This window comes from Hyperoodon ampullatus, assembly GCF_949752795.1.
Source record: "Hyperoodon ampullatus genome assembly, chromosome: 3".
NCBI lineage: Eukaryota > Metazoa > Chordata > Mammalia > Artiodactyla > Ziphiidae > Hyperoodon > Hyperoodon ampullatus.
In genome coordinates, this window is record NC_136916.1 from 154,783,634 (window position 1) to 154,924,313 (window position 140,680).

At 41.4% G+C, this 140,680-nt stretch overlaps 1 protein-coding gene and 1 pseudogene across 2 annotated transcripts; one reads left to right on the plus strand and one right to left on the minus strand.

Moving 5' to 3' along the window:
* Positions 1-692: 692 nt before the first annotated feature.
* Positions 693-114,636, minus strand: SPTLC2 (serine palmitoyltransferase long chain base subunit 2). The gene is made up of 12 exons (XM_079699265.1): positions 114,432-114,636; positions 87,391-87,585; positions 76,948-77,102; positions 74,639-74,787; positions 72,189-72,313; positions 70,612-70,705; positions 66,625-66,730; positions 65,180-65,399; positions 62,743-62,869; positions 18,309-18,444; positions 15,509-15,638; positions 693-1,057 (listed from the first exon to the last, which is right to left on the minus strand). Exons 1-12 carry the CDS (start codon positions 114,558-114,560, stop codon positions 938-940), a joined length of 1,686 nt encoding a protein of 561 aa, XP_079555391.1. The 5' UTR covers positions 114,561-114,636; the 3' UTR covers positions 693-937.
* LOC307050846 (protein transport protein Sec24C-like) lies at positions 93,933-97,679 on the plus strand (annotated as a pseudogene). The gene is made up of 2 exons: positions 93,933-97,164; positions 97,238-97,679. The product of its transcript is annotated as a protein transport protein Sec24C-like (transcript).
* Positions 114,637-140,680: the final 26,044 nt, after the last annotated feature.

The window sequence follows — 140,680 nt, forward strand, 5'->3', positions numbered from 1 at the left end:
GCAGTCAGAAGGAAACCACAGACATTCTACAAGGAGCAATCACCCCTTTCCCCACCACCCCTGCCCTCACCCATGCAGGAGGGCGTATCACTCTGCGGAGCAGCTTTGTACACAGAAGAGTGCGGTGTGAGTCGGCTTCGGCACCGAGGTCTGACCAGAGAGGGGATGTGGGTGCTTTTAAAACCATTTAAACAGGGGGTGGGAGTGTTAGATTCCAGCTTGGGAAGAACCCAGAAACTGGACATGCCCTTAGATGGTGACCATTACGAAGAAACATTTGATGATGAAAGAAGATATCATCTGGTGACCAGAACAAAATGGAGTAAGACCAAGCCTTGGAGGCTCCTGGCCAGGGAGGGATATACAATGACAGGGAATTTCAGCAATGTTAGTGTTTACTACGTTTCTTAAATGGCTAAACTTAAGACACATTAAAACGCTTTGGTTGATTACGTGACTGGTTAAACAAGGATTCCAAGGCTGGCAACCTCTGAGACCTGGACTGGAAGTAAGTGGAAGGCACTTGCTCCCCAGGAAGGAGGGCCAGGTGAGTCTCGAGGCTGTAGTGCCAGGGCCAGCAGGAGCTTTGGATGGGCCCACGTCTGTGAGGCGGCTGGGAGAGGAAAATGGCCTGCGTGGTTAGCCAGAGACAGGGTAGGGTCAGTGTGATTTCACAAGTAGAATAGTTATAAAATAAAACATTTTTTTAATGGACAAAAAAGCAAAGTGAGTCACCTCTTTTTTTAAAGGTGATGTAGCAAAGGAAGGATGTGAAGCAGTTTTTCACTATTTACAAAGTATCATTTAGAGTGGAGGTGGCCACCGTCAGTAGTTGAGGAAATCTCTTGCACAAGAAGTGTGGTTCCTGCAACTGGACTGGAAAGGCCACACACTCCCCTGGGTGAGGGAGAGTTCCTTTAGGGGAGCACCAAAAGGCTCAGTCTTCTGTTTCTTCATATGTAGTCTCGTCAAAGGGCCTGTCCAATAGAGGTACTGACCGATGACGGGAATACTTCAGGTGCAATAGGTCCCCAACTTCATCTATCTCCTTTAAAGCCTAAAATATACAAGACAGAGCAGAGGTTAGTCAGAGCCAGGAGGAGGAAGACACACTTGGTGCTTTATTTTTCTAAAAACAGTCATGGCGAGATTATCCTGTGGTGGGACCATGTCCAGTGCATTTACTCTGAGCAGACTAGAGTCTAGCAACGGAAAGAGCTGCTTTTTGAGCAAGGACATCAGGCTGAACACGGAGAACAGGTTGTGAAGAGCAGGGATGCAGAATAAAGGGTATAATTCATCAAAATAGGACATGCTTGGACTTCCCTGGTGACACAGTGGTTAAGAATCCACCTGCCAATGCAGGGGACACAGGTTCAAGCCCTGGTCTGGGAAGATCCCACATGCCGCGGAGCAACTAAGCCCGTGTGCCACAACTACTGAGCCTGTGATCTAGAGCCCAAGAGCCACAAGTACTGAGCTCGTGAGACACAACTACTGAAGCCCGCATGCCTAGAGCTGGTGCTCCACAACAAGGGAAGCCACCACAATGAGAAGCCCACGCACCGCAACAAAGAGTAGGCCCCGCCTGCCACAACTAGAGAAAGCCCACGCGCAGCAACAAAGACCCAACGCAACCATAAATAAATAAATAATAAATAAATAAATATTTTTAAAAAAGAGAAAGAGCATTTCAATATTTTTAAAAAATATATGACATGCTTGGAAGAAGAAGGAATATGTATCCTGAATTTGCCAGGCTGGCTATAATTTGTCATTTCTCCTTTTACCCTCCAGTACTTGCTCTTTCTGTTATCACACTACCAAAAAAGTGATGAGAAGTCTGCACTGGGATGCTTCCTAGATCCAAGATGAAGAGAGTCCCCAAAGTGGGCTGCTGTGCAGACTTAGTAAGAAAAAGTGGAAGCCAGCAAGGAAAGAAACAGAGCCAGCATTTAAACTCAGGTTTGATTTTAAACGCCCAGATCCTACCATTGAGAGATCAGCTTGTCTTTCCATCAAAACTCTATCGCAGTATAACTTTCTTTTCTATAAAACTTGCTCTTTTATTTTTCAAATATGTTTCTTACAAAAATTAAAACACTAAGGCAAGTGATGAAAAGTCTCTTCCTGATTGCAATACTAGCCCTACCTGGTAATCTGCGTATGGTTTCTTTTGTTTTTTTGGGTTTTTTTTTTTTGCGGTACGTGGGCCTTTCACCGCTGCGGCCTCTCCCGCTGTGGCCTCTCCCGCTGCGGAGCACAGGCTCTGGACGCGCAGGCTCAGGGGCCATGGCTCATGGGCCCAGCCGCTCCACGGCACGTGGGATCCTCCCGGACCGGGGCACAAACCCTCGCCCCCTGCATCGGCAGGCAGACTCTCAACCACTGCGCCACCAGGGAAGCCTTGTGTATGGTTTCTTATACGTACTTAAAAACAAACAAACAAAACCCAACTCCTGGTTGAAGTATACATACATACAGCAAAGTACACAAATCATAGTTCACACAGTTAACTTTCCAAAAAGCAGCACACAGAGAGTCGGAATAGAGAATGACAATATAAGAAAGGGATATGTCTTCAGAATTTCTTAGAAAATATTTAATGGAAGGACAAGGAAATTCCAAGCCTGATACCTCTCAGAGAAATCCATGGAAGATAGCAAAAATTTTGGAATCCTAGATCCTAAGGCTTTCTAATAAAAGCACCTGGCTCAGGTCACAGAATGCATTTTCAGATCATGGCAGCTCTCCAGCCCTGTTATTCACTCCCCAAGCACATGTGGATGTTGCCTAGTGGGTCTAATAGGCCTCAGCTCTGGAGACAATGGCTCTATCTAGGACACCAACTCATTAGACTAAGAAAGGGTAATGTGGGCAGTAGAAGCCCTATTGCCTAAGTGTGACTCTCCAAATTTCCATCACATCATATAAATCTTCTGTGTACTCTCATGGTTGTAATTCCATATGAAAATGTACATCTTCTAGTTCAGAAAAGGGAATCAGTTGATTATCAGTAAATAGACACATATACCTGTTCCTAAATTTAACTTTTAAAAAATCAGTGTTTGTAGAGAGGAAAAAGAAACACCAACAAATAGTATTCCTTATTTATTCTAGCATAAGAAAAAAATACTCTTCACTCCAAATGTGAAAACTATAAAAAGCAAATAAGAGCTGGACTTCAATATGCTATCAGAACAGTGGTACCTTTGAGAAGAGGTTTAATTAAAAGTTCCGTATGGAAACAATTTAAGATTGAATTTCAGCTGAGCAAACCCATTAACTGTTTATTCCCCTGACCTCTGATACAGGATTTATTAATTTAAAACAATACATGACTTACTAAGATCACAAAGTAAAGGATATTCAGAAGAACATGATATTTTTCATTAATTAAAAAAGAAAATGAACAGAGACAGAAAAAAAGCCACAGTAGCCCAAAGGGATCTAGATAACAAGATTATGACTGATACCATACCAAATATCTCAGATGAATGGGTTTTATTTATATCAAAGGTAAAATTATGCGACTTCCCTGGTAGTCCAGTGGTTAAGACTCTGTGCTTCCAATGCAGGGTGCCCAAGTTCAATCCCTGGACGGGGAACTAGATCCCACATGCCACACCTAAAAGAGCCCACATGCTGCAACTAAACATCCCGTATGCCGCAACAAAGATGCTGTGTGCCGCAACTAAAGACTCGGTGCAGCCAAATAAATATTAAAAAGAAAAAAAAGAGATAAAATTGTAACTAGAAACTGCTGGTCATGATGTGGGGTTACCTGGTTAGATTAGGAATAATGAAGCATTACAAGTACCAACTGTTGACAAATAGTCTACACTTACACTGAACCTCCAGATCACAGGGTAAGATGGGTTCTTAGGGAAAAAACGTTAATTTAGGGTTGAGTATGGCCCTTGAATAAGAGAATATTCTAGGATAGTTGTGCATCCCTGAGCTAATAAGCTTGCTCTTCTTCTTTTAAAAAATAATAGCTTTATTGAGATACAGTTCACATGCCAAAAAATTCACCTTTTTAAAAGTTTACAATTCACTGCTTCTGAGTATATTCACAGAGTTGTACAACTTTCATCACTATCTAATTTTAAAGCATAATCACCTCAAAAAATAAACCCCATACTCATATCCTCATTCCTCCTTTCCCAGCAACCAGCAATCTATTTTCTGGCCCAATGAATTTGTTTATTTCAGACATTTCATATAAATGTGGTCTTCTGTGTCTTCTTTCACTTAGCATAATGTTTTCAAGGCTCATCCATGTTGTAAGGGTACAAATTCATTCGTTTGCATGTGGTTATCCAGCTGTCCAGAACCACTGGTTGAAGAGACTATACTTTCCCCATTAACTAGTCTCAGCCCCTTGTTGAAAATCAATTAGCCATAGATGTTTGGGTTTATTTCTTGACTCTTAATTCTATTCCATTGGTCTATAAGTCTATCTTTATGCTAGTACTCTGCTGTTTCAATTACTGTAGCTTTTTTTTTTTTTTTTTGCGGTACGCGGGCCTCTCACTGTTGTGGCCTCTCCCGTTGCGGAGCGCAGGCTCCGGACGCGCAGGCTCAGTGGCCATGGCTCACGGGCCTAGCTGCTCCGTGGCATGTGGAATCTTCCCAGACCGGGGCACGAACCCGTGTCCCCTGCATTGGCAGGTGGACTCTCAACCGCTGCACCACCAGGGAAGCCCCCCAATTACTGTAGCTTTGATGTAAGTTTTAAAATCAGGAAATTTGAGTCCCCCAACTTCTATTTTCTTTTTCAACATTGTTTTGGCTATCTGGGGCCCCCTATAATTCCATATGAATTTGATGATCAGCTTTTCTACTTCTGCAAAAAAAAAAAAAAAGCCATTGTAATTTTGATAGGGATTGCAATGGATCTACAGATCTTGCTGTACTCCATATTAACAATATTAAATCTTCCAGCCCATGAACACAGGGTATCTTTCCATTTATTTAAATCTTCTTTCATTTCTTTCAGCAATGTTTCATAGCAATATGCAAGTCTTTCACTTCCCCTGGTTAAATTTATTCCTAGTTAGTATATTCTTTTGAATGCTCTCGTAAATGAAATATTAATTACCTTTTCATGTGTTCATTGCCGGTGTATAGAAATACACTAATTTTTGTGTCTTTTACTCTGCAATTTTGCTGAATATATTTATTAGCTCTAGCAGATTAGTTTTTTGTGTGTGAATTGTATAGCATTTTCTATATACAGAATCATGTCATGGGGCCCATTAATAAATGAAAGTTCATTTTTATCTCATAATGTTCACGTTTACTTCCATAAAAAAATCATAAGAAAAAATGACTTCAACAAATCTGTGGTTTCAAAAAATGCACTTTATGCTTAAAAAAAACCTAATTGGAAGGCAAAGTCAAATAATCCTGCAAGTGGATCTTATGAGAAAAATATTAGCACTCTAAACTGGTAAACACGTTTGTTGGCAACAAAAATCTAACAAGATATACTGGTTACATTTAAATTATTTCTCTTTTTTAAAAAAATTATTTATTTATTTGGCTGGGCCAGGTCTTTAGTTGTGGCATGCAGGACCTTCACTGCAACATGTGGGCTCTTAGTTGTGGCATGCTGGATCTAGTTCCCTGACCAGGGATTGAACCCGGGCCCCCTGCATTGGGAGTGTGGGGTCTTCACCGCTGGACCACCAGGGAAGTCCCTAAATGATTTCTTGAATGTGTACAGTTATCAGGAGTAAAAACTGTTAGAAAATACAGTGAATTACTATAGCCATTGCATTTAATGACACAGATATTTTTTAAAAGGTGTGCTGAAACTCCTAAACACCCAAATAAAGTAGAGTGGAAGAAAAGTTGATATTGCTGGGTTAAAAAATAATCAATGAAGAAATTCACCAGTAAGATTTTTGAGTAAAGGGAAAATCTATTGGAAAAAATCCGAAAGGTATAGTCAAAATAAAAAAGAAGAAAACAAAGATACAGTATCAATAAACTGAATTCAATTTCAGTGTCAGAAGATTAAGAATATACTCATACTGGTAGAAGTTTTGCTATGAAGAAATAGGGAAGAAAAATCAAAATCTTTAGCAGTTAAGAAAATTAAAATGTCAATTAAACTTCTAAAAACATGCATTCATAATATTCTTTAAGATTAGCAGCTCTCCAATGAATTAATATTCTGATATTTCTATCAACTAATTTTATGCAAATATGTTCTAGAGCTCTATAAACTCTCAGAAAGTAATACTTATGTAATGTAAAGTCTGAAATCTTGAAGATGTTGGAGACAAGATGGTGGAATAGAAGGACTTGAGTTCACCCCCTCTCACGAAAACACCAAAATCACAAGTGACTGCTGAACAATCATTGACAAAAAACACTGGAACCTGCTAAAAAAGATATTCTACATCCAAAGACAAAGAAAAGGCCACAGTGAGATGGTAGGATGGGTGCATTCACTATATAATCAAATCCCATACCCACCGGGTGGGTGACCCACAAACTGGAAAATAATTACATGGTAGAGGTTCTCCCACAGGAATGAGAGTTCTGAGCCCCACATCAGGCATCCCAGCCTGAGGGTCCGGCATCGGAAGGAGGAGCCCCCAGCGCATCTGGCTTTGAAGGCCAGTGGGGCTTGATTGCAGGAACTCCACATGACTGAGGGAAACAGAAACTCCACTCTTGGAAGGCACACACAAGGTCTCATGAGAACCAGGACCCAGGGGAAAAAGCAGTGACTACATAGGAGCCAGGGCCAGACCTACATGCTGGTCTCAGAGAGTCGCTTGGGGAGGTGGGGGGGCGGATGTGGCGCACTCTGGGGAGAAGGACACTGGTGGTGGAAGTACTGGGGAGTACTCATTGGCATGAGCTCTCTGGGAGTCTGCCATTTTGACACCTAGACCTGGCCCTACCCAACAGCCTGTAGGGTCCAGTGCTGGGATGCCTCAGACCAAACAACCAATACAGCGAGAACACAGCCCCAACCATCAGCAGACAGGCTGCCTAAAGTCTTCCTGAGCCCACAGCCGCCTCTAAACACACCCCTTGACATGGCCCTGTCCACCAGAGGGACAAGACCCAGCTCTACCCATCAGTGGGCAGGCACCAGTCCCTCCCACCAGGAGGCCTGCACAAGCCTCTAGACCAGCCTCACCCACCAGGGGGCCGACACCAGAAGGAAGAGGAACTACAACCCTGCAGCCTGTGGAATGGAGACTGCAAACACAGAAAGTTAGACAAAATGAGACGGCAGAGGAATATGTTCCACAGAAGGAACAAGGTAAAAACCCCAGAAGAACAACTAAGTCAAGTGGAGATAGGCAATCTACCTGAAAAAGAATGGAGGCACAGACTGAGAAGGTACAAGAAATGTATTACAAAGAGCTAGAAGATATAAAGAACAAACAAACATAGTTGAACAAAACAATAACTGAAACGAAAAATACACTAGGAGGAATCTATAACAGAATAAATGAGGCAGAAGAATGGATAAGTGAGCTGGAAGACAGAATGGTGGAAATCACTGCAGCAGAACAGAATAAAGAAAAAAGAATGAAAAGAAATAAGGACAGTTTCAGAGACCTCTGGAACAACATTAAACACACCAACATTCGCATTACAGGGATCCCAGACGGAGAAGAGAGAGAGATAGGGCCTAAGAAAATACGTGAAGAGATAATAGCTAAAAACTTCCCTAACACGGGGAAAAAACAGTCACCCAACTCCAGGAAGTGCAGAGTCCCATACAGCATAAAACCAAGGAGGAACATGCTGAGACACGTATTAATCAAACTGACAAAAATTAAAGGCAAAGAGAAAATATTAAAAGCAACAAGGGAAAAGCAACAAATAACATACAAGGGAATCTCCATAAGGTTATAAGCTGATTTTTTCACCAGAAACTCTGCAGGGTAGAAGGAAGTGGCGCAATGTATTTAAAGTAATGAAAGGGAAAAACCTACAACCAAGAATACTCTACACAGCTAGGCTCTCATTCAGATTTGATGGAGAAATCAAAAGCTTTACAGACAAGCAAAAGGTGACAGAATTCAGCACCACCAAACCAGGTTTACAACAATTGCGTACGGAACTTCTTTAGGTTGAAAAGAAAAGGCCACAATTAGAAACAAGAAAATTACAAATGGGAAAGCTCACTGGTAAAGGCAAACATACAGTAAAGGTAGGAAATCATCCACACACAAATACGACATCAAAACCAACAATCGTGAGGAGAGTACAAATGCAGGATATCGGAAATGCATTTGAAATTGAGACCAGCAACTTAAAACAATCTTGCATATAGACAGACTGCTATATCAAAACCTCATGGTAACTGCAAATCAAAAATCTACAATAGGTACACACAAACAAAAAAGAAAGGAATCCAAACACAACACTAAAGATAGTCATCAAATAACAAGAGAACAGAAGAGGAAGGGAAGAAAAAAGACCTATGAAAATAAATCCAAAACAATTAACATAATGGTAATAAAAACATACATATAGATAATTACCTTAAATGTAAATGGATTAAATGTTCCAACCAAAAGACACAGACTGGATGAATGGATACAAAAACAATACTCGTATACATGTTGTCTACAAGAGACCCACTTCAGATCTAGGGATGTATACAGAGTGAAAGTGAGGGGATGGAAAAAGGTATTCCATACAAATGGAATTCAAAAGAAAGCTGGAGTAGCAATACTCATATCAGACAAAATAGACTTTAAAATAAAGACTGTTACAAGAGACAAAGAAGGACACTACATAATAATCAAGGGATCAATCAAAGAAGATATAACAATTAGAAATATATATGCACCCAACATAGGTGCACCCCAGTATATAAGGCAAATGTTAACAGCCATAAAAGGGGAAGTCAACAATAACAAGATAATAGTGGGGGAACTTTAACACCCCACTTACATCAATGAACAGATCATCCAGACAAAAAAATCAATAAGGAAACACAGGCCTTAAATGCACTGGATTTGATGGCCTTAATTGATATTTATAGAGCATTCCACCTGAAAGCAGCAGAATACACATTCTTTTCAGGGTGCACATGGAACATTTCTCCAGGATAGATCACATGCTGGACCACAAAGCAAGCCTCAGTAAATTTAAGAAAACTGAAATCAAAGTATCTTTTCCGACCACAATGCTATGAGATTAGAAGTCAATTACAAGAAAAAAAACTGTAAAAAACACAAAAAAATTGGAGGCTAAACTATATGCTACTAAACAAGCAATGGATCACTGAAGAAATCAAAGAGGAAATCAAAAAATACTTAGAGACAAATGAAAACATGATGATCCAAAACCTATGGGACACAGCAAAAGCAGTTCTAAGAGGGAACTTTATAGCAATACAAGCTTACCTCAGAAAATAAGAAAAATCCCAAAGAAACAACCTAACCTAACACCTAAAGCAACTAGAGAAAGAACAAACAAAACCCTAAGTTAGTAGAAGAAATCATAAAGATCAGAGCAGAAATAAATGAAATACAGACCAAAAAAATAGAAAAGATCAATGAAACTAAAAGCTGGTTCTTTGAAAAGATAAACAAAATTGATAAACCTTTAGACAGACTCATCAAGAAGAAAGGGAGAGGAGGCAAATCAATAAAATTAGAAATGAAAAGGGAGAAGTTACAACTCACACCACAGAAATACAAAGGACCATAAGAGACTGCTACAAGCAACTATATGCCAATAAAATGACAACCTAAAATAAATGGACAAATTCCTGGAAAGGTACAATCTCCCAAGACGGATTCAGGAAGAAACAGAAAATATGAACTGACCAATCACAAGTACTGAAATTGAAACTGTGGTTAAAAAACTCCCAACAGGGACTTCTCTGGTGGTCCAGTGTTGAGACTCCGCACTTCCAATGCAGGGGGTGTGGGTTCGATCCCTGGTCGGGGAACTAGGATCTCACATGCCATGCAGCGTGGCCAAAAAATAAATAAAAATACTTTGTGTGTGTGTGTGTGTCTGTGTGTGTATAAAAACTCCCAACAAACAGAAGTTCAAGACCAGATGGCTTTGCAGGTGAATTCTATCAAACATTTAGAGAAGAGTTAACACCTATCCTTCTGAAACTATTCCCCAGAACTGCAAAGTAAGGAACACTCCCTAACCCATTCTATAAGGCCACTATCACCCTGATACCAAAACTACACAACAATACCACAATGGAAGAACATTACAGGCCAGTAACACTGATGAACATGGTCGCAAAAATCCTCAACAAAATACTAGCAAACTGAATCAATGATACATTAAAAGGATCATATACCATGACCAAGTGAGATTTATCCCAGGGATACAACAATTTTTCAATGTCCGCAAGTCAATCAGTGTGATACACCACATTAACAAATTGAAGAATAAAAACTATATGATCATCTCAATAGATACAGAATTTTGACAAAATTCAACACCCATTTATTTATTTATTTATTTTTATTTTATTTTTTTTGTGGTACGCGGGCCTCTCACTGTTGTGGCCTCTCCCGTTGTGGAGCACAGGCTCCGGATGCGCAGGCTCAGCAGCCATGGCTCACGGGCCCAGCCACTCCGCGGCATATGGGATCCTCCCAGACCGGGGCACGAACCCGTATCCCCTGCATCGGCAGGCGGACTCTCAACCACTGCGCCACCAGGGAGGCCCCAACACCCATTTATGATAAAAACTCTCCAGAAAGTGAGCATAGAGAGAACCTACTTCTGGGAGTTGCCTGGTGGCCTAGTGGTTAGGATTCAGTGCTGTCACTGCAGTGGCCTGGGCTTGATCCCTGGTTGGGGAACTGAGATCCCATGAGCCACACAGTGCAGCCAAAGGAAAAGGGAACCTACCTCAACATAGTAAAGCCCATATATGACAAACCCACAGCTAACACCATACTCAATGGTGAAAAGTTGAAAGCATTTCCTCTAAGATCAGTAAAAAGACAATGATGTCCACTCTTGCCACTTTTATTCAACATAGTTTTGGAAGTCCTAGACACAGAAACCAGAGAAGAAAACGAAATAAAAGAAATACAAATTGGAAAAGAAGTAAAACTGTCACTGTTTGCAGATGACATGATACTATACATAGAAAATCCTAAAGATGTTACCAGAAAACTACTAGAGCTCATCAATGTATTTGGTAAGTTGCAGGATACAAAACTAATACACAGAAATCTCTTGCATTCCTATACACTAACACCAAAAGATCAGAAAGAGAAATTAAGGAAACAATCCCATTTGCCGTCACATCAAAAAGAATAAAATACCTAGGAATAAACCTACCTACGGAGGCAGAAGACCTGTACTCTGAAAACTATGTGACGCTGATGAAAGAAATCAAAGATGACACAGACAGATGGAAAGATAAACCATGTTCTTGGATTGGAAGAATCAATATTGTCAAAATGACTATACTACCCAAGGCAATCTACAGATTCAATGCAATCCCTATCAAATCACCAAGGGCATTTTTTGCAGATCTAGAACAAAAAATCTTAAAATTTGTATGGAGACATAAAAGACTCTGAATAGGCAAAGCAATCCTGAGAAAGAAAAATGGACCTGGAGGAATCAGGCTATACTGACTTCAGACTACACGATAAAAGCTACAGTAATCAAAACAGCATGGTATGGGCACAAAGACAGACTTATAGATCAACGGAACAGGATAGAAAGCCCAGAAATAAACCCACGCACCTATGGTCAATTAATCTGTGACAAAGGAGGCAAGGATATACAATGGAGAAAAGACAATCTCTTCAATAAGTGGTGCTGGGAAAACTGGATAGTTACATGTAAAAGAATGAAATCAGAACATTCTCTAACACCATATACAAAAAAACCCTCAAAATGGATTAAAGACCTAAATGTAAGGCCAGATACTATAAAATTCTTAGAGGAAAACATAGGCAGAACACTCTTTGACATAAATTGCAGCAATATTTTTTTGGATCCACCTCCTAGAGTATTGAAAATAAAAACAAAAATAAACAAATGGGATCTAATTAAACTTAAAAGCTTCTGCACAGCAAAGGAAACCATGATCAAACAAAGAGACAGGACTTCCCTGGTGGCACAGTGGTTAAGAATCCACTTGCAAATGCAGGGGACATGGGTTCGACCTCTGGTCTGGGGAGATCCCACATGTGGCAGAGCAACTAAGCCCATGCGCCACAACTACTGAGCCTACACTCTAGAACCTGGGAGCCACAACTACCAAGCCCATGTGCCACAACTACTGAAGCCCATGTGACCTAGAGCCCACGTACTGCAACTACTGAGCCCATGCGCTACAACTACTGAAGCCCGCATGCCTAGAGCCCATGCACTGCAACAAGAGAAGCCACCGCAATGAGAAGCCCATGCACCGCCATGAAGAGTAGACCCCGCTCGCCGCTAAGTAGAGAAAGGCCATGTGCAGCAACGAAGACCCAACGCAGCCAAATAAATAAATAAATAAACAAAGAGCCCAGAGAATGGGAGAAAATATTTGCAAGTGATGCGACTGACAAGGGATTAATTTCCAAAATATACGAATGGCTCGTGCAGCTCAATATCACAAAAACAAACAATCCAATCAAAAAATAGGCAAAGATCTACACAGACAATTCCCCAAAGAAGACAGAGAGAGGGCCAAAAAGCATATGAAAAGATGCTTAACATCACTAATTATTAGAGAAAAGCAAATCAAAACTACAGTGAGGTATCACCTCACACCGGTCAGAATGGCCATCATCAAAAAGTCTACTAACGGGGCTTCCTTGGTGGCGCAGTGGTTAAGAATCCACCTGCCAATGCAAAGGACACAGGTTCGAGCCCTGGTCTGGGAAGATCCCACATGCCACAGAGCAACTAAGCCCATGCGCCACAACTACTGAGCCTGTGCTCTAGAGCCTGCGAGCCACAACTACTGAAGCCCACGCACCTAGAGCCTGTGCTCCACAATGAGAGAAGCCACCGCAACGAGAAGCCCACGCACTGCAACGAAGAGTAGCCCCTGCTCACCGCAACTAGAGAAAGCCCAGGTGCATCAATGAAGACCCAATGCAGCCAAAAATAAATTAAAAAAAAAAAAAAAAGACAGTGGGCCAGACTTGACTAGACATCATGGTACTCTTCACCACTGCACACACTTCAAAAAAAAAAAGTCTACAAAGTTTACAAACAATAAATGCCAGAGAGGGTGTGGAGAAAAGAACCCTCCTACACTCTTGGTGGGAATGTAAGTTGGTGCAGCCACTGTGGAAAACGGTATGGAGGCTCCTCAGAAAACTAAAACTAAAACTACCATATGATCCAGCAGTCCCACTCCTGGGTATATATCCAGACAAAACTAAAATTAAAGAAGATGCATGCACCCCTATGTTCCTAGCAGCACTATTTACAATAGCCAAGACATGGAAACAACCTAAATGTCCATCAACAGAGGAATGGATAAAGAAGATGTGGTAATAATATATACAATGGAACATCACTCAGCCATAAAAAAGAATGAAATGCTGCCATTTGCAGCAACATGGATGGACCTAGTGATTATCATACTAAGTGAAGTCAGACAGAGAAAGAGAAATATCATATGATAACATTTATATGTGGAAGCTAAAGAAATGATACAAATGAACTTATTTACAAAACAGGAATGGACTCACAGACTTAGAGAACGAACTTATGATTACCAAAGGGGAAAGGTGGGGGTGCGGGATAAATTAGGAGTTTGGGATGAACATATACACACGACTATATATAAAATAGATAACAGGGACCTACTGTATAGCTCAGGGAACTCTACTCACTCCTCTGTAATAACCTATATGGGAAAAGAATCTGAAAAAGAATAGATATATGTATATGTATAAACTGAATCACTGTTGTACACTTGAAACTAACACAACATTGTAAATCAACTATACTCCAATATAAAATAAAAATTTAAAAAAAAATCAAGATACTGGTGAGTAGATACCTAAATCAATGCAAGAGAACAGACTTTTCAGAAATGAATTTACACAATATATTCAACTGATTTTTGACAAAGTTGTTAAGGAAAACACATGGAGGAATGATAGCCTTTTTTCAAAAAATGATGCTGAATATGAATAATAGCCTAAAAGACCTCTAAAAACTTGATAATATGAAAATAAAAGATAAACAATGAAACTTGAACATAAACTTGTACAGATACTTTATCACAGAAGATACACAGATGGCAACTGAGCACATTAAAAAAAAAGGTTCAACAACATTTGTGATTAGGGAAGTACAATCTAAAGTCATCATGTTATCCAATATACATATTAGAGGGACTAGAATTTAAAAGTATAATGGACGCAGCTTCGATCCCTGGTCCAGGTACTAAGATCCCACATGCTGCAGAGCAACTAAGCTCAGATGCCACAACTAGAGAGAAGCCTGTGCACTGCAGCGGAGGATCCCGCATGCCATAACGAAGATCCCGCGTGCCGCAACTAAGACCCGACGTGGCCAAAAATAAAATAAATATTTTTTAAAAATTAAAAAGCCAATCCTAATTCAGAGAGAAATAAGAAAAACATTAGAAATATTGATATTGATATGAAGGTGTGTTTTTCTAAAATATGTGGGATTCCACTGACGTGGTGTTCGTTGGAAAATCCATATCCAAATCAAAAAGTTAGAATAGCAAAATAAACCAACAGAAGGATAAGAAAAAATTCAAAAGGGAAAAATACACTAGAAATTCTAAAAAAGAAAAATTAAATAAAAAATGCTTAAAAAAAGTCTGAAGTCTCAGGTGTGAAATAAGAGCGTATTAAGAGAATATCAAGAGATGAGAACATATTAAGAGACCATAAATGATTACATTCAGTAATAATTATGAGCTCCTACTATGTGCCTGGCACTGTGGTAGGTCCTGGGGACACAGAATGAGAAAAATAGACTTAGTCCCCCCTAAAGATTTATCTAATGGTAAAGATTGCCATTAAATAATTACAGGTGTAAAGAATTTCCTAGGGGAGAGTCCTAGGATTTCCAGAAGTATCTAGCCAAGAGGGTTTGGGAAAACCCTTGAGCAAGTTTCTTTTAAGTGGAGATGTGAAGAATGAGTAGCAGTCAGCCAGGCAAAGGGGAGAGAAAGGTAAAGAGAGAAAGTGCCACAGACAGAACACCACACAAGAAAGCTCAGAGGAGAAACAGCTAGAGTAGAAAGAGAATGTAGAGCTGTAGAGATCATAATGAGAGAGAGTGGAACAAGATGAAGCCAGAAAACTCCCTAGAGCCCTGATCATGCAGGGTCTGGTGGGTGATGCTAACAGTTTTGTAATTTTTTGTAAATAGCAATGTATTAAAGCAGCATTGTGCACTCCCTCCTCTACTTCACCAGTAAATACCTCAGGTGCTCAAAGAACATCAGGACCAACAGATGATTAATTTCATCTGATATACAGGCCTTCTTAGTATAAGGTATATTTATATCAAAGTGAAAATGTCTACTTACAGTATCAAGCATTTCTTTGGTATGAGCTGCTGACAGGCAAAACCTGGCTCTGGACTCAATGATTGGGGTGGCAGGAAATCCTACCACAACTACACCGATATTCCGCTTTAGCATCTCCCGTCCAAAGGCGCTGCAGAGGGAAAACAAGAAAAGAAACCAGGAAGAATAATAAAGCACACAGTACAAAGGCCTGAATGATGTAAACTCTTGGGTGATACAGGCACTAGACAGTTCTATTAGGAATTTCTTCTAACTTCTATGAAAGTTAAAATTGACAGTTTACAAAGACTTCTTTTATTCAGTCCTAACGTGGTTTTCTCCCAAATGGTTTCCTTCAGAAAGGTGAAAGAATATTGTTGGCACAGACCAATTTTTAATAGGGCTTGCCTAAAGTAATTTGCAACTGTAGCCTTAAGGTGTCACTGACATGTAACAGTGGTTCAGAGGTTTCAAAATGAACTTGAGTTTAAAACCTGGTCCTTGAAATGTTAGGCTTGGCAGTTTAAAAAATTCTTAAGATTAAGGATGCAAAGGATCTGGACATCTTTCTGCTGGCAGAAAGGCCAAGCACTAGCCTTCCAGACCAGGCATTTTTTGGATAGACTTAAGTGTTGAGCTGCCTCTGTAATTCAGGGTTTCCTTTGGTGTTTGTGAGGCCAGCTCATCCCAGCCTTCAGATGACCACCCAGACCACACAGTTCTTGTTTAACCCCCTATCCCAAGCCAAACTCGTGGCATGTGACCTTACTCTACATCTGTATCTTGCCTAATTAACACAATTCTAACTTTCATGTAAATTTTGTTATTTACTAAATTATGTTATTCTTTGTCCTTTTCTCTTGTTGACCTACCTTATTCTTTTTTGACTTTTCCCTTAGCTGTTTAAAGCATTTGTTTGAGAATAAAAAATTCCACTCACGTTAGTAATAGCACCAGCTTTCCCCACTCCTAGTAACAGTACATCCTCTTCAATGTATTTCCTTTGTGTCAGGCCAAGTCCTGCATCTTTAGCACATGCTCCCCAACCGTCTAGTGCTTTATTCCAATTCTGCCTTACTCTCTCTAAATCTTAATTATAATGTACATAATCAGTTCCACCTGTATAGAATAAATTAGACACAGTCCTCTCTAAAGAAAGGGTTCTAGACTAAGTCAATCCTCCAGAACAGGTAACTTTTTGAGTTTATTTATGATGATAATTCCATTTAAAGAAGAATGAGGGAAATCCTACACCTCTGCTTTGGTGTAGGATGCCCTCATTTCCTCCATCTCCTCTGAAGGCAATAATGCCAACTGCCCATATGACTTCCTACTGGAAACTAAACTCCTCTTTTTCCCTCAGTGAGCACCCTTTCCCAATATCCTCCCTTCACTAACTTTGGAATCACCATACTTCCAGGTTCCTGATTTAATTTTCCCTCCTATATTCACTTTAATCAACATTTATTGAGTGCCAGGGGCTGTGGTGGGCGCTGGGGATTCAAAGATGAATAAAAATATTTGCTCCTTTAATGAGTTCCATTAAACCTGAGAAATGATCCTTACTCAATTTTATATTTACAATCCAGTCAAAACTCACAAATCTGAAAAGATGTGCCTTTTTTACTGAACCTATAAAAGCAGATGACTCCTTTATTTTATTTTTTAAATTAATTAATTAATTAATTAATTAATTAATTTTTTATGGCTGTGTTGGGTCTTTGTTGCTGCGCACGGGCTCTCTCTAGTTGCGGCAAGCGGGGGCTACTCTTCGTTGCGGTGCGCGGGCTCAGTACGTGGGCTTCTGTAGTTGTGGCACACGGGCTCAGCAGTTGTGGCTCGTGGGCTCTAGAGCACAGGCTCAGTAGTTGTGGCGCATGGGCTTAGTTGCTCCGTGGCATGTGGGATATTCCTGGACCAGGGCTCGAACCCGTGTCCTGCACTGGCAGGCAGATTCTTAACCACTGCACCACCAGGGAAGTCTGACTCCTTTATTTTATATCTCTGGTGCAATTTTGCACATAATTATTTTGCAAATAATTAGATTTGTCCACTTCATATCTGCTTTTCATATATATTTTGGTTTCGGTATACATCTGTACTTCTCAAATACATTGAAAGCTATTCCAGGGCAAAGATTTCCATTATACACGCCTTGCACAAGCCAGAGAGGCTGGTGTAAAGTCCACATCTGAACTCATGGCTCGCTGTTCCCCCTTGGACATTGCACTTCAGCTCCACTCACCTCCTGCTAGTCTTCCATCAGCTAAGTATGTTCCTGCATTGTGGCCTTTGCACAGAAGCTTCTTCCTCCAAGTGGCTAACCTGCTCAGCTAGTTCAAGCTCAGATGTCATCTTCCCTTACCCCTGAGGCTCTCCAGGGTGACCACCCCATCTAATACTGTAATCTGCCCACCCACAGTGCACTCTCAAACCCCATATCCTGCTCTGTTTTTTCCTATAGCCCTTAACACTTTCTGACATATTACATAATTTCCTTATTTATTACGTTTGTCTGACTCTTGCCCCAGTAGAGCATAAACTCCACAAGGACATGGATTTTTCTGTGTTTTGTTCACTGATCTATCTCAATCCCCCAGAAGAGTGCATTAAACTCAAATGTTTGTTTAAGGAAAGACTAACAAGTTAACATATTTTACAAATTGGAATCCACTTGTTTAATCTATGGCAGATCTAGCAAACAAAGATTAACATAATGAGGCCAAGGCAATTTTACCTAACAAAATATATAAGCCTGGTCTCACATCATGGTAAACTTTAAGTCTAATAAGAGGGCAATCTGTAATCTGCAAAAAGGTACCCAATTTTGGCTGGCATGTAGAGCATCAGAGGCACCACTGGAGAATCTTCATTTCCATAGATGATGAAGCCCATATTTTTCAGACGTCTCCTGAAATATCTGACGTTTTCAGCTAACTGCTGTATACACTCTTTGCCTGGAAAATAATGGGGAGGGAAACAAAATAATACTAAGAAAGAAGAAGTGGAAAAAGACAGCAATCTCCTCCATCTCTATTCTATCAATCAATTCTACGTTTTGTTTCTTCCTTTCCCATATAAAATATTTTTGCACAGTAAACTGTATGGAATATAAGTAGAAACAAATATATCTTGCATTTGTATTCTGTCATAGTAGGTGTTGATAGCAGATTTTATAGTAATGTACAAAACGAAGTTTAATGACCAGTATTTCCAAGGCACATTAGCATCTTTAAACATTTTCATTGATACTACCTCATTTAACACTCTACCACCCCTTTACAGTAGGTTGGATAATTATTATTTTCATTTTATATATTAGGAGACTCACAAAGGTTGTGACTGGCCTACAGTTACACAATAATGAGTGGCAAAGTTGACTAGAAGCTAGGCCTCTCAACTTCAATATTCATTCCAAAAACTGTGCTGCAAATAATTTTACACATAAGACCAGAGACAGAACCATCCAGAAGCCCATATTTTCCTCTTAAGAGTTTATGTTACCACTTCCCTAAAACGTCTACCAGACAGCAATAGCATACACATATAATAATGTAAAAATCATATTTTTAATACTACTTTGTTCATCTTCCCTAAAACACAAATGGATTAAGACACGCATTTCTCTAACTGCTGACTGACTAAATATTTGGCCTGGTTTTGACTTTATGGTAGGTCAATCTATGAACAGATGTCCAAAAACAATCATTCTGTAACAGACAGCAAGACATAAATTCAAAAGATCAGCTTGCAAAGGGCTAAGAACTGTTTTATGGTTTTCTAAATCACAAATACTCACAAATAAGAAAAGGCTGCAGTCATTTTCACATATATTAGAAAGCCAGCAAATTCATATTTTAAAAAATACAACCATATAGCTCAAAGGTAAGTTAATCAATTGCAAATACAGATGACTAACAAATGTCCTTAGAATCAAAACGCTAACATATCCATCATTGATGGGAAACTACTCTAGATAAGTTTGCTATAAATAACCCCAAATTAATACTCTATATGTAAATAATTTCAAGTTGACCAGAGAAGCACATACAAGCTTAGATTAGTTTAGTGTGAACACTGAAGAACATCACTTAAGTTATGACATACATCTTACACATATTAAAGCAGACATTAAGGTATGTTAAGTGTATGTTGACAACTGATGAGCCACGTACTCTAATTTTCCACTAGAAATACCAACACATGCTTACTCTACATTTAGAATAAGAGACTTCCACTTCCAGCCATGATAAAGTATAGGAACCAGATTTTCTTTCCTGTTTGTAAACAACAGAAAGCTGGACAGAGTATATTACAAAATGGTTTTCAGACATTGGGCCCCAGGCAGTGGAGGACTGTGCTGCTGGAGAGAAGGGAAAACAGAAGTGAGTCTCTGGATTGTCCCCATACCACCTGGAGACAGGTCCCGGGCTGCTCCAGGAGTGGGGACCTAGTCTTGTCAGTCGAAGACATCGGATTTTGGAGTTGGGGAGGCTAAGGTGGCTAGAATTTACTGGACACACAACAGGGGAGGAGGAAGGTGCACAGAGAGACCTTTGGGGGTCTACAGAAGAGCATTTGGCAAAGTGCTGATCTGAACACGTATGACAAGAAACTATGAGGGGCTGGAGAAAGCTCCAACAGAAAGCAGCAGACTGAACAATTCCCAGCACTCATAAAGTTGGGAATAGCTTCTATTTTCACCAACCAAAATGGAAAAACCTCAGAATCACACTAGTAGTGGAGCTAAATTAGCCCTAGACTAAAAGTTGCTCTGGCCCACCCTAACACCCCTTAAAAGCAAGTCTTAAAAGGATCCAATTGATACCAAGAACAAAGTCCAACATTATTACCTAAATGAATACAAAATGCAGCCCCTAGTAATGTAAAATTCACAATGTGTGACGTATAATAAAAAATTCTAGGCATTCAAAGAAACAGGAAAATATGACCCACCAACTAGGAGAAAGGTCTATCAATAGAAACAGACCAGAAATGACAGAATATTAGCAGACAAAGATACAAGAATGCTATTATAAATATACTCCATACATTCAGAAAAGTAGAGGAAACATGAGGAAGAGAGAAAGAAAATACATAAAAAGGGAACAACTGATACATGCAAAAATGATGAATCTCAAAAGGATTATGTTAAATGAAATAAGTCAGACACAAAAGACTATACTGTTGTGAATTTATTTATAGGAAATTCTTAAAAAGACATAATTACAATGATAGAAAACAGATTAGTGGTTGCCAGGGAATGGAGAGAGGACTGACAGCAGAGCGGTATGAAGGGGACTTTCCAGGGGTGACAAAAACATTTTATACTTCAGTTATGGTATGGTTACATGACTGTATACATTTGTCAAAACTCATGGAATTACACACTTAAAATTGGTGAATTTTATTGTATATAAATTATATTAAAGATTTTTAGAAACTGAGTGACACGTTTGCTAATTTAGTGTACATTAATTTTTCCTGCACCACTTATTATTTTACAACTTGTTATCTTTTTCTTTTTTTGTTTTGTTTTGTTTTTGCAGTATGCAGGCCTCTCACTGTTGTGGCTTCTCCCGTTGTGGATCACAGGCTCCGGACGTGCAGGCTCAGTGGCCATGGCCCACGGGCCCAGCTGCTCTGCAGCATGTGGGATCTTCCCAGACCGGGGCGCGAACCCGTGTCCCCTGCATTGGCAGGAGAACTCTCAACCACTGCGCCACCAGCGAAGCCCTGTCTTATCACAAACTAACTACCTTTTGTTAAAATATTTTTTTCTTATTCCAAGATTATCAAGAAAAATTATCAAGGAAAAGAAGAAATGCTAAGAGATTTACACCTTACCTTTTCCACCTATGGCTATATCATTCTAAGCAAGTTCTCTGTAACACAAGCAAGTAGAAATCTCAGTCTCACCATTCATTGTCATCTGTTCCTTGACAAGAAGAGTCCCAAAAGAAAACACATCTAAAATAACATTCTTAGGCAAAACTGGAAGATACTGAGAACAGGCATTTAAAATTCCCAACTTATATATCCTTATTATTGCTGAATAGTATCCCTTACCAAAGATATACCACAATTTGTTTACCCATTTATGTGTTAATGGGCATTAGAGTTGAGATTACCAACTTTCATTTTGGCAGTTATAAAGTTCAGATTTAAAAGAATTCTCTCCGAGGGACTTCCCTGGCAGTCCAGTGGTTAAGACTCTGTGCTGTCAATGCAGGGGGCACAGGTTTGATCCCTGGTCAGAGAACTAAGATCCCACATGCCACGTGGTGCAGCCAAAAAATTAAAAAAAAAAAAAAAAAAAAAAAGAATTCTCTCCTAAATAGAGGATGTGGATAAAAGGGACCCTTGTACACTGCTGGTGGGAATGTAAATTGGTGCAGACACTATGGAAAACAGTATGGAGGTTCCTTAAAAAACTATTGATAAAAATACAACTACCATATAATCCAGCAATTCCACCTCTGGGTATATATCTGGAAAAAAAGAAAACACTCATTCTAAAAGATATATGCATCCCAATGTTCACAGCAGCACTATTTACAGTAGCCAAGACATGAAAGCAACCCAAGTGTCCATCAACAGATGACTGGATTAAGAAGATATGGAATATATATACAATGGAATATTACTCAGTCATAAGAAAGAATGAAATAATGCCATTTGCAGCAACAGGGATGGACCTAGAGAATATTATGCTTATTTAAATAAGTCAGACGGACAAAGACAAATACTATATGGTATCACTTATATGGGCATATATCTGGAAAAGACAAAAACTCTAATTCTAAAAGATACATGCACCCAAGTATTCACAGCACTATTTACAACAGCCAAGACATGGAAGCAACCTAAATGTCCATCGACAGATGAATGGACAAAGATGTGTGTGTGCACGTGTGTGTGTGTGTGTGTATACACACACACACACACAGTGGAATATTACTCAGCCATTAAAAAAAAAGAACTAATGCCATTTGCAGCACCATGGATGGAGATTATCATACTAAGTTCAGACAGAGAAAGACAAATATCATATAATATCACTTATATGTGGAATCTAAAAAAATGATACAATGAACTTATCTACAAAACAGAAATAGACTTACAGACTTAGAAAACAAACTCATGTTACCAAAGGAGAGAGGGAAGGGGGGAGGGACAAATGACAAGTATGGGATTAACAGATACAAACTACTATACATAAAATAGATAAGCAACAGAATTTACTGTGTAGCACAGGGAAGTATACCCATTATCTTATAATAACCTATAATGGAATATAATCTGCAAAAATAATGAATCACTGTGCTATACTCCTGAAACTAACACAATATTGTAAATCAACTATACTTCAATAAAAAAAATTCTCTCCTAAATATTTATTTAAGCATCCTAGTCATGCCCAAATAAGGGAAGAATTACTATAATTAGCAACTAACAGCTCAGTTTCATTTGATTCTAACTGCTTTAGGTGGATATGGTAAAATAATGTACTACACTTGACCCTTAATCCACATATAATTTATAGTCGGCTCTCCATAGCTGAGGTCTGCAGATTCAACCAACCAGGGACCACGTAGTACTGCAGCATTTACTGTTGAAAAATATCTACATGTAAGTGGACCTGGGCAGTTTAAACCTCTGTTGTTCACAGGTAAACTGTATTTATACTTTATACACAAAGAAACAGGCCCATAAATGTTAAACTACTTTCTCTAAGGCCTTTCATTCAGTAGGAGGAAGATCAAGGTTCTGACTCCCATTTAGCCCTTTTTCTTCTACACCACAGCAAGAAATTATGTACTTTTCAAACTTTAAAGTGTTTAACCCTTTATTGGGTAACAATATCTGTGTTTTACTTTTTAAACGGCACTTACTAGCAAATGAATAGGATAGGGATGAATGGGTGAAGGAGCCTAAGACACAGGGCAAGTGGAAAGTAGTTCTTCCAATAAACTCATCTGGAATAGCAAACTGCAATCATCACTGGTGAGTAGGGAATAAAGACTGAGGGGAAGAATCAAGACCAGTGCTGGAGAAAGAAGCAAGCTAAATTAGAAATAGTGGTCATAGTGAATCCCAGAAATTAAGTGGTCTGTTTATCCAACAAAACTACTAGGCTGAACCATGAAACTGCCAATATTTGACTATTTTTGACCTTAAAAAGGCGATTTCTTCTGATTCAACCTAATAATTTCAAAGATAATAATAGGAAAAGCAGCCAAGTTAAGTTACTCACAAATCAGTAAGCTTTTGCAGTTATACATATTGGGAAAGTGGTTGTCCCTTATTCCCGATGTGACACTGAATTTTAAAGGCAACACTGTTACCCATTTTGAATTAAATATCATATAAAATACCAGTTAATATTAATACAAGAAGCATGGTACTTAAGTCCAACCTGCTAGCTCAGTTCTAAAGAGTTTTCTTACTGCAGAGCTGCAGCAAGTATCTGGTCTAACACAAATTTAAAAACAAAGAAAGGTTAGCCTTGTTAAAAAAAAAGATACTGGGCTTTCCTGGTGGCACAGTGGTTAAGAATCTGCCTGCCAATGCAGGGGACACAGGTTCGAGCCCTGGCCCGGGAAGATCCCACATGCCGCGGAGCAACTAAGCCCGTGCACCAGAATTACTGCGCTCTAGAGCCCGCGAGCCACAACTACTGAGCCCACATGCCACAACTACTGAAGCCTGAGCGCCTAGAGCCCGTGCTCCACAATAAGAGAAGCCACAACAATGAGAAGTCTGCACGCCACAACGAAGAGTAGCCCCCACTCGCCGCAACTAGAGAAAGCCTGCGCACAGCAACGAAGACCCACTGCAGCCAAAAATAAATAAATATATTAAAAAAAAGATACTAACTCTTAAAAGGTCTTTATCCTTGCCTCAGAGAGAACACAGATGGTAATATAAGAGGTCAGCATTCTTCTCTACTTTTCAAACATAAATCTTTCGTTTTAAGGGTGATAAAAAGCATAAAAGCAATTTAGAGAAAACCTCTGTACTGATTCTCTTGAAGTTCACAAATGAACCTCACTGTGTTGGCTGTCCTTTTGGAATTCCTTAATACAATTTGTTAGAATGAAGCCATTTTTAGAATCTCTTCAATTAAAACCTACAGCCTGGCACGAAAGAGAGAAAAGTAAACACATATGTGTAGTTAATGTCCCAGAAAATGTAGCAGATAACTTTAACTGGTCATTTTTAAGTCCTCAACTTCTTGTAATAAATTTTATGCTAAGGAGGGAAGTAATGAATATGATGGATCAATAGGTTGTGATGGCATCATTAGTTTTAAGAAATAATGATGGCATCATTATTTCTTTTAAGGAAATAGAAAGCCTAAAAAGGGTGGAAGATGGAGGTAGAAGGGACAGCACAATTATCTATGTACTGATAACCATTATATATTGATAACTTTAAATCACTTTTACAATACAGAATTACATAGAGAGTTATATTTATTAACCACTGCTAAACAGATTTGCAGTTGTACTAACTGCATTCCAGACATTTTCAAACGAAATATTTTTACCAAGTCTTAATCCAGATTTCTCAGGGTTCTCAGGCTTGTAATCTTAGGGTTTGAAGGAACTACTCCGTTATTATCAAATAAAATTCTGTAAGCCCTCCCAGACAGTTATTAATCAGAACAGATGGTGTTCTATGAGATAAAAATTTTCTGAAGTCTCAGGGCCAGTTAAAAAAAAAAAAAGATAAGATCTATGCACAAAACAAGAAATACAAAAGGCAGCAGATATTTTGTCTTAAATGGCATTAGTGCTAACTACTCAGAACTCAGGCTTCAAAAAATATAGCAAGTACTCACCTGTTTACATAGCAATATAACTTTCAATTTAGCTGATGAGCTTTTATATAACTTATAATCAGCAAAATGAGTTTGACTCTGAAACTTCAAAAAAAACATTTCCGGTGTTAACCGAAATCTTTCAAAATAAAGGACACAAATATGAATGATGTTCAGTCAGAGTTGATCCCCTAACTCACATTATACTCCATTACACAGCTCCTAATCTTCTTAGATTTCCTGGATATGCTGATATAATCTGCCTTCCTGGGAAAAATAAAATAAAGTTACTGCTATTCTAATTTATACTATCAAAGATATTACATTATGGATATTTCACATAATATCTCTTTAATATTTTATGTCTAAGAACTGAACTTAACTATCAATCTTTCAGTTTACTCATCTGTCCAAAGTCTTATTTTTACTATCTGGAAGGTTACTTTTTCTAATATTTTACTTTGGTTGGACTATACTGCAGAGTGAAAAGGAACATGTTTCACTCCTCTGGCTTTTCTCTTGAAAAGCATCTTCTTTAAAAAATAGAATAAACTCAGACATCCTCAGTGTTAACTCTGCCTATGTTAAACATGTGTCTCCATTGTTATCTAAAACTGGAGCTTATATCTTGAAGACTTCTTATACAAGTCTTTATAGTATCAGGTAACTCAAATCGCATGCAAACTATGTTTTCAAAGGCTATTTCCAAAGTAATTATGGAAGCTTCTAGTACTGACTCCCTTTAAAGCAAAGAAACTATGTAACATAGTAAGCACAGTGCCAGGCTCAATAAATGCTTCTTCATTTTCCTTTTGCCAGTAAAGCAATTTCTAACCAGGGGAAAATTATATTTAGCTTCAGTTATTATATCTCTAAATATTACCAAGTCAACTACTAACCAGCCTTACTTCCTGATAAAATACTACTTTATAGTCTTCCATAAGTGAATGGACGAACGTGTTGATTTATATTAATTTAAACGAACTTGGCATTCTCTTGCACTAGTGGTGCTATATCTAAATCCAATATTAGGACAACAGCTCCATCTCCTTCTCAGCTGGAAGTACTCTGGGCTTATGCAAAGGAGGAGTTAGGTGTGCCTTAATTACTGCCGTTATAGCAGCTCCAAGAACTGTAAATAGTTGGCATGGCAGAAAATCTCAGATGCAATCACAATGACACTTTCAAAAGAGACAAGTAAACCTGGGCTAAGAAGAAGAATTCAAATTCCTTTCTTGTTCAACACTTAAACCACAACATCTTTCATACACCACATCCGTAACTTCTGAGAAGAACAGACTATTAGTAGACATTCTCACCTCTCCTTTTTGGAAACAGAGGCAACTCTAAGAATTATTTTGCAGCTGAGGAAACTAAGCTAACACCCGAAGAGGTTACGTAATTCCAAGTGGAAGAACCAGGATTTGAACTCTCTGATTCTTCTGGTTTCAGACTGTTGTCTTAACCACTACTCATTGATCCACTTTGGCTTCTATATTAAGTAGAACTGACTAAAAGGAAATATTAGGAATAAAACGCCTAGGAATAAACCTACCTAAGGAGGCAGAAGACTTGTACTCCAAAAACTGTAAGACACTGATGAAATAAACTGAAGATGACACAGACAGATGGAAAGATACACCATGTTCTTGGATTGGAAAAATCAATATTGTCAAAATGACTGTACTACCCAAGGCAGTCTACAGATTCAATGAAATCACTATCAAACTACCAAGGGCACTCTTTGCAGATCTAGAACAAAAAAAATCTTAAAATTTGTACGGAGACACAAAAGACCCTGAATAGCCAAAGCAATCTTGAGAAAGGTAAATGGACCTGGAGGAATCAGGCTCTCTGACTTCAGACTATATTATAAAGCTACAGTAATCAAAACAGTATGGTACTGGCACAAAGACAGACTTACAGAACAATGAAACAGGATAGAAGGCCCAGAAATAAACCCATGCACCTATGGTCAATTAATCTACAACAAAGGAGAAAAGACAAGCTCTTTAATAAGTGGTGCTGGGAAAACTGGACAGCTACATGTAAAAGAATGAAATTAGAACATTCTCTAATACCATACACAAAAATAAACTAAAATAAATGTAAAACCAGATACTATAAAACTCTTAGAGTAAAACATAGGCAGAACATTCTTTGACATAAATCACAGCAATATCTTTCAGAGCCACCGCTTAGACTAATGAAAATAAAAACAAAAATAAACAAATGGGACCTAAATAAACTCAAAAGCTTGTACACTTGAAACACTATGTATAACTGAATCACTTTGCTGTACACCTGAAACTAACACAACATTGTAAATCAACTATACTCCAATATAAAATAAAAATTAATTATCTGGCTCTGCTCTCAGGAAAAGATGTGGTGCCCAGAGACTTCCTTTCATCCTGCATTCTTCTTCCCAATTTCCACTGTAAGATTTCTGTCATCCCCCATCTTCCAAAAGGGGGCATCCTACAAAATTTTGGTCAACCATTGCCAGTGTTTCTCAATAAGACTGCTATTGGCATTTGGGGCATAACAATTCTTGGTTGTTAAGGCTGTCCAGTGCCCTGTAGAACATTTAGAATCACTGGCCTCTCAGCAATAAATGCCAATAGCATCTCTCCATAGCCCAGTCTGTGACAATCAAAAATGCCCCTAGACTTTTCCAAATGTGCCTTAGGAAGGCAGCACTGTTGCTGGTTGGTTAAGAACTCCTATTGGTCCTGTTATTTCTTTATAGGAACCATGGATTGTTTTCTTTTGTATCCTTAAACCTGAGTTGGAGATGCATTAGCTATATGATCTTGGGCATGGTTTTACATCCCTTAGATTCAATTACCACATTTACTCTAGAGGAAGATATAAACGTGGGGCAATTTGATATATTTAGAGTACAAAACCACACATAGGAAAACCTAATATAAAAATACAAGCTAATTGATTAACAGTATATTAAAAGTAACATATACTTATGGTTAAGTAGGGCCTCTGTTCAGTAGGCCCTTTCTTTATATATGTTTGGATTCCTTTCTGGAATTTTACTTCTGTTTCATTCACTGGACTGTTACAAATTATTATAGCTTACATATAATATATAATTGCATGTATAATTAATATATAAGGTATATATAATTACTTGTATTTATAAACTACATATATAGCTTATACATAATAAAATTTACTCCCCCATTCCTCTACTCTTTGGAGTTTTTCACCTCAATTATTATTATTAATTGAGATATAATTCACATCCTTTAAAATTCATCCTTCTAAAATGTACAATTCAGTAGTTTTTATCTATTCTGGACATTTCATATAAATGGAATCATATAATATGTGACCTTTTGTACTGGCCTCTTTCACCTAACATAACGTTTTCAAGTTTCATTCATGTTGTAGCATGTATCAGTACTTCATTCCTTTTTATGGCTGAAAAATATTCTTTGTACAAATATATCACATTTTGTTTATCTATTCATGAGCTGATGCACATTTGGGTTGTTTTTGATTTTTGGCTATCATGGATAATGCTGCTATAAACATTCCCATGCAAGTTGTCATGTGGACATACGTGTTCAATTCTGTTGGGTATATACCTAACAACAGAATTTCTGGGTCATATGGTAACTATATATTTAACTTTTTGAGGAACTGGAAACTGTTTTCCAAAATGGCTGGGTTATCTTACATTCCTGTCAGTAATATGGGAGTATTCCATTTTATTAGATCCTCACCAACAATGTTATTATCTTTTTTATTTTAGCCATCCTAGTGGGTGTAAAGTGGGATTTTGTGGTTTTCATTTGCATTTTCTTAATGACTAATAGGTTGACCATCTTCTGTGCTTTTTGGCCATCTGTGTATCTTCTTTGGAGAAGTGTCTATGAGAATTCTTTGCCCATTTTTATTTTATTTTATTATTTTTTTAAATGATTGCTTTAATTAATTTATTTATTTATTTTTGGCCATGTTGGGTCTTCGTTGCTGCACGCGGGCTTTCTCTAGTTGCAGTGAGTGGGGGCTACTCTTCGCTGTGGTGTGCAGGCTTCTCATTGCAGTGGCTTCTCTTGTTGCGGTGCATGGGCTCTAGGAGTGCTGGCTTCAGCAGATGTGGCTCACGGGCTCTAGAGCACAGGCTCAGTGGTTGTGGCATACGGGCTTAGCTGCTCCATGGCATGTGGGATCTTCCTGGCCCAGGGTTCAAACCTGTGTTCCCTGCATTGGCAGGTGGATTCTTAACCACTGCGCCACCAGGGAAGTCCCACCCATTTTTAAATTGAGTTGTTTAATTTGAGTTGTAAAAGTTCTTTATATATTCTGGACACTAGACCCTTATTAGATATATGGTTTGCAAAATTTCCTCCCACTCTGAGGGCTATCTTTTCACTATCTTGCTGGAGTGTTCCTTAAAGAACAAAACCTTTTAATTTTGATTCAGTCCAATTTATCTATTTTTTTCTTTGGTTGCTTGTTCTCTTGGGTGCCATAACTAAGAAACCACTGCCTAATCCACAGTCATGAAAATTTTACATCTATGTTTTCTTCTAAGAGTTTTATAAATTTAGGGACTTCCTGGCAGTCCAGTGGTTAAGACGCTGTGCTTCCAGTTCAGGGGACACGGGTTTGATCCCTGGTTGGGGAACTAAGATCCCACATGCCACACAGCATGGCCAAAAAAAAAAAAAAAAAATGAGTTTTATAAATTTAGCTCTTACATTTAAGCCTGTGATCCATTTTGAGTTATTTTTGTATATGGTGTGAGGTACGGGTCCAACATCATTCCTTTGCATGTGGATATCCAGTTGTCCGAGAATCATTTTTTTAAAAAGACTATTCTTTCCCCAATGAATTGTCCTGAATACCAACTAAGCATAAATAGAAAAGTTTACTTCTGGATTCTCAGTTCTATTTCACGGTTTATATATCTATACTTATGCCAGGATGACAACTGTCTTGTCACTACAGCTTTGGGACATGTGGGTCCTTCAATTTTGTTTTTTTCCCAAGACTATTTGGCTATTCTGGGTCTCTTGCTTTTCCATATGATTTTTAGGATTAGCTTGCCTATTTCTAAAAACAGGCAGCTGGGACTTTGATAGGTATGTTGTTGAATCTACATACTTGAGGAGTATCACTACCTTAACCATAGTAAGTCTTCCAACCCATGAGCACAGATATCCTGCCATTTATTTAGGTCTTCGTCCTGTTCATTTTTGTATATTTTTTTTCTTGGGTGGAATTACATAAATATTCTCAAAATACTGAGTTGGGTTGGGAAGATAGGGCAAAAGGAGGAAATGAATAAACACATTAAATATAAAATGATATGTTCCTAACTTGGAGTAAGAATAAATAATGTTTCTCTTTTTTCTACTTCCATTTCTAATTTCCCCTAATGGGAATGGAATGTGTTTTTAAAGTAGTTGAAAGGTTACAAGTGTTGGCAAAAATATGGAACAATACATTGCCAGTGAGAAACTGTAAACTGGTACTTTGTTAAAAATGGCAATATATGCTCAACCTAAAGATATGCCTACTCTATGACCCAGCAATTTCATTCCTAAGTACATATACCCAACAGAATTATGTATCAAATGGCATGGGTAAGAATGTCACTCTTAATAACAGTTCAAATCAGGAAATAACCCGATTTCCGTCAGCAGAATGAAAAAACTGTGATATATGCAAACAACGGGATACTGGACAGCAATGAAAATGAATTATTGTTTCACCAAAATATATGAATGAATCTCAAAGACATATGATGAATAAAATACACTAAATTCAAAAGAGTGATTGTATGTACTGTATTGTAGGTAAGATTCCATTTACATGAAGTTCAAGAATAGGCAAAACTAGTATATAGTGATAGAAGTCAAAATAATGGTTATCTTTGGCAAGGAGGAATGAATTGGGAAGAGGTACAAGATGACCTGGGATACTGAAAATGTTCTACAACATGATCTGGGTGGTGATTAGACAAGTGTGCATTATTCACTAAACTGTATGTCTAAGATTTCTGCACTTCACTGTATCCATATTAATACTTCAAAAAAAATAAAAATAAATTTTAATTACTTGGGAAATAAACTGGAAAGAAAACTGGAATGAGATTAAATGTCTGATCTCTCTTTTTATAATCTTAAGTATATCTAAGTACTATTTAATAATCACCATTTTACTTAAAAAACAAAACCAAAACAGAACCATCTAGACATTACAGGGGTGGGCTCAAGCATTTTCCTCTTAGCCTTTGTTGTTCAAGACAAATCTAAAAGAAACCCAAACATTTTAGTGCTGGGTGTTCCAGGAATTTGTAAGACAGGGGAAGTGTTATGAAAACAGCACTTTGGAGTTAAAGCCCTTGCCCTGAGGCAGGAAATGAAAGCATAAAGGGATTGGCCCTCCCTTTCTTTCCTTTTAAAAAAAATCATATGGGGACTTCCCTGGTGGCACAATGGTTAAGAATCTGCCTGCCAATGCAGGGGACACGGGTTCGATCCCTGGTCCGGGGAGATCCCACATGCTGTGGAGCACCTAAGCCTGTGCACCACAACTACTGAGCCTGCACTCTAGAGCCCGTGAGCCACAATTACTGAGCCTGTGTGCCACAACTACTGAAGCCCAGGGGCCTAGAGCCCCTGCTCCACAAGAGAAGCCACCACAGTGAGAAGCCTGCGCACCACAACAAAGAGTAGCCCCGCTCACCGCAACTAGAGAAAGCCCACGTGCAGCAACGAAGACTCAATGCAGCCAAAAATAAATACATAGGTAAATTTTTTAAAAAATCATATGAATGAATGCACAAATCAGACAATACTGGCCAAAAAATATTTATTTTTCATCTGTGCATCTACTTTCATTCCCATAAAGTTATTTTTTCCTAGGATGTTTTAGTATTAGTTTTTCTTATACATACTTTGTCAACAGAGAGAGGCTGATAAAAGGGTGGCACCAAGTATTACTAACACATCTGGTTCAGACTGCCTACTGTAAGACTGCCTTTTAGGAGAGCTATGGGACATTTGCATATCCTTTAATAGGGGGAATTGCTAGGATTCCTGACTCCAATTAGTCAGGAAATCAGAGTTCCAAAAATAACTTTTACTTCTTCCAAGAAAGGGGAAGTGGGTTGGCAAGTGAACACTTAGATTTGACACCAACACTAATAAGAATTATTCTGTAATCTCTGAAATTTTGGGGAGCCCAGTGGAAACCAACTGAATTTTGAATCCCTATTATAACGGCTACCTATTTTTATAAAAATAAATATGCACATCTATAAAACTCAACCGAACATGTAAATTTGTTCCGCATCTTATTACTTACTCCATGTAAATGATGAACTCTTTCATCACATTCAATATTGTCAATTAAAACAAAAGTGCTCATATTTGAGAAAGATGATCAATTTATATTGGTAAGTCTATCAAGTAAGAGTTTAAAAAAAAAAACCTGCATGTACAGCAGTTATGTATATGCTTCAGGATTTCTTAGAGAAACTTAAACATTAAAGAAGCTGAATTTAGGGGCTACTAACATTTTTTTAAGCCTCAGGGCAGCCTAACTTTAAGATATAAAACTATTTTTTAAAAAACAGAAATCTTGTACATAAAAATAATTAAATAATAAAGATTTCGTTTATTTCAGTTTACATTTACTAGAGATACAGGAGATACAAAAGTGGTATGATAGCCATTACACCAAAGGCAAAAATCTCACCAGGAAGACTATACAGAAAGGGGAGAATATATTACATGCTGGGTAAGCACACATTAGACAGATCTATCCTTAGCACCCATCTCTTATGTGCCAAACCCTGCTCTAGGTCCTGGGTAGACTGTATCGAATAAAAGACACAAAAACCCCTGCCTGCTACGAGCTTACATTCCAGTATGGGGGACAGAAAACAAAAAAGATGAACGCCTCACTCAAGCACTCATTCTGCTCAAGCGCTGCCTCCATAAAGAGTCAAGACCCAAAAGCAAAGCACACCTGCATTTCCAAGGACCAAGTAAGCCAGTCTGGTTGGAGCTGAACGAGCCAAGCGGGGAAGAGTGGGACCAGAGGAGGTCAACAAAGGGCCAAATCATAAATTTATTTATTTTACTTATTTATTTTTGGCTGCACTGGGTCTTTGCAGCTGCATGGTCTTCCTCTAGTTGTGGTGAGCGGGGTCTACTCATCCTTGCGGTGCGCTGGCTTCTCACTGTGGTGGCTTCTCTTATTGCAGAGCATGTGCTCTAGGCACGTGGGCTTCAGTAGCTATGGCATGTGGGCTCGGTACTTGTGGCTCATGGGCTCCAGGGCACAGGCTCAGTAGTTGTGGCACACAGGCTTCGTTGCTCCGTGACATGTGGGATCTTTCTGGACCAGGGCTCGAACCCGTGTGCCCTGCATTGGTAGGCGGATTCTTAACCACTGCACCACCAGGGAAGTCCAGAGGGCCAAATAAGAAGGGCCTCATAGGTCTTCATGTTAAGACTCTGACTTTAAGAAGCAGGAGAAGCCCTCTGAGAGAGTTCTTAAACAAGACTGGCATGACCTCCTATGATTCAACAGGATCACCCTGAGTGATATATTTAGAAGAGAGTCAAAGACAGAAGCAGAGAGAGCACTGGAGAGATGACTGTGGTGTGGACTAGGGTGACAGCAAAAGGTGTAAAAAGTGGAGGGAGGATATATTTTGAAGGTAGACTAAAGTGTTACCAATGCTTAAAGCACATAGAAAATGCTAAATAAACATTTAATGAAAGAATGAATCTTGAAAGGTGGGAGAAACCAATGTGAACTAGAGTACTCAAGAAAGGTATCAGTCATAAAATTTTACTGGTACTCTGCATGGATAGCTCCTATTCCTAATTTTCAGCATTGTTTATTTATCTGAATCCTTCTAAACCACTTTTCGCTCGACTGATCCCTCTACTATAACTGGTTATTAAATCCAGGTGAAAGTAGACAGGAGTCTAAGTCAAATAAATAACAGTGGGGATTACAGTGAAGTAGAGAGGTTCAAAGACATTAAGGAGGCATAATCCACAGGCTCTGGTGATTAAATATATGGAATAAAGGAGAGAAAATATAATAACGATTTCTTCTTCGGACAATTTCATGAATAAAGATGCCATTATCTGAAATAGGGAACACACAAAAAAAAGCAGGTTTGAGGGGAAACAAACGGAAAAGGCTAAAAACTTTAGAGAAACAAAACAATTTTGGGGAACAAGTATTTTTGGAGTCTAAAGGTTTAAAATTAAGTACATCAAGACTACTGCTTCCAGGGATTTCCCTGGTGGTCCAGTGGTTAAGAATCCATTTTCTAATGCAGGGGATGCAGGTTTGAGCCCTGGTCGGGGAACTAAGATCCCACATGCCGTGGGGCAACTAAGCCCGAGCACCTCAACTACTAAGCATGCAGCCACAGCTCGGGAGACTGGATGCTGCAACTACAGAGCTCACGCACTCTGGAGCCCACGTGCCACAACTAGAGAGGGAAAAACCTGTGTACCCAACTAGGGAGAAGCCTGAGCGCCACAATGAAGAGCCCACACGCCACAACAAAGATCCTGCGTGCCGCAATTAAGGCCCAACACAGCCGAAAATAAAATAAATACCTAAAATTGGTTAGAATGTCATGTATATTTTACCACAACATCACTCACTAGAGGTGAAGTCCGTTTTTTTTTTAATTTTTTAAGTTTAATTTTATATATTTTTTATACAGCAGGTCATTATTAGTCATCAATTTTATACACATCAGTGTATACATGTCAATCCCAATCGCCCAATTCATCACACCACCACACACCACCCCCTGCCGCTTTCCCCCCTTGGTGTCCATACGTTTGTTCTCTACATCTGCGTCTCAGTTTCTGCCCTGCAAACCAGTTCATCTGTACCATTTTTCTAGGTTCCACATATATGCATTACTATACGATATTTGTTTTTCTCTCTGTGACTTACTTCACTCTATATGACAGTCTCTAGATCCATCCACGTCTCTACAAATGACCGAATTTCGTTCCTTTCTATGGCTGAGTAACATTCCATTCTATATATATGTACCACATCTTATCCATTCGTCTGTCAATGGGCATTTAGGTTGCTTCCATGACCTGGCTATTGTAAATAGTGCTGCAGTGAACAGTGGAGTGCATGTCTTTTTGAATTATGGTTTTCTCTGGGTATATTCCCAGTAGTGGGATTGCTGGATCATATGGTAATTTTATTTTTCATTTTTTAAGAAACCTCGATACTGTTCTCCATAGTGGCTGTATCAATTTACATTCCCACCAACAGTGCAAGAGGGCTCCCTTTTCTCCACACCCTCTCCAGCATTTGTTGTTTGTAGATTTTCTGATGATGCCCATTCTAACTGGTGTGAGGTGATACCTCATTGTAGTTTTGATTTGCATTTCTCTAATAATTAGTGATGTTGAGCAGCTTTTCATGTACTTCTTGGCCATCTGTATGTCTTCTTTGGAGAAATGGCTATTTAGGTCTTCTGCCCATTTTTGGATTGGGTTGTTTGTTTTTTAAATATTGAGCTGCATGAGCTGTTTATATATTTTGGAGATTAATCCTTTGTCCGTTGATTCGTTTGCAAATCTTTTCTCCCATTCTGAAGGTTGTCTTTTCGTCTTGTTTATGGTTTCCTTTGCTATGCAAAAGCTTTGAAGTTTCATTAGGTCCTATTTGTTTGTTTTTGTTTTTATTTCCATTACTCTAAGAGGTGGATCAAAAAAGATTTTGCTGTGATTGATGTCAAAGTGTGTTCTTTCTATGTTTTCCTCTAAGAGTTTTATAGTGTCTGGTCTTACATTTAGGTCTCTAATCCATTTTGAGTTTATTTTTGTGTATGGTATTAGGAAGTGTTCTAGTTTCATTATTTTACATGTAGCTGTCCAGTTTTCCCAGCACCACTTATTGAAGAGACTGTCTTTTCTCCATTGTATATCCTTGCCTCCTTTGTCACAGATTAGATGACCATAGGTACGTGGGTTTATCTCTGGGCTTTCTATCTTGTTCCATTGATCTATGGTTCTGTTTTTGTGCCAATACCATATTGTCTTGCTTACTGTAGCTTTGTAGTATAGTCTGAAGTCAGGGAGTCTGATTCCTCCAGCGCCGTTTTTTTCCCTCAAGACCGCTTTGGCTATTCGGGGTCTTTCTTAAGTGTCTCCATACAAATTTTAAGATTTTTTGTTCTAGTTCTGTAAAAAATGCCATAGGTAATTTGATAGGGATAGCATTGAATCTATAGATTGCTTTGGGTAGTATAGTCTTTTTTACATATTGATTCCTCCAATCCAAGAACATGGTATATCTCTCCATCTGTTGGTATCATCTTTTAATTTCTTTCATCAGTGTCTTATAGCTTTCTGCATACAGGTCTTTTGTCTCCCTAAGTAGGTTAATTCCTAGGTGTTTTATTCTTTTTGTTGCAATGGTAAATGAGAGTGTTTCCTTAATTTCTCTTTCAGTATTTCATCATTAGTGTACAGGAATGCAAGAGATTTCTGTGCATTAATTTTGTATCCTGCAACTTTACCAAATTCATTGATTAGCTCTAGTAGTTTTCTGGTGGCATCTTTAAGATTCTCTATGTATACTATCATGTCATCTGCAAGCAGTGACAGTTTTACTTCTTTTCCAATTTGTATTCTTTTATTTCTTTTTCTTCTCTGATTGCCATGGCTAGGACTTCCAAAACTGTTGAATAATACTGGTGAGAGTGGACATCCTTGTCTTGTTCCTGATCTTAGAGGAAATGCTTTCAGTTTTTCACCACTGAAAATGATGTTTGCTGTGGGTTTGTCGTATATGGCCTTTATTATGTTGAGGTAGGTTCCCTCTATGCCCACTTTCTGGAGAGTTTTTATCATAACTGGGTGCTGAATTTTGTCAAAAGCTTTTTCTGCATCTATTGAGATGATCATATGGTTTTTATTCTTCAACTTGTTAATATGATTGATCACATTGATTGATTTACATATACTGAAGAATCCTTGCATCCCTGGGATAAATCCCACTTGATCATGGTGTATGATCCTTTGAATGTGCTGTTAGATTATGTTTGCTAGTATTTTGTTGAGGATTTTGCATCTATATTCATCAGTGATATTGGTCTGTAATTTTCTTCCTTTATAGTATCTTTGTCTGGTTTTGGTATCAGGGTGATGGTGGCCTCACAGAATGAGTTTGGGAGTGTTCCTTCCTCTGCAATTTTTTGGAAGAGTTTGAGAAGGATGGGTGTTAGCTCTTCTCTAAATGTTTGATAGAATTCACCTGTGAAGGCATCTGGTCCTGGACTTTTGTTTGCTGGAAGATTTTTAACCACAGTTCCAATTTCATTACTTGTGATTGGTCTGTTCATATTTTCTATTTCTTCCTGGTTCAGTCTTGGAAGGTTATACCTTTCTAAGAATTTGTCCATTTCTTCCACGTTGTCCATTTTATTGGCTAACAGTTGCCTGTAGTAGTCTCTTAATGATGCTTTCTGTTTCTGTGGTGTCCGTTGTAACTTCTCCTTTTTCATTTCTAATTTTATTGATTTGAGTCCTCTCCCTCTTTTTCTTGATGCGTCTGGCTAATGGTTTATCAATTTTGTTTATCTTCTCAAAGAACCAGCTTTTAGTTTTATTGATCTTTGTTATTGTTTTCTTTGTTTCTACTTCTGCTCTGATCTTTATGATTTCTTTCCTTCTGCTAACTTTGGGTATTGTTTGTTCTTCTTTCTCTAGTTCCTTTAGGTGTAAGGTTAGATTGTTTGAGATTTTTCTTGTTTCTTGAGGTAGGCCTGTATAGCTATAAACGTCCCTCTTAGAACTGCTTTTGCTGCATCCCATAGGTTTTGGATCGTCGTGTTTTCATTGTCATTTGTCTCCAGGTATTTTCTGATTTCCTCTTTGATTTCTTCAGTGATCTCTTGGTTATTTAGTAACATACTGTCTAGCCTCCATGTGTTTGTGTTTTTTACGTTTCTTTTGCCCTGTAATGGATTTCTAATCTCATAGCGTTATGGTCAGAAAAGATGCTTGATATGATTTCAATTTTCTTAAATTTACTGTGGCTTGATTTGTGACCCAAGATGTGATCTATCCTGGAGAATGTTCCGTGCGCACTTGAGAAGAAAGTGTAATCTGCAGTTTGTGGATGGAATGTCCTATAAATATCAATTAAATCTATCTGGTCTATTATGTCATTTAAAGCTTGTGTTTCCTTATTAATTTTCATTTTGGATGATCTGTCCATTGGTGTAAGTGAGGTGTTAAAGTCCCCCACTATTATTGTGTTACTGTCGATTTCCTCTTTTATAGCTGTTAGCAGTTGCCTTATGTATTGAGGTGCTCCTATGTTGGGTGCATATATATTCATAATTGTTATATCTTCTTGGATTGATCCCTTGATCATTATGTAGCGTCCTTCCTTGTCTCTTGTAACGTTCTTTATTTTCAAGTCTATTTTATCTGATATGAGTATTGCTACTCCAGCTTTCTTTTGATTTCCATTTGCATGGAATATCTCTTTCCATCCCCTCACTTTCAGTCTGTATGTGTCTCTTCGTCTGAAGTGGGTCTCTTGTAGACAGCATATAGATGGGTCTTGTTTTTGTATCCATTCAGCAAGCCTGTGTCTTTTGGTTGGAGCATTTAATCCATTCACGTTTAAGGTAATTATCGATATGTATGTTCCTATGACCATTTTTCTTAATTGTTTTGGGTTTGTTTTTGTAGGTCCTTTTCTTCTCTTTTGTGTTTCCCATTAAGAGAAGTTCCTTTAGCATTTGTTGTAGAGCTGGTTTGGTGGTGCTGAATTCTCTTAGCTTTTGCTTGTCTGTAAGGCTTTTGATTTCTCCATCGAATCTGAATGAGATCCTTGCTGGGTAGAGTAATCTTGGTTCTAAGTTCTTCCCTTTCATCACTTTAATTATATCATGCCACTCCCTTCTGGCTTCTAGAGTTTCTGCTGAGAAATCAGCTGTTAACATTATAGGAGTTCCCTTGTATGTTATATGTCATTTTCCCCTTGCTGCCTTCAATAATTTTTCTTTGACTTTAATTCTTGCCAATTTGATTACTATGTGTCTCCACGTGTTTCTCCTTGGGTTTATCCTGTATGGGACTCTTTGCGCTTCCTGGACTTGGGTGGCTATTTCCTTTCCCATGTTAGGGAAGTTTTTGACTATAATCTCTTCAAAGATTTTCTCGTGTCCTTTCTCTCTCTCTTCTCCTCTGGGACCCCAATAATGCGAATGTTGTTGCATTTAATGTTGTCCCAGACGTCTCTTAGGCTGTCTTCATTTATTTTCATTCTTTTTTCTTTATTCTGTTCCGCAGCAGTGAATTCCACCATTCTGTCTTCCAGGTCACTTATCCGTTCTTCTGCCTCAGTTATTCTGCTATTGATTCCTTCTAGTGTAGTTTTCATTTCAGTTATTGTATTGTTCATCTTTTTTTGTTTGTTCTTTAATTCTTCTAGGTCTTTGTTGAACATTTCTTGCATCTTCTCGATCTCTGCCTCCATTCTTTTTCCGAGGTCCTGGATCATCTTCACTATCATTATTGTGAATTCTTTTTCTGGAAGGTTGCCTATCTCCACTTCATTTAGTTGTTTTTCTGGGCTTTTATCTTGTTCCTTCATCTGGTACATAGTCCTCTGCCTTTTCATTTTGTCTGTCTTTCTGTGAATGTGGTTTCTGTTCCACAGGCTGCAGGACTGTATTTCTTCTTGCTTCTGCGCTAAAGTCCGTTTTTCGATACAATTCACCCATTTGAAGTATATAACTTAACGTTTTTTAGTGTACTTGGAGAGTTTGCAACCATTACAATAATTAATTTTAGAATATTTTCATCACCCCCAAAAGAAACCAGCACCCATTAGCAGTCAGTCATTCCCTATTTCACCTATATCTTTCCAGCCTGTATGTCATATTTAAGGAATACTTAAATACAACTTATATACAACTGTGCTAAATGAAAATTCTTCTAGACAATTTGTCTGCAGTTCAGATGAAAATCATGCAAATCAGTAAATACAAGCAACTTGTTTTTCCATTTTCAGTTTGTTTTTGTTATTTTCTACCAGTGTTTATGTATCTCTAATCTTTAAAAACTCCAAAAGAACCAAGAGTACTATAAAAGATGAAGGGCAGAAATTTAAAAATTAAATTATGAGAAAATTCCTGGCACGTTTTAAGACACGCCTCTACTTTGTACCTCATTAATTTGCTCTTGTTTATAAGTTCCTGTTTCTGTTCATACACCTTTCATGTGTGGTCTTGTGTCCCCAGAAAAAACTGCAAAGTCTGAGGGTAAATACTATGTTTTTTATCCCTAGTACCTCCCCCAAGAATACACAGCAGACATTCAGGATGAATTTTCTGAGATGTGTTCAAACTAATCTGAATTCCTCAGCAGAATTATCTATATTCAATTACATTAAGGCAAATGAAAATTAAATATCTGGGAATTCCCTGGCCGTCCAGTGGTTAGGACTTTGCGTTTTCACTGCCAAGGGCACGGGTTCAATCCCTGGTCAGGGAAATAAGATCCTGCAAGCCATGTGGCGTGGCCAAAAAGAAGCAAACAAAAATTAAATTAAATGTCTAGTACACAGAAAGCATTCTGGCACTAAACACTCGGTTCAAATCCTGGCCTACCTAGTAACTCTGTGACTTTAGATAAGCAATTTACCTCTCAGTTGCCTCATTTTATAAAAGGAGAATTATGTGTAATACTTCTTCTGAGAATTTAATGAAAAGCACTTAGAATAGTGCTCAGTACATAGTAAACATAATACATGTCCACTATTATGTATTTCCCTCCTTGTAGTTTCCGCAAATCTTCTTGGTAACTTGAAACTTTAAAGTTTCAAGTTAAATGATGGGAATTCACTGAATGTCTATGTCATTTCCAAGTAAGATAAAATATTGAAACATGAATTGCTAAACAAATTTAAGTTTACCTACATTTGACCTCTTATTACAGAGACTAAATATGTTTGGGTCTATTAGTAAATACGTGTATCTTGTGCCTTACTGCAAGTCTGTACTATGAAGCAGCATATGTTTCTAGAAATTATAAAAAGTATTTTATATGTTTGCCAATCTACAGAATGCTAATGTAAAAGGCAGTTCATAATTGTTTAATTTTTAGTTTTTACTAGAAATTAAGGTTTCAAAGGGTTAAAAATTCTAATTAATATATGTTATTAAAACAACTAGGGACTTCCCTGGTGGCGCAGTGGTTAAATGGTTGAGAATATGCCTCCCAATGCAGGGGACACAGGTTCAAGCCCTGGTCCGGGAAGATCCCACATGCTGCGGAGCAAGTAAGCCCGTGCGCCACAACTACTGAGCCTGCACTCTACAGCCCACGAACCACAACTACTGAGCGCGTGTGCCTAGAGCCCATGCTCCGCAACAAGAGAAGCCACTGCAATGAGAAGCCTGCGCACCGCAACGAAGAGTAAGCTGGTGCAAAATTAAAATCTGGTTCCTCCTTATGTTAAAAGGACAAGCTTTTTTTCCCCATTCGTCTGCTCTTGATAGTAAGATTATAAAAGACAGATCTTATGTTTTGTCAAAATAATCACTTACGTTCTATGTTGTCTTTATCAGATCTTTTGATTATTTAAGTAAACCTAGTCCTCTCAATATTAAAAGAGCTAAGTTTTGCACAGTACTAAACATATAACGTTCAATAATTGCCTGTGAGGGCTTCCCTGGTGGCGCAGTGGTTGAGAGTCCGCCTGCCGATGCAGGGGACACGGGTTTGTGCCCCGGTCCGGGAAGATCCCACATGCCGCAGAGTGGCTGGGCCCGTGAGCCATGGCCGCTAAGCCTGCGCGTCCGGAGCCTGTGCTCCGCAGTGGGAGAGGCCACAACAGTGAGAGGCCCGCATACCGCAAAAATAATAATAATAATAATAATAATAATAATAATAATAATAGCCTGTGAAACCTTTGTCACTTTGATTAAATGGATAACTAAGCATTGTTCCACAGTGAGCTATATCCTATTTGACGAAGTTTTTTTTTTTTTTTTTTAATTTTTTGCTTTATAACAAATTTAATCAGTTATACATATACATATGTTCCCATATCCCCTCCCTTTTGCGTCTCCCTCCCACCCTCCCTATCCCACCCCTCCAGGCGGTCACAAAGCACCGAGCTGATCTCCCTGTGCTATGCGGCTGCTTCCCACTAGCTATCTACCTTACGTTTGGTAGTGTATATATGTCCATGCCGCTCTTTCACTTTGTCACAGCTTACCCTTCCCCCTCCCCATATCCTCAAGTCCGTTCTCTAGTAGGTCTGTGTCTTTATTCCTGTCTTACCCCTATGTTCTTCATGACATTTTTTTTCTTAAATTCCATATATATGTCAGCATACAGTATTTGTCTTTCTCTTTCTGACTTACTTCACTCTGTATAACAGACTCTAGGTCCATCCACCTCATTACAAATAGCTCAATTTCATTTCTTTTTATGGCTGAGTAATATTCCATTGTATATATGTGCCACATCTTCTTTACCCATTCATCCGATGATGGACACTTAGGTTGTTTCCATCTCCGGGCTATTGTAAATAGGGCTGCTATGAACATTTTGGTACATGTCTCTTTTTGAATTAAGGTTTTCTCAGGGTATATGCCCAGTAGTGGGATTGCTGGGTCATATGGTAGTTCTATTTGTAGTTTTTTAAGGAACCTCCATACCGTTCTCCATAGTGGCTGTACCAATTCACATTCCCACCAGCAGTGCAAGAGTGTTCCCTTTTTTCCACACCCTCTCCAGCATTTACTGTTTCTAGATTTTTTGATGATGGCCATTCTGACTGGTGTGAGATGATATCTCATTGTAGTTTTGATTTGCATTTCTCTAATGAGTAAAGATGTTGAGCATCCTTTCATGTGTTTGTTGGCAGTCTGTATATCTTCTGTGGAGAAATGTCTATTTAGGTCTTCTGCCCATTTTTGGATTGGGTTGTTTGTTTTTTTGTTATTGAGCTGCATGAGCTGCTTATAAATTTTGGAGATTAATCCTTTGTCAGTTGCTTCATTTGCAAATATTTTCTCCCATTCTGAGGGTTGTCTTTTGGTCTTGTTTATGGTTTCCTTTGCTGTGCAAAAGCTTTGAAGTTTCATTAGGTCCCATGTGTTTATTTTTGTCTTTATTTCCATTTCTCTAGGAGGTGGGTCAAAAAGGATCTTGCTGTGATTTATGTCATAGAGTGTTCTGCCTATATTTTCCTCTAAGAGTTTGATAGTGTCTGGCCTTACATTTAGGTCTTTGATCCATTTTGAGCTTATTTTTGTGTCTGGTGTAAGGGAGTGATCTAATCTCATACTTTTACATGTCCTTATCCAGTTTTCCCAGCACCACTTATTGAAGAGACTGTCCTTTCTCCACTGTACATTCCTGCCTCCTTTATCAAAGATAAGGTGACCATATGTCCGTGGGTTTATCTCTGGGCTTTCTATCCTGTTCCATTGATCTATCTTTCTGTTTTTGTGCCAGTACCATACTGTCTTGATTACTGTAGCTTTGTAGTATAGTCTGAAGTCAGGGAGCCTGATTCCTCCAGCTCCGTTTTTCATTCTCAAGATCGCTTTGGCTATTCGGGGTCTTTTGTGTTTCCATACAAATTGTGAAATTTTTTGCTCTAGTTCTGTGAAAAATGCCAGTGGTAGTTTGATAGGGATTGCATTGAATCTGTAGATTGCTTTGGGTAGTAGAGTCATTTTCACAATGTTGATTCTTCCAATCCAAGAACATGGTACATCTCTCCATCTATTTGTATCATCTTTAATTTCTTTCATCAGTGTCTTATAATTTTCTGCATACAGGTCTTTTGTCTCCTTAGGTAGGTTTATTCCTAGATATTTTATTCTTTTTGTTGCAATGGTAAATGGGAGTGTTTCCTTGATTTCACTTTCAGATTTTTCATCGTTAGTATATAGGAATGCCACAGATTTCTGTGCATTAATTTTGTATCCTGCTACTTTACCAAATTAATTGATTAGCTCTAGTAGTTTTCTGGTAGCATCTTTAGGATTCTCTATGTATAGTACCATGTCATCTGCAAACAGTGACAGCTTTACTTCTTCTTTTCCGATTTGGATTCCTTTTATTTCCTTTTCTTCTCTGATTGCTGTGGCTAAAACTTCCAAAACTATGTTGAATAAGAGTGGTGAGAGTGGGCAACCTTGTCTTGTTCCTGATCTTAGTGGAAATGGTTTCAGTTTTTCACCATTGAGGATGATGCTTTTTTAAACTTTTGATATTTTTGACAAATTTCAAAAATAAAATTTTAAATAAAGTCTTTTTTTGACTTAGAACTAACTTTGAAATATTATTTCAAGGCCCCTGAAATATCTCAAAGATTGGTTCTCTCCTTATAAAAAGGGATATGTTAAGCTAACTAGGCTTATTTCATATATTAAATTTCATGGGAAGCATTTCCAAATAAGTAATACTAAAACTTCTTTATTGTATGTCTGTATAGATATATGTTGTAAGTATTTCAGAAACTACGTGAAATTCCTAGAAATCTGGTATGTCCTGGAATAATGTTATCAGTCATAATTCTAGTTATCTTAAAATGTTGTATGTCACAGAAATAACCTAATTTCCTTGTCAACTGCACTGTAATCAGATCTCTAACCATGCCATGGTAAGAATTTATAGAATTCTAACTTAGAAATTGATGACTTCATAAAACTGTTAACAAAAGATCAAAACCACGAATTAATTCCATGGGACTAAATGAACTGATGAAGATGATTATAATTTTTATGACTTTTTGTTTTAAATATTGTGAGTTCTTTTATGCTTTGTCAGAGTCCCCATTTATGTTGGATCACAAGCTGACAGACCTCTCACAATGTGACTTCCTTATCTTTTGTTATTCGTAGGCACCATTAAACACTGTGTGGCAGGGGAAGTATCCTAGCAGAACTCATCTGCTTTTTGTTCTTGCCAAAATTATGGAGTAAATTCTAACAACCCTAGAATGAAACTGTCCTCCAAAACTGCTAAATAGGCAATTAATATCCTCATTTTCTTCCCTCCCATAAATGACTACTAGTCAAAGCTCTTCTAATCCTGTGGTGTTATTTATGTGCCACTGCTAAAAGTAACACGAATAACATTATTTGTATATATGTATATTATTTGTATATATGTGTATATATGTGCATGCAAAAGAAATCTGCAGACTATATGCCAAATAACTGACACTGGTTATTCCTGTTTATTTTCTGTGACATATATTTGGGTTTTTGAAAATGAGCATGTATTACTTCTATAAACAAAACAAGAATGAATGAATAGGTAAATACATTTAAACGTAGTATTAAAGCGTTAGGACTCAGCACTTTCACTGTCGTGGGCCCGGGTTCAATCCCTGGTTGGGGAACTAAGATCCTGCAAGCTGCATGGTGCAGTCAAATAAAAAAAAAGGAGTATTAAAATTCTGTATTTGTATCCTTAACAGGCTGATCCCCGAACTGCATATATTCATACAGCAAGAGGACTCAAACAAAGTAAAACTATATATAAAAAGAATTCCAAAATCAGAACTTAAATCAGAACATAAAAACACATCTTCATATTTGTACAGATAAACATAAACTCTATATCCATCAGTTTTACTTGTTGGTCTCTTACTTTCATTAATTAGAATCATACAACAAAGTTCCCAAATTAATTCTCCTCTTTTGTTCTTCTTGGCTGTTACTGATGATCTACTTTCTAGCAAATTGCCAAGGGTATAAACATCATGTATGGAACCAACTAAAAATCAATTAATGAATAGAAACTAAAATATAAAGTTAACTGAACTTAATATTGTAAAACTGTCAACATTCCAAGGGAATCAGAGTTTAGAACTCAAAGTTGGGTCTTCACTGCGAAGCCCAATATGGAGGGAAAAAAGTTGATAGGCTTAGACAGAGTTTATTCACTCATTTACTTCTCCTGAAGCTGAAAAACATTAGAGGCAAATTTCAGTACCCAAAAAAAAGTGGGCTAATCAACTGCGGATACGGTGATGGCTTTTTAAAAAAAATATTTATTTTTATTTATTTATTTATTTATTTGGTTGCACCAGGTCTTAGTTGCAGCAGGCAGGCTCCTTAGTTGCAGCCAGCGGGCTCCTTAGTTGCGGCTCAAGGGCTCCTTAGTTACGGCTTGCCAGCTCCTTAATTGTGGCATGTGAACTCTTAGCTGCGGCATGCATGTGGGATCTAGTACCCTGACCAGGGATTGAACCCAGGCCCCCTGCATTGGGAGTGCAGTGTCTTAACCACTGCACCACCAGGGAAGTCCCCGTGATGGCTGATTTTATGTAACACCCTGACTAGGCTTCATGGGCCCCAGATATTTAGTCAAACATTACTCTGTATGTGTCTGTGGGGGTGTTTCGAATGAGAGTAACATTTAAATTGGCTGACTGCCCTATGTGGGTGAGCCACATCCAATCAGCTGAAAGCCAAAATAGTACAAAAAGGCCCCCCCCAGGTAAGAAGGAATTCCTCCTGCCTGACTGTTAAGGTGGGACATTTTTTCTTTCTCCTCCTGCCTTCATACTTGAACTGAAGCGTCAGCTCCTCCTGGATCTTGAGACTGATGGTATCTGGACTAGATCATTTGGGTCTCCAGTTTGCCTGCTGTAGATCTTGAATCTTGTCAGTCTCTATAACTGCATGAGCTGATTCCTTATAACATCTTTCTCTCCCTCTTTCCCTCTACCTCCCTGTAAAAATACTCCACAAGGGAAGTCCAGCAAATGCTTTATGATGATGATTTTAGCACTGATGCCTTAGAAAGTGTAGAACCCTCTCCAAGAGACAGCAATCTATTCATTTGACCAAGTTATTCCAGGTCCAATGGGACTTAGATGATACTTAACAGAAAATTTTCTTGAATAATGGCCATACTTTTACTTAGAAGTTAAGAACAATTTCTAACGGCTGTTAGAGCCACTTACCTTCTACTCTCTTTTCTACTTCTCTCTGCAGATGGCCACAATCCCCGGTACTATCATTTGAAGTATAAGCATAGAATTGGAAAGAATACTAACCCACATAATTACTGTACTTCACTTAAATGGTTTTGGTTATAAAGAAGAGATAAGAACCACTCCCCACATCAAATATAAAAATGACCAAGTACTTCTTTTATCCTTTATCAACTGCAAAAACAAACAGCTCTCTAGGACCCTGGAACACAGCACCCTGTCACTGACGGGGTGTTGTTCAGGAAAAACTGAATGGGAGACATTACTCAAAATCACATATAGCAGCAAATATCTTAGAATAAAAAGTCTTGTAGCCATGCTCTCTATACATCCCCACAAGAGCAGGCAGGCTTCCTAAATAATTAAAAACTGAACAAGTAGGAGGCATAGCGGAAGTCCCTCCAGCCACAGTGTTGTGTTGTGGGGAAGAGACAGATTTGTAAATCCTAGAGCAAGGTTCTGCCTACCCGAGGCCACTGCTGGGTGGAGACCCTGGGGGAAGCCACTGTCACCATGTCTGACCAGGAGGCAAAACCTTCAACTGAGGACTTGGGGGATAAGAAGGAAGGAGAGAACACTAAACTCAAAGTCATCAGACAGGATAACAGTGAGATTCACTTCAAGGTGAAAATGATGACGCATCACAAGAAACTCAAAGAACCATACTGTCAAAGACAGGGAGTTCCCATGAATTCACTCAGGTTTCTCTTTAAAGGTCAGAGGATTGCTGATAATCACACTCCAAAAGAACTGGGAATAGAGGAAGAAGATGTGATTGAAGTTTATCAGAAACAAATGGGGGCATTCAATGGTTTAGATATTTTTCTTTTTTATTCTTCTCCCTTAATCCTTTTTTATTTTTAAAAATAGTTCTTTTGTAATGTAGCGTTCAAAACAGAATTGAAAACTGGCACCCCATCTCTTTAAAACATCTGGTAATTTGAATTCTAGTGCCCATTATTCATTATTGTTTGTTTTCACTGTGCTGATTTCTGGTGCTCAAACCTCAGCCCCCTTCATATTGCCCTCTCTTTTTAAAAAATTACATGTGTGGGGCTTCTCTGGTGGCGCAGTGGTTAAGAGTCCGCCTGCCAATGCAGGGGACACGGGTTCGTGCCCCGGTCCGGGAGGATCCCACGTGCCGCGGAGCGGCTGGGCCCGTGAGCCATGGCTGCTGAGCCTGCGCGTCCGGAGCCTGTGCTCCGCAATGGAAGAGGCCACAACAGTGAGAGGCCCACGTACCGCAAAAAAAAAAAAAAAAAAAAAAAAATTACATGTGTGCACAGAGAGGCCGCCTTTTCCAGGACTGTGCATTTGCACACTTGTGATAAACAACAGCGACTAATGCGAGTGTTCATAATGACTTTCCAATTGGTCCCGAAGTTCTAGCATGTGATTGCTTCACTCCTGGACTGTGACTTTCAGTGGGAGATGGAAGTTTTTCAGAGAACTGAACTGTGGGAAAATGCCCTTTCCTTAACTTAAAGCTAGTTTTAAAATCTGAGGGTCTGGACCAAAAGAACAGGAATATCAGGTTGGAGTCAAGATGACAGAGGTGGTGAGAATGATGACTAACTTCTGCAAGTAGTAGCAAATATTTGGTACTTGTTAAAATTTTGATAATTTTTCCTTATTTTATGAATCTTACAAATGTATAGATACTGAAGTTGATTTTCATGCCAACAGAAATATATTGATAATTAACAAGGTTAAACCATGAAGGAACTTCTACTTCATGATATATATATTTTTCACATTTAGATGATACCGTAGTTTGTGAGCTGGGCAGAAGAGGGATTAATCCTTAACTAGGTCCTAAAGTTTTCTTCGTTAAAGAATCAGTCTCTTCTTCATTCGTCTTTCTAAATCATCAATGGTCACTCTCTTTGAACAGCTCTAAAGTGAGGGGGCAAAGCAGCAGACAACGCTCTCAACTCTCATCACAGCACTTTCTAGATCAATAAATTATGTACTTGTCACAAGTATCCAGTCAGGATGCATCATGAAGAGCAGCAACTCATGGCCTCCTGAAAAGGAGCAAGAGAGACAAAAGAATGCCAGCAAACACACAAATCAACTGACCTTTATGGTCATCCTTAGTTCTTTAACTTCTACATGAACGCCTGCAGAGATGTAGATGAAAATTAACATCATTATATCTAAAAATATCTTAAAATACCGAAAGGGACTAGAGAAGGAAGTAGTGGTGGAAGAGAAAATAGAGCATAGGATGTAAAGAAAAACATCAGTGAAGCTATTTTTAAAAGCACACTAAGCTTGAACTTGAATTTGTCTATTCATGTTTTTCACATGACCTCAGACAAAGAAGAATAAAGTATCCTATTTAAAAATGTTACCTTGGGACTTCCCTGGCGGCGCAGTGGTTAAGAATCCACCTGCCGGGGCTTCCCTGGTGGCGCAGTGGTTGAGAGTCCGCCTGCCGATGCAGGGGACACGGGTTCGTGCCCCGGTCCAGGAAGATCCCACATGCCGCAGAGCGGCTGGGCCCGTGAGCCATGGCCGCTGAGCCTGTGCGTCCGGAGCCTGTGCTCCGCAATGGGAGAGGTCACAACAGTGAGAGGCCTGCGTACCGCAAAAAAAAAAAAGAATCCACCTGCCAATGCAAGGGATACGGGTTTGAGCCCTGGTCCGGGAAGATCCCACATGCCGCAGAGCAACTAAGCCCGTGCGTCACAACTACTGAACCTGCGCTCTAGAGCCTGCAAGCCACAACTACTGAGCCCACGTGCCACAACTACTGAAGCCCGCACACCTGGAGCCCATGCTCCGCAACAAGAGAAGCCACCACAATGAGAAGCCCGCCCACTGCAACAAAGAGTAGCCCCCGCTAGCCACAACTAGAAAAAGCCCGTGAGCAGTAACGAAGACCCAATGCAGCCAAAAATAAAAATAAATAAATTTATTAAATAAATAAAATAAAAATTAAAATGTTACCTAAAACAAAAGTAAAATAAATATTAGCTAAAAGGCAGGGCAGACTGACTTTAGTAACACTTAAGTCCCAATTAAATGGCACTAGAAAATCCCGTTAGGCTCTTAAGAGTTCCAGGGAACAGGAAAATAAATGTACCTTTCCGCTCCAGTGAACAGTCTTGTAAAAGGGATATTTATAAGGGACTTTCAGGAAGCAAGAGTTCAGTAGCTTTGGAACATGGAAGCAAAATGAGTGAGAACTAGGTTTACCATCTTCTAGACGCAGCCCCTGTTTTGCTAGACTGTCAACAAATACCAAAGTGCTCAGCTTGGGCAATTGTTAAGTTAATGAACATCAAAGGAGACAGCCCGCCCCTCCCTACCCTAGGGATACTGTTCTAAAGCAGCCCTTTGGTTCTTTATGTCCCTACAAGAATGCATACAAGTATTTGAATCTACTCTCCCGTATTACTACCGCTATTTCCCTCCTCAGCAACTAGAGCAGCGCGTTAACACCAAGCACTGCACAGTGAATGCCTGTCACAAGCACTTGTTTATCACCCTCTCCCTAGTAGTAGTTTAATCCTTTAATTAGTTTTAGTGCCCAAAACTAGGATTTCCTGAGGACTGCCACAAGATGTGCAACAAGCAGCAGGGGCCAAGGCTTTAAGTTGTTGATTCAGTATAATCAAGAATTTTTTAAAATGGTTGCTAACGCAGAGCCAGAAACAGGGCCCTAAATAAAAGGAAGAAAAGAGGCCAAGTGCCTCTGAAAAATTAAGGAACTGAGTTTTAAAGGGTGCCAGCTCACAATTAGGGCAGAAAGGCTTAATTTGTCCAAAGACTGTCCTACTGTCCTCCTTTGGTACTGGAACATATCACAAGCTACTTTTAGACAGAAATGAAGGGATGAGGAAATATGTGTACTGTGGTCAAGCACCCATGGACAGATGAAGAGGGTTAGCAAATACAGCAATCACTGGTGAAGGCAAGGCTTGGAATTAAACTAGTTTCAGAGGTAGAAGGCAAGGCAGAAAGTAAGAATTTCACAAAACTGATTAGTATTGAACATTTAAAAAAAAGAGTATATAGTGAGCAAGGCCTTTTGTAGGTTACGTACAAAATTTGAGAATCTGAATTAATAGGCTATAAAAAATACAAGTAGAATTAAAAAAAAAAGTAAAACAAAATAATTCCAACCATCCTTAAGAGGCCGGAACATAGGGCTCTGAATCCTTAGTTGTCTCTTTTCCCTCCCCTAATTTGTTCTAACTTCACCTATGCCACTGATTCATTCAGCAAGGATCATCAGCTCTTTAGAAGGAAGCATCAATGCATTTAGATTTCCAAAAACAATGAAAATTGGCAACTTAACATCACCACCAAACTCCTGTTCCACAAGCCAATATTTCCCTTATTTTTCTTTTAAAAGAAACAGATCAAATATCTTGTCTTCCAATTTCCTTTCTTTTCCCCAATTACCTACCACCAATCAGTAGAGTTGCTTTTGGTTCTCATTGATGTAAACGAGCTCAAGAAAAAAAAAGAGAGAGAATCCTCCAATCTCTTAAAAGTTAGTTTGCATTATTAATTGAAATTTTCTTTAAAATGCATAGTCTAAGGCCTTGTCCAGCAAGACTCATGGTCTGGTGAAACACACTCGAATCCTCATTTTTAACAAGCTCTGTAACTGTGGTGGCTCAACCCTGGCTGCACATTAGAATCATCTGGGGTGCTTTTAAATAACATCCTGCAGGAGCCTCACCCCCACATAGTCATGGGTCTGCAAAGGGGCGTGACACTGGCATTATTACTAATTTTTAAGCTTTCCTGTGTGTGACCAAGGTTAGGAACCACCATACTAAAAGTAACTTTGACGCAGGTGATCCATGGACAAAGTTTGAGAACGGGGGCTTAAAAGAGTACACCTTAATGAGATCCTTCTGAAACTCATTCCACTGTCAACGCAGATAGCAGGCAGATACAAGTATTTAGATAATTTATTTTTTCTAAACCACAGGTGACAATTAAAAAAAAATCAATTGCTCTTCAAAAGCTCTCAAATCTTAAGGAAAGCCTTAAGGAGGGTATCTGTTCTTAACTGAGAAGAGTCCATCTATCTTGTCACTTATTTATACATATTAAGTATTCCTGTGGCAATAAACTGCAATAAAGTTGATGAAAATCTAGGATCAAGATAGAGCCCTCAAAAATAATTCTGGGGGAGGGACTTCCCTGGCGGTCCAGAGGTTAAGACTCTGTGCTTCCACCGCAGGGGTCACAGGTTTGATCCCTGGTCAGGGAACTAAGACCCCACATGCTGCACAGTGCAGCCAAAATTAAAGAAAAGAAAAGAAAAATAAAAAAATAATTTGGGGGGAAAAAAGCAATTCCAACTGTGTTAATATCAAGAAAGGGACTTCCCTGGTGGCACAATGGTTAAGACTCTGTGCTCCCAATGCCTGGAGCCCGGGTTCGATCCCTGGTCAGGGAACTAGATCCCACATGCAGGACACAATGAAGAGTTCGCATGCTGCAACTAAGGAGCCCGCCTGCTGCAACTAAGACCTGGCACAACCAAATAAATAAATAAAATAAATACTAAAAAAGAAAAGATTGATAAAGTTATTCCTCTTCAACAAACAAAACAGAGACTGGGCTATAAAGTTGACAAATTATAAGTGATGAGAAGAAATGGTCATTCATCTTAGCCAAGCAGTAACTGAACAAATCAAATCATGGAAAAAAATCTTTAAAATTAATTTTATTATGAAATAAAACTAAGGTAGTTCACCCACTTCAATCTTAAAAAAAAAATAATGTGATTCACAGTAGTTTAATTAAGAGTTTAGTTCCCTTATATCATCTTACCATATCTTCTCCAATATGAGGGACATCGACTTCGGGGCTCCTTTCCTGTCCAAGGGGAACATCCTCAAACTCCTTATTTATGTTGTGCATTAATAACAACATTCTACTAAATGAACAAGTCTACATTTGTTCAAAGGTTAGCTTCCAGCCTGCTGCCTGTGCGCATCTTAACAGCCAGCTTAAAACAAACTCTGAAACAAGACGCAAAAGGAGAGACCACTCTTGTGGCAAGAAATTTTTATTAGCACTTGGATTTGGAAGAAAGAAATGGGAGTGGAAGAAGTAATAGGACAGACCGTGCTACAAAAGCTCTTGAGTATTCAGGATAGATTTCTGAAGCAGAGAGGGAAGTTAAAGGGGTTACTGATCCATGGAGAGGAAAGAGGCAGGCTTTCATTTGTAGGGGCGATTACTCACAACTAAATTTAGCTGTTTTTTTGAAAATTCGCAGACAAGAAATCAGAAAATTAAAAATAGATTATGAAGTGGATGGAGTTCAGGAAAGCCACATTCTACTGGAAGACAAAATATTGAGAAAACTTATCTTGTGTGAGCTCAATTTTCTCTACCTGTAAAGTGGTTATACTGCTTGCTGATTTCAGAAGGTTTTAGCCATTCGTTAAAAAGCCCTTTTTGCTAGATAATAAAGAGGCTACTTTACAGAAAGAAAATCTTTTCCTTTGATTGCTGGTAATTTACTAAAGTGATATATATTCCATAGGAAAAATCCATTTAGATAGAAAAATTAGTAAGAAACATAAAAACAATAAGATCTGAATTTGCTTCAAATAATTAGCTGGATTTAAGGAAGTTTAAGGGGGTTTTTTGGGGGTGGGGGTGAGGGAGGAGGAGAAGGAAGGAGGGAAACCAAGAAAAGGGGAAGCTGAACAAAAGAAGAATTTATTTGTGGCTCTGAAACCAGTCCTTTCTGGAATCTTATCCCTACCACTAGACTAAAAGCATTTTCAAAGGCAAGGATCATGTATTATTGTTCAACTTGGTACCCCTCAACAGCATATCCACCACAGGATACAGAGCAAGTGCTTGAGAAATGTTTGATAAATGAAGAATTAAATATTTCTCAACAGTGTTCTAGGCAGTAAGTTACAAGAAAGGAGGGATCTAATCTACTCTCCAGCATTAGATATACTGCTAAACTGTACTGTGGCTAAGAATTAAACTGTGTTCTCTAGAAAACTTGATTTTTACTTAGATGAATCTCTAATAGTGAAATAAACAAATTACATAAAAGCAGATACATAATAATAAAGAAAAAAGTGGAACCCAAATATTCCTAGGCTCACAAAGCATAGGGATTGGAAAAGAAGGGTACCTAGGTTCAACCAAATGAAAAGCCCGCCTGCCAAAGGTAACAAGCGGATGTCAGCACTCCCTCTCCAAAGCTGGAAATCCTCTTTATGACCACTCCCACCGCCACCCTGTCTCAAGACTGCTTTCTTTAACAGTTCTGCCCCCTCAGCATGGGGATCCTGGAATGCTTTAAGAAAAAAGCTTTAAAAAAAAGGATGGGCAGAGAATCTGAATAGAAATTTTTTAAAAAAGCTTCTCAGTTCTAATTAGCTTTTGACAGTTCCTGGGACTCTCAAGGTGATCATTTAACACCTCATTAACAAGTCTATTATAGGAATGAATTCAAATGAGCCAAACTGAAGTTTAATTAAACCTCGATCTGCCCAAGGTATTCTTTTTCTTCCTCCTATGCCAACAGCCACCAGAATGAGCTCTCAGTTCCCTTCAATACTAAGAAGTACAAAAAGTGCAGTTTTCTGCAAAGAAAGTTATTTCTGTCATCATATTAAAATTTATCTAGTAAAATATACATATCTAGTTTGTTTGTTCCACAATTTGGCCATTCTGGCTTAACATTCAAGTAAACAAGCAATGTACTTTAAGAACCCATCCATTTTCTAATATTTCTTGATCATGTGTGTGTTCATTCATTCACCAAATTTATCAAAAGGCTACTAGATTTCAGACACTAAGCTAGGTGCTGTGCTTGTTATTAACTACACCTTTGGACAGAAATAAAATACATCAAAACACAACTCTGGAAAATGGAAAAGTGCAATTTTAGTTCCTTTGGTCAGACATTTTGCCTTGATTCATAAATAGATCTTACAGCTAAATTTCTATTATTGGATGTGGATTAGTGACGTGTGCAGTAAAATCTAGAATTTCAAATGTCTTGTGTAATTTGTCAGAATTTCCTAGGTCTCCTTTTTTTTCTACTCACCAGCCTGTTCTAACTCAGTATGTCTACTCAAGGTACAAACACAATTCCTAACCACTGTTATCTTAGGTAAGACAGCTCTTAGGTGGTTCCTAGGCAAGACGGTTCTCAGTATCTACCCATCACTCTAGTCACATGGCCCTCTCTTCTTTTAGAAAACGATAGGAATTGGAGGAGAAATGTGGAAAAGACTGGGAGAAAGAAGAAAAGAGTGCTTACAAAGTAGGGTAGGGAAAGGATCTCAACTGCCCCTGTATGCTGCAGCTTTTCTGAAGGCTCTACACTCTGATCACCAAAGAATAACAAGTCTTCCCACAAAAAAGATGAAAACATTTATCAATAATCAACCACAGACTATTTGTGTGTATGTTTAAGGCTTACTTTCAAACTTATCTTAGGCAGGATTTACTTTCATGTAAGTTATTAATGTACTCTGGAGTCTAAAACAAAAAAAGTTTTAAATATAAAAGTAACATATTCAATCTAGTAAAATAAAATTCTAATAGTACAGAAAATTATTTTTTTAAAAAAATAGAAGTTTCCCTCCTCCACCCAGCCACCTCCATTCCCACTCCCAGCAAGAAGTTCCAGGCTCTGTTTCTGGCTCTCTTCGTGGCTAGTGCCAAAATGCTGAATAATAAACTTACACCTCTGCTGCCTCTTCCGTCAACCCTGGATGGTGCTTAGATAAGGCATCTGTACTCCTACTTTCCATGTTTCCTCCACTAATCACCACCACTTTTTGTAATATTACTATTTTAAAATTCTTCTAGTGGCTAGTTATCTTTATAACTTTAAAGACTATTTCTTTCTTTTTTCTTTTTTTTGGCTGCGCTGTGTGGCTTACAGAATCTTAGTTCCCCGACCAGGGACTGAACCCAGGTCACAGAAGTGAAAGCACTGAGTCCTAACCACTGGACTGCCAGGGAGTGCCCTAAAGACTATTTTGTAATTTCAAAATGTGTTGTTTATAAACTTAAGACAGTATCTAGTGACTCTGAAGAGAAAAAATAAAGTATGAATACTAATAAGGTACACAGGACTCAAACTTAATTCATTCAGGACAAAACCAAAAATTATTAGACATGCTGAATGTGGCAATAATAAATTTCATATACTCATTGGAATTATGCTATTATTAGCCAATTAGCGACATGTTAAAGAGAAAATAATCAAAATTCAGTAACATAAAATACTTAAGATATACAGTCAAAATTACAATAAAGGGGGGGCAATAGAGGGGTGAGGGGTGGGAGGCACAAACTATTGGGTGTAAGATAGGCTCAAGAATGTAGGGTACAACACAGGCAATACAGCCAACATTTAGTAATAACTGTAAATGGAAAGTAACCTTTAAAAATTGTTTAAAAAATTAAAGATCTTTTAAATTAAAAAGAATCTTATTTACATTTAAAAAATTGCAATGAAAAGGCTTAGAGATTTCATTATATATTTAGTATTTTAGGACTGGGACAACAATTGTAACATCTATCATGTAAGTCTATTGATTGACTTACACACTTTGAAGAAAACATTGTGTTCAAACATTAAGCACTGGCTCTGTGAGACAAAATTATAAATGTGAGATATAAAGTTGTGAAACATGGCTTTTGGAAGGAAAAAATGAATCAGCACAAAGGTGTCATAAAAGACAGCATTTCGGTTTGTTGTGAAGAATGAACAGATTTTTGGTGACAGGAGGATGAGCATTCTGTCAGAGGCACCAAATTGGTTTAAATGAGGGTACAGGAAAAGATGGTTAAGCTAAAATCAAACTATAGAGGATCTCAAACATCATGTAAAGAATTGAACTTTATTCTGTAGGCAACTAGGAGTTACTAAAGACTGTTATTCTATATTTCGGCATCTTTAGGCAGACAACAACAGAAGCTGTATGTTAGGAAGATTAATAAGTGGTAGAGGAAAGACTTGGAGCAAGGAAAAGGCAGTTATGAGTGGTGCAGCTGTTTAAGGAACAGGGAGTCAGGGCCTGAAATAGTCACATGGCAGTGGGAATAAGCAGAAGTGACAGGCAGAATCAACAGATTTTGACTTAGACATGGGGAAACATGGCTACAATTTCAGGCCTACATAACCTGAAGACAGTTATATATTTAGTTGAGAAGATGAAGAGAGGATACAGTGAGAAAAAGCAGCATAACTTCTGTGCTGTTCCTGTTAAACATACGTAGGCTGAATCTTAATCACGAGGAAACACTAGATAAACCCAAATTGAGGGATATTCTGTATAATAACTGGCCTGTAATTCTTAAAAGTGTCAACATCATGGAAGTCAAAGAAAGACCGAGGAACTGTGACTGAAGAAGAGTAAAGAGACGTGACAACTAAGTACAAAAGGTGACTCTAAACCACATCCACAGCCTCAGGATGCTGGTCTGAGGAAGAGACAGTAATAATGTATCATTATCAGTTACTGAAATAATTAATAACATGTTCATGTTAGTTAATTAAGTAACATATTAGTGTAAATTTCTTGCTGTGGTCGGTTGTACTATGGTTCTGTAGGAAAATGCCTTTGTAGGAAGTACACACTAAAGCATTTGGGATGATGGGGCTTCAGATCAGCAACTAACTCTCAACTGGTTCAGAAGAAAAGTTTTTTGGGGGCTGTACTTCCAACTTTTATGTAAGCTTGTGATTGTTTTACAGATAAGAAAAAGATTATTTAAAAACATTATGATGAGGGGACTTGCCTGGTGGTCCAGTGGTAAAGAATCCACCTTCCAATGCAGGGGATGTGGGTTCGATCCCTGGTTGGGGAACTAAGATCCCACATGCCTCGGGGCAACTATGCCCGCATGCCACAACTAGGGAGTGTGCTCGGCACAAACTACAGAGCCCATGTGCTCTGGAGCTCACGTGCCACAACTAGAGAGAAGCCCATGTGCCGCAACGAAGAGCCCACAAGCTGCAGTGAAAGATCCTGCATGCCACAACTAAGACCCGACACAGCCAAAAATATAAATAAATAAGTAAATAAAATAAATATTAAAAAAAATTATGATGAGAAACATCAACTCTGCCATATGACTACAGGTCTACTTCACAGAATTTAGGGACAAACATTTTAAATTATTGTGACTTTTTTTTCATAATTTTTAGTTCTCTTCCCCAGCCCCCAGTTCCTTAAAGCCAATAGGGAAAAGCAAGAACACCAAGGAAGATTAGAATGCTCCTGTTTTTCCCTACAATGTCCCTTTGTTTCCAGAAGTTGCAGGAAGTTTCAAAAAATGAAATAATATATACATTTAAAAATAAAAGACATAGGAAAGATGATCGTTGTACAGCAACAAGAGATGTGCACTACATATCCACAAGGGTCCATATTGGGCCAAGAAAGAAGAAAAGAAATACTTTTGCAGACATAATATATGAGCTCCTTAAGTTCCTAAATCAGTCTCAAAAATGAAATTGTGCCTCAAATTTATGATCATATATAAAATGCTAACAGCTCCAATAACAGAGTAGCTTAGAGAAGATATATAAATTCATGATCTTAAAACACACACACACACACACACACACACATCTTTCAAACACCGTATGTTCAGAAAAGTGAATCTGAATCTCAAAGGGGTATGGGTGTGGTAATGAGATTAGAACCCATAGATGGTAGTGAAACTGGCCCAGGGAAAAAAGCAAACCAAAAAATACTGTGCTGTTCAAGATGGCGGACTAGAAGGATGTGCTCACTCCCTCTTGCGAGAGCACAGGAATCACAACTAACTGCTGAACAATCGCTGACAGGAAGACACTAGAACTCAACAAAAAAGATACCCCACATCCAAAGACAAAGGAGAAGCCACAATGAGACAGAAGGAGGGACATAATCATAATAAAATCAAATCCTATAACTGCTGGGTTGGTAACTCACAAACTGGAAAACACTTATACCACAGAAGTCCACCCACTGGAGTGAAGGTTCTGAGCTCCACATCAGGCTTCCCAACCTGGGGTCCGGCAACAGGAGGAGGAATTCCTAGAGAATCAGATTCTGAAGGCTAGAGGGATCTGACTGCAGCACATCAACAGGACTGGGGGAAACAGAGACTCCACTCTTGGAGGGCACACACCAAGTAGTGTGTGCATCAGGACCCAGGGGAAGGAGCAGTGACCCCATAGACTGGACCAGACCTACCTGCTACTGTTGGAGTGTCTCCTGCAGAGGCGGGGGGTGGCTGTGGCTCACCACGGGGACAAGGGCACTGGCAGCAGAAGTTTTGGGAAGTACTCCTTGGCGTGAGCCCTCCTAGAGTCTGCCATCAGCCCCACCAAAGAGCCGGGTAGGCTCCAGTGCTGGGTCGCCTCAAGCCAAACAACCAACAGGGAGGGAACGCAGAGCCACCCGTCAACAGACAAGCGGATTAAAGTTTTACTGAGCTCTGCCCACCAGAGCAACACCCAGCTCTACCCACCACCAGTCCCTCCCATCAGGAAACTTGCACAAGCCTCTTAGATAGCCTCATCCACCAGAGGGCAGACAGTAGAAGCAAGTAGAACTAAATTCTGCAGCCCATGGAACCAAAACCACATTCACAGAAAGACAGACAAAATGAAAAGGCAGAGGACTGTGTACCAGATGAAGGAACAAGATAAAACCCCAGAAAAACAACTAAATGAAGTGGAGATAGGCAACCTTCCAGAAAAAGAATTCAGAATAATGATAGTGAAGATGATCCAGGACCTCGGAAAAAGAATGGAGGCAAAGATCGAGAAGATGCAAGAAATGTTTAACAAAGACCTAGAAGAATTAAAGAACAAATACATAGAAGAATTAAAGGACAAACGAAGAGAGATGAACAATACAATAACTGAAATGAAAATTACACTAGAAGGAATCAATAGCAGAATAACTGAGGCAGAAGAACAGATAAGTGACCTGGAAGACAGAATGGTGGAATTCACTGCCATGGAACAGAATAAAGAAAAAAGAATGAGGGCTTCCCTGGTGGCGCAGTGGTTGAGAGTCCGCCTGCCAATGCAGGGGACACGGGTTCGTGCCCCGGTCCAGGAAGATCCCACATGCCACAGAGCGGCTGGGCCAGTGAGCCGTGGCTGCTGAGCCTGTGCGTCCGGAGCCTGTGCTCCGCAACGGGAGAGGCTGCAACAGTGAGAGGCCCACGTACCACAAAAAAAAAAAAAAAGGATGTCATAAAAATAAGCATTGCTTTAACCCACTCAAATCTAAAAGAAATCAGGCCAAATTTAAATAGGATCAGGTAGCAGGCTTTATGAGAAATGGTTAGATTTTTATTATCCTCTATTCTGGGAGAGAAACAACATAACCAGCAGAAGTCTGTCACACTAATTAAAAGTTTTAGGGACTAACTTTAAAATATATTATTTAAAGGCTGGTAGTGGCAAGTTTTTAAAATGGTCACAAATTCTTTGACCTGCCTCCCATTTGCGGTGGAGTCTGATTCCCTATGCCCTGCAATCTGGGCTGGCCTTGGTGACTTGCTTGTTAACAACAGATCACAGAAGGTCATGGGGTTTCAGCAGGTTCTTTGGGAATGCTTGCTCTCTGCAGGGTCCTATCTGGATACCTGGTCACCATGCTGTGAGGAGCCCACGCCACATGGAAAGGACACATGAAGGTGCTCTGGTCAACAGCCTCAGCTGAGCCCAGCCTTCAAGTCACTCCAGCCCAGGTGATGTGTAAGTGAAGAAGCCTCCAAGATGATCCCAGCCCCCAGCCATCAGAGTCTTCCCCAGCTGCCTGGGTCTTCCAAGTTCAAGCCCCAGACATTGTGGAGCAAAGACAAGCTATCCCTGCTGTGCCCTGACCGAATTCCTGACCTGCAGAATCTGTGAGCATAATAAGATGGCTGTTGTTTCACACCACTAAGCTTAGGGGGTGGTTAGAGAGGCAATAGATAAACTGGAAAATGAGTGCTAACCCAAAGTCTATATCTAATTACCATATTTCATTTTCTGTCTGCCAGTAGAGCCTGGATTTCATTATTTAGCACAGATAAGTCATTTATCCAGAGGTCATGCATCACATGGATCCATGCTCTAGGACAGGGCAAAGAAATTACCTAAGGTAACTTTGAGAGCTGTTACCATTCGTTTTTCAGTCACCTAAATCTGTGTGCTGAATCAACAAGGCTGATGCACCTATGTCAAATAACTAGTTAAGTACTAGCTATGTACATATATATACATATCTGAGCATAGATACACATACATTTACATATATGAGCATATATGTATACTCAGGTCAAAGCATACTATTTCTAGTAATACCTTATATGAGAGAGAGAAGATAACATTGTAGGTTTGTTAGCAGGGAGCTTCTCACAAGGCTCCATGTGGTGTTCACGACATTAATGAATTATATTCTTCCCCAAGGAATCAATTTATGAAACTGAAAATGATCAACACTTCCAAGACACAGCAAGGATGCATGTACCACAGATCAGAAAAAATATTAAGGGAGAATTCTGATGTAAGAAAACAGGCTTAAATCAATGAAAATGAGACATACTACTTTTTTCTTGTTTTTCAATGCAAACCAGATCAATCTTACCACTAAATATTATACAGCTGAAGAGTAGCGCTCAAGGCTGATAACATGAAATATTTCACTAGAGCAAAAGTGATTTTAGAAGCATTAAAAAAGCAAAAAGCAAATGTATGTCTCATACTCACAATGGAGATTCTTCTCAAAGTGAAAAAACAAAACAAAAAAACCCAATTGCTCCCCCCTTATTATAACTTTTCTGTAGTCAACACTGCCCTCTAGTGATATAAAAGCCAAAGATCAGAAAGCGAACATCACTGTTGGTTCACTTGAGTATGTTTTAGTCAGAGAATCTAGTTTGGACTACAAATCCCACCAAAGACAGAATAAATAGATTCAGGATGACCTTTATTATATACTGTATGTTAAATGAGAAACTCTTTTAAAAGGCATTAAATCAAGGACACTAATTCATGGAAAGAGCAGCTTTTAAATACTATGGGAACAAAACATCGCTACACAGTGAATTACATCTTCCCATAAAATTATGCAATTCAAGAAAGACCCTGAAGACTTATAACCTAAGATATGAGAATATGTAGGATAGTGAGACTAAAGCCTCACCATCTGTAGACAAGAAAATTCAACAGGAAACGAGCCAGGCTAGTTCTCACGGTGTGTGTAAACACACTGAAAAGTGTCCCTAGAAACCAAGACCTCGCATACCTGCCAGCTCTGCCCATTGGTATACTTGACTCCTCCTTTTAGGAAAAAAGCTCAAGAAAAAGAGTACTTTTGGTTGCTAAATATTTACTGAGCCCAGGAAATTTTCCAAGAAAAGAAAGACTTACCAAGGGTGGTGCCATCCTGCCCCATGATGCACTTCATGGAAGTGATGATCTGCTCCACGACAGGGGGTGACAGTGATGTGGCATACACTGCACTATGAGAGTGCGTCCGCAGATAGTCGATCAGCTCCTGGGGAGTTCACAGAAGCAAGTCATTAGAGGCAGTGCGTGGATTCACTGGCAATGTCACTGCCTTCCTCCCAGGTGACAGAAGCCTCCTCCCTTCAATAGCACTGGAATAGGGACATCTATCTGAGACACGAGATCAACCAATACGGTCAAAGCACACTGTCAGCAACAACTGGGTCAGACACATGGCAACATCCTTAGGCTTTGTTTTGTTTTGTTTTTTTGGCTGTGCTGCGCAGCTGGTGGGATCTTAGTTCCCAGACCAGGGATTGAACCTGCGCCCTCAGCAGTGAAAGCGAGGAGTCCCGACCACGGGACCACCAGGGAATTCTCTGTTTCATTTTTTAAACATGCCACAACATGAAAGGAAGAAGAACTAGGTTTAAAGAAGACCTCTGAACTTAGAGAACATATCATTGAATGTTATAAACAGCTCTGCAATACTAAATTAAACAAGAAAGCATTTGGATTGCTGTTTAGATACAACTTACTTTTAAGTATTACAGAAAATACCATTTGCATCTTACCCCATGCCTGCAAAGCCCATCCTTACATTCCCGAATAAGTGACAGGTCTCTAATATCAATTTTAAAGACACTAAATGTCCTCTCCAGATAAACAGAGATTTATAAAATGATATAAATGTGGCAAAAGTTAAACAGAAATTCATTGGGTCTTTCATGAGGACACTAAAGCCATCTCACTGAATAAAAAAAAAAAACTTGTCCGTCAGTCACAAAAATTTCAAAACAATCAGTTGTATATCTCTATTCTCTGATACCTTTTAACTTCACTAAGTCTTTATATAAAATGTGCACACAAGGAAGCTTATGTTCCAGAACCAAAACAGGAGACACAAAATGCAGCCAGAAAACAGTGCAGATACTAAAAATTGTACAAAACCAAAAAAAAATAAATACACTGTACCTCAATGATCTCCCAGAGTATTATTTTTCTATCCTTTTGTTTAGTAACAAATCTTACCAAAAACCAATCAATTCTCAAAAGTGAGCCTGGTCCTTTTAAAAATTGAAGTAAATGTCTATTGAACTTGATTAAAACCACTGATAATGGGGTTTCTCTAAAAGACAATGAATTATTAAGAGAAAGGCCATGCTTTAAGACTCCCAGCATCAAATTTTAAAGAGGAATTTTAGAGAGGAATTTAAGGACATTTATTTAAGGACATTTAAGCACCTACCATGTACTATGTACAAATACTTGACATACATTTTTTTTTCCTAATACTGGAGAGTTTTTTAAAATAACAGTTTTATTGATATACAATTCACATACCATAGTATTCACTTTTTCAAACTGTATAATTCAGTGGCTTTCAGTATATTCACAGAGCTGTGCAACTTTCACACTATCTAATTTTAGAACATTTTCATTACCTCAAAAAGAAACCTCATACCCATTAGCAGTCACTTTCCACTTCCCCCATCTCCTGAGCCCCTGGCAACCACTAATCTATTTCTGTCTCTATGATTTGCCTATTCTAGATATAACATATAAAAAAAATACTTTAGCCTTTTGAGACTGACTTCTCTAATTTAACATAAGGCTTTCAAGGTTATTTCTACGTTATAGCATGGACATATATTATTTTTTAAACCCTAACTACAATCTTATAAGCCAGGCACATTTATCTCTGTTTTCCTGATAAGGAAATCGAAAGGTTAAATACTTTGCCCAAGGTCTCATGAAGTTTGGGAAATACTCAAACCTAGGGCTCTGTCTCCATGGTTGAACCATTTCCACCATGCTACATTGATTCTCAAATACCCCAAAGTTCATTATGTAATTTTTGAATTGGAAAATACAATGCCTTGTTAGTACACCAGAGCTAGCAAAGTCATCTTTTTTCTTCCTGTCTTGCTGCTCACCCAAGATGCATCTGAATCCAAGGGCAGGGGAAGAAACTGGTCTTCCATCCCTCACAGGTTCCCATGACATCCCCACTACGTTTGACATAGTGAGCACAACTCAAATCCAAGAGAAGACCATGGCAAACAGGCAGCACCACTGTGTGTTCTTTCATACAAGAGGGTATTCTGTACTCAGACCAGGATGTAGTTTAGAACGAATAAGAAAACAACAAACAATGAACAGAATCAGCTTATCAGAGTCACTCACCAGGCAGCTGAAGTGTGAAGTGTGCTGGCATTATACGCCTAAATCACAAACAAATTTAGGATCTCCACATCCAAGTTTGGGACTCTATCTGATAAATGTGAGTAACCAAATTGAAATCTAGTAGCCAGTACCTTTATGAACCTTAACTGCTTGATTCTCAGGGCCCATTTACCTTCTTGCCTCCGATGTATCCTCCAGAAGCACCGAAGCTCTTTGTGAATGTTCCCATCATAATGTCCACATCCTCAGGATCCAGGCCAAAGTAATCCACCACACCTCGTCCTGTAGGGCCCAGAGCCCCAATGCTGTGAGCTTCATCTAGATACAAGTATGCCTTGTATTTCTTCTTAAGGGCAATCACTTCAGGAAGGCGAACAATAGATCCCTCCATGCTGGCAAAACAAGGTAAAAAATACACACACTGAGACTTAACTCTTAAAAATTAGGAGTTGGACACTTTATTATTATTAATTTTTTAAGTTTACTGCCTTTTTAAATGGTCTGACAACTCTGCCTGTGTTTTTTTTTTTTTTTTTTTTTTTAGCAGTTTTAACAATTCTTTATTTCCTTGGGTTCATACTAACTCAGGTGAACTTCCAGACAACTTTAGAATAAAAAAATTTTCCCCATATATATTACACTTGTGGTCCATAATCTTCTCATTCAGTCTCAACAATACCATTGGAACCAAGTTGCAATCTATATTGTTAGTCTTCTACATAAAACATGTAACAGTTCTTAACTTACTTTTCCAGTATATTTTATAAGGCAGTTCTGTTATTAACTCACTACTCCCTTCCAGCACTTATTAAGTCTTTGTTCATTAATAGACTGCAATGGTTTTTTATCCCCCAAAGGAAAAAGAAAGGATTAATATTTATTGAACATCAACAAGGTGCCGAGTTCATTACACTAGTTTTCCATATTCAGATTTACAACAAGATTTGGGAACAAGAAAAAATAAGATTACCCTCTGAAGGCTAAACTACAAAGCAGCACATGGTGAAGGAAATTAGCCAGCCTTAAAAGAAGCACGCCTGTGGTTTTAAACTGGCAAAGATAGACAATGCCATGGCTAGGCAGATATCTAAAGGAAAGGAGACTGGATCTTTTAAAACAAACACCAGAATACAAGTGATCTTAATTCACCACAGAGGGATAGAGGTCACAGTAGATTCTTCTAAAGTTTGTAATTATAGGCAACATTAGACTTTGCATCACATTGCATGTGTAATTAAAATTACATGAAAAGAATAAAAAACATTAGGAGATGAGAGAATAAATGCAAGGGCTGCAAAGAGGTAAGCAAAATAAAATATTTCTTAAAATTAAATGGTGTGTAATTTGTTCTGACATATTAGGAAACATATTCCAATTCTTGCCCCTATATATATAAACCCCCTCTACAAACAGTGGAAAAATAAAGGAGCCAAATAGAAAGGAGATCTGGAGGTCATACAGCATGATAGAAAGAATAAAGAAGAGCCAGGTATTTTAACAAGTCAGAAACCCTGTCTCCTTAGTTTCCAGAGGGGCCTAGATTAGTGTTTCCTTCAGCTTAAAACTTCTGTGACTCCATGGGGCAAATCAGACATAAGAATAATAAAGCAGGATTACCTATATATTCCCTCCACAAGGATTAGAATTTTCTTCCAGGGCCTTCGTGTCCGAGGTTGACCATAAACAATGGCATCTTTCAACAACTTCTCTAGGCTTTGCATATCTATGGCACACAAAAAATAATTTCAGCACAAAGTATCTTCCTCATTGCTAACTTTATTCCTAAAGTGCAAATATACACTTCTTATTCAGGAAGTGTGTCTCAGATAGCAAAGGACATTAACATAATTAGAACTGGGCAGAAAAAGATAGGGCTAAATGGGTAAGCTACTGCTGGCTTGAATTAAAATCTCATCTAGAATGTAACAAGTGTTCCAAACCACAGAAACTCGACTAAATGAGTGTGGCACAGTTGATTCAGTTGGTTAGCATGCTTATGAAATGACCAGTGTTGCATGTGAAATACCTTGGCATTCAGTTAGCTTTTTTTTTTAATCTTTATTGGAGTATAATTGCTTTACAATGATGTGTTAGTTTCTGCTTTATAACAAAGTGAATCAGTTATACATATACATATGTTCCCATATCTCTTCCCTCTTGCGTCTCCCTCCCTCCCACCCTCCCTATTCCACCCCTCTAGGTGGTCACAAACCACCGAGCTGATCTCCCTGTGCTAGGCAGCTGCTTCCCACTAGCTATCTGTTTTACATTTGGTAGTGTATATATGTCCATGCCACTCTCTCGCTTTGTCACAGCTTACCCTTCCCCCTCCCCATATCCTCAAGTCCATTCTCTAGTAGGTCTGTGTCTTTATTCCTGTCTTACCCCTAGGTTCTTCATAACATCAGTTAGCTTTTTTTGTATTTATAGAATCAACTGTATCTTTAATCCTAGTGAGTCATTCAGAAGTAAATGCATAAAGAAGGCTGAGCAAGAAAGTGTGAATGAACTACTACAAATACATACACCTCCTAAGAAGCAAAATATGGGAGAAAAACTTCAAAGTGTACAGCCCATTTCCTTTCACCTAGGATATGTTCAATAAAAGCCTGCTAAATAGCTTTATCTTGGTAGTGGGTTGAATACACACCAGTCTGGGCAAGCATGAATCTATGTGTTAGCAAGCTTGGCCATCAGTTGAGATTGTTCCATGTCTGACTTGACCAGTTGCCTGTCCACAACCAAGTTCTTCTGGCTCTGCTGGTCATTAAGGTGGTTAACAGGCCCAGGAACACTTGGCTAGTACTACCATTAATAAGGAGCCTAATTTTCCTGTTAAAGACGAATGCTTTGAAGACCACTGCTACCACCGCTACAGACAGCATACTTAAAACATCTGCCCTGGGGCTTCCCTGGTGGCGCAGTGGTTGAGAATCTGCCTGCCAATGCAGGGGACACAGGTTCGAGCCCTGGTCTGGGAGGATCCCACATGCCGTGGAGCAACTAGGCCCGTGAGCCACAACTACTGAGCCTGTGCATCTGGAGCCTGTGCTCTGCAACAAGAGAGGCCGCGACAGTGAGAGGCCCGCGCACCGCGATGAAGAGTGGCCCCCACTTGCCACAACTAGAGAAAGCCCTCGCACAGAAATGAAGACCCAACACAGCAAAAAAAAAAAAAAATCTGCCCTGAAACAATGCCCCTACGAACACCCCGCCCAAAAATCTATGCAACATTAAGTCTAGGGTGTGGTTACCAGGGGTGGGAGGCATCCCATCATAAATCTGATTTTATATTCTTTACTGTTCATCACTGAAGGAAGGGGTTGCAAACTTACATGAATTTGCTCTCTTCATAAAAGAAGAGAGCAAATTGGTAGAAAAGAGAAATAAGATAATAAAAACACACACTACAAACGCAAAATGGCCAAAAGCTGTGACTGTGTTTACACCTTTGGTTATTCATAACAAAACAATCTATCTGCTATCTAACCTAGAGATAGGAGATGCTCCCACAAAGTAAAAAGTCTCATCTGAAGCCACTAGTCTTGCTGCAGAGGGCGACGTGTGGCAAACAGCAGGAGACAAGTAAAAATGGACTCATTGTTTCAGTTTCCTCTGTTTATATACAGAAGGGAAGGGAAAAATAAACACTGATTCAAAATTTTAGATGAAAGGAAAAGCTATGGAATGCTTGACCATATTATCTACTCAGGAAAAAAAAATTCAATACCTCTCTCATAGTATACTCTCTAAATCCCATGTAAGTTAAAGATTTAGATAAAAATGGGGAAGGCCATTACACAAAATCCAAACAAAAGTCTTAAGACAATAAATGTGACAACATAAACATTTTAATAAGTCTGCACAGCAAGACACTAAAAACAAAGTTAAAAATAAAAAATATTGCAACATAAAGGGCTCTTATAATCAGTAAAAAGAGAAACAGTTTGGGGCTTCCCTGGTAGCACAGTGGTTGGGAGTCCACCTGCTGATGCAGGGGACGCGGGTTCGTGCCCTGGTCCAGGAGGATCCCACATGCCGCGGAGCGGCTGGGCCCATGAGCCATGGCCGCTGAGCCTGCGTGTCCGGAGCCTGTGCTCCGCAACGGGAGAGGCCACAACAATGAGAGGCCCATGTACCGCAAAAAAAAAAAAAAAAAAAGTTGCTCAACACTTAATAATCAAAGCAATAAAAATTAATGTTATTGGACTTACTAGATTAGAAAAGATTTTAAATGATGCATAATGGCTTATGTTGGCCTGTGAGTAGAAATAGTCACTGTTTTTGAGTTGAGTTGTTGTGTAAAAATTTGTACCATATTTGGAGGCAATCTGGAAAAGCATAGCAAATTTATACCATTTTAACCATGCATTCTAAAGACTGCTGGGAATTTATCCTAAGGTACTAATCAGACCAGTGAGCAAAAATGTGAATGTTGGGGCTTCCCTGGTGGCGCAGTGGTTGAGAGTCCGCCTGCCGATGCAGGGGACACGGGTTCGTGCCCCGGTCCGGGAGGATCCCATATGCCGCAGAGCGGCTGGGCCCGTGAGCCATGGCCATGGAGCCTGCGTGTCCGGAGCCTGTGCTCCGCAACGGGAGAGGCCACAACAGTGAGAGGCCTGCGTACCGCAAAAAAAAAAAAAAAAAAAAAAAATGTGAATGTTAAGTAGTACTGTTTCTAGCAGAAAAATTCAGAAACAACCTGGATGTTCAAACTGAGGGATGGACTGAATGAGGGCACTGCCTGCCACCCTGGCATTACAGGAGGACAGTCACACATACTGCCAAACTTCCCGATGTGTTGCAAGAAAACAGCAAGTCACACAACAGTGTTTAATAAATCCCATTTACATAAAACAAAATACTGTATATATCTTTCTCACTGTAAAATATTTTAGACAAAAGGAAGAAAGTTATTACTATCCATAAACCTTCCATCCAGAGGCACAGACCTAACATCTGAGCGTATATTCTTTTAGACTTTTGCCTATACATGTACACAGTTTGGTAAATGATGATATTGAACAGTTTGGTAATCTTTCCTCTCTACATGAGGGTTTTAACTTGGAAAGTTATGCATTTTTATTGTGATTATTTTAATAATGCACAAAGATATTTCCATTTAGGGAGAAAGGTCTGGCTTAGTGCCACTCTTCTCCCTGCTTATACAGCACCTGTTCATACCTGCATTTCAGTATTCGTCTGTTGTATTCTAACTACTGGTTTCTCTATCGTCTCTTTAGCAACCAGTCAGAGATCCTTGAGATCAGGGAGCTTGCTTTATTCACCTTAATACCCCTAATGTTATGGCAAGACATACCACAGGCATCTAGCAAATGCATACTAAACAAGTGACTTGTAAACAAGGAAGATGAAAAAGTTCAAAGTAAAAAAAAAAGAACAATGTTTTTACTTTGTACCAAAAGGCTTCCTTTAGCCTTTATTTTTATTCCAACTTTTAAAAGACTGGACCAGAAAGACATTTTAAATGTTGCTACTTCAGTTTCACTTATATTTCCTATTAATGTAATTAATGTTACCACTGCCACTAACCCAAAGAATATTACACGCTAAAGCCAGCAGTGAATTCCATAACGAACTCACTGTTGTGTTTGAAGACTCGAATGGTTGCTCCTGAGAGTCTGGCTCCTAGAACCAGTGATGCATGGTTCAGTTCATCACTCAGAATCAGGCAACCCTGCAAAACCACAAGCACAGGAAGGTAAGAAGCTGGGGGGAAAGGTTTAGTTAGACAAACTACAAAATGCTAAAATCATTAATAATTATATCTTATTAAGGAAAGCCTGCACAATGGCAAAGTTATCAATTTACTCTGAAATCTTTGTTTATATTATTATATTAATATTATATATGATATTGATATTATATATGTTTATTAGTTTATTATATTATAATAAAATATTATATAAATCATTATTACTGCTTACATGCTATAACTTTTTCCATCCTTTTACTTTTAACCTGTGTCTTCAATTTTTTTTGTTTTGTTTTGTTTTTTAATTTTGGCCATGCCGTGTAGCTTGCAGGATCTTAGTTACCCAAATAGGGTTTGAACCTCGGCTCACAGCAGTGAAAGCACTGAGTCCTAATCACTGGACCAGGGAATTCCCTGTGTCTTTAAATTTAAAGTAGGTCTCTGGTGGAAGCCTATTTAATTTTATCTGGTCTGACAATCTCTATCTTCTAATTGGAATATATAAATCATTCATATTTAATATGATATCAATATAGTTGTGTTTAAATCTCTTCTCTTGCTTTTTGTTTTCTACTTGTCCCATCTATTCCTTGAGGAACCATATATGTATGTTAATCTAGTCCAAGTACCTCATTTCACAAAGGAAAATTTGAGGCTAAGAAAGGTTGTGACATGCTCATGGTCACACAGCTAAATCTGACCATATAACTAACCAAAAATATCTCAGGTCTTCTGCTCATTAATACACTGATTTTTCAATATACCATGCCTAGATATCAATGTTAAAATGAGACGTGTAGGGCCAGCCCATGAGGACCCTTTCAAGTTGATAGTGCCAATCTGTTAAAATGTGATTTACAAGGTCTCTTATCTTTTATCTCTTCTACTGTCCCCTCACAAACTCTACCCACAGAAAATAAAATACATACATATATATTACTTTTAACTTATTATTTACCTATATTATTACTTTTAACCTATATTATTACCTATATTATACATATATATATTATATATATATACACACACACATAATTGGCCCATATATCTCTGAACAACATGCATTACAGTAAGAACAAGTATTAGGGACCTATATATTTTCATATTTTTCTATTAGAAAAAGCCACCTGATAAATAATTTCCAAACTAAGCATCCTTTCTTCCATAATTTTAGTCTTTTATGAGAATTTATTTATGAGAATCCCTTTAAAACTGTATGAAACGAAGAAGGCAAGAGTCATCGCATGGAAGGAGGAAAGATCATGGGTTCCAGAGAAAAAGCTTCAACTGATAAAAGTCTCCATGGGATACACATATACACAAATTATATAAAATTTTATGATAGAGATATCTTTGGGTAAACTATGTGTAAAGTTTACAATAGCTTCTGGCTTGCCTGAATGCCTTACAAAACAAAAGAAGATATATACGAGGCAGTTTTCATAAATGACAGACTAAATCTTACTTTGCTAACAAGAGCAGGAATGTTCATTGAGTTTGTTGCAAATCCCATGCCATATGTCATAGCAGCTTCCACTCCCAAGAAACTTGCCACAAGCTTCTCTAGTTCTTCATGCTTGTCCAGGTTTCCTGTGCGAAGAAGTTAATGAAGTCGATACCACCAAACCCCAAATTTAAGAATTACTCATTACTTCATAAAAAGAAATCATAGTCTATGTGTTATAACCTTTTCAGACTAAGGTCTATGAAGGAGTCAGTATTAGGAAGAGTAAAGGCTCATAAAGAATACAATAGTTGAATAAAATCAGATGCAGCACCTGTGGTGGCATTTCTATAAAAAGGGTTGCCAACAATTTCTCCCATTCCTGTTCACACATGCTGGTTCCAAGTCTATGCCTTAAGGGGACTGGCAGCATCTGCTTTTATACATTTGAAGTCAGCTGCCATGTAAAATAGTCTAACTAGCTTGTTGTAAAGACAGATCATGTGGACAGGGAGGGGCTCTGGAGGATGAGGGACTATGGAAGGAAGGGGCAGGGCTCACCACTCAGCTGAGGTGCCAGACATGTAAGTGACACTATCTTGGATACTCTATCGTCAGTCATAATGCTCCACCCAGCTCCACATGGAGCCGAGATAAAATGTCAAGTCCTTTCCAAATTACAGAATCACAAGCAAATAAGTACATGTTTCTGTTTTAAGCCACTAAGTTTTGGAATGATCTGTTATGTAGCAAAAGCCAAGTTAAAAAACACCTTCCCTCACTTTGTATTATGATTTTACTTCAAATGCTCAAATTTTACATCAAGTGCTCAAATCCTTAAGAACCAAACAACACTGATTAATGATAATGGCTACATGCAGAGAGAAAAGAAGCAGAGAAAGAAGACTGCTGAACTTGGATACTATGTGTCCTTAAAGCTTAAGCAAGTCATTTATCCTCTCTGGGCCTGTTTCTTATCTGTTAAATACCAATAATAGTATTTGCTCTATCTACCCCATGACATTGTTGTAAAGATGAGAAGGGATAAGATGTTCAAGAAATTTATACAACATAAAGCGCCGTAAAGACATAAGGTGGGCTTCCCTGGTGGCACAATGGTTAAGAATCTGCCTGCCAATGCAGGGGACACGGGTTCAAGCCCTGGCCCGGGAAGATCCCACATGCCACGGAGCAACTAAGCCCGTGCGCCACAACTACTGAGCCTGCGCTCTAGAGCCCGTGAGCCACAACTACTGAGCCCATGCACCACAACTACTGAAGCCCACGCACCTAGAGCCTGTGCTCCGCCACGAGAAGCCACTGCAGTGAGAAGCCCACGCACCACAGCGAAGAGTAGCCCCCGCTCACCACAACTAGAGCAAGCTCGCGCACAGCAACAAAAACCCAATCCATCCAAAAATAAATAAATAAAATTTAAAAAGTATCCTTTAAAAAAAGATGTAAGGGGCTTCCCTGGTGGCGCAGTGGTTGGGAGTCCACCTGCCAATGCGGGGGACACGGGTTCGTGCCCCGGTCCGGGAGGATCCCACACGCCACGGAGCGGCGGGGCCCACGAGCCAAGGCCACTGGGCCTGCGCGTCCGGGGCCTGTGCTCCGCAGCGGGAGATGCCACAGCGGTGAGAGGCCCACGTACCGCAAAAAATAAAATAAAATAAAATAAAAATAAAAAAAGATGTAAGGTATGATTACTCTATGTCATCACTGCACAATGCTCCCTTAACCACATCACTGGGGATAGACCCACGTGAAGTAAGAATAAATTGTTGTTTTAATCTACTAAGTTTGGGGGTGATTCACAGTAATAAACATCCAGAAAGTTGCCTTATAACTTTTATGGTTATCAGTTCTCTTGAACAAAATGGAAAAATTAGGAATCCTCCTTTGAACTTAAATAAATTAAATCTCTTTGTAGAAATCTGTTCACTTTCACATTTTATAGACTTGTAATAATAATAAAAGAGCTAATGTTTATTGAGGGTTTACCATGTTACAAGCACTTTACATGAATTAGCTTATTTAATTCTTGAAACACCCCTATAGTGTGGGAATTATCATTAGCCCCAATTTACCAGTATGGAAGCAGAGTAACGTTCATATGCCCATGAGCTCAGTACTAGTAAGTAGTACTCTCAACCACTATCACTGACAAAAGCCAATAAAGTCAACATTAAAGTTATAAATGAAACAAATACTTAATGGAAACTTTCTAGAGATATTCTGTAAGTATAACATAATGGAAAAGATAAATATATCTCAAAACACACTGAAAGCATTAAAATCATCCATCACTTCAGAAAAATAAAGCATTCTTTTTAGCTGATCTAAACTACATGGGAAAGCATGTATTTGGATGCTCTATATAGTATTCTAGCTCTATCTCAGTATTATTCCCTCCTGAGTAAAAAAGTTAAGAATAAGAACATCAGCTGGCCAAACAGAGCTACACTTACCAATTTCCTGCCGAGTGCTGCACACTCCAACTCCATATTCCTCTAGGACTTTGGCAGCTGCCTCTTGACATGGTCCAGTATTCCGTGCAAACCCAAGATAGTTGTAGGAACCCATGTTTATAACATCTTTAATTACATTCCCTGTGTACCTGTATTTCAATAGCATAAAAGTTCATGAAACTCAAAAGCAAATCAAATACATGTGATAATAAACTTACTGATAATACAAAAGGAAGCACCCTCTATAGGAAGTAGAGAGAATATGGTCTAGATGAAAAGCAACTCAAACTCACTACCAATTAGGAAGACGGAAGTTAAAACAAAATACCAGTTTTTACTTATCAATAGGGATGTTTAAAAACTGACCATATCATGGGAATTCCCTGGCAGTCCAATGGTTAGAACTTGGCGCTTTCACTTCTGTGGCCCTGGTTCAATCCCTGGTCAGAGAACTAAGATCCTGCAAGCCATGAGGCAAAGCCAAAAAAAAATTTTTTTTAATTTTTTAAAATAAAAATAAAAACTGACTACATCCAGTGTTGGCCAGGACACTCTCATATGCTGTAGGTAAGAATATCAGTCAGTACGTTTCTTTGGAGGGCAGTTTGACAGTACTTCTCTATTAAAAGATATACATATATTTGACTCATCAATTCCTACACACATATAAAAGGATATATGCTTAAGGATCCTTTAAGAGTCACTACACAATTTATCTACAGTGTCCCTTTCTCAGGCACACAGACCAGTGACTTTCCACATGGTGGAAGCTCAGTCAGCCTGGGACCCCAAGTGAGGACAACATGGTTCAGAGGCTCCACCGATCTAAGACGGACATGAAGTAGGGACAAGAAATAAACTGCTTCTGTCTTAATGCTGAGGTTTTGGGGGTTTTTAACACAGGATGATGTAGCCCAATCTACTCTACATTATATGTATCTATACTGTAGAACACTAAGCAGCCACTACAAATAGTGAGCTTGCTGTGAACGTACACAAGAAGGATGCTGTCACCAGTATGTTAGCAAGTAAAAAAAGCGAGATATAAAATAATTTCTATAGTATGATCCCATTTTTGTAAATCAAAAACTACCTGTGTGCAACCCCAGTAATACACTATATATATATATACATGCAATAGAAAACATATGGAGGAATAATATACAATAACCTGATAACAATGGTCACCTCTGGGAAATGAGGATTTGTGGGGAAGTGGATTTGCAAAAGGATAGTGGTTAGCTGTCATAGGGGACCTTCAGTTTATTTGTATTATTTGTCTTTTTAAAAAAACGATAACCATACAACCATGTAATGCCTGTACAATATAAACAAAACAAAATCTTACGAATATAAAAGGTTTTCTAAACAATTCAATCCATTTAAGTAAAAACACTCCTTGAATCATTTGAGAAATCAAAATATCCATAAATAAATTCAGATAACTGATTCTGGTAAATGGCATAACAGAAAGGATGGTTTTTCTTTGTGTGAGTTTTTTTAATAAGTCAAATTTTGTTTTCAACTATAATCCAACACAGTGACAAATGTAGTAGCAAAATGCATTTAAAAAATCTCAGGACGGGGCTTCCCTGGTGGCGCAGTGGTTGAGAGCCCGCCTGCCGATGCAGGGGACACGGGTTCGTGCCCTGGTCCGGGAAGATCCCACATGCCGCGGAGCGGCTGGGCCCGTGAACCATGGCCGTTGAGCCTGCGCGTCCAGAGCCTGTGCTCCGCAACGGGAGAGGCCACAACAGCGCGAGGCCCACGTACCGCCAAAAAAAAAAAATCTCAGGACTCCCCTGGTGGCACAGTGGTTAAGAATCCGCCTGCCAATTCAGGGGACACGGGTTCAAGCCTGGTCCTGGAAGATCCCACATGACGCGGAGCAACTAAGCCCATGCGCCACAACTACTGAGCCTGCACTCTAGAGCCTGTGAGCCACAACTACTGAACCCTCACGCCACAACTACTGAAGCCACCTAGAGCCTATGCTCCGCAACAAGAGAAGCCACCACAGTGAGAAGCCTGCACACTGCAACAAAGAGTAGCCCCCGCTCACCGCAACCAGAGAAAGCCCGTGTGCAACAACGAAGACCCAACACAGCCAAAATTAAATAAGTACATAAATTTATTTTTTTTTTAATCTCAGTAACAATGAACAATATGAAAGGAAACTAATCATGCTGTATTGTACTCTCAGCTTCCACTCCTATTTTGACAGAATATTCAAATTGCAATACAATATCTTCTGAAGTGAAGAAATTCTTTTTTTGTTGTCAAGAAACAATTTCCCAACCGAGACTCACTTGAACGACCAGTTGTAATCATGAGACTGTCTCTCCATGATGTCCACCCTGGCCCCAGGCACACTGCAGATGGGCCGATTCCAGTTGTCTCTAATCCTCATGTAGAGGTTCCTTGTATAGAAGTTTTCGAAATCCTGATACAATGACACAAAGTCCTGCCAAAAAATGGTGAAAATACTATAAATTAAACTGAGTTCCTTTGAAAAGTTTTACAACCTCCCTTTTCGTAATGCAAGAGCACTTTAGACTAAGACGTCAATTATACAGAATTAACTGATATGGAGAACATTGGAAAGGCATCAATTCCTTATGTTATTTTAAAACAACTCAATCAGGTAAAAGTCACTTAGCTTTGACCATTGAGCTATAAGAAATGGTTGCAAGTAACTATCTGACTGCTCGAAAGTAGAGCCAAAGAACTTAACTTAGTAAAGCAGGCCTCATAAAAATAAAACCTGGTTTGTACAATTCTGTCTTAAATGGTTTTCCTTCCTCAAAACCTTAAAAACATGGCTCTTCTGCCCCGCCCCCACCAGTAATATATTAGGGGAAATGCCATAAAAACCCCTATAATTCCAGTTTCAACCAAGAAAAATAATTCCAAAATTAAGATTTCATTCTCTGCATATTTTCAAGGATCAAAATGAAACAAATCCAAAGAAAAATTATAAACAAGAAACACTAAAAGGTAGGTTATAGAAAGACACCTACTTGAGGTTTCTTTCCTTGGATGGGCGTTTTTTAAAAATCTCAAAATGGGACTTCCCTGGTGGCGCAGTGGTTAAGAATCCTCCTGCCAATGCAGGGGACACGGGTTCGATCCCTGGCCCGGGAAGATCCCACATACCGCGGAGCAACTAAGCCCATGCGCCACAACTACTGAGCCTGCGCTCTAGAGCCCATGAAACACAACTACTGAAGCCCACACACCTAGAGCTTGTGCTCCGCAACAAGAGAAGCCACCACAATGAGAAGCCCGCACACCGCACAGAAGAGTAGCCCCCAATTGCCTGAACTAGAAAAAGTCCGCGCGCAGCAACGAAGACCCAGTGCAGCCAAAAAATAATTTTTTAAAAAAATCTCAAAATGAATTTTCATGATCAGGGATTTAAAGCTCTCCTTTCCTCCCTGAAATTAAGTTATGCTAAAATTTAAGTCTGTAAAAATTAAGTCACAGTGAAGCTTTAATTAATGCATAATGTTCTGCTCAGAACACAGTGACCAGACCACATGAGGTCTACTTGAAGGTAAAGAGTAAACCAAACAAAAAGAAAACTGTACAGCTTTATGATAGCCAGCAAATCACTAAGCTTCTAGCCCTCAGATCTGGCCTGGTGCCAATCTAAATTCATCTTTTAAATAAGCTACTCAAAAACATTAAAAGTTTAAGCCTTATTCTGTAAAAGATTTTCATTGCTAAAGAAGGCTCTACATAAAACTTTAAAATTAACAACCTTCTACGACATTGGACTCTAAAAGTGCCTACTAAATAAGCCTCACAGTAGATAAAAATCTCCTTAAATAAAGCTAAGCAGAGTCACAAAGAACTCAGGAATTTGTGGTAGCTGATACCATCTCTCCTGCAATTGGTTCTAACATTTACATTCCCTTAAAAGAAAATATCCATAAATAATGTGTCTGTCACAATTGGAAATTTATTACTTAAATACTATGTCCCGTTTGATAGTCTTTTCTTTCAACATACTGGATCAATTAAAACTGGAACAGACACCCAAATTCTAATTAAGGACTTTCCTTTAACTATTATTCACCATGCATTTATTTCACAAAGGAAAAAACAAAAAACCAGTCTCCAGTCCTTTTCAATGGGTAAACGGTACTAGCTCATCTTGATCTCATTTCTTTACAACTTCCTAAAACTGCACATCAATGTTAAAGGTATTAACTCAAATACTTGGGAGAAATACTCCATCATGGACAAATTTTTATTAGCGACAAAAAGCAGTATTTTTTGCTTTTAGTATATAAATATCAGAAAAAACTTAAGCGTCTGGTCCTATCTACCAGAAGGGTTACTAAACCCCAAAGAGAAAAGGGCTGCAGACCAGAATGAGGTGAGCTTTGGGTAACCTGTGACAGAGCTGTGTGAGGTTAGGAGGGCAGGGACGGGCTCTGATCTGAACAGAGAGACCGCCAAGATCAGGGAGCTCTGGCTCTCCTTACAAGGAGAGAACGACTAAGTCCCTGAGAAGGGAACAGGCTTGCACAGTGAGGAAGCTGTCACAGTGAGGGATGTTAGAGACCCAAAGCAGGTGAGACAGATGGTAGAAGACAGGGACTTGTGGCCAGGGTAGCAGCTTTGACTGCAGTTAGAAGGTTCGGTAGAGATCTGAAGGGATGCTAACCAAACTCGCTGCAGCTTTGCGATGAAGTAGGAAAGGGGATGGAAGGGGACCACGATTTGAGGTTCTAGTTCTAGGCAGTAAGAACGTCTGTTTCTAAAAACATGTACACGTTACACTTTAAATATTTTAGGACTAGGGGTAAACTAGAGGACTTATGTTTTCATTCATTCTTTCAAATCTTTTATTGGACACTCAATATATGTTTGATTCATTGCTAGACTTGGGATACATTAAGGACAGGACAGTTCCCTCTGCAAACAATGACACCCACACCCCATCCTGCTCCACATCCCCCTCCCCCTCTTCTTCCTCCTCACTTTAGTCACTGTGAAATGACTTTAGTCAGGGCCAACCTAATACTCATTTGTTCAGGCACTGAACCAACATTTACTGAGCAGTACTTTCCAGGCACTAAGCAAGGCACTGGGGATAAAAATGAGTAAGACACAACCTCTACACACTGAAGGATCTCTTAATGTAGTGGAGGGGCACACAGATAAAGTTACAACACAATATAACAAGTACTGTAGAGGGAGGCTGGCCCAGAGACAGCCTAACTGGTAGGTGAGTGGCACTGATAGAGTCAAGTTCAAACAGCCTTACGGATACCCTCCTCATGGACACCTCCTGAAGATCTTTACAAACCCCATACACCAGCACATATCCATGATAAGCAGAAATGAAACCTAGCTAAGACCACCTTAGATTGTTGGGCTTGAGGTACTAACAAGTTAAGTGACTTCTACTGCTGGCCTGAAAGGCAAAATTGAAATTCATGGATCTGTTAATTAGGGATCAGTGAAGACCTCACCAAAAGTAGTCTGGGGTCATCTTCATTACCCAATAAATATCCTTTATTATTTAAGCCTATTTGAGGTAAGTCTTGTAGAAAACATCCTATATATTGTTTAAAATAAATAGGCACCTATTCTACTGTCTATGCAGGCCTTAAGATCACAGGGTAATCTATTAATATATAACCAGTGGGATCTGCAGCACCCCAAAACCCAACACTTTAATATTAATCTGCAGGAAAGCTATGACTGTTCATACCAAGTGGGATAAAAAAGAGCTGTAAAGAGCAACACATCTCTTCAGGTCAGGTTTTGCCACCAAATGTGTTAAAAAAAAAACTTTTGGTTTTCAGATATTTTAGAGTTTTGATCGTAGATATGGGACTGTGAACCTTCTGGAAAAATATAGGATGATCCTGACAAGTGAAATTGTGCCCCAAAGAGTTAACAGAAGTTGATAACTAAGAAAAGTCTTGAACTTGTCTTACAGAACAACAGGTAAGGGAACAGCTTGTTAAAAACCCTTTGCTCGTAAACTGCTTTCATTGATCGAGTTCGCCTTAGTTTTTTTTCTTTCTCTTTTTTTGCCTCTTTTATAACTGCAGGCCTCCCCAGCTTTCACACAGCCCCAGTTGTTTTAAAGGAACTTGGAGTCTGCTCCTGCCCAGTGTAAGCTGGCTGGGGGCTGCTTGGGACCACTGACCCTAAAACTGGGGCTGCACAGATGTTCAGTAAATGGCCTTTTAACATCAGAGGGCCAGAAAACTCCACCCTCAGATCAAGCTAAGCGACTCTAGTTTGAATATGAAGACGCATGTAACCCAAATGTGCCTGTGCAGAACAAGGATTACCTCACCTTTTCCCTGGCTTTAATCACCTTTCTCTATGCCTAAGACCACGCTTGCTTATCCCATAAATACCCCGACTTCCTTGCCTTCAGGGAGGTGGCCCTGAGACTTGTTCTTCCATCTCCTCGCTTGGCTGCCTTATGAATAAACTCTTGGCTGTAAACCAACCCGAGTCTCAGTGTTTGGCTTGCGGCATCTTGGGCAAACAGACCTGGTTCAGTAACACAAGTATTATTCTGGTATTTACATATTAAGCACCATATTAACCTCTGCACATAAATGAGTTCTGAAAGCTAATTTCAAAAAAAAATCACAGGGGAAAAAGGTTGGGTGCTACCACTTTCAGAAGTTGACATTATCAAAATTGGCCATGTTCGTTAAGACAATTCAGGCCAACATAGATGCATGCCCAGATACTTTTATATGATGAGGATAAAGATGATGAATAATCACATCAATAGAAACAGGAGTTCCCAATTACTGAGTGCTTATGATATGTGTTGCCAAGTGCTTCACATATATTTTCTCTTAAGTATCCCTGAACTCTCTTACAGAAGCTATTACTCCCATTTTCAGAAAGGCAAAATGGCTTTCCCACCTAGAGACCTGGCCAGAAGCAGTGCCAGGAACTGATCCAGGTCTTTTAATTCCAGAGTCTATGCTCCTAACCCTAGCCACAATGCCTCCCATTCTGTGCTGCTACTAAGTCAATCTGAAATAACTTTCTACGGCATTCAAAGCACATTAAGACCACTGGACTATTGGCCTTCCCACCCCTTTCCTATGGTCGGCCTACAGCCAGCATGTGTGTATGTGCAAGCACACACAGAAGCACACATTCACACACACACACATTCAGTAATAATGTACAATAAAACTCTTTAAAAAGGTTTATTTTGGATATAGCTTTTCAGTGAGAAATCCCAAGAGGAAACAGCTGACTGCTCTATACAATGGAATATGATTCAGCAATTAAAAAATGAATTACTGAAATATACCACAACATGGATGAACCTCAAAAACATTCCAAGTGACAGAAGCCAGACACAAAAGATCACACATTGTATGATCCCATTTATATGAAATGTCTAGAGACAGAAAGTAGATTAGTGGTTGCCTAGCGTGGGGTGCAGGAGGAAGGGGTGAATGTTAATGGGTATGGGGTTTCTTCTTCAGATAATGAAAACGTTATAAAATTAGCTTATGGTGTTGGCTGTACACTTTCTGTAAATAGTAATAAAAATCATTCAACTGTACATTTTAAACAGGTGAACTTTATGGTACATAAATTATATCTCAATAAAGCTATTTAAAAAAAAATTAAGTAGGGAATTCCTTGGCAGTCCAGGGGTTAGGACTCTGTGCTTCCACTGCAGGGGGCATGGATTAGACCCCTGGTCGGGGAACTAAGATCCTGCAAGTGGCACGGTGCGGCCCAAAAAAAAGGTGACTGCTTGACTGCTGTCCTGGGCTCCACACTTACCACAAAACTATGGAAAGCAGACCTCTTTTTAAACCCACAGAACTAAAAAATCAAACCAATTGATAATCCCCAGCTTAATATATCAAGCAACCATACTCATTGTTTCCAAAGATACTGCTAAAGTGACAATTATCAGAATATTCTTAGTAAGCTACTTTTTGAAGGAGGTCAAGAATAAATCCTTCCAGGAATTCGAATTAATGTATTTTAATTCTTTTGTATCTTGAAAATTAAAATATATCAGGATATAGACATATAATGTCCCTTCCCAGTATCCTATCCCTCCCATTTCTGAATATATGATCATGAACTATAGAGGCAAATGTTAAAGTTTAGTAAGTGTGTGGTAACTACCTACCACAATCTACTCCTTAGATTTCTAGGTATTTCCTATCTAGATACTAGAACATTTTTATTAATTCAAGCTTTTACTATACCTATCACATACATGTTTCTGAACTACTAGCCTCACCTCACACAAAAAAGAAACCAGACTGAGAGAAAACATTTTTACCTAAAACACCACCAATAACAGAAGATCAAGCAGTAAAGAATTCCAATAATTTTAGCAATTTATATAAAATAGAACACATTTATGCTAACTCATCTTTATTAGCATGACCATGTGGTTCCTTTCTACCCAAAGCAACATATGAAGAAGAACTTGCATAAATAGTTTAAACAGGCTCTCTTTTGTAATGGAATGAGGGAGAAAATAAGGATGTGGTTATGAACACTACTCACGCAGAGAAATGAGAAAGCATCAACATTATATTTGCATTTTATGATCCTAAGCAAGCACTTTCCCTCACCTCTTCCCAGTGTAACACTTAAAAACTGGCCTATCCCTCTCACTACATCTAAACCAGCATCAGAAAACAAACACGATCTGCCATAACACTAAATGAGCCTTCCTTCCCTTCTAATAGCTGAATTTTTATAAGAAAATGGCAGAATTCAGCTGTTTTAGCTGCTAATATTATCTACTGTGAAAATCCTACTAAAATGAATTTGAATAAACTAGTACAGTCCTCCCCTAAACAAACTCTAGAGGCAAATGTCCCCCTCCATCCTACATATTTCCTCCTATTACTTCTTTCAAGAATTATTTCCTGGGGACTTCCCTGGTGGCACAGTGGCTAAGAATCCACCTGCCGATGCAGGGGACATGGGTTCGAGCCCTAGTCCGGGAAGATCCCACATGCCACGGAGCAACTAAGCCTGTGCGCCACAACTACTGAGCCTGTGCTCTAGAGCCCAAGAACCACAACTACTGAGCCCGTGTGTCACGACTACTGAAGCCCGTGAGCCTGGAGCCCGTGCTCCACAACAAGAGAAGCCACTGCAATGAGAAGCCCGCGCACCACAACAAAGAGTAGCTCCCACTCGCCGCAACTAGAGAAAGCCCGCACGCAGCAACAAAGACCCAACACAGCCAAAAATTAAAATTAATTAATTTTTTTAAAAAAGAATTATTTCCTGATTAACTCTATGCTACTCAGTTTACTTTTTGTTCTACATCTGCATACAATTCAAGTACTATTTACCTGCATAGTGCTTTGCAAAGGCCCATAATTTTGAAGTATTTATGCTCCTTCAACAAAATTAGAAACTACTTAAGAAGAAAATCCACGTGTTCCAATTCTTTTTTATTTTAATTTATTTTATTTAAGTAATTTTTTTTGGCTGTGTTGGGTCTTCGTTACTGCATGCTGTCTTTTCTCTAGTATTGGCGAGCGGGGCTACTCTTCGTTCAGAGCATGGGCTCCAGGCGCATGGGCTTCAGTAGTTGTGGCACATAGGCTCAGTAGTTGTGGCCCGCAGGCTCTAGAGCGCAGGCTCAGTAGTTGTGGCACACGGGCTTAGTTGCTCCACAGCATGTGGGATCTTCCCGGACCAGGGATCAAACACGTGTTCCCTGCATTGGCAGGCGGATTCTTCTTCTTTTTTTTTTTCTTTAAAATAGATCTTTATTGGAGCATAATTGTTTTACAATACTGTGCTAGCCTCTGTTGCACAATAAAGCGAATCAGCCACGTGCATACACACGTCCCCACATCACCTCCCTCCTGAGCCTCCCTCCCATTCTCCCTATCCCACCCCTCTAGGTCATCTCAAAGCACTGCGCCGATCTCCTTGTGCTATGCTGCTGCTTCCCACCAGCCAACTATTTTACATTCGGTAGTGTATGTATGTTGATGCTACTCTCACTTTGCCCCAGCTTCGTCCTCCCACCCCATGTCCTCAAGTCCATTTTCTGTGTCTACGTCTTTATTCCTGCCCTGCAACTAGGTTCATCAGTACATTTAAAAAAATATATTCCATATGTATGTGTTAGCATATGGTATTTCTTTTTCTCTTTCTGACTTACTTCACTCTGTATGACAGACTCTTGGTCTATCCACTTCACTACAAATAACTCAATTTCATTTCTTTTTATGGCTGAGTAATATTCCATTGTATATATGTGCCATCTTTACCCATTCATTTAGCGGGCGGATTCATAACCACTGTGCCACCAGGGAAGACCCCTCCAATTCTTTTACACAAAGTTAAGTACACACAGGCAGCCCCAATACTTAAACAGTCAATTTACCCTCTGGAGACATGAAAAAGTTGCAAAGATTATGTCCTCATTCACAAAATAATTCAGATGCATCTCCATCGGTTCATTCATTCGTTCATCACACTTTGAGACAGCAGCAGCTGTGCAAACTCTCCAGTCACTCCCCTGCTCAAAAATGCCCATGACTCCTCACTGCCTACCAAACATTCAAAACACAATTTCTCATACATTCACTTTCCAGGTTCTCCCAAACATTCCTCATGCCTTTGTGTACACTTCTATCCCCTCAGCAGGAACACTGTCTACGCCACAGTCAGCATTCCCCCCACCCCCATCTCTACATGTCAATTATTAGGTCTCTACAGTGTTTAGACACTATGAGAGGTCCCTGTATATACTTCTAGTTTGAATATGTGAATAAAACTTTAGCCCCCATCAGTCACAACCACCATCACCTCAGTCTAGCAGGAATATACTGGTTTGTACACAAGTCATTGTAATACTGTACAACACAGTAAGTACACAGTAAGCTAATAACCTATAGTAAGTAGGCCATACCTAAGGGATGTAAAAAAATCAACATATTGTGGATGCACCCTACCAGAAAATCTATTTGGGATGTACAGGGGTAGAAAAAAGTGAATCAAAGAAATTTAGCTTGTTTTCAATGATGAAAATTAGTTTCACCTACTGGACCGAATTCTGAATGCAGGGCTTTGCTTGCATTAGATATCCAAAATATACCTTTTTTTTTTTAATACATCAGGTTCTTATTAGTTATCCAAAAAATACCTTCTTAATGAAATGAACTTGTAGGCATTTCAGGGCAATGAGAAAGAGGGCCAACTTGTGGTACCAGGGCTGGGAAGGGTGCAGAATGGTTGAGATGAGAGAAGAACGCCTGGATCCTCAGTTCTCCCAGTTTTCAGGATCCTCAATCCTTATGCTGATTGGTTCTGGCTTCCTAGTAGCTGATGAGGTCCTTTCCTTTCCCATGTTTCTTGGTGCTTTCTCCCCCTTCCCATGTCTCCATCATCCATTCCCAGTGTTTACTGGCTCCCCTCTCAGTGTTGATCTCAGTGCCACCACATCTGCCTCTCTCCTCTAATGTCCCATGAAAGTGAGATGTATGATAGACAAAAAATTTCTAACTTCTGAATCCCTTCTCTAATCTAGTGCATTCCCTGGGCTAGAGGACAACTCTCTCCATACTTCACATGCCAAGAACAAACAAGTTTGTTTTTCATAAAATCAGGCATTTTTCACTCTAATTCTATTTTTTTTTTTAATGAAAAAAAAAACTTTATTATGGGATAAAGAAAATCTTTTATCACTTTAAATAATAAAATTTAAAACATTAAAAAAAATGCCCATAGGGGCTTCCCTGGTGGCGCAGTGGTTGAGAGTCCGCCTGCCGATGCAGGGGACGCGGGTTCGTGCCCCGGTCTGGGAGGATCCCACATGCCGCGGAGCGGCTGGGCCAGTGAGCCATGGCCGCTGAGCCTGCGCGTCCGGAGCCTGTGCTTCGCGACGGGAGAGGCCACGGCAGTGAGAGGCCCGCGTACAGCACAAAAAAAAAAAAAAAAAAAAAAAAAAAAAATGCCCATAAAGAAATATTTTGGTTTGGGAAAGAACATAGTGTTCCTTAGTCCAAGACAAATTAGGTTGTTTTATTTTCTTTAATCTTATTGGAGTACAGTTGATTTACAACTTTTTTTTTAAGAGTAGATAATACATGTATACTGTACAAAACTCTAGAGGCACAAAGGAGTATGCAGAGAAAAGTGAAGTGAGGTGAATGCCATCCTCCTCCCCAGAGACAATCAGTATCATCTGTTTACTATTACTAAAACAAGATAGTTTTCCACAGAAACAGAGTAGCTCAGCCAAATTCTGCTTCAGGGCTTGTTTTTTTTTGTGGAGAAGAGGTGATCTGTGAACCAGACATGTATGTGTAATGTGCCTATGTGAAAACACAACATGAGTTCTAAAGAACACAATCTTTCCAGAAGACTGTAGACACAACTTGGGATACAGTACGGTATTGTGAACAGAAAGGACATGGCTTCTGGCTCTTCACAGAACTGTGTCCACATACCAGCTCTGACATTAGGCATCTTGGGAAATGTTACTTAACCTGTGAACTTTAGCTTTCTTTTCCGTAAAATAAGAATTGATTCTTGTGATCATTAAATTAAAACATGTTAAATGCTTTGATTTCTCCATGCCTTTACCCTTGTTTTTAGCTTCTCTTGTGGAATGTTTTCATTTAACTGCATCTAGAATATTTTTTATTTTAATGTATACCCAAATATCTAAAGAAAAAAATGAGTGAAAACAGCAAGATAAGAGGCTTCCATTTACAGAATCAAAGACTAACAATTACCTTTTGTTCTTCTCTTTCTGTTGCATGGTGACACTTTTCAATTCTCCAATGCCTTAAGAAATCTCGAAGATATCCAAAGAGAGTGAGGACACCGTACCCCACATAAGTAAGCACAGCAACCAGCATTGGCGTCTCTTCAAAACCTTCATTAAATGGTTTTTTATATAGTCCTCCATTTTGTGTAACATGATGTATCTAAAAGGGAGGTTAAAAATGTTTCTTTCAGTCATGGTAAGAAAAAGAGTGCTACTTAAAATCTGAGTCCTTACAGATTTGCATACCTTCGGAATTCTCTAAGTAATTGTCAACCCCCCATCACCACTACCAAACATCTGCTAAGTTCTAAGCGGGGCCTAATTTTTTTCTGTGGAAATAAGTTTTAAGTTATACATACTTCAGATGAACAGCAAAGAAAAACAAGGGGAGAAGGACTGTGTAAGAACAACGCTTAACGCTGATTTCTATCACTTGATTTTATGAAAGAGATCCTAAAATGCTATGGTTAGAGAATGCATAATTTTCTTTGTCTTAATGAAGAAAATAAAAAATATAAATCAACAAAGAGAAAGTCTATCCTGAAAATAGTATATTAGCTTACAAATAATCAAAAGTAAATTCAGTTTTAGAATAAAATAAAATATTTGTAAATGTTTTACTGCTAAATATTCTTAAAGTCACTGAGCCACAGCATTTCAAATAATTATTAGCACTAGGCCTCTATGGAAACACATAGTTTATACTAGCCTTTGTTGTCAGTGGTAACACAAATAAATTATTCACAAAAATAAAATGCTTACATTAAGTGATCCAGCATTGTATAACGCAGGAAGAAAGTGGAATCCAACACAAGGGGAAAAACTGTTAGAGTGATCACTAAACAGTCCTGAAATCATTCTGTCCACCTTCATCTTGACCTAGTGACCTTTTCCAAACATAAGATTATCCCTAGTTTCCTCTTTAGGGATATCCAAATTTTTTTTTTTTTTTTTTGCGGTATGTGGGCCTCTCACTGTTGTGGCCTCTCCCGTTGCGGAGCACAGGCTCCGGACGCACAGGCTCAGTGGCCATGTCTCACGGGCCCAGCCACTCCGCGGCACGTGGGATCTTCCCGGACTGGGGCACGAACCTGTGTCCCCTGCATCAGCAGGCGGACTCTCAACCACTGTGCCACCAGGGAAGCCCAGGGATATCCAAATTTTAACATACAAACACCAAGGTACTGTACTTTGATCTCATAGCTGAAAGCTGTTTACTCTTTGGTCAATTTTAATGGAAATGTTGTTTTACAGAAAAATTCCACTAAAGTAGTTTGTGTGTCAACTTTAATCTTAACTCTGAAACAACTGATTGCTGTGAGGATGGTCAATCACGATTTACCAGGAACATATTTTCTACTGAGCACTGTACTAGAGTTAAGAAGAATTCCAAAGGAATAAAAAATTCTTTCTTGGCCTCTCAGGCAACCTGATCGAAGAGCTAAATATTAGTTTGGGAAAGCTACTAGAATGCTACAAGTTAGGACAGTTTGGAAACAAATTACTGTATTTGACAAAGACATTTGGATAGGCATGATACATGAAATCTGTTGGTAATGATTCAATTTGATGGCCTAAAGAACCTCTGAAAACTATTTGTAAAACTGGCTTAGGTCTTCATCAATCTCTTCCCCAGTGGTGGAATTTTGTGCTAACATTTACTGCTTAAACTTTCATGCAGGAGCAAAGTTGTAATGTGTTTAGAACAGAATAGCTAAAAATGAACCAATATCTGAAGACAGAAAATTGTTTAAAAATTAGTAATAACAGGGCTTCCCTGGTGGCGCAGTGGTTGAGAGTCCACCTGCCGATGCAGGGGACACGGGTTCGTGCCCCGGTCTGGGAGGATCCCACATGCCGCGGAGCGGCTAGGCCCGTGAGCCATGGCCGCTGAGCCTGCGCGTCCAGAGCCTGTGCTCCGCAACGGGAGAGGCCACAACAGTGAGAGGACCGCGTACTGCAAAAAAAAAAAAAAAATTAGTAATAACATGTAAGCAAGCAATTAAGCTGGAAAAAGCAAAATCAAGAGCACTTAAAACACAAGAAAAATAACATTCTGATTATTTTGTTTTTTAATAAATTTATTTATTTTATTTATTTATTTTTGGTTGCATTGGGTCTTCCCTGCGGTGTGTGGCCTTCTCATTGCGGTGGCTTCTCTTGTTGCCGAGCGCGGGCTCTAAGCATGTAGGCTTCAGTAGCTGTGGCACGTGGGCTCAGTAGTTGTGGCTCACAGGCTCTAGAGTGCAGGCTCAGTAGTTGTGCCGCGTGGGCTTAGTTGCTCTGTGGCATGTGTGATTTTCGCGGACCAGGGCTCGAACCCGTGTCCCCTGCACTGGCAGGCAGATTCTTAACCGCTGCGCCTCCAGGGAAGCCCCTGATTATCTTTTTAAAAAACTATATCTAAAAATATTTTGCCATAAGAACACACCAGTACCCAACTCACTGTAACTCTGAAATTGTTTACACTATTTTCTCTCAACTGAACATACTAGTAAAAAGTAAGGCAATTTTCGGAGCTCCTAAGTCTCTAAAAAATGTGTGGCAGATTTATATGCCAGTAATGCTGTGGGTGGATCTCTTTAAAAAGAGATCCACCTTTATTTCAGAGACACCCAAACCAGCAAGACCAAGTAAATTTATACAGTTGGTTGGACTGACTAGGAAGGAGAAAGTTAAATCATTAGTTTGCTTTTAAATATTGTGTGATTCTATCACAGCCTCATTTAATAAAATTAAATGCATTTTAAGGAACTGAGATTCAACTATGAAGTAACTTTTACAATGTGGCCTCAAAGCACAGTTCACTATGATCATTCAGAGTCAGAATGAACAGACCAACTGACATGCAAACTTCTGATAGGTGAAAAAGTCTTAGAACTCAGAGAAAACAAAATTACTTGATCTTCAAATGCAGATCCTAAATGCTATCTCTGACATGATTCAAATAAAAATAATGGTATTACCATCTTATACATGTATAATATTCTACAAGGGAAAGCACCAGGCTTATTTTGTTCACTGTACAACTAGCACTCAGGATAGTATTTATTAAGTGCTAACAAATAATAAGTACTCAATAATGTTTCCTTTTGGGAATTCCCTGGCAGTCCAGTGGTTAGACTCCGAGCTTTCACTGCCAAGGGCATGGGTTTGATCCCTGGTTGGGGAACTAAGATCCTGCAAGCTGCGTGGAGTCGCCAAAAAAAAAAAAACAAAGAAAAAATATAACGTTTCCTTTTATTACTATTAGTATTACAGAAAGTGGCACCTTATAGGAGCTCAACAAGTATTTGTAAATGAAAATACACATTATGCTCTTTGCTCTGTCACAGAAGGGGTTAACTTATGATGATTACACAATTAATATTAGAACATTTCTAGAACCCATATCCGACACCCTCTAGTCTCAGCTGGACTGGAGATCAAGTTCACTCTAAACAAACACAGGCTATAAACCCTTACAGAATATTTCATATTCCGGATTCACCATGCAAGAGGGCTCTTAAGAGGCCTTTCAGTCACTCTAACTTGAGAATTACACTGTCGACAAGGCAATCAAGAAAACATATTGGCATATCACTCCCTCCAGGTCAAAAAATTTCACATTAAGCAGACAAGAGTGTGACACTCTGTATTATTATTCAAGGGAAGTTTAAGAACGCCAATGAATACCAAGACACATTTGCCTGAACAGTAATATTTTTTCCAGAAAATGAAGAAGGAAAAAAAAAAGGCAAAGGAAGAAATTTTTTTAAAGTCAAGACTAAGCACACACCATAAAACATGACTTTTTGGAGGGCCATGGGCAGAATGTTAGAGGCTGAGTGTTTGTGTCTCTGCCCCATTCATATGTTAAAGCCCTAAACCCCCAGTGTGAAGGTATTTGAAGGTTGGGCCTTTGGGAGATAATTATGTTTAGGTCATGAGGGTGGGACCCTCTTGATGTGATTAGTGCTCTAATAAGAAGAGATGGCAGAGATCTCCACTGAGGAAAGGCCATGTGAGCATACTATGAGAAAGTGGCTGTCTACAAGCCAGGAAGAGGGTCCTCGCAAAGAACTGAACCTGCCAGCACCTCTGATCTTGGACTTACCAGCCTCCAGAATCGTGAGAAATAAATATCTGTTGTTTAAGCCACCCCATCTATGGTATTTTGTTATAGCAGCCTGAACTAAGACAGAGGTAAAGAGACATAATGCATATAACCTACTCTCAATTGGTTCAGGAAAAAATAAGTGTGTGTGTGTGTGTGTGTGTGTGTGTGTAGAGAGAGAGTGAATGATGGACAATTTCCTCATAAATCATTTGTGAGTCAGTTGCAGTTATACTGTACCTTTATCTTTTAATACTTCAGTGCATATTTCTAAAAACAAAGATATTCTTTTACATTACTATAGAACAATTATCAAACTCAGGAAATTGCTAGAATACTAATACGTACTTTATTTAGATTCTGCTAATCGTCCTAAGAGTGTCCTTTGTAGCAAAAGAAAGTCCTGGATAATGTATTGTATTCTCTCTTTAGTTTCAGAAAAGAAAAAAAAGGGGGTTTTCATTACACTGTAAAATGACTTAGAAGGAATAATCCTGAGCAGTGGTTTCGAGAATCCCATGAAAGGACACAAAGTAACTATGCAATTTTGGGGAAGTAATTATTGGAAAACAGAAGCTTACATTTCTGACATAGATACAAAATCATATAAGCATGAGTTTTTAAAGCAAATAAACACAGTCCCCCTTAATGTGACAGCAGGATGACAGAACCAGCCTATCACAACAGAACCTGCCCACCTAGTAGATAGTCTGGGACATTATTTAAAAAATTAATGTCCAATATGAACCACCCATTATGCATCAGCAATCAAAGGACTGTTATGTCTTTTCCTTTAAATGAACCCTATACATTTCCAGTGATACGCTGTGTTGTTCCTTAAAATAAGTTCTGCTGAAATGGTTCTTTACTGGAATTTTACTAAAAATATACTAGCCTCTCACTACTGCCTACCACACATACTAGAGAAAATAGTTTGGAGCTTTATGCCCATCACACAAGCTATGCCACACTCTGAACATATATTTCCAGAAGCGTCTTCTTTTTCTTGGCAGGCAAATTTTGAAAAGTAGGGAGTCCACATTTTATCTTGCAATCAGGGAATTTCTGTTGGTAAGTAACTCACATGGAATGGACTAAGGAGTGCTTCCAAAGCCAGCTGTGAAACACCTATATTTTGACATTACCATATTCCTACTGAAAACTCAAAAATGCAGACCTCCAAGTATATATGCACTGCAGGATTTCAGTCAGTGTCATCCTGTGCACTCCGGGCAGTGATGTTCTGCACAGGAGTTATTATTTTCACTTGCCACTCACAGCTCTGTAGCACTTCCCTATCTCTAGATAAGCATCAGGGTATGAAAGACGGATGTAATAGGAGATTTGCATACCAGTGCAGCTCTGCCACAAATTCCACATCTTTTTCTGAGCTCTATTCCACCTCTAACATGTTCTAGGCCTGTTAACACCGTGCCCTGCACTCTGGCTTTGTAGTTGACACGAACTGGAAAGGCAACCCAGTTTGCATCAGTCTCCCTTCTCTGGGAATACTCCCTTATATCAGGGGTGGGTCCCTGGTGGTCACATCTGTGCAATATGACCGATTTCCTGGGTCATAATTGACTGGCACAGCGGTAGGCACCTATGCCAAAATGAACCCAACAACCCTCTCTCGTGGGGATTTAAAATTTCAGTGGGGAAGGAGTCTGAAGGACACTGGACTGCCAACGTCCTGGAGAAAAGGTCCATAAATTCCTGTTGCCAAGGTGTCAAGCGCTGTATTATTTCCTGACATTTTACCTTTCCTGAGTTGTTCATCAATTCCTCCCTACTTTTTCCTTTTCTTTTGTTGTATACCTATCATCCTTGCAACAAATCACCTTTTTGTTTAGCTAGAGTCAGTTGCTATCAACTGAAAGAAATTTAACAGATACAGACTCTACGTTAAAATTCTTAGAACTTCATTTCTGCACTTACTGAACAGGTTTTTATATGTTGGCATAGCCTGCAAACTTTTACGTCTTTAGCAAATTTTAAAAAATGGTTCCCCACTTTGTCAATTTTGTGCATTTGGAACATTGTGGACTGTCTTATCTAGGATAAGGGATACCTGGTTCAAAATCCTAAGTACTTACTTCCCTATATTAAGGGACATCAGATTCTAATTGCCCGCTATAACTAACCTCTTCCCAGGTTCTCAATAATACCCATGAAGATAGAGCCAAAAGAGAAAAAAAGTCAGAACTAGTATTTTTTTTTAAAAGGGCAATAAAAGGCCTCAAATCAAAATTCAGACAGTATCTGTCTGCTAAGTTCATCTAACTACAGAGAACATGCTCATAACTGTTAAACAAGACTAACTTTTCACAGCAGAAAAATCACAAACTAAAGGGCAAGTAATAGACTATTTAATACAAGATTTTTTTTTTTTTTTTTTGCGGTACGCGGGCCTCTCACTGTTGTGGCCTCTCCCGTTGCGGAGCACAGGCTCTGGACGCACAGGCTCAGCGGCCATGGCTCACGGGCCCAGCTGCTCCGCGGCATGTGGGATCTTCCCGGACCGGGGCACGAACCCGTGTCCCCTGCATCAGCAGGCGGACCCTCAACCACTGCGCCACCAGGGAAGCCTTAATACAAGATTTTAAGGGAACTGGAAGTGGAGCCTGGGAGCCTTGACATTAGGAATGAAGTCGAACCTGGATCGGGAGCCGGGTGAAACCAAGTCAGTCAGCCCCACCTGTGCTGCCATTTGGGGAGCCTCAGCCTGTCCACCCAGGGTGTCATCAATCTGGCTGTGGTGGGCAACCGGGACCCACAGCCCCATCCCCTGTGGAGCCTCCAGTGGCCCAGTGCCAGGCTATGGGCAAACCCCTCCCCCAGGTGTTTCAAGAATCCCACCTTCTCCAGGGCCACCTCCAACCTCAACAGCACAGGGCCCTTGTGGCCAGACAGCATATGGCCACCTTGGCCAAGGAGAGGTACAGAATGGGCCAAGCTCCACTGTTCAGATGCAGAGGTTCCCTGGGTCTCAGCCATTTGGGTTAGTCCCACTGGTTCCCGTGGTCAGCCAGCCAGCTGTGCTTCAGCCCTATGGCCCTCCCCTGACAAGTACACAGGTGACTGCTCAGCTGGCCAGAATGCAGATCAGTGGTGCTGTGGCCCCAGTGCCTCCTGCTCCGGGTCTAGGCTATGGTCCACCAACATCACTTGCCTCAGCCTCAGGAAGTTTCCCTAACACCAGTCTGCATGGCTCCTACCCTCAGGGCCAGGCTCCTACCCTCAGGGCCAGGCTCCTCCCCTTAGCCAGGCCCAGGGTCATCCTGGGGCCCAGCCTTCCCAGCAATCTGTCCCACCACAGGCCTCCAGCTTCATACCCCCAGCTTCAGGGGGTCCTTGAATGCCTTCGATGACTGGTCCACTCCTGCCTGGACAGAGTTTTGGGGGGCCCCCAGGGAGCGAGCCCAACCAAGTGTCCTCACCTCCTCAAGCTCTGCCCTCTGGCACCCAAATGACTGGCTCCCAGGACCACCACCACCTATGCACTCCTCCCAGCAGCCAGGCTACCAGCTGCAACAAAATGGTTCCTTTGGACCAGCCCAGGGCCCTCAGCTCAATTATGGAAGTCCTTACCCAGGAGCAGACACTTGAGGCAGCCAGCCAGGGACACCTCAACTATTGCCTCCTAAGTGCCTGTACCCTGATGCCATCCCGAGCCCTATTCAGGTTACTGAGGATGACAGGAACAACCAGGGTTCAGAGCCACTGGTTACTGGTGTATGGGGCCAGGTGCCACCCTTAGTCAACACCAACTTCCTGGTGAAAGACCATGGGAATGCAAGTCCCCGATATATCTGATGCACATCCTATAATATCCCTTGCACATTTGACGTGTCTAGCAGGCTCAGGAGCCCCTGGCAGCTGCCATCAAGCTGCTGGCAAGCCTGCCCCCAGAGGAGGCTTCACCATATATCGCTGACCACGGGGAATCTGGCCCTTCACGCTGCAGTCGCTGCAAAGCATACATGTGCCCCTTCATGCAGTTCATTGAGGGAGGGAGGCGTTTCCAGTGCTGCTTTTGTAGCTGTATCAATGATGTTCCCCGCCCCCCGCCCCGTATTTTCAACATCCGGATCATACTGGCAAATGTGTGGATGCTTATGACTGTCCTGAGCTATCCCTGGGCTCTTGTGAATTCTTGGCCACTGTAGATTACTGCAAGATCAGTAAGGTCCCCAGCCCTCCTGCCTTATCTTCGTGATGGATGTCTCCTACAATGGCATCAGGAGTGGTCTTGTAAGGCTCCTCTGTGAGGAGCTCAAGTCCCTGTCAGACTTTCTGCCTCAGGAGGGCAGGGCAGAAAAGTCAGCAATCCACGTTGGCTTTGTCACCTATAGTAAGGTACTCTGCTTCTACAATGTGAAGAGCTCACTGGCCCAGCCACAGGTGATGGTTGTATCTGATGTGGGTGACATGTTTGTGCCACTGCTGGATGGCTTCCTGGTCAACGTCAATGAGTCTCGGGCAGTCATCACCGGCTTATTGGATCAGATTCCAGAAACATGTGCAGACACAAGGGAGACGGAGACAGTATTTGTTCCTGTTATCCAGGCTGGCATGGAGGCTCTGAAGGCTGCTGAGTGTGCAGGGAAGCTATTTCTGTTCCACACCTCCCTGCCCATCGCAGAGGTGCCAGGGAAACCGAAGAACAGAGACGACAGGAAGTTGATCAACACAGACAAGGAGGAGACTCTGTTACAGCCTCAGACAGGTGCCTATCAGACACTGGCCAAAGAGTGTGTGGCCCAAGGCTGCTGTGTAGACCTCTTCCTCTTCCCCAGCCAGTATGTGGAAGTGGCCATGCTCTCTGTTATACCCCAGCTAAGTGGTGGCTCTGTCTATAAATATGCTTGCTTTCAGGTGGAGAATGACCAGGAATGGTTCCTTAGTGACCTGGGTCAGAATGTACACAAGGTCACTGGCTTTGATGCTGTAAAGAGGGTCCCAACAAGCACTGGTGTCCGTGCTGTAGATTTCTTTGGGGCTTTCTACGTGAGCAACACAGAAGATGTGGAGCTGGCTGGGCTGGAGGGGGACGAGACGGTGACTGTGGAGTTCAAGCATGACGATCGGCTCAGTGAAGAGAGTGGAGCCCTCCTGCCGTGTGCCCTGCTCTACCCCAGCTGCGCAGGGCAGCGATGGCTCCGCATCCACAACCTGGCCCTCAACTGTGCATCCCGCTGGCTGATCTGTACTGAAACTGTGAGACTGACGCGCTCACCAACTACATGGCCAAGTTTGCATACCGGGACCTCCTGAACAGCCCTGTGAATATTATTTGTGACACTCCCATCACTCAGTGTGCCCAGATCTTGGCCTGTTACAGAAAGAACTGTGCCAGCCCCTGCTCTGTGGGACAGGTGATCCTTCTTGAGTGCATGAAGCTACTCCCAGTTTACCTGAACTCTCTGTTGAAGAGTGACGTCCTGCAGCCTGGAGCTGAAGTCACTACTGATGACCGTGCCTGTGTCCAACAGCTAGTTACCTCCACGGACATGGCTGAGACCAATGTCTTCTTCTATCCTCAGCTCCTACCATTAACCAAGTCTCCCCATTGAGAATACCACTGAACCACAGGCAGTTCGAGCATCTGAAGAGCATCTAAACAATGGGGATATATATTGGGTTGGCCAAAAAGTTCGTTCGTTTTCCATAACATCTTATGGAAAAACCTGAACGAACTTTCTGGCCAACCCAATATCTGCTGGAGAATGGGCTCAACCTCTTCCTCTACGTGGGAACAAGTGTCCAGCAGGGTGTTGTCCAGAGCCTCTTCGGCGTCTCCTCCTTCAGTCAGATCACCAGTGGCTGGAGCGTTCTGCCAGTTCTGGATAATCTGCTGTCCAAGAAGGTGCGAGGCCTCGTGGATGGTTTGAGGGCACAGAGATGACGGTACCTGAAGCTTATCATGGTGAAATAAGAGGACAAGCTGGAGATGCTGTTCAAACACTTCCCAGCGGAAGACAAGAGGCTGAGTGGGGGAGAATCCGACGTGGACCCTGGACCCTGTCTGTCATATGCACAAGGAGATTTGGCAGCTACCAAGCTATAGCAAGTGGGTAAACAGCATAGGGTCCAGGCCAGCTTCCAGAAAGTACCCCAGGATAGCAGAGAAATTGGGACAGTTCCATATCTTATAAGTCATGTAAGCTGACCTCAGTCTCTTTGGAGGAAGGGGGAGGTATAAGGAGACACTTTCTTCTGGGCTCAAGTACCCTACCACTCTGTCACGTCCTGCTGCTGGAAGGTGCCCCTATCCCCTCACTTTACCCTCCTTTTCCTACTAATCCTGTTGTAATGAATGTAGTTTCTCAGTTCATTGTATATGATTTGGTGTTGGAGGATTTGGAGCCACCCAGACCCTCGCAATATTACGTGTCCCTTTGGACCAGCCTCCAAGAAGAGAAGGGCAGGCGGGAAGGAGTAAGGGTCCCAGGGGGAGGGGCTGCTAATTCATCTCAGTGTAATCAACAACTTCCTCTATTAGGGATAAACATACATACAGGTGCACAAGGGTCGGGTACAGACCATACACAGTAGAGAGAAAAGGGGTCAGTCTTCTAGGGCCTGGAAGTCAATAGCCAACTCAAGAGTCACTAAGGGTGGTTGACTAGCTTTCTCGCTCTGCTTCCACTGTTCTTTCTCTCTCCTGCAATGATTGGTGATCGCTTGGTGGACAGAGGAACATTATCAGAGATGAATGAGCTTGGGAACAGAGTTGTAAAGTGTATTAACACCTGGGAGAGGTATCAGCCTCCTTTCCAGCTGGAGAGGCCCCAACACTGGATGGTTCTGTAGGGAGCCTGGCCATCAACTTGCAGTACCTCACAGAGCCAGCCCGCATCCCACTCTGAGCTCCTGCTGGAAACACTGCTCTCCAAGCTGGGGGTTGCTGGGGAGAGAGGCAGAGGTGGCTAGTCTCTCCTGCCAGGACACCACTCAGGCTTTCGTACTGAAAGAGTGGCTGACGGTTATCTCCCAACCTGACCTGGCTGCGGCAGGACAAGGGCTAGGCTCGATGGTGGCCAGGCTTGCCTTCTCCCAGCCTGGGATACCCCTGCTCTGGACCTCTCATTTCTCTTCATTAGTTTATTTTTCAATGCACCTTTTTTTTTTTTTTGCGGTACACGGGCCTCTCACTGTTGTGGCCTCTCCCGTTGCGGAGCACAGGCTCCGGACGCACAGGCCCAGTGGCCATGGCTCACAGGCCCAGCCGCTCCGCGGCAATGTGGGATCTTCCCAGACCGGGGCACGAACCCGTGGTCCCCTGCATCGGCAGGTGGACTCTCTGCCACTGCGCCACCAGGGAAGCCCTTCAATGCACCTTTAATTTGCAAAGAAATAAACTAAGATGTAGGGAATTCCCTGGCGGTCCAGTGGTTGGGACTCCACACTTTCACTGCCATAGGCCTGGGTTCAATCCCTGGTCGGGGAACTAAGATCCTGGAAGCCATACAAAGCAGCCAAAAAAATAAAATAAAATGTAAAAAAATTTTTAGGAAAATTGACTGTTCCGGAAGAAAAAAAAACAAACCCCTAGTTAGAGCTTTTCCTCATGTCGTACTGTGGAAGAGACAGCTAACTTGCCCCTTGTATATATTCTCCATAAGTTCCCATTAGTAATAGACTCTCTCAGTTTTAGCTGGGTACAAGGCTACCCAGCTACAGTCCACATTCCCAATCTCTCTTGCAGCAAAAGGTAACCGTGTGAGGAATTTGGGCCAGTAGGAAATGAACAGAAATGATGAGTACCAGGGCTGGATTACATCCTTTAAAACAGCAACTGCTTTCCCTCACTTCTCTTTCCTTCTGCCTGTGGCCTAGGACATAGATGTGGTTGAAGATGCTAACTGAAGACGACATCCTCAAAGACTGCAAGACAACAAAGAAGATACCTCATAACCTACCTGCCCAGGACTACCTGTCTATCTCCAGACTTCACAAAGAGAAATCATTTCCATCTTGTTTATTTAAATGTCACATTTATAGCAACAAAAACAAAAAAATCAGAAAACAATATTGAGGCTTTTGCTTCCAAGTTGGAGGTAATATGTAGAGGCAAGCCATCACTTTTCACAGAAAAACTACATAAAACTAAGCAGATTACTCAAAACAAGAAGTCGTTTTAAAGACAATGAAGAACTGTTTTCCATGCAAAGAGGACAAGATGACCTAAAATTCCCAAGAGGGAAAAGCCTTTCCTTAGTGAGCTGAAATTGCTAGTCATTTTCTCTCCTTGTGGTATTTGCAGAGTTTGAACAGGAACTGATCATAACTGGACTTGCCAGAGGCAGAGAAACTCTACCAAGAGAAAGAAAAACCAACAGACTCTATAACAGCTATATAGGTTAGTATGAAGAGTCCCAGATAAGTGACCAGCTTTCTGCATAGGACGTTTACTAAGTGCTGGAGAAGCTGGGGAGATGGACTAGAAAGGTGACTTGAAATCAACCAGTCTTACAATGCTTAAGAGGTAAAGTCATACCAGAGGGAGGGGCCTACAACAAACACACAATGGATCTTATCCTTGAGACGCTGTACTCACTAGAGTGAACTGAATTTACCTAAAAACTCAGCCCAGGACTTCCCTGGTGATGCAGTGGTTAGGAATCCGCCTGCCAATGCAGGGGACACGGGTTCGATTCCTGGTCCGGGAAGATCACACATACCACGGAGCAATTAAGCCCGTGTGCCACAACTACTGAGCCTGCACTCTAGAGCCCGGGAGGCACAACTACTGAGCCCATGTGCCACAACGACTGAAGCCCGCGCGCCTAGAGCCCGTGCTCCGCAACAAGAGAAGCCACTGCAATGAGAAGCCCCCGCACTGCAATGAAGAGTAGCCCCCACTCGCCGCAACTAGAAAAAGCCCACGCACAGCAATGAAGACACAACGCAGCCAAAAATAAACAAATAAATTTATTAAAAAAAAAAAAAAACAACTCAGCCCAGCCCACCCAGCTCAAACCCTGGTTAGATGGAGGTGCTCAGGCCCTTGCCATATCTAAGACAGCAAAAGGCAAAAACAACATTGACTTTAGTCTCTGCAGGTGTTTTGTTTTGTTTTTTTTAATGCCGTACACGGGCCTCTCACTGCTGTGGCCTCTCCTGTTGCAGAGCACAGGCTCCGGACGCGCAGGCTCCGCGGCACGTGGGATCCTCCCGGACCGGGGCACGAACCCGCGTCCCCAGCATTGGCAGGCGGACTCTCAACCACTGCGCCACCAGGGAAGCCCTCTGAAGGTTTTTTATTCACAGTGTTCAGCAATCAATCAAAAAATCCTGCTTTCCCAGGAGGCTGGGAGAGAAAACAGGAGTATGACTGAAAAAGAGAAGGCACGGTATACAGTAGTCTACAGTCACCTTATATTTCAGTACTGCTAGTCTTGGGTAATCTCTCACCCCTTGATCCCACGCTTTAATTTCATGTCCCCAGAAGTGTAGATTCCTGTTAAAGTTTTTTTAACATTTCTAAAACTGCAAAAATAATTTTCAGACATCAAAGACTCCCCTAGGAACCCAGAGCCCCCTTTCTACCAGAGAGCTCAAAATCATCATAATCATCTCATTCTTTTCACTCCTTCCAAATATTTCATTTCTATCTATATGTCAAGATCTGTACAAGGTATTTGACCATACAAATAAGAGATAGTCCTTTTTCAAGTCTTCAAGAATTCTGCATTTTTAAGAGAAAAAGCATGCAAAGATCAACATTCTTTTCACTCATTCAACAAATATTTCATTTCCATCTACATGTCAAGATCCATACAAGGTATTTGACCATACAAATAAGAGATAGTCCTTTTTCAAGTCTTCAAGAATTATGCTTTTTTTTTTTTTAAGGAAGAGACTGCCCTTAAATATAATAGTGTTTATTTATTTTTACTTGTTGACAGTTTGTTTTATGTATTTATTTATTTATGGTTGTGTTGAGTCTTCGTTTCTGTGCGAGGGCTTTCTCTAGTTGTGGCAAGCGGGGGCCACTCTTCATCGCGGTGCACAGGCCTCTCACTATCGCGGCCTCTCTTGTTGCAGAGCACAGGCTCCAGATGCGTAGGCTCAGTAATTGTGGCTCACGGGCCCAGTTGCTCCGCGGCATGTGGGATCTCCCCAGACCAGGGCTCGAACCCGTGTCCCCTGCATTGGCAGGCAGATTCTCAACCACTGCGCTACCAGGGAAGCCCGAATTATGCATTTTTTAAGAGAAAAAGCATGCAAATATCAACATGATTGTTGAGATAAAAGAATAAAGAAACTATTTTAAGGGATACTGTCTAAAGGGATTTATATATAAATGCAGAGGACGAAAAATGCACACAAAGTGAGAAGCATTTCTATTACAAGCAATTCTCAAGTTGTCTCACTTTTCTTCTTCACATTACTGATGACAAAACCAAGGAAAATTTAAGCTATTTGTCCAGTCACAAGAAAGTTAGATTCAAAGTCAGGATGAGAATCTAAGTCTCTACATTTTCCATTTGTTACCATTTCTTAGTCATATTCCTGAGATTTTCTATGAATCAAATTTTCTTTTAATTATTTCAGATATAATACAACTTAATCTGATTGTTTTAAAATTATCAGTGGCTTAAAATTAGAATTTAACTTTAAACTCAACCTTCGTGCTCATTTTTGCTATTTCATATAATTAGCTATTTTTGCTATTCATATTATCAGCTATACATGGATTGAGATAAATGGTTATATGAGTTTCATTTCCCCTGCTAAAAAAATGTCTGTTTTTAGGAAACCAGAATTAACACTAATTAACTTAGCTGCCCTGGAAATAACCTGCTTCCTTTGCCTACATACAAAGCCACAATTGTACAGGAGGCGATAAAGATATTATCCTTTAGCATGTACAGCACAGGTCTCCAACAGATATTTCTATCACAGTCTTCTGTCCATTTTAACACTGGGTTGTCTTTTTCTGTTTTGGCCGTGCTGCATGGCGGCTTGTGGGACCTTAGTTCCCCGACCAGGCATTGAACTGAGGCCACGGAAGTGAAAGCGCCAAGTCCTAACCACTGGATGGACAGGGAACTTCCTTGGGTTGTCTTTTTATTGTTGAGTTATAAGAGTGCTTTATACATTCGAGATAACAAGTCTCTTATCTGCTATATGATTTTCAAATATTTTCTCTCATTCTGTGGATTGTCATTTCACTTTCTTCATAGTGTCCTTTGAAATACAAGCTTGTAATTTTGATCTAGTACAATTTATCTACTTTTTCTTTGGTTGCTTATACTTTTGGAGTCATACCCAAAAAACCACTGCCTGATCAAAGTCTACAAAGGTTTATACCTATGTTTTTTCCTAAGAATTTTATAGCTGTAACTCTTATATTTAGGTCTTTGATCCATTTCGAGTAATTTTTCTGTACATGGTATAAGGCAGGGATCCAAGCTAGTCCTTTTACATGTGGACGTCCAGTTCCCTCCACACCATTTTTTTAAAAAGGTCATTCTTTCCCCCCCTTGAATTATCTACTCTTGTAAAAAAAATCAACTGACCATAAATGTAAGGGTTTATTTCTGGACTCTCAATTATATTCCACTGATCTCCAACTTTGTTCTTCTTTTTCAAGACTTGGTCTATTCTGGGTCCCTTACATTTTCATATGAATTTTAGGATCAGCTTGTAAATATCACCAAAAAAACCAGGTGGGATTTCAATGAGTTGCACTGAATTTGCAGATCAATCTTAATATTAAGCCTTTCAATCCCTGAACATCGGATGTCTTTGCATTTATTTAAATCTTTTTTGATTTCTTTCAAAATGTTTTGTAGTTTTCAGTGTACAAGTCTTGCACTTTTTCTGTTGCATTTTTTCTAATCATTTAATTCTTTTTGATGCTACTGTGTGCAAAAGTTGTGCTTTGATGACATCAGGGTAATCACTCTATATGCTAAGGTCATAAACATTTTCTTTTATATGCTAGAGCTTTATATTTTTTGATGTTCACATATGAATATCTAACAACCTAGGATTGATTTTACAGAGTGGTGTGAAGTTGGGATCTATTTTTTTTTCCATACTACTTGTCTCAGCACCATTTAATAAAAAGGCAATCCATTCCCCACTGATTTGAAATGCCACCACCCTTATCTATCAAATTCCATATTCATAGTGTACTCTTTCTGGATTTTCTATTCTGCTCCATTTATATACTATCTGATCAAAATCTACTGCCTAAATAACTGTAGTTTTATGGCAAGTCTTATTATCTAATAAAGATGACTACTCCCACCTAATTTTTCTTCAAAACTGCCTTGGCTCTTCTTGGCCCTTTGCTTTTGCACATGCTTTTTAGAATCAATTTGTCAAGAAAGAAAAAGAGAGAGGGAGGGAGAAAAAGAGAAGAAAAAAACACTTGGAGGGTAGGATTTTAACTGGAACTGCATTGTCTTAAAGATCAATTTGAGGAAACTGACACTTGTAACACATTTTCACCTGTGAATTTTAGGAACCCAAGCTGACTCTGTAACATATTTTGAGATAGTGGTTTTGTTCATTTAAAGATACGGTCTGGATCACTTAAGTGGTGGTTCACTGCAGGAAAAAAATTGTAATCTTTAAACCTCCTTTATTTTACAAAATGATATTCTGATTTTATACACACACGCGCACACACACACACAAACACACACATCTTCTGGGTGAGCAATCTCATTTCTAGGCATTTATCCTAACAAAAAAACCCAAAAGTGTTAAGAGAAGTACAAAGGGCTCATATATCAGAAATACTGAGAAAAGTCTAAACATTATGCATGAGGATTGGTTAAATAAATTACGCTATGTATCTGTACTATGGAATTTATGCACCCTTTAAAAGAATGATGTTTGTGGGGGAGGGGCTATACAGGGGTAAGGGGAAGAAGGGTTATTATGGGATTACATGAAATCATGTGTGTGAAACATTTTTTCTTTTTTTGGCCATGCCACACAGTTTGCAGGATCTTAGCTCCCGGACCAAAAATTGAACCCGCGCCCTCGGCAGTGAAAGCACGGAGTCTTAGCCATTGGACTGCCAGGGAATTCCCCTGTGTGAAACTTCTGAAAATTGTAAAGCACTACAGAATTTACAGAATCTTTCATTCAACTAAAAAAAAAAATAATACATTGTAGGGACTTCCCTGGTGGTCCAGTGGTTAAAAATCCACCTTCAAGTGCAAGGGACGCGGGTCCGATCCCTGGTCGGGGAACTAAGATCCCACATGCCGCAGGGCAACTAAGCCCATGCCACAACTACTGAGCTTGCGTGCTGCAACTAGAGAGCCCGCACACTCTGGAGCCCGTGCACAACTAGAGAGAAGCCTGCGCCGCAAGGAAGGATCCCTCATGCCGCAACGAAGACCCCGCGTGCCGCAACGAAGACCCAACAAAGCCAAATAAATAGGTAAATAATATTTTTAAAAATACATGGTAAAAAAATGATGTTTGTCTCTACTGACTGATGATAGATTATATTCATGACACTAAGAGAAAAAAACTGTAAAATAGATGTAGTACGATCTCTTGTACGTAAAATTGTAACCCACTCCCTCTCACATTTATATATATATATATAAACACACACATACACACATTTATATGTATATATATACACACACACATATATAAATATATGGCAGGATATATATCAAAATGTTACAGTATTTATCTCCAGGTTATAGAATTTCAGGAGATAAAGCTGACCCTTGAACAATGCTGCAGTTAATCCCAGTATAATTTATAGTTGGCTCTCCGAATCCAAGGTTCCTCCACATCCACAGATTCAACCAACCACAGACTGTGCAGTACTGTAGCATTTACTATTGAATAATATCTGCATAGAAGTGAACTGGTGCAGTACAGACCTGAGTTGTTCAAGGGTCAACTGAATTTATTTTCTTCATATTTTAATGTGTTGGTTTAATGTTCTGCAAGTATGGTATTTTTCCAACTCCTATATTTTCATATAAAATAGTATGTAAAGTATGTTGACTTTACAAGAGAAACACTACATCTGTTCATTTTAAATCTTATTGAAAATATGCAAATTTTCAAGAAATACTTGTTTTTAAAACTAAAAAACTTAGAACTTTCAAGTATATAAACTCTTGTAAAGAGTGTAACACAGGTGCTAGTCTACTTAAGGGCAAACTCTCCCCACTGACATTTTAAATCCCCACGAGAGAGGGTTGTTGGGTTCATTTTGGCATAGGTACCTACCGCTGTGCCAGTCAGTTAGGACCCAGGAAATCGGTCATATTGCACAGATGTGACCACCAGGGACCCACCCCTGGTATAAGGGAGTATTCCCAGAGAAGGGAGACTGATGCAAACTGGGTTGCCTTTCCAGTTCGTGTCAACTACAAAGCCAGAGTGCAGGGCACGGTGTTAACAGGCCTAGAACATGTTAGAGGTGGAATAGAGCTCAGAAGAAGATGCGGAATTTGTGGCAGAGCTGCACTGGTATGCAAATCTCCTATTACATCCATCTGTCATACCTTGATGCTTATCTAGAGATAGGGAAGTGCTACAGAGCTGTGAGTGGCAAGTGAAAATAATAACTCCTGTGCAGAACATCACTGCCCAGAGTGCACAGGATGACACTGACTGAAATCCTGCAGTGCATATATACTTGGAGGTCTGCATTTTTGAGTTTTCAGTAGGAATATGGTAATGTCAAAATATAGGTTTGTTTCACAGCTGGCTTTGGAAGCACTCCTTAGTCCATTCCATATGAGATACTTACCCACAAAAATTCGGGAACTTATCCTGATTGCAAGAAAAAATGTGGACTCCCTACTTTTCAAAATTTGCCTGCCAAGAAAAAGAAGACACTTCTGGAAATATATGTTCAGAGTGTGGCACAGCTTGTGTGATGGGCGTAAAGCTCCAAACTATTTTCTCTAGTATGGGTAGCAGGCAGTAGTGAGAGGCTAGTACATTTCAGTAAAATTGCAAGAAAAGATCAGCCTCTATAATCAACTCTCAAGAGATGAAATCTGTTGTCACCCTAATATCTAATTTAAACTCCTCAAAAATTACCAGTAAGTTCTGAATTGCCAAATCCAGTGACATGACAGAGTAAGACAAAGAATACAACCCAGGCTCTATTAACTTCCTAACTGGGCTAGTTATTTAAATGATTTGGAATTCAGCCTTATTTGTAAAATGGAGATAATATTCACCTACCAAGGGCCCTGTGAAGGTCAGATAGGTTAAAAGGCTGGGAGAGGCCCTGGGCACAGTAAATGATACCTATTACTATTATTATTCTTGGTTTCTGACCACCAAGATGTTGGTTACCACTGCTTAAAGAAACACCCTCAGGCTTCCCTGGTGGCGTAGCGGTTAAGAATCTGCCTGCCAATGCAAGGGATACGGACGGGTTCGAGCCCTGGTCCGGGAAGACCCCACATACCGCGGAGCAGCTAAGCCTGTGCGCCACAACTACTGAGCCTGTGTGCCACAACTACTGTGCACAGCAATGAAGACCCAACACAGCCAAAAATAAATAATAAATAAATAATTAAATACATAATTTCTCTAAAAAAAAAAAAGAGACACCCTCCATTTCCTTGGGCTTTCACACACCACTTGCCAACACTTGTTCTTTCTCAATCAACCTTCTGCAGCAGTGGTGTGTGTCTGTGCTTTGCCTTCTCGCAAGAACATCGATTCCCCAATATTACATCCTTCGTGTCTCCTCTTCTTGCTTAATGCCCTCTTCTATCTACTTTACCAATTCCCATGGCTTTAACTACCACCCATTCATTCCTTCAACTAAGATTTCCTGAGCTCCTATTGCATACCAGGCACAATTCAAAGAGTAAAACCTCAGATGTTTGCTGAAGGGGCTTACTTATTAGGCAGCAAGAGGCTTATTTAGAATAATTCAAAACCACCACATTTGACAGGTCAGTACTTTATCTGTACGGTAGTTTCTAAAGCTTTCCAAGTCATAAAAGTTGTTGAATATTTTCCCCGACCTCAATATGTATTATTTGGAGTTAGGCTGGATCACACCCATAGTCTCAGTATAACTGCATATTTCACTGTACTTAGAAATCATCAGAAAGCTGGGACTTCCCTGGTGGTCCACTGGTTAAGAATCTGCCTTCCAATGCAGGGGACGCGGGTTCGATCCCTGGTCGGGGAACTAAGATCCCACACGCAGTGGGGCAACTAAACCCGCACACCGCAACTACTGAGCCTGCCCACCACAGCTAGAGAGAAGCCCCTGCGCCGCAACGAAGAGCCCTTGCGCAGCAATGAAAGATCCCGCGTGCTGCAACTAAGACCTGGTGTAGCCAAATAAATAAATAAATATTTTTTAAAATAATAATAATAAAAATAAATAAAAATGAGCCATCAACACAGGGGTTATCTCAATCCTTTAGGGTCTTACAGTACACATGTATTTTTTCTACAATCAGAAGCAAAAATTATTTTAAAACAAAAGGAAAAATTGCCACCTTAACCTTCACAATGGGTTTTGAAGGTAGTCTTAAAGACAACAAATGTTAAGATAAATTTTCTGAGCTTAAATTAGTCAAGAGTAAAAGGCTTACTTGTTTAATGGGTTTAATGGGTCACAAATTACAAATTATATTATAGAAGCCTTCTTAGAAGCTATTCAGAAGGCAACTGGCTTTTGAGGCCACAAACCATGTATTTAATCAAATAAGGCACACCCACTCAGAATGCAAACACAGCCTCTACCCATCCTCTCAATTGCCTATTCTGCCAATAAACACTGCTTCTTTCTTTCAAAAATGGAATCTGATTGAATCTCAACCAATTAACTACTCGTTCAGAACACTATGAAGTTTCTGGGGCACCTAGTCCAACCTTAAAAAGTGGGCAAGTCTGCATTCCCTGAATATCCAAGTTCTAAAATACTATATTAAGAATACAGTGATTTATATATTAAACACGGGTCTCATTTCCCAAGAATTTTTATTAAAGAGAATTCCTGAGTACCTCAAATGACTCTGGAATCTTTTCACATCCAACTAGTAAGACTTGAAATGTTCTTCCCCTTGGAACAAAAAGCATTTGAAACAAAAATCTAGTCCCACAAGTTGTAAACAGTTAACAACATTATTTTTGCAAAGCTTTGAGGTCTTTGGATGTCTCATCAGGCCCTGAAAAACTTGAACAGGTATACTGGCCATTCTAGCTACTCCTCCAGTTCCTGTGGCATAACTAACTTCTCCTTTTCCCAGGTAATGTTTCCTCTCAGTGGAAACAAAAGCCTAGTAGCTACTTAGTAAACCACCTCTCATTAGTTATTCATTTGCCTTCTTCTAAGTATAAGAAGCAAAACCAGCACTTTGTTCTTTCTACTTTTCTTATCATTTAAATAAGAACATAACTTGTGCCCCAATTCCTCCTTAAGAATCTTATTTATTCTGGCAGCTAGAAGGCTATCATCCTTCTAATGTCTCATTAAAACTATTCCTGGGCTTCCCTGGTGGCACAGTGGTTGAGAGTCCGCCTGCCGATGCAGGGGACACGGGTTCGTGCCCCGGTCCGGGAGGATCCCACATGCCGCAGAGCGGCTGGGCCCATGAGCCATGGCCGCTGAGCCTGCACGTCCGAAGCCTGTGCTCCGCCACGGGAGAGGCCACAACAGTGAGAGGCCCGCATACCGCAAAAAAAAAAACCACTATTCCTAAAGGGAAGAATCTTAGGTCCAAACTCTCTCAAAGGCAGATAATTTTTTTTTTCCATATTTGTTAGCTAAGTACGGAAGGTTAAATGTGTGAACAAATCTCAAAAGTTCTTTAAAGAAATGGAAGACCAAAAGACAGTAATGTTAACAAGGGGCTTTAAAAGTAGGAACCAACTGTATTATATTTCAGGTGCAACCAAAATATGGCATTTATTTAATCAAATGTTAAATCCACAGTAATAAACTCTTGGTAATTAAGATCACTGAATACTCCAAATCGCTGCTGAGAAAATTTCCTGCAAAGCCTCTAGAGGTCTTTAAAAATAGGATAGAATCATCTATCCAGATTAGTTTTAATAAAGTCCTACAAATAGAAAAGGGAATGAATTACATAAACCCCTAAAGGTTCCTTCCAGCTCTAATTCTGCCAAAGCTTCCAATTCTTTCTAAGTTTCCTTAATACTAATTGCTACCTGTTACCTCAAAAAAGGCTGACCCGCTTCTCTCACTCCTCTGAATGGCAGGGAGGAAAAATTACGGTTTCTCTTCCTTGTGAAAACTCTATCTACCATCATCATTAAAAAACAGTAATGTCTACACCCATAAGGATGGCTACCGTAAAGAAAAAACCTAATTCTCCTACGATGTCTCTCCTTTACTCTCACACTACCTTGCCACTAACACTTCTGACCAGATGTTTGGGGGGTGGGGGGTACACACCACTAAGCAATACTGTGACATCAGCTGGGTGTCCTACATTGTTTCTTCCTTTTTTAAAAAATTGACGTATATAGTTAATTTACAACGTGGTGTTAGTTTCAAGTGTAGGTGTCCTACAGTTTAACTTACTTCTATCACTATCTACCTGGAGATAGCGGCAGATCCCACAGGTAAGGGCTCAGTCCCACAAGACTGCCTCCACCTCAACTTCAGATGCCAATCTCAAGTCCAGGTTGTCACCTGTGCTTCTGACCAACCAGAGGTTCCTGGGACTCTCTCTTCGTAGAGCAGCTCACAGAACTCAGGAAAATTGCTCACTTACTGTTTACCAGTTTATTATAAAGGATCCAGATGAACACCCAGATGGAAGAGATATGTAGGGCAGGGAAAGTAGGGAGGGTCACGGAGCTTCCAGGTGTGCCACTCTCCCAGCATCTCCACGTAGTCAGCAGCCCAGAAGCTCTCTAAACCCAGTACTTTGGGGACTTTTATGGAGGCTTCATCATGCAGGCATGATTGATTGACCATTAACTCCATTTCCAGCCTCTCTCCCCTCTCTGGAGAATTGTGGGGTGGGGCTGAGAATTCCAAGCTTCTATTCATGGCTTGGTCTTTCTGGTGACCCCATCCAGGAGCCCACAAAGAGTCAGCTCATTAGAACTAAAGATGTTTCTATTGTCTAGGAAATGTCAAGGGATGTAGGAGCTCTGTGTCAGAAACTGGAGGTCAAAGACGAAACATTAGGACAAAAGATGCTCCTAGTGCTCTTATCACTTAGGAAACTACACAGGTTTTAGGAGCTCTATGCCAGCAGCAAAGGAAGTTATATACATATATTTTTTGTCCCTATAATCTCACAGCTACTATCAAAAAAAAAAAAGAAAAGAACAATTGTTGGTGAGACTGTGGAGAAATTGGAACCCTTGTGCACTACTGATGGAAATGTAAAATGGTACAGCCACTGTGTAAACAGTACGGTGTTACCTCATAAAATTAAAAATACAATTACCACATGATCCAGCAGTTCTACTGCTAGGTGTATACCCAAAAGAATTCATGGTCTGGGCTTCCTGGTGGCGCAGTGGTTGAGAGTCCGCCTGCCGATGCAGGGGACACAGGTTCGAGCCCCGGTCCGGGAGGATCCCACATGCCACGGAGCGGCTGGGCCCGTGAGCCATGGCCACTGAGCCTGCGCGTCCGGAGCCCGTGCTCCGCAACGGGAGAGGCCACAACAGTGAGAGGCCCGCGTACCACAAAAATAAAAAAAAATTTTAAAAAAAAGGATTCATGGTCTAAGAGATATTTGTACATCCATGTTGATAGTGTCATTATTCACAACAACTGAAACATGGAAGCAATCTGAGTGTACAGTGACACATGAATGGCTAAGCAAAATGTGTTATATACATACAATGGAATATTATTCAGCCTTAAAAAGGAAGTAAATCCTGATACATGCATGAACCATGAGGATGTTATGATAAAGGAAATAAAGTCAGTCACAAAAAGACAAGTACTTTTACTTAGATGAGGTACTTATGGTAGTCAAACTCCTAGAGACAGAAAGCAGAATGGTGGTTGCCAGGGACTGGGAGGAGGGGAGAATGCAGAGATACTGTTTAACGGGTACAGAGTTTCAGTTTTACATGATGAAAAGAGTTATGGAGATGGATGGTGGTGACGGCTGCATAACATTATGAATGTATTTAATTCCACTGAATTGTACACTTAAAAATGGTTAAGATGGTAAATTTTATGTTATGTGTATTTTACCACACACAAAAAAAAATTTTGGAAAAAAAACCACCCAGAAAACAAAACCAAACAGTAACGTCTGATTGTTTCATAACGTCCTTTCTACCACAGGAGCTATTTACTCAAACTCTAAACCCAAATCCAACAAAGAGGCAAGCATATACAGACTCCTGAGAGGGTAGAGGGATCTTAGAAGTTTCTAACTTCTCTTCTGTTCGTTAAAAGACAAATGGTGGAATATGTGAGGAAATGAACTTATATCCTGGGTTTAAAAACCCTGTTACAGGGCTTCCCTGGTGGCACAGTGGTTAAGAATCTGCCTGCCAGTGCAGGGGACAAGGGTCCGGGAAGATCCCACATGCCACGGAGTAACTAAGCCCATGTGCCACAACTACTGAGACTGTGCTCTAGAGCCCGCAAGCCACAACTACTGAGCCCATGTGCCACAACTACTGAAGCCCTCGCGCCTAGAGCTGGTGCTCCACAACAAGAGAAGCCACCGCAATGAGAAGCCTGCGCATGGCAACGAAGAGTAGCCCCAACTAGAGAAATCTTGTGTGCAGCAACTAGAGAAATCTTGTGTGCAGCAACCAAGACCCAACGCAGCCAAAAATAAGTAAGTTTATATTTTTAAAAAAAACCCTGTTACACTCTATTTTAGTAAAGGCAAGACACACACCTGTGCACTTGACATCTTATGTGTATTTTTACGGCATAATTGGCAGTATTTCCCCCAGAAACTGGGGAAAAATACACAGGGCTTGGAGCACTAGCACATCACTTTAATCGAAACAAAAACAACTTTAAAAAATATTTTAAAGATACTCTTGCTCTCATGAAGTTTCTTTTGCTTAAGGAAAAAGAAACGGGGAAAAAAAACACCCCACAGACAATAGTCCTCCTATTAGTGTAAAAGCTACATACCTAAAGTCTTTGTTTTAAAAAGACTCCTGAGAAATTGTTTTCTAGAAGGGATACTGCAGCCCTAAACATTCTTTAGGGCATTCCACCAGGCCATTCTTCCAAATGCCACCATTGTGCCTTGAGTGAAAATTTTCACTAAAATATATTAGAAAAAGACAGGCAGCTTTTCCAGTTATACAGATTTTTAAATTTCATGTTAGCAACTTGATATTTCTTCATCTTATCAGTCAGCAATCTCTGAAGAAATGTCATGCCCCCCAATGCTAAACTGTTCAGGATTATGGGAGGGAGAAATCTGATTTACTACTAACTCAGAACATAAGTGTGTTAAGTGAAAAGAGCACTTAAACACAAAGCACCTCTATCGTGTGGACACCTTGCTCTTGATTTCCTTCTCCCTCTTAAAAATCACAACGCACTCATTGGCCTGCAATGTATTTTCTAACTCCCACCCTTAGGTTTCCCTTTTACAATTTATACCACAACAATTTTGTCTTATTAGCCATTTACACTGCTGGGAAAACAACTTTTTCCATGGCTTACAATGAGCTGATTCTTATCACTTCCTGTCTCACACAATTATTTCTTCAAAAATGAAAACAAATTTTTTGAATCTGTATATTATGTTGCCTTACACCTTACAACTTCAAGGGAGGTCAAGTCTCTTTTATGTATTTCCCCCCAACTCTTGTGGTCTTAATATCTCAACCTGACCAGGAGAAATGCTTTATTTTCTGTTTCACACCAAACAGTAACAGGCCTATCTCTCCTATCTACTGACTGGGGGAGAAGGCTGCCAGATATTTATGGTAATGCCAAATTACAACAGTCACATTTCCTGCCGTGGGGAACGGACTATTTGTGAAAAAAAAATGATTTCCTTAATTTCTTAAAGAGATTTATAAGTACCAAAGTCAACTGCAGACATCTCAACACTCTCTTCCACCAACACTGACCTTGCATCTTTTAAACCAACTCATCGTTAAAAATACATTTCAGCAGAATAGCGGTCAGTCCAGAGAACGTGAAGCTTGATAATAATTACTGCCTTGAATTCAGAACTTTTCAAAATATTTCAGAACTGTCTGGACTGAGTTGGTGATTCAGCCTTGGTGAATTAGTACAGACTCATCACAAGTCACCACCAGGCTAAACCATCCCCTTGTGAGATAGCACTCTTGCTCAAGGGGTCAGCAGGACCACCTAACTCAACCTGGAGCCCGAGATGGGGTCTCACCTCGGGCCAAGACCATAACGCTTTTTGGGCTCTGGACCGGGTTCACTGCCAGACTTGTGGTCCAAGGCCTCCTTACTTGTAGACGGGGGTAGGTACGGGGTAGGAAAAGACTGGGTGTGTTTCCGCCTGGTACCACCTCCTAACTTGCTTTGCCTCCTGAGGATCCTAAATGTGGTTTTCCCTGGAGGGCTTCAGAGCTCTAGGAGGAAGCAACCACCCGAAGGCCATAGGAGGGAGCCTCGGGGGAATCCTCCTGGGGTCCGAGGGGGCACTCCCTGCCTCTCCTGGGGGGCAGCCCCACTTCTGGCGGGATCGGGTAGAGGAAGTAGAGCCCAACCTCCGGCGGGAGGAGAGGAAGACCTCAGGCGCGGAGAGACGGGCGAGCCCCAGCGCCGCCCTTGAGCCTTCCGGCCGGGGGCAGGCCCAGTCAGTGCCCGGACACTGCCGCCAGCACACCTGAGCCGCGCCTGACCCCGCGGACAGTCACCGCGACCCCGCCCGGCCCCGCCGCCCCTCCGCAAGGGCGCCAGCCCGCGGGGTCCCGGCCCACCGCCCCCAGCCCGGCCCGGCCGCCTGGTCCCACAGTACCTGGCTGGCAGCGGCTGCGGCAGTAGCGGCGCTGCTCCTCACGTACCCGTTGCGCACCTCCCCGTTCGCCACGCAGTCTTTCGCCCGCACCGGGCGACGGCAGCAGCACCCTCCGGGCTCCGTCCGCATCGTCCCGGCAGCACTAGGCGCAAGGCAGAATCCGTAAGCGGCGACCGAGGCGGCAGCAGCTCCAAGTCCCGCTCCGCACCCCTCCAACCTCCCCGAAACCGGAAATGGCTGCACGCCGCCGCCAATTCCCTGCCGGGCCGTCACATGAGGGCGGGACCCACTCCCCCCAGAAGCAGCGGCTCGCCGTAGGCTGGGCCCGGGAGCTGGAGACCAGGCGGGGCGCGCAGGAGTGTCTTGAGCCTGAGGACTGCTGACCAATCTGGAGGAGGAGGAGGCGGACCCCAGGCGCTTACCTGGCCAATCACGGAATGAAAAAAAAGGCTCGCGGGTGTCAAGGGGGTTTTCTGAAGCGACCTTTGGACCTGGGAGCTGGTCTCTAGAGCGGGTTCCCTCTTCTGGACAGGTGGCACCCTCTCTGCCCTTGCCTCCCGGGAAGTTCTCGGGTTTGAATCCCAGCCCTTAATTTAATTAGCTAATTCTTCTGTGGGTTTTTATAGTACGCCTTTTTCGACATTCCCTCCCCATTCTTCAATATGTATCATACATTAACACATTTTAAGTAATGATTCGGGTGTCTCTTTGCCCTTCACATCTGTCCCTATCAGGGTTTTCTGTACAACTTCCTTTTAAGAACACTTCCTTGAAAGTCAAGAAACCTGGTCTTGTTCCAGTTCTGCCAGTAACCAGAAGCTAAACCTTGAGTGTTTAACCACTTTAGGAGCCAAATTCTTTAAAATGGAGTTAATACTTCCTGCTTCATAGACTCATTGCAGGAATTACATTAATAAGCCATTTTGCACTTATCACAATACCTGACTCATATTAGAAGCATAATGTATACATATTATTTTTCATCTCTTTAGCTCTATATTCCCATAGTTATTAGAAAGAGAGGAAATGGATCTACATTGTAGCAAGAAACTTTTGGTTACCCATAAAGAATTTAGTGTCATGTTTAAGAGTATGGACTCTGGAGTCAGTCTGGGTTTGAATACTGGTTGTGCCACTTACTACCTGAGTGACCTCTATATGTCTTTAGCTGTTCAGGGGTGATAATAATAAAGGTCCTGAGCATTTAATGAGTTATTACATGTAATGTATTTTGTACAGGACCTGGCAATTAGTATACATTACTAAGTGTTGGTTATTATTAATTGTTGAATGCGTCCATGCCCCTGCATTCTTCCCCCACCCCCTAGGAGCTTTAGAAAGGGGGTTGACAGGATATCCATTTTTCATGATTTAGAAGCTGAATCTAACAGCAGGTAGGCAGCACAGATATACTCTTAGAGTCAACAAACACTATGATCCCGAAGAGCGCAGTTTTGCAATAGATATATGACGCTAAAAAAGAAGCATATGGTTTGCCTCTCACATTCTATGAGAGAAAAGATGTACATATATAAAGTAAACAATAAGGAAGATCAGCTCGGTGCTTTGTGACCACCTAGAGGGGTGGGATAGGGAGGGTGGGAGGGAGACCCAAGAGGGAGGAGATACGGGGAGGTATGTATATGTATAGCTGATTCGCTTTGTTATAAAGCAGAAACTAACACACCATTGTAAAGCAATTATATTCCAATAAAAATGTTTAAATAAATAAATAAACAACAATAAAAGGCTGATCAAAGGCTGGAGTGATTAGGCAACAAGAGTTCTGATGAGGAAGGCTGGTTGACAGTGACAAGTCTAGACTTTCTATACAGGAAGTTTTCAGGGCAGGAATCTTGTTGGAAGCAGGGGTAACGGATTTAACTGGGGCTTAGACAGTGGCCTGAATGAAGCTAGAGAGGGCCTAGGAGGAAGATGTGGAATGAGCTTGATCTTGAAGGATGAGCAGTATTTGGAGAGCTGGAAATGAGAAGGAAGGGGCGGGTGATCCTGGGAGAGGGAACCTTTGGAAGCTTAGGTATAGAGGCTGGAAACAGCAATGCCTTACTAGAGAGTAAGAGTTAAGGAGCCTGGCTAGATTAAGGAATCCTGCTAGGCAATCCCTCCCTCCAAAGGGTAGGACACCAGGGCCTTTTCTTGTTCTGCCACTTACTCACCATGTGTGGTCTTGTACATGTCATGCAACATCAACCTTGGCTTCCTCACACATCTTACGAAGTTAATACCTTACTACTTACCTCACAAAGTTTTTGTAAACATGAATGATATAATACATAAATGATCTGATGATCTTGCACACCATTGCTAAATCACAAAAGGAATGCCTCAGAAAGCAGTAGGAAACACCCCAGACTCCATGTACACAGGAAAACAACTCCTTCCAGAGGCATAAGCTGCCTTATCATCATTTTACTGAGTTCATGTGCAAAGTTCTGTGCAAGGCACCAGGCTTACAATTCTTCTCTTCCTCCAAGATTGCTCAAACCTCTTCAGCTGTGAAACCTTCCTTGAACTCCAACCTCTAGGCAAAATCAGTCACTTTCTTCTCTGTGAACTTTATACACACCTGTGTAGGCATATGTCACATTGCTTTGCAATTTTTTATTTTGAGAGGGAGGTTACACAATGATTCGAAGCAAGAGCTCTGTTGTCAGACAGGATTGGAGCCCCATCTCCAGCACTTAGAAGTTTTGTGACTTTGGCAAAGCTGCCTAACCTCTCGGTGACTCAGTTCCTTCATCTGTAAATTGGGACATATCTCATAGAATTATGAGAATTAAATAAGAAAAGCATTTAGTTCCAGGGCCTGTCACATAATATTCAATAAGTGCTGGTGATGATTAGCTCATTAGAATAAATGAACTATTTGTTAAATGAATGAATGATTGAAGACAGTAATACCCCAACTAGACAGAGAACAGGCTCCGTGAATTCAGGGGATTGTCTAATTCCTCTTGGTGTTCTCAGCACCTACCATAGTGCCTGAAACATAGTAAGTGCCCAATAAATGTTTGATCAGCGAATAAATGGATGAATGAATGAAAATCCGGCCCTGCCTCCAAGGAGCCTTCTATCACATGGAGACTGTGAATTGAATGAACGTTGTTTTGATTGCAGATAAGCCAATATTGGAAAACTTAATCAAGAAAGTTATATTTTATACACTACCAAATGTAAAATAGATAGCTAGTGGGAAGCAGCAGCATAGCACAGGGAGATCAGCTCAGTGCTTTGTGACCAACTAGAGGGGTGGGATAGGGAAGGTTGGAGGGAGATGCAAGAGGGAGGAGATACGGGGATATATGTACATGTATAACTGATTCACTTTGTTTTAAAGCAGAAACTAACACACCATTGTAAAGCAATTATATTCCAATAAATATGTTATTAAAAAAGAGAGAGTTATATATATTTATTGGCACTCTCCTCAAGATAGGTAAGTGTTGGGACCCAGAAAAGAATCCCAAACCTCAGCAAGAGAAAATTATAGACCTTCCCCCAGAACCAACTCACTTGTGAGGCTTAGCTGTCAGCCAGCTACAACTTTCACATTCCCTAGGTAACGCTTATAAACTCCCAGGAAACAGAAATCTGATTGGCCCAGTTTAAGGTGAGATATCTAATGCTTGACCAATCAATGATGGTCAAAGCCCAAGGTCAAGCTGCTGGAGGTGAGGAATCAGTTACAGAGAAGGAGGATTCACTGTGGAGAAGGAAGGAACAACCCTATCATTGTCCACTACAAGGAATGGAATGGAAAGGACAAATAACAATTGCTTGGAATCAGTATTAAAGGAGGAGTCTTCCAGTATAGTATTTTTTTAAAGGGCCATGAAGGACTGCAGCCTAGGAAGAGAAATAAAGTGAAAGAAACTATACAGCTGGAGGAGCAGCTGGCCTGCACTGTCAAATAGGGGTCTTGGTTGCATGCAGCACAAGTTAATGCTGCCTGACTTGCACCAATGGGAATTCATTGGAAGGTTATTAGCAGCTCAGAGACCTGGCTGAAGGCTGGGGGGCCAGGCTTAGAAAAACTCAGGAATGAGGGGAGATCCAGAGGGCTAGGCAGCAAGGACCTTAGCAAGGGTTTGTGGCAGAAACTAGTGAGCGCACCACCAGCAAAATAAATGAGCTCTAACCAGCCCTTCCATCCTTGAGTCACTTGCCCAAGAGTCAGTCATGGGAGAGAGTATCTGATTGGCTGACTTTAGGTCACATTGGTCCATGGGAGTGGGTGGCAAACAAAGAAAAGGGTGTGATACCTTCATCTTTCATGGTGGAAGGTGCCTAACAGGATCCACCTCTCCAAAAGAGGACACAAAATGAGCAGAGGACTTTCCCAAAAGGAAACTGAGGACCTCATAGAAAAAGGGAACAAACACTGGGCAGGCGAAAATGACCAATGTCCAATAGTAGTTAAAATGACAATAGAATCATAAGGTAGAAAGGGCCCTCCAGAAGAAATCTGCTTTGGTACAAAACCCAGGGCTGGACAACTCAGAGCTGAGTCGATCTGATCCTGACTCTGAGAGCATCACTTGGTCTTCCCTTTCCAAACCTTTCATGCTTCATTCAATCAGTTATCTCTTTTGGACTTCCCTGGTGGAGCAGTGGTTAAGAATCTGCCTGCCAATGCAGAGGACACGGGTTTGAGCCCTGGTCCAGGAACATCCCACATGCCGCGGAGCAACTAAGCCCATGCACCACAACTACTGAGCCTCCACTCTAGAGCCCGTGAGCCACAACTACTGAGGCCCATGTGCCTAGAGCCCGTGCTCCACAACAAGAGAAGCCACCGCAATGAGAAGCCCAGGCACCGCGACAAAGAGTAGCCCCCACTCACCACAACTAGAGAAAGCCCGCGTGCAGCAATGAAGACCCAACGCAGCCAAAAATTAATTAATTAACTAATTAATTTTAAAAAATCAGTTATCTCTTTGGCCAATCATTCAACAAATACTTTTTTCTGGGCATCATTCTAGGTATTGCAAATACAATAATAAGCAGATGGAAACATGGTCTCTGCTCTTGTGGAGCTTGCAATCTTTTTTTTTTTAAGATTTATTTATTATTTATTTATTTTATTTATTTTTGGCTGCATCGGGTCTTAGTTGCAGCACGTGGGATCTTTCGTTATGTCGTGCAGGCTCTTCGTTGTGGTGCGCGGGCTACTCTCTAGTTGTGGCGTGTGGGTTTTCTCTTCTCTAGTTGTGGTGTGCAGGTTCCAGGGCACATGGGCTCTGTAGTTTGTGGCACACGGGCTCTCTTGTTGAGGCATGCAAGCTCAGAACTTGTGTCACGCAGGCTTACTTGCCCTGCAGCCTGTGGGAATCTTAGTTCCCTGACCAGGGAAGAGGCCGCGGCAGTGAGAGGCCCGCGTACTGCAAAAAAAACAAAAAAACAAAAAAACCACAACTTCATAACCACTAGAATAGCTAAAACTAAAAGCCAGACAATAGCAAATGTTAATGAGGATGTGAAGGAACTGGAACCCTCATACATTGCGGGTGGGAATGTAAAATGGTTCAGCAGCTTTGTAAAACAGTTTGGCAGGTCCTCAAAATGTTAAACATAGGGTTAGCATATGATCCTGCAATTCCACTCCTAGATACCTACACAGGAAAAATGAAAACATATGTCAACACTAAAACTTATATACAAATCTTTGTAGCAGCATCATTCATAATATCTAAAATGTAGAAACAACTCAAATGTACATCAGCTGTTGAATAGACAAAGGGTCATATATCCATACAGTGGAATATTATTTAGCAATAAAAAAGGAATGAACTACTGATACATGCTACAACATACATGAAACTTGAAAACGTTATGCTAAGTGAAAGAAGCCAGACCAAAAAAACTATATATTGGTCCAGAACAGGCAAACCAGAGACAGAAAATAAATTAGTGATTGTCTTGGTCTGGGGTGCAGTGGGGTACATGTGGAGGTAGAATAAGGAGAGGGCAGAGGGATTGGGAACGACTGCTAATGGGCACAGGTTTTGGGGGTGGGGCCATGAAAATAGTCAGAATTAGATTACGGTGATGGTGGTGCAACTCTATAAATATACTAAAAACCACTCACTGCATTGTATATTATAAGTGTTGAAGTTTAATATATATAAATTACATCACTATAAAGCTGTGAAAAACAAAACCTAAGATACTTTACTAAACAAAACAAAACAAAAAAACAACCAACTCTCACCAGGTACTGTCATCTTCATTGATAGGAAAGGGTCTGTGTTTTATAAACTGTAATTTCAGCAGCACCTACCTCAGTACGTGGCCCATGGAGTACTTGATAATAATTGAATAAAAGGAAGGAAGGAAGGAAGGGAGGGAGGGAGGGGAGAAGGGGGAGGGAGGGGAGGGGAGGAAGGAATGGATGGATACGACTGTGATATTCCTTCAAAAACTGTTCATTTTCTGAGCTTCCCTGGTGGTGCAGTGGTTGAGAGTCCGCCTGCCGATGCAGGGGACACGGGTTCGTGCCCCGGTCCGGGAAGATCCCACATGCCGCGGAGCGGCTGGGCCCGTGAGCCGTGGCTGCTGAGCCTGCACGTCCGGAGCCTGTGCTCCACAATGGGAGAGGCCACAACAGTGAGAGGCCCGCGTACCGCAAAAAAAAAAAAACAAAAAAAACCTATTCACTTTCTATAGTGTGCCGAGAGCTAACATAACATTATCACTGGCCCCACCCTGCATATGAGGAAACTGAGTATCCTAGAACAGGGGTCCCCAACTCCTCGGCCTGTTAGGAACCTGGCCGCACAGCAGGAGGTTAGCGGAGGGCGGGCGAGCGAGTGAAGCTTTATCTGCCCCTCCCCATCGCTCCCCATCGCTCCCCATCGCTCGCTTTACTGCCTGAACCACCACCCCACTCCCTTTGCCCCACCCCCATCCATGGAAAAATTGTCTTCCATGAAACCGGTCCCTGGTGCCAAAAAGTTTGGGGACCGCTGCCCTAGAGGATCAGTAACAGACTCAAATCCATATACTAGTAGTGAACGGCAGAGGGAAAATGAGAACCCAAGGCTGTATACACTGAAGCCAATAGCCTGTATATTAATTTCTATAATTCTGGTGGTGAGGCTTAAGGACAGATTTCAAAATATAGGGCTGAATCTCATCTATCTTGATATGAGTAAGAGAACTGTAGATGCATGTGCATCAGGGCATTGGTTGGGGGCGCTGGGAAGGGAAGGAAAGGGATAAGTGCTGAAAATCCATGTTAAGTGTCATTGGGGTTCAAAGGGGCCCAGTAAATAATACCCTTAACTTCACCAAAGTTCTGAACCAACTGAGAAGTAAGACAAAAGGGTCAGCAGATGCAGAGTTAAAGCGTTGGGTTAAATTCATGGGCCTGGGGCCTATGTGAATTGCACAGGGCCCTGTACTTGGTTTAATGTTCTACCGTCACCATCTTGAAATTTTCAGTGACTCATTTTGTACTGGGTAGCCCAAATTATGTAGCTTACAAAAATGTCACCTGACAAAATGTCACCTTTATTCCTGTTATAAGGGATCTGTGGCTTGTGTGTGAGTGACAACTTCTCACCTCCAATCTAGACCTTGGGCAGCCCACCTAAGGGAAAGTTTGCGTCTGCAACACATATGCATGCTTCTGTCTCCCAATGGTCCTGGTGGAGGGAGAAAGAAAGAAACCAGATCCTCCTAGCCAGGACCGTCAGTAGAGCATCCCCACCCAGGGGAGAACATACCCCACACCAACCAGGTACCCCATTCCACCTCCCTGGGGAAGGAGAGGCAGGTGGTAAGTCAGAGAAATGGGGAAAGAGGCTTTCTCTTTTTACAGGAGTCTTAGTCAAGATTCTTTTAGTTACAAGTAACAGATAGGGTTAAATTAGCCTAAATGGAACAGGAAGTTTGAGGAAGGTGTGGCAGATACTGTTTGTTTTATATGCAACACCAACCCCCCCCCTTACTTTCTTCCTTGCTGATTTTATTCAGGTACAGGAAGGAAATTCCTTGATTTCACAGCAGATGTCCTGCCAACCCCATGAATCATAATTGGTCTAAGCTAATCATGGAAAGCTAATTCCCCTTTGCCACTCACTTTTCCAGCCTCCCTTGCAGGTAGAGTAGATATTCACCACTGTTCTAGCCAATATAAGAGGAAGTCTTCTGCGGAGCCTCTGAGAAAGAGGTATTTCTCTTTATTAACAAAAATTGAGCCCCTTCCTCTCTCCTCTCTTCTTTCTTACTTGATGCAATGATGTGAAAACATGATGTCTAGAGCCATGGCAGCGATATTGAGACCATGAGGCAACAACAAGCACAAGAATGGAAATTCATCATGCTGAGTAGCATAGCCAAGAGGTGGAAAGAACCTGGGTCCTTAATGACATAGCTGAACTGAACACACTCCAACTATGCCTGCCCTCAGACTTTTTAAACGAAAAAAATGTCCTAATGGTTCAAGCAACTGTCATTTAGGTCGGAGGTCCCCAACCTTTTTGGCACCAGGGACGGGTTTTGTGGAAGACAATTCCTTCACAGACAGCAGCAGGTGGGGTGGTGGTTCAGGCGGTGATGTGAGCGACGGGGAGCGATTGGGGAGCAACTGGGGAGCAGCAGATGAAGCTTCGCTGGCTGGCTCACCCGCCGCTCACCTCCTGCTGTGCAGCCCGGTTGGGGACCCCTGATTTAGGTTATCTCTTACTTGCAGTAAAATACATCTTATCTCACACAGGCTTATATATCACATTCATTGCGAATCTCAAGGAACCCAAGGGCAGCTGCTCTCAAAGGTCAGGAAGCAGGAACAAGAAAGCTGTCACATCCTTAGGAAGTTACTCTTCTAGCCTCATCTCTGCTTCTGAGAATGTGTCCTTCTTTCTTCTCTCCAGACCAGTTTTCATCACTGATTCAACATTCACATGGCAAAGCCTTCCCTGTCTGCATTTCCTGCACCTAAGAGACCAGCTCAGGTTGCCATTGGAGTCTCCAGCTCAATTCCAGTCTGGAAGAGAGAACAGGCTTGACCCAGCTGTGAGTCCCGTACCTCCCTGGCCCAGTTAATACCATGGAGGCAAGGTCACGTGCTCAAACTCAAACATGGCTGCCAAGGGCTCACCCGGAAGTGTGGTGTGTGTGAAGTTCTCAAAGAAGGGAGAGACAGGGGCTAAAAGATACCCCTAAGTGTCCACCATATTGGGTGAGGAAGAAAGGAAGGGAGATAAAAATCATGTTAAGTACTTCAGGGAGTGGGTGAGAAGGGGCCAATCAGCCTGAGAGAAACAGATTCCAACAGCAGGTGAAATGCTGAGAGGTAAAAGCTATCCCTGGGCATTGCTGAAAATTCCTCAGAAAAGAAGTCAAAATTCGATCTCGTAAGGACTTTTCTTGAATGAGGAGTGAGGAAAAGAGGTGAGTAAAGAAATAAGAAGGAAAGAAAGGACTGGCCCTAGAGAAGAAAAAGAGTTGTCACTGAGAAAATAGAGGGTAGGATTAGGCGTCCCTCTAACCTCTCAGCCCAGGCCCACCCCAGAAGAGTGAAAGCCAGGACTTGAGGCTATTTCAGGCCGAAGTCCCACAGAGAACGTGCACATTTGTGTGCATTCCCTAGCAATAGCTGGCAGCAACGTTTCTCTCTAGAAAAGGTCACTGAAACAGATTGGGGTTAGCCTTAATACTGTTTCCCTACAGAGATCAGAACACGTGCGTGGAGGCCAGAACGCCGCCCTGCGGGTCGCCAGGTTTTCACGTGGCCCGAACTGATAAGTGCAGTAGTGGGGCGGCGGCTGTGAGCGGGGCAGTGAGCAGTTCCGAGAAGCGCGAGGGAGGGGGGCTGGGGGCGTGCGGGCAGGAGGGTGTGACTTCCAAGCTCTTTCCACTCCTGTGCGCTGGGAACGGCAGGGGCGGAAAGGATGCGCTGGCGCAGGCGCTAGCCCGGGAAACTGAAGCCTGTGTTTAGCGAAAGCACCGGAAGGAAGTCGGGGAGGTAAGATAGCAGGGGGTCGGACTGACAGTTGGACAATTCTGGGAACACAGAAGCTGGGGTCGATTTCCATCCAACTGTCCCTCCCTCCTTCCCTGCATTCGTACGTGGTCCATCCGCACAGCACTAGCCATCCCCCCACTCCACCCCCGCCCCTTCTTTCATCACTCCGCTCCTTCGGGAGAAATCAAATCTGTTTTGTTCACTTCAGAACCTCCAGGGTGTGCGCTGCACATTGGAGATGCTCCACAAATGTTTCTTTAATGAGTGAATGGAGCTTTGTGCGTAGAACAAATATATAAACAAGACATAAACATACCGATCGTCTGGTAAGGGAGTACTCAGGGAGGAAAGTAAACTTTTACGTCATTTTGTCTCTTTGAAATGTTGGATTTGTTTTGTGCTGGTAAAGAATGAGGAGGCAGGGAAAAGATTTGGAACCCCTGGATCAATTAGTAATTTCCCAAATTAATTCGTTCGCGGGGAACTTTGGTTGAAACGACATTGTTACCTGGAAACCTAAACAATTAAAAAAAGATTGAAAACAGGAACAGCAAAACCAGCAGCTGCTCTCTTGCCCCATCCTCACGGAAGAGCTGGTTTTAATAAACACTCATTTACTTCTAGTCCGGGGTTACTGGGAAAGAACTGAAGCCCAGATGGATGTGAACTAAAATTATTATGGTATGGGACTTCCCTGGCGGTCCAGTGGTTAAGACTCCGGGCTTCCACTGCAGGGGAATGCAGGTTCGATCCCTGATCGGGGAACTAAGATCCTGCATGCTGGGCAGCAGGGCCAAAAAGAAAAAAAAATTAGTGTGGTAATCATTTAACAATATATGTTATGTCAAATCATTATGCTGTACACCTTAAACGTATACAGTATTGTATGTCAATTATATCTCAATAAAACTGAAGAATAATTTAATTTAAAAAAACCCTGAAGCTCAGAGAGACTAAGTGACTTACCCAGTGTCACACAGCAAAGAAGGAAAGAAAGAGGGCAACAACTAAAAAAGCACAGGAACTGGAGTAAAAGCCATCAGAAAACTATGGCCTGCAGGCCATATTCTGCCTGCTACCTGTTTTTGTACAGCCTGAGAGCTAAGAATATTTTTTATATTTTAGGTGGCTAAAAATCAAAAGAAGAAGAATATTTTGTGATGGGTAAAAATGATATGAAAGTCAAATATCAGTGTCTATAAATACAGTTTGATTAGTACCCAGCCATGCCCATTCACTGACTGCTCCTTTCACACTAAAAAGGTGGAACTGAGTAGTTAGCATGCAAACTGTACGTGGCCTGAAAACAAACCTTGAAATATTTACTATCTGGCCCTTTACAGAAAACATTTGCTGACTCCAGGTCGGGAATTCTCAGCAGTTCCTTAGGTTTTCGATGGCTTTGGAAGGCCTCAGATGCTGGGGACTGGCTGGGGTACGTGAAGGGTGAGGGATGAGGGGAGAGAGGACTGCAGATATTGGGGTGCTTTTTTTTGGCTGCGTTGGGTCTTGGTTGCTGCACGCGGGCTTTCTCTACTTGCGGAGATCAGGGGCTACTCTTTGTTGCTGTGCTCAGGCTTCTCACTGAGGTGACTTCTCTTGTTGCAGGGCACGGGCTCTAGGTGCGTGGGCTTCAGTCGTTGTGGCTCGCGGGCTCTAGAGCGCAGGCTCAGTAGCTGTGGCGCACGGGCTTAGCTGCTCAGCGGCATGTGGGATCTTCCCGGACCAGGGCTCGAACCCATGTCCCCTGCATTGGCAGGCAGATTCTTAACCACTGCACCACCAGGGAAGTCCGATATTGGGGTCCTTTGGTTAAAGGCCCGGGAACCAAGGGTGAGTTCAGGGCCAGGTGTAGGTAGTACAGAAAAAAGGCAGGCCTAATGTAAGGTGTTCTGTGGTCATTAGGAAATCAGGGCCAACCTGACTTTCTGAGACTCTCCCATAATGTGTTCTGGACACTGATTATAAACAAGGGGATTATAAACAAGTTGCTGGGATGCTGCACAAGAGGCTCCCAGCACTGTTAGGAGACTGACTACACGTCGCGAATCATAAGAACGCTCTGGTAATGATGGTCGATGATGTCAGCTTCTCACCAGGCCCTGTCTCTCCTCCTATTATATTAGCTAACACTTACTGAACACTTTCTCTGTGTCAGGTACTGTGCTAAGTACCTTTCAAGCACTATTTCCTCTGTGGGCTAGACTTTAATATTTTTATCCCCATTTTGCAGATGAAGAAACTGAAGCTTAGTGAGACTAATGTTACACTTTGGCGACTGAACAAGGAAGTGGGTGGGGTCAGGATTCAAACTCAGGTCAGCCTAATTTGCTAGTGTCTTTCTTAAGCAGCACACTGTGTTGTCAGTGAAGGAAGCTGGATATATCTTAGTCCATGCAATGTCTTTGAGAATGATAGAGTGAATCATTCAGGGTCTGATCAGGAAACGGGAAACCACTGGGGCATTTGAAAGAGAGGGAGTTTAATGCAGAGAATTGGTGATAGAAAAGCTGAGAAGCCCGAAGGAGACAGTGAGACAACCCAGAAATTAGCAATGCCAGGCAGCTACCAGAGCTCCTCAGCTGCAAGGGTGTCTTCGTCTGTTCAAGCTGCTATAACAAAATACCACAGACTGAGTGGCTTACACAACAGAACTTTATTTCTAACAATTCTAGAGGCTGGGAAGTCCAAGATCAAGGTGCCAGCAAGGTAGAATTCATTCTGAGGCCTCTTTTCTAGGCGGCTACCGACTCACTGTGTTGTGTGTGATGGGGGAGAGAAGGGGTGGGAGGGAGGCAGAGAGAGAGAGAGCTCTCTGGTGTCTTTCTTAAAAGGATCAGTATTCCATCCTGATGACCTCATTTAATGGTAATCACCTCCATAAAAGACCTATCTCCAGTACAGTCATGTTGAGGGTTAGGGCTTCAACATATTTGAATCTGGGGCGACACAACCATTCAGTCTGTAAGGAAGGGTAAAAAAGGAAGGTGGTGTTATGGAGACCAGAGATGGGGTCAATTGGTTTAAGTCATAACTGTGGAGGGCCTGCCCAGCAGGAGGTAGAGGCACCGAAAAGATTCAGCAGCTGCTGGGGCTTCCCTGGTGGTCCAGTGGTAAAGAGTCTGTCTTGCAGTGCAGGGGATGCACATTCGATCTCTGGTCAGGCAACTAAGATCCCACCTGCCACAGAGCAGCTAAGCCCACGTGCTGCAACTACTGAGCTCACGCGCCTCAACTAGAGCCTGCGTGCCACAAGCCACAGAGCCCACGTGCTCTGGAACCTGCGTGCCACAACTACAGAGCCCATGTGCCCTGGAGCCTGCGTGCCACAACTACAGAGCCCATGTGCCCTGGAGCCTGCGTGCCACAACTAGAGAAGAGAAAACCCACATGCCACAACTAGAGAGAAGCCCGCGTGCCACAACGAAAGATCCTGTGTGCCTCAACGAAGATCCCGTGTGCCACAACTAAGACCCAATGCAGCCAAAAATAAATTAAATAAATAAATAAATAATAAATAAATCTTAAAAAAAAAAGATTCAGCAGCTGCTAAAGATGCTGTTCAAGGCAATGAGAAAAGGGAAAAATACTCTGGCCTTTCCCTTTCTCCCACCTCCTAATTTCCTGTCTTCTATTGGCTAGGCCCAGCAGGAAGCCAGCTGACTCAGGAAGTCGTGGGAAATGCAGTCTACAGGAGCCAGTCCTGCTTTGACACAGAGCAGGGGGAGTAGGTAAATAGATCTGGGGCTTGGACTGGCCCAAAGAGCTTCATAGAGATTCTCCTGCTCTGTGCTTGACAAACATAGCTTAGGTTGTCATTACTCAAGAGCCGTGGTGAGTTGCCTACCAAGAACTCATGATGAATTTAAGCATAAATTCAACATACGTGTGATGAAAACACTCCTAAAATATGTGGGGGTTTTTTAAAGGTGCCAAAAGACATACACACACACATATATTTATGTATAAATATATACCGTGATCCTGTCTGTGTATGTCTTACAGTAATTAACACTATAGCTGTTGTAGTAAACAACCCCAAAGTCTCCATAGCTTTACAGAATAGCAGTCTAACGTGGGTTAGAGGTTCTTCCAAGTGGCTCCCCTTCCAGCGATGACTTATGATGGGATCCTCCTATCATGTAACTGTGCCCCCTTTAGAGTCCTTCATTTCCATGCAAACATAGAGAGCCATACATACAGCAGAAGGGCTGTGCAGAAAAGTGGGCAGGTCCCTTTAGGGGATCCTTCTGGAAGTAGTATATATCACTTCTGCCTGCCTTCCACTGGCCCGAGCTGTCACAGAGTTCCAACTTAATTGCAAAAGAGGCTGAGAAATGTAGTCTTTCTGCAGGCCCAGGAAGAAGAAAAGGGCTTGATGAGCCACTGTGTTGTTGTTGTTTTTTTTTGCAGTACGCGGGGCTCTCACTGCTGCGGCCTCTCCCGTTGCGGAGCACAGGCCCCGGACGCGCAGGCCCAGCGGCCATGGCTCACGGGCCCAGCCGCTCCGCGGCACGTGGGATCCTCCCGGACCGGGGCACGAACCCACGTTCCCTGCATCGGCAGGCGGACTCTCAACCACTGCGCCACCAGGGAAGCCCCCGAGCCACTGTGTTTTTTAAAAAATAAGCAAATATATGCTTGTGTGTGCATAAAAATGTTTCTGGAAGGATATACATAAGCAGGACCAGCTACATAATTTGGGGGCACAGTGCAAAATGAAAATGCTAGGTCCTTGTTCAAAAGTGATTAAGAATTTCAGATGGTAATGGCAGAACATTAAACCAAGTGCAGAGTGCTGAGCATGGGGGTCTGGGTGACTGCAGAGGTAGTACACCCATGAAGCTGGCCCTGATAAGAAACTCCTAATGGGATTACTTCTGTAGAGTGGTACTGGGAATTGGGGCAGGGAGGGAGAATTTGCTTATCATTTTATACTCTGGCATTTTTTTCCAGGTACATGTATTACAGCAATAATTTTAAAATATTTCACTCATAATGGATTTGAGCTGAGACATACACAGCCACCTTAAAAAGGCAAAATGCCTTCCAGGTTAGCAGAACTTGACACAGTAGCTTGATTGAAGCCATTGGCTTATCTCAAGAAAGAATATGTCTGTTGGAAAGGGGTTTGTTCAGCAATGGGTGCTTAAAAAAGGATATGCAAAAAAGCAAACATTGACAGTGCCCCATCTAAGCTTTGTCCTGGGAGGGTGATACATGTGTATCTGATATGTGTATCTATATATCTGTAATTTTATGTATCATATAAAGGGAGCATTTTATGAGTATATAATTATTTTATGAGTTTAAATTTACGGCATTTACGGGACTTCCCTGGTGGCACAGTGGTTAAGAATCCGCCTGCCAGGGGGCTTCCCTGGTGGCGCAGTGGTTGAGAGTCCGCCTGCCGATGCGGGGAACGTGGGTTCATGACCCCGTCCGGGAGGATCCCACGTGCCGCGGAGTGTCTGGGCCCGTGAGTCATGGCCGCTGGGCCTGCGCATCCGGGGCCTGTGCTCTGCAATGGGAGAGGCCGCAGCAGTGAGAGGCCCACGTACCGCAAAAAAAAAAAAAGAATCCGCCTGCCAATGCAGGGGACACGGGTTCGAGCCCTGGTCCGGGAAGATCCCACATGCCATGGAGCAACTAAGCCTGTGCACCACAACTACTGAGCCTGCGCTCTAGAGCCCGCATGCCACAACTACTGAAGCCCGCAATGAGACAACTACTGAAGCCCATGCACCTAGAGCCCATGCGCCACAACCACTGAAGCCCGTGCACCTAGAGCCCGTGCTCCGCAACAAGAGAAGCCACCGCAATGAGAAGCCTGTGCACCGCAACAAAGAGTAGCCCCTGGTCGCTGCAACTAGAGAAAGCCTGTGTGCAGCAACGAAGACCCAACACAGCCAAAAATAAGTAAATAAATAAAGAAATAAATTTATGGCATTTACTTCTCAATGAATGAGAAAATATAAATCATTCTGATACACAGAAAAATATTTGCAATCTGTTGTGTTCTCAGAGGCATCAGAGTTAGTATTTTTGCTTTGTTTGCCCATGTCTTGGTCAGGATAAGTTAGATTATGCTGCCGTAACAAACGATCCCAACATCTCAGTGGCATGTGACAGGTTTATTTCTCATTCAGGCTCTATATCCAGCAGGGGGCAGACTCTGCTCCATGTTGCCTTCACCCCAGATCCTGGTTCTCCTCATTGTGGTCCAGAGCAGAGAGAACAACGATGAACATCTGTTAGCTCTTAGAGCTCCGGCTCTGAAGTGACACATATCACTTCCACTTACATTTTATTGTCCCAAACAAATCACATGGTCAAGCCTGATGTCAACAAGGCAAGGACATATAATCTCATCCAAGGGAGAAGCAGTGAATACTCTTAAGCAACAGTACAGTCTACCACAGCAAGATACTACAGAAACTGGATTCATTAGAAATGATAAAAGCTCACCTGACAATCTCAAGGATTCTAATTAAATGACTCCCCAAGCTTGAAGTAAAAATGAGAAAGTTTATTTCAAAGATGAATCACTAGACACTAAGCTTATTCTTATCATAAATATAGAAGTCAGATAAGAAGCACCCATCTTAGAACAAACATTAAACTCTCTATATTATGTTACTATCACCATGTGATGTGTTAAGTATTCATGTTTTATTGCCCAGACTGATTCCTACCCTGTGATAAGAGCAAGTCTCTAGGAGATAAACCTGACCTTTGCTCAGTATTCAATTGAGTGCACAGGGCATGTGCTCCTGTGGTGCACCCACCTGGATAATTTCCCATGAGCATACATGCCCAGGCCTAGTATTTTCAATAAAAACCAGTACAGAACTACAGTCTTCTCCGTCAGTGTCCCATTTACAAGCTGTTCAAGTATATTCATAGACGTGCCAGGGAAACCCATCCCAAGGACTGCTCCAAAGTCTAGCTGCACTAGTTACCATGCTGTGGTATCCAAATAAAGAAATAGGGCTTGGAAATTCAAATACCTGAAAAGGTCAGGCGATAACTTTAGTGATAAAAAGGATGACAAAGAGCCCTTGACCTTCAAACTCATTGTCAGCAGGCTAGGGGGAAGGGAGGAGACTGACAAAGGGAAGAATCTGAGCTTCTAGAAAAAGCAGGTGCTACTCAGCTCCAACCAGTGGTTGCTATGTAGAAAAAAAAGAAACACACCCTTTTTTCCTTAAGTTGCAAATTAAATTTATGTGTGAAACCTGCTGATTTAAAATGTTGTCACTAATTCAAATTGTTGAATAACTGTGTGAGCCAATCTAAACACTGTTGTAGGCTAAGCTTCGAGCTATCAACCTGCCATCCCTGAAGTAAGTAAACCAGGATAGAGATTTAGAGGAGGGAGGAGAAATCTGGAGAGAAGTGGAGGAGGACTCCCGAAGGAGGGAAGGTGGAACGGAACAGAGCAGGAGGAGGAAAGGGATGGGGACAGTCCCTAGAGGGAGAGGGACCCGGAAAAGAAGACAGAGATGTTGAGACAGAATATTTAGAAAGCTTCATGATGTGTAAACTCTTCACTCTTCTTTTCATAAAACCTTCAGGAAAATAAGACTTTCAGCACTGGCGCTTTGGGAGTCAGATCTGTCCTTTCTTTGTACAGGGGTCCCTTGGTTCCAGGACACCTGCGGATACCTAAATCCGAGGATGCTCAAGTCCTCTATGTAAGATGGCTAGTACAGTGGGCGCTTAGTATGTGGGATGCAGACCCTGAACATCGCTGTGTTGAGACTGGCTGCAAAGAGGCCCAGTTACATATGAGTTGTGTTTGAGTCTCCACATAATGCCCCTTGTTCTGAGTCCAGATCGCAATCCAGTTTCCCAGATGGGAGGAGGCCGGGGAGGTGGGAAATTCAGAGCTTGGGTCTCAGAGGCAGGAAGAACTGGGTTTGAATTGTGGGATCACCACTTATTTGCTCTAAACGTTTCTGAACCCCAGTGCAAAGTGGGGATAAAAATAGTAACCACTGTATAGTGTTGTAGAGAGACTTACTTATGAAGATAAAATGCTCAGCACAATACCTAGCACACGGTATGCACTCAACAGAGTAACTGTAATTGTTATCGTTACTATTTATATATTATTATTTTCCTTTGTAGTCATAAGCCCATAGGGAGAGAACTTGCTGGTCAGTAAACACAAGTAGCCTATCAATCCGTTTACAAGTTTTACTTCTTATTAAAAAATGATTAAACTGCTCTCCTGGTTTTATACATCGGTCTGTCAGGGTTTGGTGGTGTGAATCAGCCATTGGGGCATGAATCCTGCTTTACACAGTCTGGCATTTTTCCTTTTGCTGAGAAATTTACCCTTAGTGCCTCCCACTCTGGAAGGATTATTCCCACAGTCTGTGGGCTTCTCTGGGCGGGAACCAGGTATTAGCTTCACAGTCCACGCTTGTGGAAGGGATGAAAGCCTGCTGTCTGCTGAAGTGGCTTCGTCTCCCTCTCTCCCTCAGCACTGTGCCATGGTCTGCTCAGTTGTAAAGGGAAGAGAGCGAATTACCCAAGAGAGCAGTGTTTCATTACTATGGAGGGAAATACCATGTCACTTGGCTCCCTTAGTTTTGGTGATATGAGTAGGTAGGAACTTTGCTCTGAGCAAATAGTATAAGATGACGTTCCTACGGCTTTAGTAAAGGCCACTTTATACATAGACCTTGTAGGACCAATTGGTAGAAGGACCTCAGGAATCTTCTGGAACCAAAGGTTCCAATATTCCCTATCCCTGTTCTTAGTCCTCCCCCATGGAAGTTTGAGAATTCTGTTCAGGTGAATCTGGTTGGTTTTTGACCTGGATCTTGTAGCAGCATGATTGTTTCAACCCAAGACTGCTGGAATAAAATTACCATGAGGTAGGTCTTCATTTACAATTCAGACTAATATGGAATCACACACACACACACATCTGGAATGCTATAAACCAAACTGAAAACAGTGATTATCTTGTTCAGGTGGGATGGCTGGCAACTTTCACTTTCTGCTTTAAACATCTGTATGCTTGCATTTTTCACAAGATTGTATTACTTTCATAATCAGGAAGAAAAAAAATGATCCTGTATTTCCATTTTGAAGAAAAAAAGGAAGAAATGAGAGCAGCCTAGTCACTCGAGTATTTCGGGTGGACAAAAAAGTGTTCATTTAATGCTTGTTGCCTAAATTAGAGGACAGAGAGCAGAGAAGGCAGGCAGTGGGGAGAAAGGAAGGAGGGAGCAGGGATGACACACGCTGGTCCCGCTAGGGGAAGGGGGACAGCAGGGACTGTGGGCAGCCCTCCGGGGCACAGAGAGTCCTGTGGGAGCAGCTGGCTGTGTCAGCACAAACCCTGACATTTCGCCAATTTGGGTTACTAACTTAGAGATGGGGAATCAGGGATCAGTTGTTTTGGCAAACAGCTCAAAGTTACACCCTGTTTCTTATTCTTAATCTTTACACTGAAAACTATGCCCACGGGTCTGCCCTTCCTTATTAAGAATGTGTGACCGGCTCTGAGTCTGGAACAAGATGGGAGATTTAGAATCAAGATTCAGAACCAGGAACTCCCCTGGTGGCACAGTGGTTAAGAATCTGCCTGCTAGTGCAGGGGACATGGGTTCAAGCCCTGGTCCGGGAAGATCCCACATGCCACAGAGCAACTAAGCCCGTGCGCCACAACTACTGAGCCTGCACTCTAGAGCCCATGAGCCACAACTACTGAGCCCACGTGCCACAACTACTGAAGCCCGCACGCCTAGAGACCGTGCTCCGCAACAAGAGAAGCCACCGCAATGAGACACCGGAGCACTGCAACAAAGAGTAGCCCCTGCTCGCCGCAACTAGAGAAAGCCTGCGCACAGCAACAAAGACCCAAAGCAGCCAAAAATAAATAAATAAAATAAATAAATAAATTTTAAAAAGATTCAGAACCAAAGGACCTGAGAAGTGTGGCAGGCAAAGCCAACCCTTCCTGTCTGCCATTAGTTCAGGAACTAGACTGAGGGCTTTCCAGGCACCAGTCACAGGGGTGGCCGTGTCCCATGCTTAAGATCCAGAGACAGGGGGCCTCCCTGGTGGCGCAGTGGTTGAGAGTCCGCCTGCCGATGCAGGGGATACGGGTTCGTGCCCCGGTCTGGGAGGATCCCATATGCCGCGGAGCGGCTGGGCCCGTGAGCCATGGCTGCTGGGCCTGCGCATCCGGAGCCTGTGCTCCGCAACGGGAGAGGCCACAACAGTGAGAGGCCCGCGTACCACAAAAAAAAAAAAAAAAAAAAAAGATCCAGAGACAGGAGAACAGGCTTCTCTCAGGCTCTTAGGCAGGAAACAAGGACACGTGTCCAGGAGCTGTGGTCGAGGACGTGGCTTGGAGCGCACGAAAGTGTTGTGGCTGCGCTGCTCTCACTTGCTGTCCATGTGTCCTTGGGAATGTGACTTAACCCCTCTCCTGTCAGTTTCCTGGTCTGTAAAATGGGGATGATCATAGCGCCTGGCTTTGGGGTTATAGTGAGGATTAAAGGACATAATGCCTCTAGAGCCCTCAGCCCTGGGACTGGCATTACTGCTCAGTCAGCATTAGCTATTGTTCTATAGAAAAGTGCTCAGAGGGACCCCCTGAGGGGTCGTGAATTCTCCCCCAGGGAGCCACAAAGAAGAGTGAAGTGGGTCTCTATGGAGGAGTAAGAGTTTGTTTGATGGGCAGTTTATTGCCAGAAAAAGAACAGAGGTGCGCAAAGAGCAAGCCCTCTGGCCTGACCTAAGCACAGGTGTGTGGAGGCAGAGGTTGCGGGGGTGGAGGTGTGTGCGCGTGTGCATGCGCGTGCGTGTACGTGCGTGTGTGTGTGGTGGTGGTGGGGCAGAGGCGGGTCCTGGAAATGCATGCTCGCTTAACATTGAGAAGGACCTTGTCAACCAGGCTGAGACTTGGGCTTTTTTTTTTTTTAAATAAATTTATTTATTTATTTTTGGCTGCGTTGGGTCTTCGTTGCTGCGCGCGGGTTTTTCTCTAGTTGCGGAGAGCGGGGGCTACTCTTCGTTGTGGTGCGTGGGCCTCTCATTGTCGTGGCTTCTCTTGTTGCGGAGCACGGGCTTTAGGTGCGTGGGCTTCATTAGTTGTGGCACGTGGGCTCAATAGTTGTGGCTCGCGGGATTAGTTGCTCCGCGGCATGTGGGATCTTCCTGGACCAGGGCTCGAACCCTTGTCCCCTGCATTGGCAGGCGGATTCTTAACCGCTGTGCCACCAGGGAAGCCCGAGGCTTGGGCTTTATTTTTCACTTGAAGCCCACGGAGGGGTGTGTGGGGAGCTTGAGAAAGTTTGCTTGTATTTGAGGTTTCTAAGCAAAGAACAATAGGATCAGACATGGGTTTTGGAAAGTAGGTTCTGGAAGAGGTGTCCATTCAGGAGAGTGGCCAAGAGCCTCTAGCTGTTGTCCCCAGACTGGTCACTAGAGGGAGGCCTGGGCTCAGAAGTGGCGCCTCACTGCCTGTTGTGGACAGTCTGCTGGTCCCTGGCCTAAAAGGGATGCTACGGAGGCAGTCAAATCCTGACTCACATCAGCCCTTCGGCTGAGGCAGGCTTGCTAGATTATGGACAAGCGCACTGGCAAGTTAGGAAGAAAAGGAACGCCCCTGGTATGCTGTGGGCACCTTGACCTCCATGCATCTATACAACCGGCCTCTCATCTCCCTCCCAGCCCATCTTCCTTCTCTTCCTGTCCCTGCCTCGCCTCCACACCATGTGTGAGGACACCCCGGCCTGCATGGCCAAGCTTTGTCCACCCTCCAGCAAGTAACCTGCAGGCCCAGGGGTGCACACACTGGTGGGAAAATGAACCTGAGGATGAGGGCTGCAAAGGCCCAGGGAGCAGGCTTGGGCCATTTGGGAAGAGAATTTTGGGATTCTGGGTGCTCAGAGCACAGTCTAGAAAGAGGTTAAGAGCTCTGGGTAGGCACCTCTGTTGGGCCTTGAGGAGAGGATTGTGGCCAAAGCAGGGAGCAAAGGATGTGTCCTGTTTCACCCAGATCCTGAGTAAAGGATTTTGTGTTATTTCTGTCTTTCCACGTGATATCCAGCTTGAAGCCCAGAAGCTAGTGGGCAGTAAAAGCTGTTTGAACAAATTGCTTCTCCTTCTCCAGCTCTTGACTGGCCTCTTGTGTGAGAGAGCAGAGTCACTTTTCCTTTGTCGAGGACTCTGTGGTTTTAAGAAAGATCTCGAGTTCTTTGACACCCTTCTGGAGAAATGGAGCTCAATTCCCCTTCTGGGCTGGACTCTTTTCTGAAGAATACAGAGAAAGTGATGGTGTTCGACTTTGGAAACTAGGTTATAAAGGCACTGTGACTTCCTCCTCTGTGTCAGTTAGATCACTGCTCTGGTGAAGCCCTCAGCTGTGTCAAGGGGGCCCTCAGGCAGTCCTGTGGAGAGGCTGCGTAGGGTGGAGCTGAGGCCTCCTGCCAACAGCCATGCTGGAAGCTGATATTCTAGCTCTGAACAAGCTTCAGACGAAGGCAGCCCTGACCTGCAGCCTCATGACCATTCAGCTAAGGTGCCCCTGGGACACGGTGTGAGATAATACACATTTGTCATTTTAAGTTGCTAAGTTTGGTGGTAGTTCGTTATGCAGCAACGGATAACTACTGCAGGCTTCAAGGGGTTCCCAAAAGTTAGCATTCTTATTTCCTGCCTGGGTTTTGCATAAGTTAAGACATAAAACAAATGAAACATGCAAGATGAAATATCACCTTTATTGGTAGTAAGAGACCAGTCTTTAGCCAACTGAGTCTGCTAATACTGAGACCCAGAACTTAAGCAGACGTACCCACCCAATCCCAACACTGAGTGGAGACAGTCCTTCCCCTCGCAGAGGGGTCCTGCCCTGTAAAAGCAAGAAGGTGGGAAGAATGTTTACTCAACAGGTGGGCTCACACCCAAGAGAGACAAGATGTGGGCTCAGTCAAGGATGCCCAAGTATTCTTTCCAAAATTAACAGGCAGTCACTACTCACTCTTCACCACTCACTCACCAGGGCAGGAGGAGCAGTGGGGCAGAGAGAGTTCCACTAATTAAGCTTCCTTCACCGGGAGGAAATGTCAGGAGTGAGGAAGAAGTTCCCTCCCTCATATCCTTCCTTTCTATCTGTCTGTGGTCCTATCCCATGCACGTGACCTGTGACCTCTTTCTTCCCTCTAGGGTTGGCACCCCTGGCATCTTTCTAATAGTGTTATTCCTTTTTTTTTTCTTTTTGCGGTATGCAGGCCTCTCACTGTCGTGGCCTCTCCCTCCCGTTGCGGAGCACAGGCTCCAGACGCGCAGGCTCAGCAGCCATGGCTCACAGGCCCAGCCGCTCCGCGGCATGTGGGATCCTCCCGGACCGGGGCACGAACCCGTGTCCCCTGCATCGGCAGGCGGACTCTCAACCACTGCGCCACCAGGGAAGCCCCTAGTAGTGTTACTCTTATGCCTATTGTGTCCTGGGAACTTGATGCTTTGCACAGTGCTCTGCATATAACAGGCCCTCACTCAGGACATACTGGGAATCACAATGCTTCAAACTTGCCATTTTGAGACTGAGGTTTTCTATTTTCTCTTTAGCTTGCCCTCTTGTTCCTAGCCTTGGGGGCACTGTTTTATTAAATCATCAGTGCCGATGGACCAAATCATCTTTGCAGGAATATTGTATAAGTGTGAACTCATCAATCTTCTTCTTCTTTTTTTTTTTTACAAAGACCTCATCAAGGAGAATCATTACATTTTATGGGTGAAAATGTGGTTCTGAAAATTACTTAATGATCAGCAAGCGGTGGCAGAGATCCAGAAGAGAACAGAAAATCCTGTCATCCATGTTGATAGCTCAGTAATAATATGCACATCTATTTCACATATACAGCTATTTCAAAGTCTGATTACATTTATTTCTTATCATTGGGAATCTAGTGAAACAGCTATACTTTCTTTGCTCTTTCTCTAAATTTATTTACCTGTTCCTTACTAATGGACATTTAGGTTATTTCTGATTGTTCACCGCCACAAATATCATTGCTACGAACATCCTTGTGCTTTCAGGTCTCCCTGCCCTGATCCATCCTGTCCGCTGCTGCCTGAGTTAAGGGAGGGGCAGGAACAGAACCTCAGTAGGTGCTTAGGGGCCTCTGGATAAATACCTGCAAGGTTTTGGCCTAACCCCTTTCCTCTCTAGAAAACAAAGAAGCATTTGTGCGCCGGGCCACCACTGTTCCTCTCTCTCTTTCTTATCTTCTTGGGCATCATGAAAGGGTTGGAGATGACGCACAAAGATTTATAAAGGAAGATGGAGATACGGCTCTGTGTTAGGAATGCAGGAAAGCATATGGACCCTGGCAGGCTTCCATGTGGACCTGAACCGGGGCTCTGCACTCATGTAGCCCTTTAAATTCCCCGGAGGGCTCTGTGCTGTCTGGGGCTGCTTTTGGAGTCCACATGATTGGCCGAGGTGTTGCAGGAAAGGGTATGAGCTTGGGTGTCTATGATGGGGAGGCAGGCGCAGGAATGGGCTTTGCTTCTGCAGAGGCATTTCTGCCAGAGGTGTGTGTGTGTGTGTGCATCGCGGGGGCTGCTGCCAGGGAGCTACATGTGCCTGAGTGTGGATGTGACCAAACTCAGGGATATGCTGCTGTTAAATGAAGCGAGGCATTGCCATGGCAACACAGCTTTCTGTTCCCAGCCAGATGCCAAGCCCTTAAATTATATTTTTCTGGCTGAAAGCGCCTCAATCACCTCTGGTCTCCCAAGCAATGGGGGTGCGGGGGCAGCAGATGCCTCACCCTCATCTCCAACCTTTTCACAAAGCCCAAGAGGTGATAAGCAGGGGAGGTGTCATGGGGGCACTGATGAATCTTGTCTGGGGAAGGCCCTGGGAGTAGCCTCTGGTGAAGGGGCTTGGGGACAGCTATGGATAGGCACCCCCTTCTATTATCTCTGGGTCCCGTGATCTGGGGTTAACATTCTCCAGCACTTCATTCTAGAAGAAAATGTGTACAATGAATGTCAGTAGAGATGCCAATCATTTCTTCCGCTAATCATTTCCTTTCCTTCCACCCATTATCCTTCCTTTGATTTTGATGAGCAAAGTATCCCTGTGTCCCTGGCCACAGCTGACCGGACAGGGGGAACATGAAGAATACCAAGCAGATTCTCCTCCAGCAGTCTGGATGGGGGTTAATTATCTACTTGCAAACAGCCTGGAAGGTTTAAGGTGCAACGTGGGGGCAGCTTTGTGTAAGTAAAGTCAGCAAAGAGGGTCTGCAGTCCCAGGAAGCAGACACAGGTAGAGGGAAGCAAAGACCAGAGAGGGTGGTGGAGGGAGGGAAATGTGGCAGTTACTCTGGTCCAGGGGTCTTTCCTGCTTCTGGTTCTCAGGGAGGCTCTGTGCATTTCCTGCCCTCAGATGCTTTTTGTAATTTGGTAAGTTTGTGTCTTGCAGTGGAATGGTCCCTGATTAAGGCATGAGGAGCACTTGGATAGGGTTTGGTTGATGATGCTGGAAGTGCCTTTCTAGCCACATTCCCACTCAGGATAAGCAGTAAACTCCTCAAAAAAGGTTGCCTGGAAAATTTTCAATTGTCCAACAGTATTTTACTGAGCAGCTATGTACCAAGCAGTATTCTAGATGTTAGGGAAATATCAGTGAACGAAACAGAAGAGAGCCTGCCCTTAGGGAGCTTGCTCTTTGGAGGACACAGATAATAGAGTGAACAAAGGACATGATAGCAGACATTGCTAAGGGCTATGAACAAAACGAATGAATCATACAGAATCATAAACTATTAAGGTTTGAAAAAGTCCTCAAAAGTTTCCAGATTCTTTTTTTCCCACAAGACCAAAGAAACAATAGAGATAATAAATGGCCTTTAGCCACACAGGAGGGTAGTGAGGCTACGTCCAGCTCATTCTTTGCCAGCTTTTATCTTCCTTCCTGTAGGAAGCCCTTCCCTTCCAGCTCTCTGTTATATGCTCCTCCTGTTGCACCTTGCACTTGGCTCATCACAGCATTTTTTTTTTTTTTTTGGCGCGGGCCTCTCACCGCTGTGGCCTCTCCCGTTGCGGAGCACAGGCTCCAGACGCGCAGGCTCAGCGGCCATGGCTCACGGGCCCAGCCGCTCCGCGGCACGTGGGATCTTCCTGGACCGGGGCACGAACCCGTGTCCCCTGAGTCGGCAGGCGGACTCTCAACCACTGCGCCACCAGGGAAGCCCATCACAGCATATTTTATTGCCTG

Excerpts from the sequence above, each read along its gene's own strand:
- SPTLC2 (XM_079699265.1), bottom strand. The coding sequence starts at position 114,560 with ATGCGGACGGAGCCCGGAGGGTGCTGCTGCCGTCGCCCGGTGCGGGCG. Across the intron at positions 62,870-65,179 it reads GATACATCGGAGGCAAGAAG|GAGCTGATCGACTATCTGCG; the intron begins GTAAATGGGCCC and ends TGAACTCCCCAG. Across the intron at positions 1,058-15,508 it reads CCAAAGAAATGCTTGATACT|GCTTTAAAGGAGATAGATGA; the intron begins GTAAGTAGACAT and ends TGTATATTTTAG.